The 144,179-nt window shown below is 42.8% G+C and overlaps 1 protein-coding gene across 2 annotated transcripts; it reads left to right on the forward strand.

Annotated features, from left to right (window-relative positions):
• Positions 1 to 38,092: 38,092 nt before the first annotated feature.
• Positions 38,093 to 115,097, forward strand: FXR1 (FMR1 autosomal homolog 1). Of its 2 annotated transcripts, XM_073626278.1 has the most exons (17): positions 38,093 to 38,233; positions 74,139 to 74,191; positions 74,277 to 74,370; positions 76,939 to 77,010; positions 80,595 to 80,743; positions 94,065 to 94,158; positions 98,217 to 98,333; positions 100,253 to 100,423; positions 102,320 to 102,398; positions 102,597 to 102,706; positions 102,838 to 102,924; positions 103,024 to 103,231; positions 104,433 to 104,636; positions 105,201 to 105,401; positions 108,022 to 108,102; positions 108,560 to 108,651; positions 114,074 to 115,097. In XM_073626278.1, exons 1-17 carry the CDS (start codon positions 38,183 to 38,185, stop codon positions 114,224 to 114,226), a joined length of 2,016 nt encoding a protein of 671 aa, XP_073482379.1. In that variant the 5' UTR covers positions 38,093 to 38,182; the 3' UTR covers positions 114,227 to 115,097. The 2 variants fall into 2 exon arrangements, with proteins under 2 accessions (XP_073482379.1, XP_073482380.1); XM_073626279.1 differs by lacking the exon at positions 108,022 to 108,102 and having other exon boundaries at positions 38,094 to 38,233.
• The last annotated feature ends 29,082 nt before the right edge of the window (positions 115,098 to 144,179 follow it).

Consider the following 144,179-nt stretch of genomic DNA (forward strand, 5'->3'; position numbering starts at 1 on the left):
GACTGAACACTAAAGAACTGACTACTTGCGCAATAAACCAGTCAGGTCACCAGTTTGTTTTTTTTCATGTCTAGTATAGCTTATTATTTCTGTAATGAAAACAAAACCTGAAACCAAAATCATCTAATAATCACACCTCTAAAAGAAATTAAAGTAATGCCTGCAAGAAAGTAAGAAATGAAAAATGAAAGATTAATTTACAGATGTAATATTTGTTTTCATAAAAAAGTGAAATGTTTTATTATAAGTGTAGCACCCTCTACCTTAGGTAGGTAGGTGCTAGAGTAGTGTTGTGTTTTACTGCTAGTGCAGGTAAATTTAGGCAGGCCTAGCTGTGAGCTAGGCCTGTTTGTTTTTGATCTGGGGGCAGGGGAGTGGTTTAGTGTAGCAGCAGGTGACTGACATGTGCCCCAGCTCTTGGGCGCCTCCTCTGTTTCCAATGAGAAGGTTCTGGAAAAGAGGCAGGGCAGAGTGCTGGAGTGACATGGGGTGTATATGGGAGCCCTGACCAATCCCCAACTAGGATTGGCAGGGGGCAGGCCTCCTATATATACCCATGGTCAGCCTGTTGTTGGAGTAGTTGTCGGGTGGAAGAACTGAGATAATGGCGTGTTAGACTGTGGTGGCCCTGGAGGGACCCCCTTTCTGGGGGGTGTACCTCGGGCCTGGAGCTCAGGAGCTGGGAGGGAGCCTCTCTTTACATGGTCATTGAGAGGTGTCCTGAAACAGGAGCAGAAAGAAGACAGCGGGGAGCATGGCCAGGAAAATCGTTCAGAAGGGATCCATGCCGGTGTCAGTGAATGAGAAGCACAGTAAGCATCTCTGGGAGAGACATAACAGGATTGGATGTGGAGCCAGAGGGAGAGACTGTGGTGTTCTTGAAGTTAAGTCACTGCAGCCAGGAGGGTTGGCAGGATTTGCATCGGACGTGCTGGGAGCAGTAGTCCATCAAGTATCAGTTAGCACAATTATCTTCTTCATCTAAAATGGTTGCTATCAAAGAGAGGACTGCAGACCTCCACCTACTAGGTAAATGTTGGGACTTATTCAGAGTGAGGCCTAACCATGTTATAACGGTGACAGGAATCTAGAATTGGACAGTGAAGGAAAGCAAGTGATCTCAAGTAGTGTGCTGGAGGAGATGTGCAGTAGAAGAGACTGTCAGTTTGGATTCAATTACCGTATATACTCGAGTATAAGTCGAATTTTTCAGCACATTTTTTTGTGCTGAAAGTGCCCCCCTCGACTTATACTCGAGTCAAGCACTTTTCTGCAGCAAAAAATTTCATTTTCCGAACCGAATTTGGGGCCCCGTATCTCAGGGCCACTTGGTGCTAGGAACCCCAAATTTGGTGTGCAAACCCAGTGGAACTGGTACCACAACATATCCAAAGCTGAAGTTCCTAGCAATAAGTGGCCCCGAGATACGGGGCCCCAAATTCGGTTCGGAAAATGCCATTCTCTGCTGCAGAAAAGTGCTTGACATTTTCTGAACCGACTTTGGGGCCCCATATCTCAGGGCCACTTGGTGCTAGGAACCCCAGCTTTGGATATGTTATGGTACCAGTTCCACTGGGTTTGCACACCAAATTTGGGGTTCCTAGCACCAAGTGGCCCTGAGATACAGGGCCCCAAAACCAGTTCAGAAAATGTCATTTTCTGCTGCAGAAAAGTGCTTGACATTTTCTAAACTGATTTTTGGGGCCCTGTATCTCAGGGCCACTTGGTGCTAGTAGCCCCAGCTTTGGAAATTTTATGGTGCTAGTTCCACTGGGTTTGCACACCAAATTTGGGGTTCTTAGCACTAAGTGGCCCCAAGATACAGGGCCCCAAATTCGGTCAACTGTGTCCATCTGCAGAAATGTCATTTCGGGACCCTTTGGGTTCAGAGACCCCAAATTTTGGCTGCAGCTAGGGGGCATCTAGGAACCCTTAACTACTGAGTTTGAAGTTCAGGGGACCTATGGCTGCAAATGAGCACAGTGATGCTGCAAATGGGCATTGTTGACCCTCTTTTCCACTTACAGTAGCTGTGCATTTCTCACCCTCGTCTTATACTCGGGTCAATACGTTTTTCCCATTTTTTTTGTGGTAAATTAGGGCCTCGACTTATATTCGGAACGACTTATACTCGAGTATATACGGTACCTTTATTTCAACTATAAGTATTCATCATTTGGGCATCCCATGTCCCTTTTCCCCATCCAAGTTTAATCACCCGAAAAAAAAAAAAAAAAAACAAGCAAGAGACTGTTTATTGTCTGGAGAAAGTGTGCCTAAAATGGAAGTCTGACAAGCAGGGTGATGTGTGGATGCTGAAACAGGCAGCGACCCCACAGGGGCACCTCTACATACTCATAATAATAAGCTTATAAATACAGAGAAATTGCAATGCCGAACAATGTCTTTACCTCTTTTTAATCATACTGTATAGTTAGGACAGCAAAGGCATGTTTATTTAAAGTGAGTGTAAAATTCCCAGTGCCCTATCTCTATCACCTGCACTCCTATTCGTAGAGTCTGTTTGCACATCCTAAAAGTTTAACTGACTAATGAAGTGGCAAAACTCCAGTTAGTGTGCTGCCAAAATCTAGCAGAGTAATTTTAAACTAATCACTGACTGAGATGTGATCCTTTGGGTCTTTTCCACCACCACAATTACCTATGGCTCATCTTTTCGACTTATTGTATAAATATTACATTATATCATATGACCTATGTGTAAATTCACAAGTTACAACCAGAAATCCATACATTCAAAGTGTAAAGAAGCTGCCAGGTGATTAACATGCTTGTTTATTTGAAGTTAGGTCTGAGTTTAATCATTTATGTCCACAGCCAGGTTTGAAAAGGGCAGATTGCATATTTACTATTAACAATAACCAAACACCTCTATCTCCTGCATTTTCCCCTTGTATAAAAGACCATTTAGATTGGACTTTAAATTTGTTTGTGGGGCAGCAGTGTTCCCCTCACTCTTCACTTGCGTCATCGTCTTTTTAACCCAAAGAGAGACAGACAGGACTCCCATATTCAGTGTGACGGGAGTCACTTTGGGCGGGGGGGCTCATGGAACCCAGCTTACCTTAGAGAGGTCAGAAAACTCCTTGTTGAACTCCCCCAGCCCCCAGTTACCTTGTGTCTATTAGGGGCACAGGGTGACCAAGAACCCTAGTCTGGTCTGTCCTAACCAGACTCCCAGTACAACCACACCGGACTCAGCATTTCGTTTTACTCCTGTTATCCTGGGTTCTATATGTGTGGTTTGTGTTGAAAGAATGAAGGGGCTCTTTTACTTGGGACATTAATATTTATGAACAATCTCCCTCAATAAATATATGAAGATAAATAATTCCACCTTTAAGACTGCCAGAATATTGTAGGAGTGTCTCATAGACCAGTGTTTATTGTTAAGTGGCTGTATCCCATTGCTCTATTGTTTCTGTCAGCCTTGGGAGCAAATCATTATGGGATGTGTATTCTAATGTGGATTAGCTTAAAGGGTTTATTAAATCACTATCAGCTATTAGCTGCTAGAAGGGGGGATTTCTCCTGCAGCCCTTCCCAATGGCTGTCTGTGTGTCATGTTACTGAATGTAGTTTACTCCGCCCAGTGTCATTATGCAAAGAAGGGGGATTGTCCCCAGAGTGTATATCTCTTTGTACCTGTGTTTGAAAAAAACAGTCTTATGTTTTTTTACCACCCTACACTGATGTCTCAACTAGTGACTGGATGGTCTATGGGGATCTTGGATTGTGCTGTACCAGGCAAGAGAAGCTTATACGGCAGACATACTCGTCTTGAGTATGGGGTCCATCACATTCAGTCTAAATGTTTTAATGGATTAGGGTTTTTTGTTGCCACTTAGTGGATTCTATCTATCTAAATATTAAAGAATACATATTTTTGAATATTGTATTTAGTAGTGGTTTATTTTGTTAAATTATGTCTTTCTTTGGGTTTAAGGAGACTATGTCAGGAAGAAGGGATGGGGGGGGGGGGGGGGACATTACTGCAGGTGTTTGACCATACCTGTAGCAGTCTCATAAACCCTCCTGCCATGACTGAATCTTGGAACTCTTGACAAGCATACTTCTAAGTACTGCTGCAAACTTGCTACTAAATCCCACGCATTTTTATTAGCCCATCACTATAATGGGTAGCCCTAATGGCCAATAGGAATGTACAGAAGGTAGAAAGGGGTTTGTAATCTTCTGCTTACTATCAAGAAAAATCTAAGTTGAACCTGTCAGGAACTGTCCAAGATTTAACCATAACAGAGTTTAGGAAGCTGTTGATGTTATGTGCAGGTACTTTATACCTGGAGTGGTTACTCCTCCCCCAACAGAGTTTCTTTAAGTTTATTCTATTAATGACATGTTCATCAGTACCATTGTCATCACACTCATGGTCACCAATACCACTAGTGGGTACTACGTCTTCTGTAAAGTAAAAAAAAGTATATATTTATGTGTATTTCTATTTAATTTAAAGTTATTTGTGTGCTCAGAAAAGGCAGCAAACACTCATGACAAGAATGGAACACAGCCTGTGTTGAAGTCCACATGTTTTACAGCTGGCATCCACTGAAATATTTATGACATATTTATTCTATGAAAAAAATAAATAAATGAAAAAATATTTGTTTTACAGCCCAGCAGTAATGCAAAACATCAACAGAACAGAAAGTACAAACTGTATGCCCCACAATAATATATTTTTCATAAAGTACCACAGAGAGACTCTTGTCACTCTTTAGTTTATAAAATATTTCCTAGTAAGCATTCACTGCAATCTATACATAAATGTAAAATATTGTTTGTATATGCACTGTACAAAAAAGCTTTGTCCTTGGTGGGATCTGTTAATAGAAGTGTTATAGGTGGGATGTTAGCTGAACAACTAATATATGAGGTCTTAGAAAAGAAGGCCTACTTACATTTGACCACACTTTGGCCTAAATATGCAAAGTGACAGATTCACTTTAAAGTGGTCCTAATGTCAAAAATGGCTGTCCAAGACCAGACACTATAAGCTACCCACTTTTTTCTTTTTACTCAGAAATCTCTCCTCTGTGTATGTCTCTGGAACTAGTTTCACTTGTTTTACTGATGTCACAACTAAGCTCCACCGGTTACCTTTCCCTGGTCCAATGTGAATGCCATTTTGGTCCAAAAGACATTCTCACTGAACTGGGAGATGCCAGTTGATGGACCCTAGCTCTGATGTAAATTTTGACTTACATATAAATTCCATACCTTGGAGTACAGTAGAGGACGCAGGCTAGATATTTATAGACACTGGGATGTATCTAAGGGATGAATAAGAAGGATGGACAACAAGAAGAGAAACAGTGTAGCTTTTATAAGAAGGACCTAAAATTGCAACTGGAGAGAATCCAAAGAAGGGCAATGAAACTAATAAGTGTGCTGGAGGACCTCAATTACCAGGAACAACCACAAGTACTAAATTTATTCTTGCTGGAGAAACAACGCTTGATAGCTATTTACAAATGCCTCAATTGCGATCGCAGCATAGGAAACAAATTATTCAGTCTCAAGGAGTGTAAGAGGACACGGGCCACACAATAAGATTGGAGGAGAAGCGATTTAACTTTAAACTGCGCAGGGGGTTCTTCACTGTCAGGGCTATAAGGATGTGGAACTCTCTTCCACAATTGGTGGTGGCAGTGGGGAGTATGGATATTTTTTAAGAGACTCTTGGATGTACATCTTAAAGATCACAACATACAGGGATATGGGAAATATTTATAGACAGGGACACAGGTACACCTACACAGGTTGAACTGGATGGACTATTGTTTTTTCTCAACCTTACCTACTATGTATACATCATTCAGTAATTAAAAACGTGAACACATAAACATAAGGTGAAACCAATGTCAAATAGAAAAAGTGTATATTATACAGATAGGGACAAAATAGAAAAAAAGGGACACTCCTATAGCCACATCCGAATAAATTGTATGTCATAAAAAGAAAAAAGGGGGGTCAACAAGGACACCCTGGGCGGACTTTAGAGGCACAACAAACCTGAGAAAGTATAAAGTCAGAAATAACAATATAATCACTTTTATTAAATATAAATACATACAGTACAAAGACATTGGCAAAAAGTAATAAAAATCATCTATATAGAAATATACATGATACAAGCCCAGATGTGTCTACGCATTTCGTATAGAAATTCTTCAGGACACATTCAGGTTTCAGTTAATACACAAAGGGGTTTCACTTGTACAGAGGCTTTCGCAAGCTCAAGAACAGTAATTCAAATTCATTCATGTATAGACGTCAAGGTCTTAGCAATAGATGTGGATAACCATGAACTGTTTCCATTTACAACCAATTTCGGGGTTCAGTCCCAACAAGGAAAAAGCCAATAAACAGCCAGTGATAAATAGTCGCACTGCAGCAACCATGGGAGGGCAACAAGGAGCCCATAGACCGTATCTGCTCAATGGTCCATATGGAGCCGTGCAAAAATGCACTGGGGGAGCCTATTTCCAGTTATCACCAATCTCAGGGTTTGGTTTCAACAAAGAAAGAGCCAATGAATAGCCAGTGATAAATAGTCACACTGCAGCAACCATCAGAGGGCATCAAAGAGCTCATGGACCGTATCTGCTCAATGGTCCATATGGAGCCATGCAAAATGCACTGGGGGAGCTTGAAGTAAAATTGGATGTAAGTCCCCAGGAGGATACATCATTGGACCATTGAGCAGATAATGTTTATCCTCTACTGTGAAGTGCAGGAAGCACTGATGAAAATGGTAAATGGGAATATGTCGTTAAGCGTCTTGCATATTCACTGATAAATATTGCCTTTGTTTTGGAAAGCCACTAACTGTCTTTGCAGCTTCCATGTAAAACTTTAGAACATGAGAGTACTTGATTATAGATTTCAGGAAAGGACAAATACCCCCACATGATTTTGGCACTGTGAACAAGTTTGAATAGTATCCTGTGAGCCTGTCCTCCAAGATAACTGGGAACACCACCCTGGTGCAAGAGATGGTTCAGGGCAATCTGCAGGGGGTAGAGTTTTGCACTTATTTTGTACCCCTTTAAAACTAACAACTGAAATCACAAGTCTGGGATGTCTGTTACCCCCCCAAAAAAAACTGTAACAGACACCACCCTCTCCCACTCTTAGTACTGCACCACTTCCAAGTGAAGTGGGTTTTAGGGTGGTCTTTGTAGATTTTGTGTTCCAAGTCTTGTGCCAAAAGGAAGGACTGAGTTTTGGTTTTGAAGATGAGGAGAGTCAATAGATCCTCCTGTGGTATCATTAATGCGGTAGTCAAGTATCTCATAAGACATCCTCCTTCAAAGGGCATAAACTTGAGGCAATGTTTACTAGCAGCTTCAACTGTCCAGGCTTTAAGCCATACAATTCTGACCATATGGATAGAAATTCTGAAAATCTGTGTCATGACTTGTTCTATGACATCAACGCAACAGAACAAGGCAGAAGGCAGTGTCTATAAGTATGCTGCCAAGGTTCTATCCTGGAAAATATGAACCTGCTGGTGGTTCATTGCCCTGGTCCAATAGGTTGCAGTCTGACAAACAGAAATAGTAGCAACAGTCGGTTGAAGAGTTGGGCCTGCAAAGTTAAAGAAAGCCTATAAAAGTCTCTAACTTTCTATTAGCAAAATCCTTAAATAAAGGACCATCTTCTGTAAGCACAGTAAGATGTTTATTTAAGGAATAGACAATTTTTTAGTGAACTTTTTTTCTACTTTGATAGAGTTTGGCAATGATTTTCAGAGGAGTGAAAATCTTTTCAGGGTTAACCCAAGTATCATAAATGACCCATTCTATAATTTTTTAAATGGGGAATGTCTTTTTAGACTTAGTAGGTCTCTTAGTACCCGAGGGGGCATGGCCAGATGGAGGGAAATCGCGTGCACCAAAGCTAAGGGTTTTGCACACAGCAGAAATAAGCATATCTACATTAGCAAGCATGTTGCATTAAACCATTACATGAGCAAAGAGAAGGGGTTTGGGACTTTAAATGAGGTGCACAGCATGCAGTTAGTAATTGGATAAGTATAAACACATAGAATATATATATATATATATATATATATATATATATATATATATACACACACACACACAATAGAGATTATAGCAAATTAACGATACTGTAGATAGTAGTGTTGAGAGCACATTTTATTGGTAATAAAGCCTCATCAACACATACAATAAAAAATTAAATTATTAAATATCCATGATTACAATAATTCATTAGAGTAATAAAACATGTTAATCATTAAGGAGCTGGATCATAACACACTTAAATTGGGAAATAGAGTTAAGAGCCGATTGTGTTAAAAGATCTAAATATACATTGGAAACATAGTACATGATGGGCAAAAGTTCATGTGTATAATAAAACAGTTAAACGCATTATTGATAAAAAAGGAATTGCATCCATATGGCTAGACGCTTTTCGTGGAGTATGCACCTCTTCCTCAGGAGCAGATGCAAATCTATGAAAAATGTAAAAATTGTTATATATATTTACCCAAATGCAGGAAAAGAAGGAAATAAACAAAAACAGTTTCGCTAATCAAAACTAGTGAACAAAATATAAAACTGAAATCTTAAAGCAATATAAATCACTGAAGTGTAAGGAAATCTATAAAGTACATACAATATAACAACATATAAAGTGAAAAGTGATTTGTGAAATAAAGTCTCTGAAAAATGGCAAATAAAACAAGTTCTATCACGGTAGAGATCCTGTGAGTGTGGTATGGAATCTTAATAATACATATGGGGAATTTGAATTACATAAAATTTTAGTGTTTTGCGCAGTGCCTCCAACCTTACAGTAAAAATGTGAACTTTGTTCGGACAATCAGTAACATACCACAATAATTTCCTAAGTTTGTTAATCTATGGGGAATTCTTACCAACGTATAAATATCTCCCAATGAAATTAATAAGTAAATATTTTTTATTAATTTACAAGTATAATTATACATATTCATACAGAACCGGAATTTCTAGTGATATTTCATACATGCTACCAAAGACATCAATGCGGCAATAAAACTATTTTCCTTAATATTTACAAATAACCCAAGGGTAGCCCAAATGACTATGTTAAAAAAAAAATTGCAGTAATCGCGCCTTAAGTTCTAAAAAACACAATATCTCTTGTTGCTCGGTTAAACAATCCTCTGAATTTCTCTGGTTGGAAGAAATACAATGTCTAGTGGAGTCAACAGATAGACATTATTAATTTGAAGGAAATATTAATTTAACAGAGCTACCAGATTGAATGGGGAGATAAATAATTTCATTGGGACCACAGTAGCCAAATTTGTTGTAATACAAGTTGATCTTAACTTCACCCACAAACTGCGTCAACACACAAGGCCAATAACGTGGGACAATTATTAAATACTAAACTACCCCTCACACAGAATTGGATAAGATAAAATGTAAACAGTAAAATATGAGTCCTATCATTTTCACTTTACACAGTATTGGATAAAATAAAATGTATACAGTAAGATACAATTCCTATGATTTTGGGAAGAGAAAATATTGTCAATAATTATATAGTCAGTATTTCACCACTGTTTAAAGGAAAGGATGTATATTCGATTCGTCCTAGCAGCAATATCCAGCGAGATGGGGAGTGATTGCTTATTATTAAATTTGTGTTCATCCAGAGGGTGTAGGTCAGCATGTGGGTCCGTGGTCCCTCTCTATCGCACCTCACACTTTATGTCATCTGGGACAATAAGCTCATAAAATTATAATAAGCTCAGCCCAGAAGGTATAGCTTATTTTCCATTGGTTGGAAAAATCTAATGATTTACTTTGGTGAGTTCAGGTAATATCAGGCATGTCTGAGGGTAGAACAACGTGTTCTTAACTATCTGTTAAATAATATGTTCTATTTTCCCCAAGAGGGGACGGGCTCTGCTGATGCCACTGCGTTGCTTTACTTTTATCCATGCATTTAATGTCTTCTCAAATGTGAGTGACCATTTTACCGTTTTTGATAAATGTTTTACACCTAAATGGAATCACAATACGTGGCCCAATTTTTTCTCCTTTTGCTATATGTCACACTGAGAGGAACTGCTCACGAATTCTGGTTGCTATTCATATGGTGGATACTCACTGATGTCATAAACATCATGGATCCACATCCGATTCGGTCTAGATTGGAAGTCGTGGTTGCTGTACCTCCTTGTGTGTGTTACACCAAAAGCTTGGTTGACTCATCAGGCATACGCCTTGTTGGGTTCAACCTGTCTGGTAAGCCTCTTTCCTTATGGTGGTGGATTATCTACAGACAACCAGTTCACACTCATTTATAGTCACCATTTTGATGTCATACATGGACTATATGCATTTTATATACACTATCACTGTTGATCTACACTTCAACAATATTGTGGTTTAATAATTTTATTGTATTTGCACTTATATATACCCCAATTTCCCATTGGGATATCTTCACTTTTTTTTTCATTGCATCAGCGCTGCACTACACTATCGTATTTGGTTTACTTTTTCACAGACTATCTGATGTGCTGGCAGCTACTATTTTTTGTTTAAGACAGCACAGTTTCTTTCACATTTTTTTATACATAAGGTTTGTGTATTGACCTCCACCCTCCACTTGGAGAGGATGATTCACTCAACCTTTTCTGGTGGGGGGGGCGCTCCTCTGGTGACAACTCCTTAGTAGGGATGAGCCGAACATCCCCCTGTTCGGTTCGCACCAGAACTTGCGAACAGGCAAAAAAATTTGTTCGAACACACGAACACCGTTAAAGTCTATGGGACACGAACATGAATAATCAAAAGTGCTAATTTTAAAGGCTTATATGCAAATTATTGTCATAAAAAGTGTTTGGGGACCTGGGTCCTGCCCCAGGGGACACCCATCAATGCAAAAAAAAGTTTTAAAAATGGCCATTTTTTCGGAAGCAGTGATTTTAATAATGCTTAAAGTGAAACAATAAAAGTGTAATATCCCTTTAAATTTCGTACCTGGGGGGTGTCTATAGTATGCCTGTAAAGGGGCGCATGTTTCCCGTTTTTAGAACAGTCTGACAGCAAAATGACATTTCAAACAAAAAGTCATTTAAAACTACTTGCGGCTATTAATGAATTGCCGGTCCGACAATACACATAAAAGTTCATTGATAAAAACGGCATGGGAATTCCCCACAGGGGAACCCCGAACCAAAATGTAAAAAAAAATGACGTGGGGGGTCCCCCTAAATTCCATACCAGGCCCTTCAGGTCTGATATGGATATTAAGGGGAACCCCGGCCAAAATTAAAAAAAAAAAAAAAAATGGCGTGGGGTCCCCCTAAAAATCCATACCAGACCCTTATCCGAGCACGCAACCTGGTAGGCCGCAGGAAAAGGGGGGGGGGGGACGAGAGAGCGCCCCCCTCCTGAACCGTACCAGGCCACATGCCCTCAACATTGGAAGGGTGCTTTGGGGTAGCCCCCCAAAACACCTTGTCCCCATGTTGATGAGGACAAGGGCCTCATCTCCACAACCCTTGGCCGGTGGTTGTGGGGGTCTGCGGGCGGGGGGCTTATCGGAATCTGGAAGCCCCCTTTAAAAAGGGGACCCCCAGATCCCAGCCCTCCCCCCTGTGTGAAATGGTAAGGGTGTACCCCTACCATTTCACAAAAAAACTGTCAAAAGTGTTAAAAATTACAAGAGACAGTTTTTGACAATTCCTTTATTTAAATGCTTCTTCTTTCTTCTTCTGGTTCTTCCTCCGGTGTTCTCGTCCGGCATCTTCTTCCCTTCTCCTCGGGCCGCTCCGCATCCATGATGGCATGGAGGAAGTTGTCTGCTGTGTGACCCTTCTCTCTTCATCCTCTTCTCTTCATCTTCTTTTCGGGCCGCTCCGCATCCATGATGGCATGGAGGGAGGCTCCCGCTGTGATGCTTCTCCTCTTCTGACGGTTCTTAAATAAAGGGGGGCGGGGGCACCCGGTGACCCCGCCCCCGTCTGCCGCACGGGGACTTCCCTGTGGCATTCCCCGTGATGTCAGAAAGGGGCGGGGTTACGTAACGGGTGACCCCGCCCCCCTCTGATTGGAAACACTAAATAGCACTGACAGGTGGCACTGATTGGCACTGGCAAGTGGCACTGACAGAGGAGAGGGAGTTTCACACTGACCAGATATTGACGCTTAGAGAAACTGACATGTAATGTAACTGCATGCAGAGAGAGACCAGCTGTCAAGAATTAGCGGTAAAGTGGGGGGTGGACGGGACTTAGCAGCTATCGAACACCAGCCAATGATTGGGCTGCTTAAGAAATAGGGTGGGGCACATACACGTAGTGGCCCACCCAGACCCCATCCTATTGGCTGATGTTCGATAGCTGCTGGGAGGGTGGATCCCGCCCACCCCCGACATCAATGCTCAATTTTCACAGCTGGTCTCTCTCTGCATTCAGTTACATTACATGTCAGTGTCACAAACTGAGCAGATCTTACAAGCATCAATATCGGCTCAGTGTGAAACTGTCTCACAGGCAGCATGGACTGCACACTCATTGTATGCAGCCTTTCACAGCAGTCCCACAGGAAGATCACAGGAGACAGCCGTTGCAGGTGACAGTACGGGTACAACTTGTCACTGCCGGCTGCCTCCCCACTTAAAATGCCGATTGGGACCATGGGCCGACCCTGGAAGTCAAAAAGCAGATCCTGATCTGTGTGGGTAGGTTTCTTCTAGACCTCAGTGTCCAAATCACCCCCCCCCCCCTTCCCACATGTAATACACAGTTCAAAAAATGGAAATTTGTTAATCTATGCCCCTTCCCATGTAAACCCAATGTATTTGACCACTGAGTTTATGTGTTTACCAAAAGCTGGTATTTCCAATGTTCTATACTTGACCCACATATCAAGAGGGATACGACAGTTGCCAAATACTTTGTAAATTATACAGTATGCAACAGAGTTGATGCAGCTGACAATTGGTGTTAGAAGGGCAACTTTCTTGTTTATCCTAGGGAGTCTTAACTGACATTGTGTAGCTTCCCTGGATAGAGACCTTGGTACAAGGTCTGATCAATTAAACTTTTTCTAGCTGTTGTAAACAGACTATCACCTAGTGGGGTCCATCTTTAGTGGCTAAGTGTTGGGGGCCTTCAACACCATCTGTCTGCCACAAATATTGCCATTTTAAAAAGGATAAGTTCACCTTTAAACAAGAAATAATAAATGTACTTTTTTTGCAGGTAAAAAAAAAAAAAAAAAAAAAAGGGCATTTATTATTTTTAGTTTCTGGAGCCTCTAAAGCATTGCAGCACCAATCAGCAGATCGCTGGTGCCATGCAGGTCACCTGCAGATCTGTCAGTGTATGGCTACTTTCACACTGAAGTGCTTTGCAGGCGCTATAGCGCTAAAAATAGCGCCTGCAAAGCGCCCTGAAAGAGCCGCTCAATTCACTCCAGTGTGAAAGCCCCGAGGGCTTTCACACTGGAGCGGTGCGCTTGCAGGATGGTCAAAAAAGTCTTGCAAGCCGCATCTTTTCAGCGCTATAGGAGCGGTGTATTCACAGCTCCGAAAGCACCCCTTCCCATTGAAAACAATGGGGCAGCGCTGCAAACCCACTGGCAAAGCGCCGCTGTAGCGGCACTTTGCGGGCGGTTTTAACCCTTTTTCGGCTGCTAGCGGGGGTTAAAACCACCCCGCTAGCGGCCGAATATTGCCACTAAAACGAAGGTAAATCGGCGCTAAATATAGCGCCACTTTACCACGGCGCCCGCCTGCCCCAGTGTGAAATTAGCCTATCTGTGGATGTACAGGCAAGCAGATACAATCAGCGCTGTGATAGTTCACTGAAAACAAGCCCACAGCCACAAAGGCTGGCGGACTTTGTAGTTTTCCATTCACAGAACACTGTGCACGAGTGACACGGCCAGGTAGGCGGAGCCCTGCTTTTTTAAATTGTGACAGTTAGCAGAGGGGGGGGGGGGGGGGGGGGAATTCCTGCTAGCTGTCAGATCGGGGAAGTGGGGGTGCAGGGGGGGGGGGTCTGTTCACAACATGTCACATGTTACACCATGAATATGGGTGTAACATGTAGCAAGAGGTGAACTTATCCTTTAACATCTTTGTCCTGGCAATATGACAACAATTTACACCTTTAGCAATGTAAATCGAAGAATTAACACTCATTAGAACTGAAGAAGAGGCTTGGAGAAGCTACATTACAGAACATATCCAGTTAAATGCGACAAACTACTACTAGCTAGACCATGATTAGAATAAATGAAAACCTTAACAGAAAAGAACTAAGGCTTCATGTACACTGGCCTACATTTACCGCGGCCACGGGAAAACACAAAATGCAGCAAAATCTCACTGCGATTTTGCCACATTTTCCCCCGACCAAACTGTTCCTATCCTGACTGCAATACTTCCTCGTTCAGGAGAGGGAGGTTGAAGCTTACCTAAATGCGGCAGCTCTTAAACACTTATGTGTATATTGACACAGGTGTCACAGATCAGCTGCTGAGCTGATCTCTGTCTTACCTTTACTGGTCTAGGTCGGCTGGCACCTGTTCAGCTCTGCTGTACTCTGCAGCTATGGGTGTCGCCGGCCTCACCTGTTGCTTAATATATAATTCCTTCCTGCTACTTCCTGTCCAGCCCCTCGTGTGCTTCTCTATTTAAATCCCTCTCAGACCACTTTCTGGTTGCTTGAGCAACGCTTGTTTCTGAAACCTCCTTTAACCTGACCTCTCGTGAACTGATCACTTGTGTACCGACTCGGCTTGTTCTGATTACGTTGTCTGCAGCCTGCCCTGACCTTGGCTCGCTATCCAGCTCTCCATTGCTTCATCCATCCATCCTTGTCTGACAGAGTCTTCTGGTACTTCCTTTGCGAGCAGGGTGAACCTGGGGGTCATGACCTGGGATCAGCACGTAGCTAAGCCCAAACCCTCGTGAGGGAGTCCCTGGCAGAATACCGGCTGGCCCTTAGACTCCACGCCCTGGGGGATCCCGTGTCACCTGCTCGCCTGTGGGCTCACTGTAAGTAGTACCGTGACAGTTTGCTCAAGCCATGAGCTCCTCTGAGAGTCGGCCACTGACCGAGGATCAAAAGCAATATCTTGTTCAGAGACTTAACTCCCAGCAAGCAAATCAAGAGCAAATAATGTTGGTTCTACAGGATCTTGCCTCCCGTCTGGATCGTCTGCAATTCGCTACAACTTCAGCTCCTCCTGTTCCTGCTTCTGCTTCAGCTGCTCCCGTGTTACCTGCTACACCTGGCTATCCCTGCTTGCATCTGTCACTGCCACCTTGTTTTTCTGATGACACTAATGCTTGTCGGGGCTTCATTAATCAGTGTTCCATCCACTTTGACCTTTCCAGCCATCATTTTCCAACTAATCACACCAAAGTCGCATATATCATCGCTCTCCTTGCCAGTGATGCTCTAGCTTGGGCCTGCCCGCTCTGGGAATCACACGATTCTGTCACCTCCGACCTCCAGTCCTTTTTGGATGCATTCCGGAAAACTTTTGATGAGCCCGTCAGAGTGTCTTCTGCTGCTGGGGCCCTCCTTCGTCTTTGTCAGCAAGGAATGACAGTTGGCCAATACGCAGTTCAATTCCGTACGCTGGCCGCTGAACTCAAATGGAATAATGAGGCCCTTACTGCTACCTTCTGGCAAGGCCTATCTGAGCGTGTAAAGGATGAACTCGCTGGACGCACCATTCCTATCTCATTGGATGATTTAATCGCATTGAGCATTCAAATAGACATTCGCTTTCAGGAGCAGGCCCTGGAGAAATCCAGTTCCAGCCATCCCCCTGCTGGCCGTCCAGCACAGGTAGTCCAAAGACCTGTGGAATCCTCTCCGTCTTCAACCTCTCACCTGTTGGAAGAACCTATGTTCCACTCCAGAGGAACGTGCCCGGTGCATGGGATTGGGCTTGTGCCTTTATTGTTGCGATAAGACATCTTTTGAACTCCTGTCCAGTCCGCCCGGGACTCCAGGGTCTAGGTCACTCGAAGGGAGGTGATCCAGACCAATCCTTTAATTTTGTCTGCTTCCCTCATTTCACCCTTCCCGTGGCTATCCACTGGGCTCTAAATGCCTATCAACTCTCTGCATACGTGGACTCTGGAGCTGCCGGGAATTTCATTGAACAATCTTTGGCTTCCGAGTTAAGCATTGCCTTTGTTAACTTGGCTATACCCCTCCGTGACCGCAGTAGATGGCTCCTTCTTGCCAATGAGCCCCATCTGGTTTAAAACCCCTCCTATTGTGTTACACATTGGGGTTTTGCATGAGGAGGAAATCTCTTTCCTAATTCTGCCTAAGTCCTCCAGTCCCATCATCCTGGGCCTTCCATGGTTGCAGAAACACTCTCCGCATCCTGATTGGAACTCTGGACAAGTATTGGCTTGGGGTCCTCAGTGTAACAATGTATTTCCTAGGTACTACCACCTCCTTCAATTCCTCTGGCTGAGACCTCCACAACTCCCATGTTCCCTTCCCAATAACAGTCCTTCCGAGATGTTTTCTGCAAAAAGTCCGCTGGTCGCCTTCCTTCTCACAGAGACTATGACTGCTCCATTGATCTTTTACCAGGGACCTCTCCTCCCCGAGGCCGAGTCTAACCTCTATCTATCCCAGAGACACAAGCCATGTCTGAATACATTCAGGAAAACCTGCAAAAGGGTTTAATCAGGAAATCCAACTCACCTGCCGGAGCCGGATTTTTCTTTGTAGGGAAAAAAGGTGGTTCTCTCCGTCCATGCATCGACTACAGGGGTCTTAACGCCATCACCGTGAAGAACCGATACCCTCTTCCTTTAATTTCTGAACTCTTAGACAGCGAGGTTCTCATATTTTTACCAAATTGGATCTTAGAGGGGCCTACAATTTAATAAGAATCCAGGAAGGAGACGAGTGGAAGACCACCTTTAAACACCAGGGACGGACATTATGAATATCTCATGATGCCCTTTGGCTTATGCAATGCCTCAGCTGTCTTACAAACCTTGGTTAATGAGATCTTCCACAACTTTCTGTATGTCTGTGTTATTGTATATCTGGATGATATTCTTATTTTCTCACCAGACTTACCTACCCATCATCTCCATGTGAAAGCTGTGCTACAGCGTCCACGGGACAATTGTCTATATGCAAAATTGGAGAAACGTCTATTTGAACAAACACAAGTTCCATTTCTGGGCTACATAATCTCATCACAGGGCCTCCTCATGGATCCAGCCGAACTTCGGGCCATCTCTGAGTGGCCCCAGTCCTCTGGTCTTAAAGCCACCAAACTCTTTTTGGGCTTCACCAATTACTATAGCCAATTCATTCGGAACTACTCCACCTTGGTGGCCCCTATTACATCTCTCACCCTCAAAGGTGTCAATGCCCGGCTCTGGTCCCCTGAAGCCATTGATGCTTTCCACAAACTCAAGGCAGCCTTCCTCTCCATCGACATTACGAAACCCTTTTCTATGGAGGTTGATGCCTCTTCAGTAGGAGTCGGTGCTGTCCTACTCCAAGCTCAGAAAGGCAAGTCTCAGCCTTGTGGATTCTTTTCCAAGAAGTTTTCTGATGCAGAAAAGAACTATACCATTGGGGAATGTGAACTACTGGCAATTAAACTAGCTCTTCAAGAATGGCGACATCTTCTAGAGGGTTCTCCCTATTGTATTACCATCTATACTGCAGTATTTACAATCCGCGAAACGCTTGAACCCACGTCAAACTCGGCGGGCCCTCTTTTTTGCCCGCTTCAACTTCAACATTACCTTTCGTCCAGGTGACAAAAACCTTCAAGCCGATGCCTTGTCCAGGTCGTTTGATGTCAACGATTCTGAAAATAACCTAGATCCCCTCTGCATCATATTCTAGCCACTACTCAGCTCCAGTCTACACAGCCTCCTCCAGGTAAAACTTTTGTAGTTCCCGCACTTCATCCCAAACTCCTTGCTTGGGCACATGACTAAGTTCTCTGGACATTCTGGTATACCTCGTACTTGTGACCTTCTTCAGCGTCATTACTGGTGGCCCTCTCTTCGTAAGCATGTCAAAGAGTACGTTCAAGCTTGTACGGTTTGTGTACCATCCAAGTCTTCCACGTCCACCCCAGCTGGGTTGCTTCTGCCCTTACCAGTTCCTGATATACCTTGGCGTTGTATTTCCATGGATTTTATCTCGGGTCTTCCCCACCTCAACAGGTTCTACAGTCATCTGGGTAGCTGTGGATCGGTTCTCCAAAATGTGTCACTTGATTCCTCTCCCAGGCATACCTTCTGCTCCCAGTCTTGCCACGACTTTCATTATAGATCTTTCGTCTCCATGGCATGCCTTCACATATCGTCCCTGACAGAGGAGTTCAATTTACTGCTCGGTTTTGGAGAGTCTTGGTCAGCTCCTTTGGGATTAAATTGGATTTTTCATCTGCTTTTCATCCCCAGTCCAATGGGTAAACGGAACGTGTCAATCAAAATGTAGAACGTTTTCTCCGTGCCTTCATCTCAGCCCACCAAGATGACTGGGTGGATCTTTTGCCCTGGGCAGAATTTGCCTTAAACCATCACTCCAATGCCAGTTCTGGAAAATCTCCCTTCTTCACTGTTTACGGGCAGCATCCATCTGTTCCCTTTCCTGTTCCCATTTCTCCTCTTGTACCAGCAAGAGCTGAGACCCAAAGGTCCTTCAATTCAATCTGGAAAGAAGTCTCTGAGAACCTTCATCTAGCTGCTTCCAGGCATAAAATGGCAGATCGTCATCGTTGTCCGGCTCCTAAGTTCCTGCCTGGCGATAAAGCTTGGCTCTCTACCAAGCACATCTGACTCCGGGTGCCCGCAATGAAATTTGCCCCTCACTTCATTGGTCCATTTCCTATTTTCCGTCAAATCAATCCAGTTGCTTTCAAGCTCCGTCTGCCCTCTCATCTCAGGATACACAACACCTTCCATGTCTCCCTGCTCAGGCCACTGGTCCTCAATCGCTTCTCTCGCCCTTCTTCTCACCCTGCTCCTGTGGCTGACACCACAGATCAGTATGAGATTAAAGAAATATTGGACTCCAAATACTCCCGAGGGAAGCTACTATCTGATTGAAGGGCTATGGTCCGGAGGAGAGGTCTTGGGTTCCTGCCACCGATGTCTCAGCCCCACGCTTGGTGACCAGATTCCATTGGAAATTTCCCTTCAAGCCAAGCCCCCAGATGTGTAGGGGGACCTCGTAAGAGGGGGGGGGGTTCTGTCACAGATCAGCTGCGGAGCTGATCTGTGTCTTACCTTTACTGCTGTAGATCACATGGCACCTGTTGTTCCACTAGCTTGTGTTCAGCTCTGCTGCACTCTGCAGCTATGGGTGTCGCCAGCCTCACCTGTTGCTTAATATATAATTCCTTCCTGCTACTTCCTGTCCAGCCCCTCATGTGCTTCTCTATTTAACTCCCTCTCAGACCACTTTCTGGTTGCTTGAGCAACGCTTGTTTCTGAGCTCCCTTCTTGTAACCTGCTTTAACCTGACCTCTCGTGAACTGATCTCTTGTGTACCGACTCAGCTTGTTCTGATTACGTTGTCTGCAGCCCGCCCTGACCTTGGCTCGCTATCCGGCTCTCCTTTGCTTCATCCATCCATCCTTGTCTGACAGAGTCTTCTGGTACTTCCCTAGCGAGCAGGGTGAACCTGGGGGTCGTGACCTGGGGTCAGCACACAGCTAAGCCCAAACCCTCGTCCCTGGCAGAATACCAGCTGGCCCTTAGACTCCACGCCCTGGGGGATCCCGTGTCACCTGCTCGCCTGTGGGCTCACTGTAAGTAGTACCGTGACAACAGGCTTTTATGGAGTTGAGTTTAGGAGCTTCAGCAAAAAAAATGCCAAAAGCTCCTAAACGCAATTTTAGGAGTTGCTAGTGTACATGAAGCCTAATAAGGGCCCATTAACACCTACATTGAGAGCCATACAGGGGATGCCTGGAGCAATAATCATCAGATTCCTACGGCTGGAATCAAAGGTGGTTGCGAACAGCCGCGACTTGGAAAAATATACAAACAGACGAACAGATGATTGGCCCTGCATGCAATCTGTGTGCATCCAGGGCCCATCACCTATCCCTAATTGCAGGCAGTGGCTTGAAGTGCAGATAAATGCAAACAGTCACAGACAGCTGCTTTGTACAGGCTTCCACTATTTTTTGTGCAGGACTCTGCTACCCAGCCTTAATCACAGCTGTGAACTAGCTCTAAATATAACACAGGAAGATGACTGTACACTGATAAATGTGACAGAGGGAAAGAAGGAAATTCCAATAAATGCAACACATGGGGACAAAGAAGGGTACTAATGTATAACTATTCTATATAACTAAAGCCGAAAAATGTCAAATTTATTTGGATAGAGTAGGGAAGGGTTAAACCTATCAGCATTTTTCTTTTGGCCATGTCACGTTGGAGCACTTTACATTGGAAGATACAACAGCAAGAGGAAGGAAAGCTCTCTAATGGTGACCATACACGCTTCAATTGTATTATCTGATCTGATTAAATCAATAGAATCAGAAATCAATCGGATAGCTATCCTTTTTGATCGATTTAAGACTTTTTTTTATTTTTGAACTGCCCGATATCCCTGGACATTCAGCCCGTGTGTACGCGGCTTTAGACTCGGTTTAGATTTGTACAAACCACTCGGGGTGGAAAACTGTCCATCGTTTTGCATTGATTGGCAGCACCAAGCTGATTTGATCATAAATTTGTCACAAAGAAAAATTAATGAGGAGACCTCCTGCATAGCAATGTAGGCCTTTCACGGCTGCGTGGTTGTCTGTGAGGTAACTTTTTTGTTTTTTATAAAAACAACTTTATTCCAAATAGGAAATAACTCATATGCCAAAATGACCATACAAAATATCCTTTAAAGCATTCCAACCATCACAAAACAATACATTGTTGAACAGCTTAACATAAGTTGATAATCATGATTTCAGATTGTCTGTTCCAACTTGTTTCGCAGAGCATATCTGCTTGCTCAGGGAACTTCTGTAGATATCTAGAACAGGGTTTCTCAAATCCGGTCCTCAAGACGCCCCAACAGGTCATGTTTTCAGGCTTGACATTATTTTGCACAGGTGACCTGATCAGTTTCACTGCCTTAGTAATTACTACAGCGGTTTTATCTCAGGGAAATACTGAAAACATGACCTGTTGGGGCACCTTGAGGACTGCAGTTGAGAAACACTGTTCTAAAAGATTATCGTTTCAACAGACAATTACAAAATTCAGGAAAGGAAAGACAGCAGCCCCAACCATGCCCCCCCCCCCCCCCCCCCGTGAAAGCTGAAACTATGGAAACATTGTACTTGGCTCCAAATTGCTCCAGTATGGACAATGGTCTAAAACAGTATTCTCTAAACTGCGGCCCAGGGGCCAGAGGCAGCCCTTTTCTTGCTTTTATCTTTTTGCAACCAAAAAAAAGGGATCCTGTTCCTTTTAAAGCATGTTAAACAGTAGGGATGGGCCAAACGGACCCCTGTTCAGTTTGCACCAGAACTTTTGAACATCATGAAAGTTTGGACCCGAATATCGAACCCCATTAAAGTCGATAGGACCCAAACGTCAAAAATGCCCATTTTGAAGGCTTATATGCAAGTAATTGGGCATACAATTGTTATAGGGGTCCGGGTTAAGCCCTGTGGGATATGTATCAAACAAAAAAGTTTGTGAAAAACTTAATTTTTAAATGAGCAGTGACTTTTTGATTGTTAAAATGAAAAATACCTTCCAATATAGTGCCTGGGGGGTCCTCTTAGTCTACCTGTAAAGTGGCAGATCTGTACCATGTCTAGAATCTGCTGCAGCAATAATTGAATTTATAAAGCCAAAAAAGAAAATGACATTTTCCCTGCAAGCTGCCTTTATTTTGCTCAGCAACAGCTGAGGAACCAGTGTGTAGTGCACTGGGAACAAGATTAGAGTTTTCTTTTGGGATACATTCTGGTGTCACTTTGACTTTGAATAGAAGTTACAGGTGCATAAAAATTGGTCTTTGGGTGTCAGTGGCGCCATCTCATCGCAACCCTATAGAGGTAATCTTGATAAAAACAAGAATTGGCCTTGCTCTAAAAAATTGCAATGATATGCACCTGTCAAACAGGCGCAGAAAAAAATTGGTCTTTGGGTGTTAATAGTGCCCATGAAACCTATACCAAAAACATTCTTCCAGATGAAATGATTGAACACCCTCAAAGCTAGGCAGCAGTCCTGCAGACATTCCACATCCCAAAAAGACTTAATCCTCGTACACACGATTGTATTTTCCCACAGGAAATGTGTGATGATAGGCTGTTGGTGGAAAATCCGACCGTGTGTATGCTCCATCGGAAAATTGTTGTCGGATTTTTGCTTGCATGACAGGATGAGAAAAGTTTAGTAAGCCAGTCCACCATCTACTCTGCATGCTGTGGCTGGATAGCACGGGCAAACTCACTAAACAGAGGTAATGATGCCCTGCCTAAGGAGTGACCACCACATCCACCTTTGCCTGTGGACACATTTGTTGCTGGCCCCCTTACAGTGCCAAGGGAATGTCTGCCTCTCCTTGTTGTCCTCTCAGACATTATTGGGAGGGAGCGATGCTTATAAGCAAATGTAAAGAAGTTGAAATCTGTACGTAGATGCACTTTAACCCTTTCATGACTAAGCCTATTTTTGAAAAGTGGTGTTTACAAGTTAAAATCCGTATTTTTTGCTAGAAAATTACTTAGAGTTCCCAAACATTATATATTTTTTTAGCAGAGAATCTAGAGAATAAAATGGCGATTGTTGCAATATTTTATATCACACGGTATTTGTGCAGCGGTGTTTTAAACGCAAATTTTTGGAAAAGGGACACTTTCATGAATTTTAAAAATCCAAACAGTAAAGTTACCCCAATTTTTTTGTATAATGTGAAAGATGTTATGCCGAGTAAATAGATACCAAACATGTCACCCTTTATAATTGCACGCACTCGTGGAATGGCGACAAACCACGGTACCTATAAATTTCCATAGGCGATGCTTTAAATTTTTTTTACGGTTACCAGGTTTGAGTTACAGAGGTCTAGGGCTAGAATTATTGCTCTCGCTCTGATGATCACGGCGATATCTCACATGTGTGATTTGAACACCGTTTACATATGCGGGTGCGACTTCCGTATGCGTTTTCTTCGCTGCAGGAGCTCGCGGGCACGGGGGCGCTTTAAAAAAATTTATTTTTTTATTTATTTAAATTTTTTTATACTTGTAAATTGTGTTTAAAAAAAACATTTTTTTTTTTAATTTTATTGCTGTCACAAAGGAATGTAAACATCCCTTGTGACAGTAATAGGTGGTGACAGGTACTCTTTATGGAGGGATCGGGGGTCTAAAAGACCCCCGATCCCTCCTTTGCACTTCACAGTATTCAGATCGCCGAAAACGGCGATTCTGAACACTGTATATTTTTTTAAAACCGGCGCCATTGGCAGCCGAGTAAACGGGAAGTGACATCATGACGTCGCTTACGCGTTTACATTGAGAAGGCTGGAACGAAGCCGTCCACAGCTTCGTTCCAGCCCGCCCCCAGCCGCCGAAGGCGGCCGATTGGACACCGGGCTTCCCGATCACACGGGTGGCCCGGTAAGAGCGGCGGGAGGGGGGGGGGATGTCCCCTCCCACTCCTCCGGTATAACAGCCGAGCGGCTTTTAGCCGCATCGGTTGTTATATACGGTTAGCCGTTCGCCGGCTCGAAGCAACGGTACCGGGATGATGCCTGCAGCTGCGGGCATCATCCCGGTATAACCCCGGAAAGCCGAGTACGCAGATGTGCGTACAGTCGGCGGGAAGGGGTTAATCAATGTAAAGAGGTGTTTGGTGCACTTTCATTTGAGTACTCACAATACACGGATACACTATAATATACTGCAATACAGAACTATATGGCATTAAACTGGCAGTAACACACACAAAACCATATGGTGTTAAACTGGCAGTAACGCACACAGAAGTAAATGGCGTTAAACTGGCAGTAATCAAATAGACTGTGTTCAACCGTCACTACACTGATGCTATCTGAACTGTCCCTACTCTAGCTATACACTAATGTAAAGATTACTGACACGGTCTCACTACACAAACTATATGAGCTGTCCCTACTCTACACTAATGTATGTATGTATGCATGAATGACACGGTCTCACTACACTACAGCGAAACTATCTGAGCTGTCCCTACTCTAGCTGCACATTATGCAAAGCTGAATGATGACCCTCCTCACTACACTCACACTATCCCTAGACGGACACTAAACTAATAGTCTACACTGACAATTGAAGCATAAATAGCACAGTATAGCACACTAACAGCACTGAACTGAGCCCTGTCCTATCTCTCTCCATGCCAAAATCACACGAAAATGGCTGCCATTGAAAGAATACTTTTATACTGTGGGGCAGGAATGAGCCATGATTGGATAAAGTCATGATGACAGTGTCAAATCATGACTCTGACAGTGCTCTGTGCCCTGATTGGCTGAAGCTTTCACTGCTTCAGCCAATCAAGGCTTGCAATGCACGGTTCAGTGCCGCAATGCATTGCGGTCGGTTCGGGGGGCCAAACAGCGAAAGTTCAATCCGAACTTATGCTCGGGCCAAACTGTTCGCCCATCCCTATTAAACAGCACAGTGTTTGTGCTGTGTAATTTTTCCCATTGTATGATGTAAAATACCTGGTTGATTCTGCCTGTTTCTGTGTGTGACCATGGTAATCATGGCTGATTCATAATACCGTGGTCAATTTACGTGCCTCCTTCATCCCGCTGTATTCAGTCTTTCCCTCCCTTCCTGCTTGTCAGTTCCTAGTCTGTGAGCCATCTCCTCCCTACCCCTCTGGCCGCTATTACATGTGTCTTTAAAGTTAGTTATCACAATTACTGGCAGCCCCTCTGTAATAAGATATATTGTGCAGTGTCTTTTTTTTAATTTAAATCATGCAGCTAAACACCTTCTTACACATCGCCGGTGTGCGGTTACGTTACCTCCTGGTTGATGTCAGACAGGAATCTCACCCCCTCCTGCTGTAGTCCTCAGATCAGGGAAGGAGAGCAGCAGGCAGTCACATGACTGCACACCAGCGATGTGAAAGAAGGTATTTAGCTGCGTGATTTAAAAAAAAAAAAAAAAAAAAAACACATACACTACACAGTTTATCTTGTTATTACAGAGGGGTTGCCAGTAATTTGAAGAACTTTACAACCACTTTAAGGCACAAAAAAAACCCTGTATACAGCTCCCCCTTATACTTACCCAAGTCCATTTTCAATCCAGTAGTGTGCTTGAGAGCAGCGGCTCTCTCCCCCCTATACTTACCCAAGTCAATTTTCAATCCAGTAGTGTCCTTGAGAGCAGCAGCTCTCTCCCCCCTCACAGGGCAGATAGATAGAAGCAGGAGCTATTGGCTGTCAAACGAAATCTGTGATGCGGGAGCACAGGTGTGCCACAATACGAAGCAGCTTACTATGGTGGCACACCGTGAAGAGGAAGACCCCAGAGGTGGAGTATCAGGGCTGCTCTGTGCAACACCAATGCAGAGCAGGTAAGTACAGTTGTGCTCATAAGTTTACATAACCTTGCAGAATTTATGATTTCTTGGCCATTTTTCAGAGAATATGAATGATAACACAAAAACATTTTGTTCACTCATGTTTAGTGTTTGGCTGAAGCCATTTATTATCAATCAACTGTGTTTACTCTTTTGAAATCATAATGACAACAGAAACTACCCAAATGAACCTGATCAAAAGTTGACATACCCTGGTGATTTTAGCCTGATAACATGCACACAAGTTGACACAAAGGGGTTTGAATGGCTATTAAAAGGTAACCATCCTCACCTGTGATCTGTTTACGTATAAGGTCAATGCATTTCTGGACTCCTGACAGACCCTTGCATCTTTCATCCAGTGCTGCACTGACGTTTCTGGACTCTGGGGAAAGCCATGGGGAATGGGGAAAGCAAAAGAATTGTCAAAGGATCTGCGGGAAAAGGTAGTTGAACTGTATAAAACAGGAAAGGGATATAAAAAGATATTCAAAAAATTGAGAATCAGCAGTGTTCAAACTCTATTCAAGAAGTGGAAAATGAGGGGTTCTGTTGAAACCAAACCACGGTCAGGTAGACCAACTAAAATTTCAGCCACAACTGTCAGAAAAAATCAAGTTAGACTTACCGGTAACTTGTTTTCCATGAGTCTTTCAGGACAGCACCTTGAGAGCGTGGCTCCACCCACTTGACAGGAAACACACCTCCACCAAACATTAAAAGGAGGCTCCTTCCCACTTATCATCAGTAGTAGTAGAGAACCTCCGGCCCAAGCTGGAACACATAATCAGAATATGGTTAGTCACAGCATAGTAATTTAATACAATAAGGGCGGGTTGCTGCTGTCCTGAAAGACTCATGGAAAACAAGTTACCGGTAAGTCTAACTTGATTTTTCCCTTATCGTCTTTCAGGACAGCACCTTGAGAGGATAACAGAGACTTACCCACTTAGGGAGGGACCACAGCCTGCAGGACCTTTCTGCCAAAAGCCTGTTCACTGGCTGACAGAAGATCCAGTCTGTAATGACGGACAAACGTAAGGTAACTTGACCACGTAGCCGCCCTACAAATCTGATCTGGGGTGGCACCAGCCATTTCTGCCCATGTAGAGGCCTGAGCCCTGGTAGAATGTGCTTTAATTCCCAGCGGGGGAGATAGCCCCGACTGAGCGTAGGCTGCTAGAATAGCGGATTTAAGCCATCTAGCTATAGACCCCTTAGAAGCTTGTTGGCCCTTCTTTTTACCTGAAAAAAGTATAAATAGAGAATCCGAGGATCTAAAGTTACTTGTTACCTCCAGATACTGTAATAAAGTCCTTCTTACATCCAAATTGTGGAATTTGCCTTCTTTTTCCCCCGAAGGGTTAGAGCAAAAGGTTGGCAGGATGATTTCCTGCGACCTATTGTGTGCTGACGCTACCTTTGGCAAAAAACCTGGATCGGTTTTAAGTATAATCCTATCTGTGTAGATGGTTAAAAAGGGTCTCTTAACAGATAGGGCGTGCAGCTCACCAATTCTCCTTGCTGACGTTATTGCAACTAAGAACAAGGTCTTAAGAGTAAGATTCCTTAGAGAGATTCCTTGTAGTGGTTCAAAAGGTTCCTTTGTAAGGGCTTGCAGGACCACTGATAGATCCCAATTGGGAAAGTGCTTAGCCGGAGCTGGTCTAGATCTGGTAAGTGCCTTGAAAAATCTTATAACCAAGGGCTCAGAAGAGATTGGTCTTTCTAGAAATACTCCCAAAGCAGCTACTTGAACTTTAAGGGTGCTGACTGACAATCCCTTGTCTGCCCCTTCTTGAAGAAATTCCAAAATTGACACTAAATTTTTAACTTTTCTCTTAGTCAAATGACAAAAAGAGTTGAAGACCTTCCAATATTTAGCATAGATTTTTCTGGTCACTATTTTCCTACTGGAAAGTAAGGTAGTTACCAAGGGTTGTGACAGACCTTTGTTTCTTAACAACTGCTCCTCAGAAACCAGGCCGTGAGGCTTAGACTGGCCACTCCCGGATGCTGTATTGGACCCTGTAGGAGCAGGTCCTGCCGGAGAGGCAGCCGCCAAAATGGTTTGACTGCCATCTGTAGAATGGTGGAAAACCATGCCCTTTTTGGCCAAAATGGAGTAATTAGGATTACTTCCACCTTCTCCCTCTGTATCTTCCTTAACACCAATGGGATAAGTTGGAAAGGAGGAAATGCGTAACCCAGATGGAAGTTCCAGGGCTGGATTAACGCATCTGTCCCCTGGGCCTTGTCGTTTCTGTGAATAGAGAAAAATACTGGGAGTTGTGTATTTTCCTGTGATGCAAATAGGTCTATTTGCGGTTGACCCCAGGCCCTGGTAATCATTGCAAAGATTTCCGGATTCAGGCTCCATTCTGATTCCTGAATCCGCCTTCTGCTTAGATAATCTGCCACTACATTTAAGGTGCCTTTGAGGTGGACTGCTGATAAGGACCGAACATGCTTTTCTGCCCAAACCAGGATCTTTGAAGCTAGCAACTGAAGTGTTTTGCTTCTTGTACCCCCCTGTTTGTTTAGGTAGGCTATGGTAGTGGCGTTGTCTGAGAGGACCCGGACATGAGAACCTTGAAGGATGGGAGAGAAGGCATCTAAAGCTAAGGCGACTGCTTTTAGTTCCCTCCAATTTGAGGACCTCCTTGCCTCTGTCCGAGACCACATTCCTTGCGCGAAGTCTTGGTCTAAGTGAGCTCCCCAACCCCATACACTGGCATCTGTTGTTACCACTTTTTCTATTGGAAATGACCAGAGCAGGCCTTCTGACAGATTCTCCTGTCTTCTCCACCACCAAAGTGATCTCTTGACTTTGGTGGGTATCTTTACCTTTGCTTCCAGAGATTCTGACCTGTGATTCCATATTCTCAGGAGAAAGCTCTGGAGAGGCCTGAAATGTAACCTTGCCCATTGAATGGCTGGTATGGTTGCTGTTAGGGTTCCTAGGGATGACATCACTTGTCGGACTGATAATTGCTGGCTTGCCTGCAAGGACGCTACCACCTTCAGGACTTTCCCCTTCTTCTCTTCTGGGAGAAAAATCCTTTGTTCCCTTGAACAAATCTGATACCCCAGGAATAGTATTCTCTGGGCTGGAACGAAATTTGACTTCTGCAGATTTATGATCCAACCCAGGGTTTCTAGATGACCTCGGGTCCTTCCGAGGTTGTCTAGCAGTCTTTCCCTGGAGGGGGCAAAAAGGAGTAGGTCGTCCAAGTACGGAATTACCGCAATCCCCTGCATGCGAAGAGGAGCAAGCGCTTCTGCCATTATTTTTGTGAAAATTCGTGGGGCAGAAGACAGGCCAAAGGGGAGGGCCCTGAATTGCAAGTGCAGAACCTCTTTTCCCAAATTTATCGCCAATCTTAGGAATTTTTGGGACTGCGGGGCTATAGGGATATGCAGATAGGCATCTCGAAGGTCTATTGATGCCATAAAGCATTCCCTCGTCAATAGATTCTTGACCGTGAAGATGGAGTCCATACGAAACCTTTTGTATTGGACTGATCTGTTCAGCGGTTTCAGGTTTAGGATTAACCGAAAATCTCCGGATGGTTTCTTTATCAGGAATATACGGGAATAAAATCCCTGATAAAGCTCCCCCTGAGGGACGTAAGTCATAACCCCCTGATCTATCAGATCCTTTAATAGGCTCTTCATTGCCAGGGATTTTGTTACATCTCTTGGAAGATTTGTCACCAAGTACCTTTCTAGGGGGAGATCTGAAAATTCTATATTGTAACCCTGGGCTAGCATATTCAGGATGTACTGGTTTTCTGTTATGCTTGCCCAATAGGGGAGAAAGTCTTGTAGTCTTCCCCCTACTTGTAACCGACTGTCATTGCGTCTTGCTGGCTGACGCAGGAGGATGGAAAAGGACATTTCCTCTGCCCTTACCCCTCTGCCCTGACCAGCTTTTCTTTTTTTTTCTCTTGAGACTTGTTCTGTTCCTGAGCCCTTTGAGGACGAAAAAACCGTTTGACTGGTTGTTTCTTCTTTTTGACAGGAAAAGATTTCTTTTTATCTGCAGTCCTGTCCAGAACTGAATCCAAATCAGGGCCGAACAGTAAGTCTCCTAGAAAAGGGACCCCGCATAATTTGTTTTTAGATGCTGTGTCCCCTTGCCAAGTCTTTAGCCATAAAGCCCGTCTAACTGAATTAGCAAGGGCTGCCGCCTTAGCTGTCATCCTGATAGACTCTGCTGAGGCATCAGAGACATAGGCTACGGCTGCTGAGAGGGTAGAAAAGGAGTCAAGGATTTCTTGTTTAGGGGAATCTGCTATTATATGAGCTTTAAGCTGATTTACCCAATACTCCAAGTTTCTGGAGATGCAAGTAGTTGCCATTGCTGGCTTAAGGTTGCCCATAATGGATTGCCAAGTCCGCTTGAGCTGTTGATCCATTTTTTTATCCATGGGGTCTTTTAAGATCCCCATGTCCTCAAATGCTAGATCAGTAGATCTTGACACCTGAGAAAAGGCTGCATCAAGTTTTGGAACCTTATTCCAAAGAGCTGCTGGGTCTTCATCAAAAGGGAACCTTCTCTTATGAGCCCTAGAGAAAAATGGTTTCCTATCAGGGTCAGCCCATTCTTTTCTGATTGTTTCAGAAATCACTGCATGGACTGGAAAGGTACGGGACTTAGACTCACTAAGCCCTGCATACATCTTGTCATGTAAAGACATCTCCTTATGCTCTTCCTCAAGGCCTAGAGTAGCATAAATAGCCTTTAAAAGGCCATCCACCTGATCCAAAGACAATTTATACTTGGAAGACATATTCTCCAGCTCATCACTATCCTCATTCGATTCATTAGAATGGGATGGGGAAAGCCCTTCCCGGTTCAGAGGACCCATTTCCGCCTCTACTGCCGGGACTAACAGTGAGCCTTGAGAGGACTGTGAGGTAGTGGGCTGACTTGCAGATGGATAGGTGAGTGAGGATCTGAAGGATTGAATGGTAGCATCCAATTCCTTTTTGGCAGATGCGATTAGATCACTGCATGCGGAAGTGGTTTCTTCCCTCACCAAGGAGTCAATACATGCTTGACATAAAGCCTTTTTCCAGCCCTCATTTAACTTAATTTTGCATGAAGGGCATCTCTTTCTAATCCCAGGGTCAGAGCTCTTGGCCTGCCATGATAAGGGAAAAAAAGAGAGAGAAAAAAGACAAACCATCTTTTAGAGTCAGCCTGATTACTCAAGGTTGCTCACCACAGGTGCACAGTGAGAAAAGCTATCAGACTCATGTGCCCTGACAGGCCCCTCCGCCACCAGGGGGAAAAAATACCCTCAAACTTCACTAACATTTAGAGAGAAGAGGGCTAGAGAGAGACCCCACAGTAAAGCTGAGCAGAAACTACAGTCTGCTCCTTACCTGGGCCTTGCTGGTGCCTGTGCCTGTTCCACTCGCTGCGGTTCCTGAATCCATGCTGAGGCAGCAGCGTGATGCTTGTGGCGAAAACGCCGGTTCCGGACTCCAATAGCACCTGTGCGCCAGACCGGAACCGGCAATAAATAGGCACCAGACCTATTCCTCCCTCCTCCCCCTGCGCTTCCGGCGGAAATGACGCCTGGCGCCTGCTCCATGGATGCCGCCCCACTTCCGGATACCTCACATCCGGCGGATGCAGTCCTCTGACTGCCCTTCCCAAGATGGCGGCGGCGTCAGGGAAAAAACATGTGCAGGCAAGAAAAAACAAACAGAAATGCCTGACATGCCCGACGCCTCCGCCTGGGAGCAGCAATACCCGGAGCAGTCCTGGCTCTCCCCGAGCACTGACGAGGGAGAAGGAGCCCATCCACCCGGCACCCGTAAGCCTGTGGAAAATGGGAGGAATCGGCTCTCCTGAGGTAGGTAAAAATAGTGGAGTAGGGAGCCTGTTCTCTCAGGACAGAACCTTGAGAGCTCCAAACTCCCACATGTGTTCCCGCCGGAGGAAACACATAAACTGATGATAAGTGGGAAGGAGCCTCCTTTTAAAGTTTGGTGGAGGTGTGTTTCCTGTCAAGTGGGTGGAGCCACGCTCTCAAGGTGCTGTCCTGAAAGACGATAAGGGAAAAAAATGTTCGGGATGCAAAGAAAAACCCACAAATAACTTCAGGTGAAATACAGGACTTTCTGAAAACATGTGGTGTGGCTGTTTCAAGATGCACAATAACAAGGCACTTGAAGAAAGATGGGCTGCATGGTCGAGTCGCCATAATAAAGCCATTATTACGCAAATGCCACAAAATATCCCACTTACAATACGCCAAACAGCACAGAGACAAGCCTCAAACCTTTTGGCACAAAGTCATTTGGAGTGATGAGACCAAAATGTAGCTTTTTGGCCACAGCCATAAACACTACATTTGGAGAGGAGTCAACAAGGCCTATGATGAAAGGTACGGAGGTGGATCGCTGAGGTTTTGGGATGTGCGAGCTACAAAAGGCACAGGAAATTTGGTAGAAATTGTTGGCAAGATGAATTCAGTATATTATCAAAAAATACTGGAGGAATATTTGCATTCATCAGCCAGGAAGCTGTGCATGGGACGTACTTGGACATTCTAACATGACAATGATCCAAAGCACAAGGCCAAATTGATCTGTCATTGGCTACAGCAGAATAAAGTGAAGGCTCTGGAGTGGCCATCTTAGTCTCCTGACCCCAATATCATTGAGCCACTCTGGGGAGATCTCAAATGTGCAGCTCATGCAAGGCAGCCCAAGATTTTACAGGAACTGGAGGCTTTTTGCCAAGAGGAATGGGCAGCTTTACCATCTGAGAAGATAAAGAGCCTCATCCACAAAAGACTTCAAGCTGTCATTGATGTTAAAGGGGGCAATACACAGTATTAAGAACTGGGGTATGTAAACTTTTGATCAGGGTCATTTGGGTAGTTTCTGTTGCCAAAGACTAACCATGAGTGAAAGAAAAGTTTTTGTGTTATCATTCATATTCTCTAAAAAATGGCCAAGAAATCAAATTCTGCCAAGGTATGTAAACTTATGAGCACAACTGTATAACATGTTTAACAAAATCATGTTATTGTACGTGATCTCGCGAGGCCTGGATATCAGGCACGCGTGCCCGACCGCGGGTACCATGTCTGTGGGGATACCCGCGATCATCTCACGGAGAGGAAGAACGGGGAAATGCTGATGTAAACATTTCCCCCTGCCTAGTGACACTATCACTGATCACCGCTCCCTGTAATCAGGAGCATTATCAGTGTTGTGTCACACATAACCCATCCTCCCCCCCGTTAGAATCTCTCCCTAGGACACACTTAACCCCTGCAGCACCCCCTCCTGGTTAACCCCCTTCACTGCCAGTCACATTTACACAGTAATCAGTGCATTTTTAATCGCACTGATCGCTGTATAAATGTGAATGGTCCCAAAATAGCGCCAAAAGTGCCCGAACTGTCCACCATGTCGCAGTCACGATAAAAATCGCTGATCACCGCCATTACTAGTAAAAAAAAAAAAAAAAAATTAATAAAAATGCCATAAAACTATCCCCTATTTTGCACAATCCAATCCATATACGTTTACTGCGATTTTTTTTTACCAAAAATATGTAGAATACGTATCGTCCTAAACTGAGGGAAAAAAAAAAATGTTTTTTTATATATTTTTTGGGGATATTATAGCAAAAAGTAATGCGTTTTTTCAAAATTGTCGCTCTTTTTTGTTTATAGCGCAAAAAATAAAAACTGCAGGTGATCATACCACCAAAGCTCTATTTCTGGGGAAAAAAGGATGTCAATTTTGTTTGGAAGCCACGTCGCATGACCGCGCAATTGTCAGTTAAGGCAATGCAGTGCCGAATCGCAAAAAGTGCTCTGGTCTTTGGCCAGCCAAATGCTAAGGGGCTGAAGTGGTTAAAAAAAAATATATAGGATTTACTTCCACTTTAAGGTTAAAAAAAAAAAAAAAAAAAAAATCACATGTCCCAGTAACTGTACTATCCTATCTCAATCCAGAACTGGGCCCGAGGCTCTGCTTGCAAAGGCAGCAGCGGGAGGCACTGGCTCATGTTGTTGTCAATCAAATCCAGTGAGTAGTGGTGGGGCTGAGCCATGCTGTGTGTGCGTCAACAGACACACACAGCCTGCAGGTGTGTTCCCATAGGAAGCAGCTTCCTAAGGTTGCGCACTGAGAAGCGAGTGCACAAAAACTACAGAACATAGTAGTCTGTGGAAACTGCAGCTAACCCACACGAAAATCCCAGGTACACAGTGCTGTGGCCAAAGCACAGTGTGAAAGTGCTGTTGATTTAATTTCGCTTTCCAGTGCGTGTCATATGGATGTCCTTGACTATCCATCAACTGAAATAGAAATTGATAATTTGCTGAAGCGTGTATGGCCACCAAAAGACTCCCTCCTAGACATGTCACCAGAACCAGCACCCCTTTTGGTGACAACTCACCATGTTGCATTCTCCCCCACTTTCCACCCCAGTGTTAGTGGTCACCACCTTAAATTATTACACAGGATTTATATAGCGCCAACAGTTTGCGCAGCGCTTTACAACACTACGGCAGACAGTGCAGTTACAATTCTATACAGGAGGAATCAGAGGGTCCTGCTCGTTAGAGCTTACAATGTAAAAGGGAGGGTCAAATTATACAAAAGGCAATAAATGTGGGGGATGAGCTGATAAGAGAAAATAAAAGCACAACTGTTAGGTGGGGATAGGTTCAGGATAAGTTTCTCTGAAGAGTAGGGCTTTCAGGGATCGCCTAAAAGTGGCTAGAGTAGGAGATAGCTGGACACACTGAGTAGGGAGTTCCAGAGGAGCATGTGATGAGGTGACAAGGGAACTAGAGAGCAGGAGGTCTTGGAAGGAACAAAAGGAATGGTTTGGTTGATATTTTGAGACTAGGTTAGTGATGTAGCTGTGGGCCAAGCTATGGAAGGCTTTGCAAGTTATAAATTGGTAATTTGATTTGCTGGCTGAGCAGGAACCAGTGGAGGGATTGACAGAGGGGGAGGTTAGAACAAGGGGGGGGGGGTAGATGACACTGAGCAGTTGGTAAGGTGGGTGAGCTTGGCAGCAGCATTTGTGATGGACTGAAGGAGGAATAGCCTATGTAGAGGTAACCCAATAAGGAGGGAGTTGCTTTAGTTAAAGAGGAACTGCAGTCTGATTACATAATTTGTAATAAAAACATCTTTGCCATTCTGAAGCTTCCCTCCAACCACTTTGCATATTATTTTATATATACTGTGATTCTGTACTTGTCAAATATGCTGCAATAATCTCTCTCCAACGCGTCTGGCTGCAACCATTTTAACTGTGGGCAGCTGAAGCCGTTGCCCGTTCACTTCCTGGATTTACACAAACAGAGGCACACCTCCAGCTCTGCAGCTCTCATTGGCCCTCTTATGACTCCCCCCCCTCCCTTCCAAGCAAACTCAGGAGTTAGAGAGTGAGCTGTGCATGAGGTCATAAGCCTAGGCTTTTTACCAGACAAGAAACAGGAAGTGGGCTGTATAAGGTATTTACTTGCAGAAATGTTTTACTATCCAAAGTTAAAACAAGGGCAGAATATTTATTAGATAAAAAGTTGAAAAAAAGACTGAAGTTCCACTTTAAGGGGAGAGGTGGCCAGTGAATGAATTAGAAGCTTTGTGGTGTCATTGGTTAGAAAGGGGTGTATTTTGGAGTTGTTGCAGAGGTGGCAAGGTTTGGACAGTGACTGGGCGTGGGGCCGAGAGGATAGAGTCCAGGATAACACTTAGCACCCTGGCATGCAGGGACAGGTTGATGATTGTGCTATTGATCTTGACAGAGAGATCAGGGGAAGAAGCATGTGGGGGAGGAAATATTAGCTCAGTTTTGGATAGATTGAGTTTGAAGAAGTGGTGTGACATCCAGGCTGATATGTCTGTTAGTAAATTGGTGATAGGCGAGGAGACTGATGGAGAGTGAGGGGCAGAGAAAAATGTGGGTGTCATTGGTGTAGAAATGGTATTGGAAGCCATGGGAGGCTATCAGTTAACCCAGGAAGGAGGTGTAGATCGAGAATAAGAGAGAAGAGAACCTTGGGGGACCCTGATGGAGAAAGGAAGAGGCGTGGAAGTAGAAATGTAAGTGACACTGAAGGTGTGGTGGGATAGGTAGCAGAGGTGGGGGACTCGAGTCACATGACTTGACTCGAGTCGGACTCGAGTCACCTGTTTGAGGACTTGCGACTTGCTTGACAAAATTAAATAAATGACTCGACTTGACTTTGACTTGCCACTAATGACTTGCGACTTGACTTTGACTTGGGCTATTTGACTTGCAATGACTTGCAATGACTTGGCACCACCAGTGCTGTGTCTTGGCCTAGGCAAAATATGCCAAGAAAAAAGCACTAAGCAGTTTTGTTAATGTTGAAAATGAAACAAAACCTTTCCTGAAAACTGACTTTTAACTAATTTTAAGGATGGAAATGGGGTAGATCAGTATTTTGACTTAATTTGTGACTTGACCAAAATAAATGACTTGACTTGACTTGCTTGACTTCTAGCAGGGACTCGACTTGACTTGCTTGCTTTTCGCCACAGTAACTTGGGACTTGCTTATGACTTGAAGGTTAAGACTTGAGACTTGCTTGTGACTTGCACATGTGTGACTTACCCCCATGTCTGATAGGTAGGGTGAGAACCAATGAAGTGTATAGTGACGGAGACCAAAGAAGTAATGTTTTTTGATGAGGAGGGGCAGCAGAAAGGTCCAGAAGTAGTACAGAATAGTGTCCAGTGGATAAAGGCTACTGTCACACCGGGGCTGCTAAAAGTTAGTGCTAAAGCGCTGTGCTTTTTGGCTAGCGGGGCACTTTTAACCCCCGCTAGTGTCTGAAAGGATTAAAAGCGCCCGTGTTGTGGCGCTTCTGAAGCACTGCCCATTCACGTCAATGGGCAGGGAGTTTTGGGAGCGCTGCCAAAACCCCCCCAAAGATGCTGTTTGCAGGACTTTTCCTAACGTCCCAGAAGCACACCACCCCAGTATGAAAAGACACACTGAAATGAATGGAGGTGGTTTTCAGGCCTATGACCTCTTTTACAGTGGAGCGCTTTGCAGGCGCTACAGCGCTAAAAATAGCACCTGCAAAGCGCCCTGAAAGAGCAGCTGCTGTCTCTCCAATGTGAAAGCCCCGAGGGCTTTCACACTGGAGCGGCACGCTGGCAGGACGCTGAAAAAAGTCCTGCTAGCAGCATCTTTGGAGCGGTGTATACACCGCTCCTGCCCGTTGAAATCAATAGGGCAGCGCTGCTGCAGCTTCGCTTTGAAGTGGTTTTAACCCTTTCTCAGCCGCTAGCGGGGGGGGGGGTTAAAAGCACCCCGCTAGCAGCTGAATAGCGCAGCGAAATTGACGGTAAAAATAGCGGTGCTTTATCGCCAAATGCACCCACCGCCCCAGTGTGAAAGGGGCCTTATTTAGAGGCTATATCTATCACTAAAACGCCTAAAAACTGCCTCAGCGTGAAGCCAGCCTTAGCTGTAAGTTGTTTGTGAGTTTTAAAGAGGAAGTAAACCCTGATGGGTTTTGCTTCCTCTTTTGTTCCCTGCGAAGTAAAAGCTTAATGGGCTAGTATGCGTCACAAACTAGCTCATTATGTGTCACTTACCAGCAAACGAAGCCCGCGTCCATCTTCACCCCTCTTCCTTCCAGGGCCGTGGACTCCGGTTCTGTGACTGTCTGGAGTCACGGGAGCTGATGGCACGGGCCCTTTACAAACAGCACCAACAAGCCCTTTTTTTCAGTGCGCATGCACCGATGACATTGGCGCAAGTGTATATGGTAAATATCGTGCAGGTTTAGAAGAGTTTTCCAGTACCTACAGGTGGGCCTTCTTATAGGCTTACCTGTAGGTAAAAGTGGTGTGTAAAGGGTTTACAAGCACTTTAAGGGAGCAGGTTCTGTGGAGTTTTGAGGACGAAGTCCAGACTGAAGGGGATGAAGGTTGTCGATAATGGGGTGGTCACTTAGTCGGCTGTAGACCAGGCGTTTGGAGGACAAATAGATAGACCCTAGTGGTGCACATGGAGATGAATAAAACAACAAGCTCACACCCCTCTATTCCACAGTAAAAAGAAAGGAGTGTGCTTTGTATATCACACACGAGGAGCTGAGGAGGAGCTCCGGAGATTTCCCGCTCAGCAGGCACCTGTACGGCTCGGACGGTGTGAGAATTCCCAGAGAGGTGATGCTGCTTCTATTCCGGGCTGGGATAACAGCGCTCTATAATTAGCACATAACACATGCCCCATACTATATGTGGATGGGATCCCCGCCTTCCCTTTCCTTTCACGGCTAAACACTACAAACCCGAGTGAGTGTCCCCCTCCTCCCCTCACACCCCGCATGTCCTCTGCCTTCCTCTCCCTCTCCCCTGTGGCGCCCACCATCTCCGGCGCGCTCCAATCCCCTCCCCTTCCTCTCCGTCTCCTCCCTTCGCTCCCTCCCTCCTTGGGTGACGCAGAAACTTTCTAGAAATCCTTCCCATCGCCCTTTGCGTTTCCAACATGGAGGACCTGACGGTGGAAGTGCGCGGCTCTAACGGAGCTTTCTACAAGGTAAGTGAGGAGAGCGGGCGTGTCCCCGGTATGACTGGGAGAGGGGGACTCGTGCGCTCGGGCCTAAGTGCGGTGCAGGAAGGAGCGGAGGCCCGGGCTTGGCGGCGCTCTCTGAGTAGCTACAGCGAGCAGTGGAGGCCGCGGCTTTGCAGCGTATGGAGAGCATTGTGGTGCCATGTCTGGGGGGCCACTGTACGGGCCACTGGGATCTTCTACTGGGATGGGGCTCACCTTGTTATGGATCATTATTCCTGGGGGCAGCTTCCAATGTCTACATCGAGCCATCCTCTAATAATAATAATAGGGGACGTGCATGTCATCAGATATAATCATAATAATAGGAGCCATATATAAATGATCACATATAATAATAGAAGCCCTCCTCTAATAATAATAGGGGACGTATATGTGATCAGATATAATAATGGGGACCATGTATGTGATCATAAATAATAGTAATATGAGCCATAAATAAATGATCAGATATAATAATAATAATAATAGAAGCCATGTGTGTGATCAGATATAATAAAAATGAGAGCAATATGATCAGATATAATAATGGGGACAATGTATGTGATCAACTATAATAGCCATATATAAATGATCAGATATAATATTATTATATCTGATCATATGTCTCTTATTTTTATTATATCTGATCCCATACATGGCTTTTATTATTAATAGAAGCCATGTATGTGATAATATATTAATAGTAATAGAATATATATATATATATTATATTATAATAATTGGGGCCATGTATGTGATCAGATATAATAATAATAATAATAATAATAATAATAATAATAGGAGCCATATATAAACAGATATAATAACAATTGAAGCCATGTATGGGATTAGATATAAAAATAAGCGACGTATGATCAGATATAATAATGGGGATCATGTATGTGATCAAATATAATAATAGCCATATATACATATAGATGTAATAATAGAAGCCATGTATGGGATCAGATATAATAAAAATAAGAGACATATATAAGATCAAATATAATGAGACCATGTATGTGATCTGATATAATAGGCGCCATGTATGTGATCAGACATTATAATAATAGAAGCCATGTATGTGAATGGATCAGTATTCTTAAAGGCTACAACTGCTTTCTATTATCTTCATTATGGAGATGGGCCCAGCAGATCATGAACTCTTCTGTCTAGTGGGATTCTGAAGCAGGGAGGTGTTTTGGATGGGCGCCGTGTCTGGTGGGGGTTGTGGGTGGGCAATGTTTTTGGCAGAATTTTGGATGGGCGCCGTGTCTGGCGGGGGTTGTGGATGGGCGCCGTGTCTGGCGGGGGTTTCTGCATGGGTACCATGTCTGACTATAAGAACACGCTTTCCTTTTTTTTTTTATTTGATATGCCCAATCCATTAAGCTTTTTCTAAACCTGAACTTTCCCTGATTTCAGGACCCCAGTAAAATGTCACGTTACACAATCTGTGGAGCCTAAAAATGGACTTGTGGTTCTGCATGGGCACCTGACCTAATGTAAATGGTCTGTGCCTCTAGAAACCTGGTGCCCAACCTGAGGCCCTCGGGCCTCAGCAGTCTGTAGTCGGAAAATGGATCTTTACCGGCCTCATGTAACATGGTCCTAGTTTCATATTGTCTTCTGCAGTATATCCCCAGCTAAAAATGTAACCTATCCACGCTCTCTGAACCTACTTTTCCCCTATTAGGTCTGCAGTTTCTGACATTACTCCTATTGAACATTACATGTGGCCCTTTGGTGTCGTCAGGGGTTGCATCTGAGGCCCCATTTAGCTCACATGTTGACAACTACTGCTCTAGAACCTGGAAGAGATTTGCCTATTTTCATGTCTTTTCACATATTGTTGCAGTGTTTGTATTCTGTTCTGCACAGACCCAAATGTTACTGGTCTTCCGAAATGTTTTTCTAATGCAAGTCTCCAGCAAAAAAAAAAAAACTCGGTTCCAAAACTGAGCTGCTAAACTTTACTCCCTGTTTGTATGCACTACATTTAGTGTAACAGCTGTTTAGATTCTAGAGCCCTGGGGCCACATGTAGCTTGTTGGCACTTATGTGTTGCCTTATGTTACTTTTTCTATGTTGCCCATCCCTTTTCTCTGTTTATGATTTTAATTGGATCTTGCCGAGATATGTATGGCATAGGTAGCACAAATGCGGATGCCTTGATTTGTAGAAAGACTTTAATACCAATCTTTTGCAGTCCGATATGTGTATGCCAGTTTGTAACTTTTCTAAAGCATGTTGCCAGTGTCTAACAACTCCTATAGCATGTTGCAGTCTAACCACTTTCTGTAGGATTATATCACTGGTTTTCATGTGTGGCCTTTATGCAATGGGAGGGGCTGCATTTGAGGCCCGTCAAGTGAAGTGACCACCACTGTTCTAGAGTGGTCTCAAAACTGTGCTTTGCTTGCCTTTATCTGGCCCTTGGGGAACTATTACATTAACTGCCAACAATGATGGGGCACTATTCCTCCCATTAAAACCAATGACAAGGCACTAAAGCCCGGGGCATTTTCTACTCCCACTGGCCACAGTCTGGCTCCCCTAAAGCCTGAACAACAGTAAACTGACACTTTGCTTAGAAAGTTTAGAGACCCCTCATCTAGAGCAGTGGGAAAGTGCTTGGGGCTCCCAGAATATTACAGTGTATAGGTTTTATATAATGGCAACAGTTTGCACAGCTCTTTTCAGAATAAAAGGAGACTACAATTAGAATACCGTTTTTTTAAGATGAGGGGTAGGAGGGCCCTGTCCATGAGAGCTTTCAGTCTAACACAGATTCTTGAGAGCCAGGATATAAAAGGGATGAGGCCTTGTAGTTGTCACACATTCTGTTTACTCACAACTGCTTGTATGTGGCCAGCTCCAAATAACTTTCTTTGTGAGTTTATTTTGGTGTGCCATTGTGATTGGACCCAGAGATTGTAGCAAGGAATCCAGGACCCAGTAGATTTTCTGTGGATCTGCTGAGCATGTTAATAGGTACTCTGTTAGTTTATGTAGCCTTGCTAGGAAACCATTCAATGTCTGTAAACAGTAGGGTTTTCACTCCATAACTGCTGTCAAAGTATAGGTAAAACCTGTTTCTTTATATCTGCAGTAGATTTTGGCTGATGCCTTTCTGTTTTTTATAGGATGTAATCAGTTTTGTTTTTTTTTTTTTTTTTTTTGTTCTTTTTAATCTAGTATCAAATATTTTAGTGACATGACCTTTTGGTATTTTAAAGCAGAGTTCCACCCACTTTTTTACAAGGTGGTCTTAAACTAAAGACCACCCCTGGTTTTGTACATCCCTCCCTTTTTTTTCTCTTACCTACCTTTTTAGAAAGAATAAATTTACTTCCATCGGCGCAGTACATCACACCCTCTTCTGCGACAAGCCCTCCTCCTTCTCCCCTGCTGCCTTCTGGGACCTGTGTGTCCCCCAGAAGACGAGTTGGCCATTCACAAAGCCGCACAACTTACGCATGCGCAGTAGGAAACCAGCTGTGAAGCCTGAGTGCTCCACTGCCCATTTCCCTTAGTTGGAATGGCAGCGCCTGCACCCGAGCCGGTGGACGAATGGGCCTCTAGGGGCTGACATCGTGGGCTCCCTGGACAGGTATGTGTCCTTATTAAAAGTCAGCAGCTACAGTACTTGTAGCTGCTGACTTTAAAAATAAAAAATGTATTGCTTAGGCCTTGGCATGCATTGTTTTTAATTTGCTGTCAAAACTATTCATCTAAGGCAGTGTTTCTCAACTCCAGTCCTCAAGGCGCCCCAACAGGTCATGTTTTCAGGCTTTCCATTATTTTGCACAGGTGATTTGATCAGTTTCACTGCCTTAGGCCCCTTTCACACATGCGGACAGTATGTCCGTATTTCATCCATCCGTTTTCGGATGAAATACGGACATACATGCATCCCTATGGGATAGCGGGTGTCAGCGGATGTACATCCGCAAACACCCGATGTTGTCCGGCTCCGCTCTCGTCTGATTCTGCGGACGGAAGAAAATCCTATTTTTCTATCCGTCTGTAGAGCGGATCGGATGAACACGGACAGACGGTCCGTGTTCCTCCGATCCCCCATAGGGGAGAGCAGAGATCTGACAGGGCGGTCCCTGCACAGTGTGCGGGTCCCGCCCTGTCATCTGCCTGCTCAGCTGGGGAAAGCGGAGCGATCCCCGCTGAGCAGCGGATAAACACGGGGCGGATCAACACGGATCCGTCCCGTGTGAAAGGGGCCTTAAGCTGGATACACACTATACAGCTTTTGTTGTTAGATTTCCTTTAGATTTACCTTCAACTATGTAGTGCAAGTGTAGTGTAGTGATTGCATACAAATTGAAATTGAAATTACAAATTGTTTAAGTTTGATCTCATATTATATGGTTTTGGTAAATTTCTACAGCCGTTTCATCTGAGGGAAATCCTGAAAACATGACTTGTTGGGGTGCCTTGAGGACTATAGTTGAGAAACCCTGATCTAAGTCCCCTTTCGCATGGGGTGGATCCATTTTGATGGAAACGCCGCTTGGTCAGCGGGGATTGCACTGCTGAGCAGGCGGATGACAGGTCCATCTCTGCTCACTGTGCAGAGATGGACTTGTCAGAGTCCCGTTCTCCTGTATGGGGTGATCGGAAAATAAAAAGACAGCCTGTCAGTTTTCATCCGTTCCCATCCGACCCGCTGGACATATCGCCATCTGTCTGTTTTTAGTGGATTCTGACAATAGGTGTCCGCCTGAAAAAATGGACAGGCGCACCCGATCGGTTGGATCGCGTAAAAGGGGCCATAAAGTGATATTAAAGTTTTTTTGTTTTTTTTTTAAATAACAAACATCATACTTGCCTGCTCTGTGCAGTGGTTTTGCACAAAGCAACCCAGATCCTCTTTTCGCGTCCCCTGCCAGTGCTCCTGGCTCCTGCCAAGTGCCCCCAGAGCAAACAGCTTGCTCTGGGCGCACCCAAGCAGGCTTGCTCCTGAACTGCAGCTCTGCATGTCCATTCACACACACAGCTCGGCCCTGCCCCTCCTCAATTTTCTCACTGGCTGTGATTGATCGCAGTGGCTCCCGCTGCTGCCTCCTCCAATGAGGCGGGAGAGTCCCCAGAGAGCTGAGGTTCTCGTGCACAGTGCTGGATCAAGAGGGGTCTCTGGTAATTATTGGGGGGCTGCTGCAAACAATGTTTTTTTTTACCTTCATGCATAGAATGCATGAAGGAAAAAACTTTGAGCCTTTAGAACCACTTTAAATGGTTATGGGGTTATGTATTGTATTTGTCTATCTTGCCTGTATGTCTTTTTACAGACACACATGCAAGAAGTGCTAGCCTGCAAAGAAAAGTTTTGTATACGTACCTGTCCTACCACCTGGGTTGCCAAACTTGTCTCTAGGAGATAATCTTGCTGAAGATTGTAAAGCATCCGGAACACCTCTGGGTGTGTTGAATGCCTGGTCACCTATTGCGCACTATGGTATCTTCTGCTAGTAGTCCCTGTGTCCCTTTATTTCAAATTTTACAACATTTTCACTGGATTACTGTAATAAAAAAGACCAGCCCTGTAAAATTCATATGATAATTTGCACTGCAATCGTGGCAATCCACATCACGGGAAGCATGTCGCTCCAAAGTAGCTCCTGAAATTTTTTTGAGCGACATGCTTGCAGCGACTGCAGCGCAAATTATCGCAGCACACCTGCACCACGATTTGAGGTGTCATTCAAATGAATGGCATCTCAAAAACGAGTCCCGCGATTTGTCATTCATATATGGCACATCAGCTCATGGTTCAAAATGCTGTAGTGTGAATGCATCCTAAGACCTCATGCACACTGGGCGTTTAGCCTCTCTGCATACGATTCTATCATATTTGTGCAGGCAGAGGGGAACAGGTGTATGCTGCCAGCAGACTATAAAACTGAAAGCGGCTGTGGCTAGATGGTGCACCAAATGGTACTATGTTTAGGGCAGTATAACGTGAGAAATCTGCATTGTCGACATTCGTCTCTGGGTGTATACTGCCCTAAAGCCTTCTATAGGTGGAGCGGTTTTCTATCCTGCAGCCACGGGTTGCAGGAAAGTAAATCGCTCAATTCCCCGTCAGCACAGTCACTGTTGATGGGGGGGAATCCCTCTCGTGAAACCATCCCTGCCGGGAGAATGCAATGATTACTTCTAGCGGATATAATAGCAGCTAGCAATAATTGCCTGTAAAATCCAACAGGCTGGTTGTACCCAAGTTGATCGATCAGCTTGGTTACATTTAGCCTACCCATACATGGTTGATATCTTTGCCAGTCCCTGCTGAACTGGCCGGGATTTGAACAGTTTATGGCCAGCTTAAAGCGGTTGTAAACCGCGGCTGTTTTTGTGTGTAGAAAAAATTTAATAATTGAAAAAAAAAAAAAACCCTGCAAGGCAATGGCATATTGTGCCAATATGCATCGCATGCTAGCACATTATGAAATGCTCACCTTGGAACGAAGCCCTCCAGTGCTGTACTGTCACCGCTGAGAGGGCTGGCATCTTCCCCCGGTCTTTCTTCCAGGTTCATGTGCTTGGCCGGAGCCGCGATGACGTCACTCCCGCTCATGCACGCAGAGTTAGGCTGGATTCACACCTGTGCATTTTTAGTGCTTTTTGCAGGTTTGCACTACAGTCCATTTAACATTGTTTCCTATGGAACACGTTCTATAATGCAAATCTGCAAAATGCAAAAAGCACTAAAAATGCATAGGTGTGAATCCAGCCTTATAGCACAAAGCTCTGAGGGTCTGGCAATGTATGTTGGACCTTCAGAGTACATGTGCCGATGACATAACTGGCTGAATCCAGGGTGCATATCTCCTAAACGGTGCACGTTTAGAAGATATTCATTTTACCTACAGGTAGGCCTTATTATAGGCTTACCTGTAGGTAAAAATTACCATATGGGGGGATACAACCGCTTTAAGGGCCAATTCACACTGACTTGCGCTAAAATGCATGTACATTTACACCCATTTTAGTTGCGTTTTAAAGAGTGCTGATGTCCGCTGACATATATGTTGCATTTTAGTGTAACGCAATGTTATGGTGTGAATAGGACACATTGGAAATTGATTTTCAGTTGTTTTTCCCTTGATCAGCATTTTACAACTGCACAAAAACGCACTGGTGTGAACTGGCCCTAAATGTTAGTACCACTCAGTGTTCAATCCTGCTGCAGCAGCTTTCAGCCCCTCATAGTTTTACAGGCGGCTGGCAGTGCGCCTATGCCTTCTGCCCACACAAAAATGCCATAATCTCATTTATAGGGGCTAAACACCAGTGCCTATGAGGTCTTAATTGTCAGCATTTAAAGAAGTGAGCTCTTTTAAAGGGTTTGTTTTTTGATTTGTGTTTAAGTGATTTGGTGCTAGGGTGGCATGATGGGCAAGTACTAAGTGCCAGTTCACACAGTGGCAACCCGACATACAACGCGACTTTGCAAGGCAATTTTGAGGCGACTTCAGCGCGACTTTGAGCAACTTACAATGCGACTTAAAGTTGCCTCCAGGACAGCGACTTTGGCTGTGGCCAATCACAAAATAATCAGCTCTGTGTGAGGGAGGGGGTTGCCTGGGTAAACGTGGGTGGTACCTGGGTAAATTTATTTTCTTTTTCCTGTAAAGTCGCTTCAATATAGATGGAGATCCGACTTGGAGGCGACTTCCATTGAAATCTATGGGTACAAGTAGCTTAGAAGTCGCCTTGAAGTAGTACAGGAACTTTTTCTGAAGTCAGAGCAACTTCAGTAGTGTACATTAAGACGGCTCTCATTCACTTCTATGGCATTTCTTATGTCCAGCGACTTGAGGACCTACAAGTCGGATCCCAAGTCGCTGTAGTGTGAACCAGCACTAAGCCATTCCTTTGCAGACTAAATTTGTTTTTAGTCTTTTAAATGGCAACAGCCACTTGAAATGTATCAACATGCAATATAATTTTATCTCTATGCATTTCCATTTGATGAACAATGTTATTTAATTCTGGGTGTATAATAGAGGATGCAGTAATTAAGGGACGGTCTGTATTGCTATATAGTCAGAAAAAGACCTAAAATATGTTGCCAAGGAGTTGACACTTCCAGTTCAAGAGTATTTCAGCTGTCCCTGTCACTCTCCTATCACAGGCGCATTGTCAGCTATTTGAAGCATGTTAGCCTTTCTATTTATAAACTGGCTTCCTTCATGTGGTGGTCTATATAGAAAAGTATTTCTTTAATTTTGTCAAAATTTGTAGTGAATTTGTTTTCCCAGTACCTGATAAGTATCCTCGATAAGACTGTACAGTCAATTTCCTCGGCCAATTGGAGGAAGCCATGTGTTCATTGATAAAAAATACTAGACTTCTGAAAGGTGGAAGGCACTTCGCATCTCTTTAACTTTTGCAGCAGACTGGAAGTCACCTGACCTGCTGAAAAACCATGCTACCTAAGCCTACTACACAATAATGCTCTGTACACACGGTCGGATTTTCAGATGGAAAATGTGTGATAGGACGTTGTCGGAAATTCCGATTGTGTGTACGCAAATCCGACGCACAAAGTGCCACACATGCTCAGAATAAATTAAGAGACAAAAGCTATTGGCTACTGCCCCGTTTATAGTCCCGACGTACGTGTTTTTCGTCACAGCGTTCAGATGCAAGACAAGTTTGAGCCAACATCTGTCGGAAAAAATCCATGGATTTTGTTGTCAGAATGTCCGACCGTGTGTACAGGGCATAAGTTTTTTTTTTTTTTAATTTTTTTTCATCCAACCCAGCGGGTTGAAGGAAAAAAAGCTGACCGCTCCCAATCCGACGTTAGTACAGTGATTTCCCCTGCTGAACTGATGTGTTCTGACAGTGGGACGGTCCCCTTGCCAGAACACTCCAATCAGCGCTCTCAGCCATTGGCTGAGACCGCTGATCGGGAGTCTGTCGGCTGGCTGGCTGGCTTCAGTCAAAAGTATTGGGATGCCTGCCTTTACACTCACACATGAACTTTAATGGCATCCCAGTCTTAGTCCGTAGGGTTCAATTTTGAGTTGGCCCACCCTTTGCAGCTATAACAGCTTCAACTCATCTGGGAAGGCTGCCCACAAGGTTTAGGAGTGTGTCTATGGGAATGTTTGTCCATTCTTCCAGAAGCGCATTTGTGAGGTCAGGCACTGATGTTGCACGAGAGGGCCTGGCAAACAGTCTCCACTCGAATTCATCCCAAAGGTGTTCTATTGGGTTGAGGTCAGAACTCTGTGCAGGCCAGTCAAGTTCCTCCACCCCAAACTCCCTCATCCATGTCTTTATAGACCTTGCTTTGTTCACTGGTCCAAATCATTTGGTGGAGGGGGGATTATGGTTTGGGGTTATTTTTCAAGGGTTGGGTTTGACCCCTTAGTTCCAGGAAGGGGACTCTTAGGTGTCGGCATACCAAGACATTTTGGACAATTTCATGCTCCCAACTTTGTGGGAACAGTTTGGGAATGGCCCCTTCCTGTTACAAAAAGACTATGCACCAGTGCACAAAGCAAGGTCCATAAAGACATGGATGTGCGAGTTTGGTGTGGAGGAACTTGACTGGCCTGCACTTCAATCTGATAAAACACAATTGGGATGAATTTGAGCGGAGACTGCTAGCCAGGCCTTCTCCTCCACCATCAGTGCCTGACCTCACAAATGTGCTTTTGGAAGAATGGTCAAACATTCCCATAGACTCACGTCTAAATCTGATGGACAACCTTCCCAGAAGACTTGAAGCTGTTGTAGCTGCAAAGGGTGGGCCAACTCAATATTGAACCCTACGGACTTATGCCCCGTACACACGGTCGGACTTTGTTCGGACATTCCGACAACAAAATCCTAGGATTTTTTTCCGACGGATGTTGGCTCAAACTTGTCTTGCATACACACGGTCACACAAAGTTGTCGGAAAATCCGATCGTTCTAAACGCGGGTGACGTAAAACTCGTACGTCGGGACTATAAACGGGGCAGTGGCCAATAGCTTTCATCTCTTTATTCTGAGCATGCGTGGCACTTTGTCCGTCGGATTTGTGAACACACGATCGGAATTTCCGACAACGGATTTTGTTGTCGGAAAATTTTATATCCTGCTCTCAAACTTTGTTTGAGGTCCTATCGTACATTTTCCGTCGGAAAATCCGACCGTGTGTACGGGGCATAAGACTGGGATGCCATTAAAGTTCATGTGTGCGTGTAAAGGCAGGCGTCCCAATATATATATATATAAATAAATTTACTTTTTAAAAAAATTTTTTAGCAGAGACGCTAGAGAATAAAATACAGATTGTTGCAATATTTTGTGTCACGCTGCATTTGCAATGTATTTGCCCCCTATGGAGCTCCCGGGCCTGCCGATGGGCAAGCAGAGCTCAGAAAGCATGGCGGTGTGGGCAAAGTATCGGTACCAGGGTGTGTGTGTGCGCGATTGGGCAGCAGCGGAGCCACCCAAGTGCTCTCACCTGACAGGCAGGAAGTCTGCCTGTCAGTTTCACACATGATCCCGGTGGCTGCAGCCACTGGATTGTGTGCGATATCGCGCAACACCCCCCCCTAGCCCCCCCCCGCTGTTAGGTCCGTAAGCCTGCAGCTCTACCACACTACATATCCCAGTGGTAGAAATCTACTGATTCCTGCTGCTGGGATTGACAGATGCATGCGGACACTGTAATGACAGGCTGTCTGTGGCCGCAGCTATTCGTACCTATTTGTCCAGCTAGCGATTACCTACCTGTGTTACTCGCAATATGCATGATGACGTATGCTGACGAGAGTCAAACAGGTAGCGGTGGTTTTGAAAGCTGGATTTTATTGTGCAGTTGTTTTTTAATAAAATACTTGTGGGTATATTACACTATTGGAGTATTTTCTATTTTTTTATGGATACTGTTGATATGTTGTGACATTGGGGGCAGTGTTCTGTTCTTTTAACCACTTCACGCAAATTCATGTACCTGTACGTCATTTTGTTGAAGTGGTCGTACTGCAGCCAGAGGCATCACCCTGGTATTGTTTCTTAAAGCTGGCGGTCGGCTTTCAAGTGATAACAACCGATGTGGCTAAGGAGCTGCTCGGCTGTTATCACAAGCAGTGGGAGGGGGACATCGTATCCTCCCACTGCTGAACAAAGCCGGAATCCGCTTCGATTGGCTCTTCAATGTAGTAACTCAGAAGCAATGTCACAGCATCCCTTCCGGTTTACTCGGCTGCCAACAGCGCCGATTTAAAGAAAATCGAAGGTATTCAAACTGACAATTCCGCGTTTGTGCGATGTACTCAAACAAAATTTATGTCAAACCCCCCCCCCCCAAATACAGCTTTCTTTTAATGGTATTTGATCACCTCTGCATTTTTTTATTTTTTGCTCTATAAACAAACAAACCGTGACAATTTTGAAAAAAAACTAAATATTTTGTACTTTTTGCTATAATAAATATCCCCCCAAAAAATTAAAAACAAATTTCTTCATCAGTTTAGGCTGATATGTATTCTATTACATATTTTTGGTAAAAAAAAAATTGCAATAAGCGTATATTGATTGGTTTGCGCAAAAGTTATAGCGTCTATAAAATAGGGGATAGATTTATGGCAATTTTTTATATTTTTATATAATTTATTTATTTTTACTAGTAATGGCGGTGATCTATGATTTTTATCGGGACTGCAACATTGCGACAGACACATCGGACACTATTGACACTTTTTTTGGGACCAGTGACGCTTATACAGCGATCAGAGCTAAAAATAGCCACTGATTACTGTATAAATGTCACTGGCAGGAAAGAGTTTAACACTAGGGAGCGATCAAGGGGTTAACTGTGTTCCCTATGTGTGTTTATAACTGTGGGGGGAATGTGGCTGACTAGAGGAGGCGAGAGATTGTTGTTCCTACTTAGTAGGAACACACGATCTATCTCCTCTCCCCTGACAGAACCGGGATTTGTGTGTTTACTTGTCTGGTAAACCTTCCTGATTTCAGAATGATATAGGGGTTTGTTTTCATGGTCTCAGTAGCTTGACTTGGATTTGCTTTTCTGCCTCCTTATAATGTCCTTATAACGCTCCTAAACCTCTCCTTATCTTCCTTAGGTTTGTTTAGAACTGGGTGGATAAAAATCAATAATTTTTTTTTTTTTTTTTTTTTTTAATTTTGATTTTTATCAAATTTTAATAAAATGCTTTTGGAGTAAAAATCTATCTAAAGATAGTTTTCTATTTAACCGCTTCAGCCCCAGAAGGCTTTATCCCCTTATCACCAGGCCATTTTTTGCGATATGGCACTACGTTATTTTAACTGACAATTGCGCGGTCATGCAACGCTGTACCCAAATAAAATTTATGTCCTTTTTTTTCCCACAAAAAGAGCTTTCTTTTGGTGGTATTTGATCACCTCTGCAGGTTTTTACTTTTTTGCGCTATAAACAAAAAAAGTGTGACAATTTTGAAAAAAAAAAAAAAAAAAAGATTTTTTACTTTCTGCTATAATGCATGTCCAAAAAATATGTAAAAAATCAAATTTCTTCATCAATTTAGGGCGATATGTATTCTTCTACATATTTTTGGTAAAAATAATCCCAATAAGTGTATATTGATTGGTTTTGCACAAAAGTGATAGCGTCTACAAACTATGTGATAGAATTATGGACTTTTTAAAATTGTTTTTACTAGTAATGGTGGCGAACGATTTTTAGCGGGACTGCGACATTGTGGCGGACACTAAGTGACACTTTTGAGGACCAGTGACACCAATACAGTAATCGGTGCTAAAAAAAAATGCACAGTTACTGTATAAATGGCACTGGCAGGGAGTGGGTTAACAGGGGCGATCAAGGGGTTAAAGCGGTGTTCCACCCAGAAATGGAACTTCTGCTGATCACATTTGGCACGGTTGTGGGGGGGAGCGGATACCTGTCTAATCCGGGTATTTGCTCCCACTTCCAGCAAAAGAGCACCGCAGAATCCACGGCGAACTACGCTATGTCTGGCCCCTCCTCTGTCACCCCTGCTGTCTTCTGAGCGCATAGCGCAACTTGCGCATGTGCAGTAGGGAACCAGGCTGTGAAGCTGCAAGGCTTCACTTCCTGATTCTCTAAGACCCCTTTCGCACTGAGGTGTTTTTCAGGTGCTTTTGAGCTAAAAATAGCACCTGAAAAACGGCTCCCCTTCAGTCTCAGTGTGAAAGCCCGAGTGCTTTCACACTGAGGCGATGCGCTGCAGGATGTTAAAAAAAAAAAAAAATACTCCTGCAAGCAGCATCTTTGGAGCGGTGAAGGAGCGGTGCTCCTGCCCATTGAAATGAATGAAAGTGCTGTAGCAGCGCTTTGCGGGTCGGTTTAACCCTTTTTAAAACTCTGCAAAAACTACGGTAAAGCGGCGCTAAAAATAGCGGCGCTTTACCGCCAACGCCCAAGTGTGAAAGCAGCCTTACTGAAGATGCTGGCGCCTCCACCCAGAGCCAAAGGATGGGTCGGCTTCAGGTGAGGACATCACGGTCGCCATGGACAGGTAAGTGTCCTTATTTTAAAAGTTGTCAGCTGCAGTATTTGTAGCTGCTGACTTTTTTTTTTTTTTAAATAAAAAAATAAAATTTCGGCGGAACTCCACTTTAAGTTTGTTCCCTGGGAGTGTTTTCTAACACTGTGGGGGCTGGACTGACAGGAAGAACACAGATCCATGTTCCTGCTTACAAGGAACAGAAGATCTGTGTACTTCCCTGTCAGAATGGGGATCTGCCTTGTTAACATAGGCAGATCCCCGTTCTGCCTCTCTGTGGCACGATCGCGGGTGGCCAGCAGACATAGGGTCAGCTGTACCTGCTCCCGCTCCGCGAGCGCCAACAGTATCTATTACACGAAATGACATACAGGTACGTTGTTTCACGCAATAGAGCCGCCCTGCTGCAGTATATATGCAGTGAGCGGTCTTCAAGTGGTTAAGATAAGATACATTAATTTAGTTTATTCAGCATGAAATTGAGTTTAGTTATGTAGCATGAGGCTGTATATTCTGCAATAGTTACATTTTTGGTAAACTCATTCAATGAATCGAAGCTCTGCAAGGTGACATAACATGCACAGCACTGATGCATTCACACAATGTCACAGTAACCATGAGATAAAACAAAGTTCAGGAATATTCCTTTATCCCATTGTTTTGCAAATCTATGTACAATACAAACTTTGTTTGAATCGGTTCTGATATTGCTGTTTTAATAACCTGACAGCTTATTCTAAATAGGAAACCTTCATTTTGTTTGCAAATATTAACCCCTTCCCGCTGAGTGTACGCAGATGTGCGTACTCGGCTTTCGGGGGTTATACCGGGATGATGCCCGCAGCTGCAGGCATCATCCCGATACCGTTGTTTCGAGCGGGCAATCGGCTATCCGTATATAACAACCGATGCGGCTAAAAGCCGCTCGGCTGTTATACCGGAGGAGCGGGAGGGTACGCCGCCGCTCTTACGGGGCCTCCCGTGCGATCGGGAAGCCCGGTGTCCAATGGGCTGGCTCCGGCGGCTGGGGGCGGGCTGGCTGGAACGAAGCCATGAATGGCTTCGTTCCAGCCTTCTAATTGTAAACGTGGAAGCGACGTCATGACGTCACTTCCCGTTTACTCGGCTGCCAATGGCGCCGAATTAAAAAATAAATACACAGTATTCAGAATCGCCATTTCGGCGATCTGAATACTTTGTAGTGCAGAGGAGGGATTGGAGGTCTTTTAGACCCCCGATCCCTCCATAAAGAGTACATGTCACCACCTATTACTGTCACAAGGGATGTTTACATTCCTTGTGACAGCAATAAAAGTAAAAAAAAACATTTTTTTTTCAACACAATTTATAAGTATAAAAATAAATAAAAAAAAAAAATAAATTTTTAAAGCGTCCCCGCGAGCTCGCGCAGCGAAGAAAACGCATACGGAAGTCGTGCCCGCATATGTAAACGGTGTTCAAATCACACATGTGAGGTATCGCCGCGATCATCAGAGCGAGAGCAATAATTCTAGCCCTAGACCTCCTCTGTAACTCTAACCTGGTAACCGTAAAAAAATTTAAAGCGTCGCCTATGGAAATTCATAGCTACCATAGTTTGTCGTCATTCCACGAGTGCGTGCAATTATAAAGCATGACATGTTTGGTATTTATTTACTCGGTTGTAACATCATCTTTCACATTATACAAAAAAATTGGGGTAACTTTACTGTTTGGATTTTTTTAAATTCATGAAAGTGTCCCTTTTCCAAAATTTGCGTTTAAAACACCGCTGCACAAATACCATGTGATATAAAATATTGCAACAATCTCCATTTTATTCTCTAGATTCTCTGCTATAAAAATATATATGTTTGGGGGTACTAAGTAATTTTCTAGCAAAAAATATGTATTTTAACTTGTAAACACCAAATTTCAAAAATAGGCTTAGTCACGAAAGGGTTAAAGATTCTAACTACCAGCAGGAATAAGTGCTTACAATTAAAAGAGTACCTGTCATTTCAGATCCATCATTGCAGCACCTGATAGCGGGTATCCACTCACCTGCTGCAACTACCTCCTTCGCCTTGTTGTGTCACTACCGCATCACCAGCCGCCCCATTAGAGTAAATGGGACTGTTGGTGAGTCAACAGCGGGTCAGAGGAGGAGCCATTGCGGAACAGAGATGACAGTTGCTCTTTAAAAATGATGATTTAAATCGAGTTGATTTAATTAAAATCCACCCTGCTTTAAAGTTTTGAGATCTTTGGTGTTGTCCCTGCTGTACTCAAGTGACACCTTTCATTAAAACAGATCTTGTAACGAAGCAGTAACTCGGAACACTAAGGGTATAAATAAGACGTATGATGGTCTGAGTTGTAGATGAATGGGCACAGGTGCAAGTAGCACACTTGACTAGAAGTATTTTAGTTATTTAAATGCAGCTGGTAAAACAGGCGTTGCTTTAGCATGATTTCCCTTAGGGGACTTTTCCTTACTTTAAGCTGGCCATACAGTTGGTATCTTTCTGGCAATTTCTACCATTTTCAATAAAGGTCGAATCACATTCTTGAGTGATTTAAGCGGAGGTCCGCCAAAAAAAAAAAATATTAAAGGCCAGCAGCTACAAATACTGCAGCTGCTGACTTTTAATAAATGGACACTTACCTGTCCAGGGAGCCCCCGATGTTGGCAGCCGAAGCCAATCCGTCCTTCGGCTTTCGGCTGCTGCCGCCGCCATCCTTGGTAAGGGAATAAGGAAGTGAAGCAGTGCGGCTTCACTTCCTGGTTCCCTACTGCGCATACGCGAGTCGCGCTGCGTGTCCTCTCTGGTTCCTGCTGTGTTCTGGGACCTGTGTGTCTCGCAGAATACAGTGGGGGAGGACAGTGTAGGCGCTGGAAGTGGTGTAGGTCACTGCAAGCGCCGCGGTGATCTATGCCAGGAAGCGTGCGCAAATACCTGTATTAGACAGGTATCTGCTCCCTCCTCCCTCCTCCCTCCTGAAAGGTGCCAAATGTGACACCGGAGGGGGGGGGGGTGTTTGGGTGGAACTCTACTTTAACTTAAACGTTACTGGATTTGATCATCTACAACAGGGATATGCAATTAGCGGACCTCCAGCTGTTGCAAAACTACAAGTCCCATCATGCCTCTGCCTGTCATGGTTGTGGTTGTCAAAGTCTTGCTATGCCTCATGGGACTTTAGTTCTGCAGCTGTATGTCCGCTAATTGCATATCCCTGATCTACAAGGATAATGATATCCTTTTCATTTTGAATTTTGATTGATTTTTAGTTTTATTTTTTTTTTCTAATAACCTATGACTTATTTTAGCCCACCTTGATTGATCAAATTAAAGTTGTAGGGCTCTTTCATGCTTGCGGTGCAGTACCCTCTGAAGAGAGATCTGCATTTGGAATGCTTTTTAGATAGTATTTGAGCCATTATGTCAGCTCCTCACTGCCTGTTTTGACACTATAATGCTGTACAATCCCTGTGTCCTGGGATGTACGATACAGAAAACTGGATTTTCTGATTTACAGGCCCTTTCATACTTGTGCGCTTAAAAATGTGGTGTGCATTTTACAGTTTTAACCACTTCAGCCCCAGAAGGAATTACCCCCTTAGTGATCATGCCATTTTTTTGTGATCCGGCGCTGCGTGACTTTAACTGACAATTACATGGTCGTGCGACGCTGTAGCTAAACAAAATTGGTGTCCTCCCCCCCCCCCCCCCCCCCCCCCCCCCCACAAATAGAGCTTTCTTTTGGTGGTATTTTATCATTATTTTATTTTTTTGTGCCATAAAAAAAAGCGAAAATTTTTGAAAAAAAAAAAACACGTTTTTTACTTTCTGCTATAATACATATTTAAGGAAAAAAAATAAAAAATGAATTCTTCAGATTAGGCCAGTATGTGTCCTGCAAAATATTTTTGGTAAAAAAAAAAATCGCAAAAATCGTAATATTGATTTTTTTTTTTTTTGCGCAAAAGTTTTATAGTGACTACAAAATAGGGGATAGATTTATGGACTTTTATTATTATTATTATTATTATTATTATTATTATTATTATTATTTTCTAATGTTTTTACTGGTAATGGTGGCGATCTGCAATTTGTAGCAGGACTGTGACATTGTGGCGGACAAATCTGAACCCAGGTGACCCTTTTTGTGGACCAGTGACATTATTACAGTGATCAGTGCTTAAAAAAAAAATGCACTGATCGATGTATAAATGACACTGACAGGCAAGGGGTTTAATAATAGGGGGCAATAAAGGGGATAACTGTGTTCCCTGGGTGTGTTCTAACTGTCTGGGGGATTGGCTCACTGGGACAATACAGAGAACTAAGAACTTCATGTTGTCCCCTGTCAGAACAGGAATTTGCCTTGTTTACATAGGCATATCCCTGTTCTGCCTCTCTGTGCAGCGACCGCAGGTGGCTCCCGCAGCACACCCACAGTATCTATTGAATGAAACAACATACAGGTGTGTCGTTTCCTGCAATAGAGCCACCCTGCCGCAGTATATGGCTGGTCTTTAATTGGTAATGTGCTTCCAGTGTGTGTTTGGAGCTTTTTCTGGATTTCTATCTCCCAGCATGCACCTGTGAATCTTGGGCATGTGACTCAAAGAAATAACCAAAAACGCAGCGCAGGTGTTTTTTTTTTTTTTTTTTTTAATAGAAATCAATAGAAGATGCATTTTTGACAAGCACAGATGCAGTATCCAGGACTTTTTAAAACTCAGCACAGTAATGTGAACACTTGCATAGTAGCTAAAGGGGAATCATTTTCATGTGCTTTTGTCACGCTGGAAAGGTGTGTTTTTAGTGTGGCAAAAGTGCACCAGCGTGAAAGGGAGCAAACTTTCTTGGAGTATATCAAAGGACCCAGGGATCCCACTCTTGTTCCCATTTTTTTCTACTCTCTTCCTGATGATCCTACCAGTAGCACTTCTGTACTCGGGTGAGAACTGTTATCTTTTGAGATCTATATACATACATACAGTTGTGCTCATAAGTTTACATACCCTGGCAGAATTTATGATTTCTTGGCCATTTTTCAGAGAATATGAATGATAACACAAAAACTTTTATTTCACTCATTGTAAGTGTTTGGCTGAACCCATTTATTATCAATCATCTGTGTTTACTCTTTTTAAATCATAATGGCAACAGAAACTACCCAAATGACCCTGATCAAAAGTTTACATACCCCAGTTCTTAATACTGTGTATTGCCCCCTTTAACATCAATGACAGCTTGAAGTCTTTTGTGGTATTTGTAGATGAGGCTCTTTATCTTCTCAGATGGTAAAGCTGCCCATTCCTCCTGGCAAAAAGCCTCCAGTTCCTGTAAATTCTTGGGCTGTCTTGCATGAACTGCACGTTTGAGATCTCCCCAGAGTGGCTCAATGATATTAAGGTCAGGAGACTGAGATGGCCATTCCAGAACCTTCACTTTATTCTGCTGTAGCCAATGACAGGTCGACTTGGCCTGTCATTGATGTTAAAGGGGGCCATACATGGTATTAAGAACTGGGATATGTAACGTTTTGATCAAGGTCATTTGGATAGTTTCTGTTGTGATTATGATTTTAAAAAGAGTAAAAACAATTGATAATAAATGGCTTCAGCACTAACCACGAGTGAAAAAAGTTTGTGTATTATTCATATTCTCTGAAAAATGGCCAAGAAATCAAATTCTGCCAGGGTATTGGGGCTGGGAGATTTTCTTTAAAAAAAAAAAAACTCAATTCACGATTCGAATCAAGGGGGTTTTTTTTTTTTTGGACACCGCGCCGGTCCTTCGCCTAAAAACTCAAGCCCGCAGCGCCTCAGGACCGGCGCGGTGAAAAATAAAATCTAAAAGGATCGATTTGCTTAAATTTTGAATCGATTTGACCTCTCAACTGGATTCAAGATTTAAATCGATTTTTTCCCCAGCCCTACAGGGTATGTAAACTTATGAGCACAGCTGTACATACATGTGGAAACCCCCCTCCACCCCTTGTCTGCTCTGTGCTGCGGAGATTTATCCTCTCTATTTGTACTATTGACTAGGGCTGCAACTAACTATTATTTTTATAATCGATTAGTTGGCTGATTGTTTCGATTAATCGGTTAATAACCTTAAAAAAAAAAGCATGGTGTATAATTTAGTTAATATGTAAAGTTTAAAAAAAGGCAATTTTATTCCTACATATCTCTAGACGCAGGGGTAAATATAAATATCCAATACAGGCGATCCCGGGTTACAAACAAGATAGGGTCTGTAGGTTTATACTTAGGTTGAATCTGTTTGTAAGTCAGAACAGGTACATTTTTTAAGTGTAGCTCCAGCCAAAAAAACTATTTTTAAGCTTTTTGGATAGACGGGGAAGGGTTAACACCCCTATAATGTTTGTTTTGCTGTCTGTGCTCCTGTTCACCTCACTTTCTGTCCCAATGACAATTGAAATTTGAAAATTTTGGGTTGTTGTGGAAACATGGACTGGTGATAAAGCATCAGTGGAGGTACCTTTTTTCCATAATAACTCTTACAGAAGTGAATTTCCCTTCCTAGGGGTAGATTTCCTCTCACTTCCTATTGTCTCCCTCCGTTTGTAAGTAGGAGTCGTTTGTAAGTCGAATGTTTGTAACTAGGGGCATATGTTTAGGGAGTAAAATCTTTAACCCCTTCCCGCCGAGTGTACGCAGATATGCAGCCTCGGCTTTCGTGGGTTATACCGGAATGATGCCCACAGCTGCAGGCATCATCCCGGTACTGTTTTTTAGAGCGGGCGATCAGCTTTCCAGTCGGCTAAAAGCCGCTCGATTGTTATCCCGGAGGAGCGGGAGGGGACATCCCCGCTCTGACTGGGCCTCCCGTCCCACCGGGAGACACGATCTGCAATCCGGTGTCTTGCCGAGAAAGTTCCCTCGGCGGATAAGTTCCCCCCTGTACTACTGTCAGCCGCCGGAGATAGCCGAAGCTCAAACGCTTCAATCAGCTGTACACGGCGCCTGCGCCCTAGGTCCAGGTTCCTTCCCCACCATCCAAGTGGACCTAGAGGGGGAATCTAAAAGAGCCGAGCGAAGCGAGCCCGCGAGGAGCCCTCTTACAGGCGCCGTGTACAGCTGATTTTCAGATATTCCGCTTTGGCTATTTGCGCCGGATAATACTGCGCACCGCCTGCGCAGTAGAGGGGGGAACTTAGCCGCCGATTGGAACTTTCTCGGCAGAACACCGGCACTTCCGGCGTCTAGCAACAGACTGGAACAAAGCCGTAAACCGCTTTGTTCCAGTCTCCTGAATGTAAACACGGAAGCGACGTCACTTCCAGTTTACTGGGCTGCCAATGGTGTCGGATTTAAAAAAAAATATACAGTATTCAGAATCGCCATTTTCGGCGATCTGAATACTTTGAAGTGCAAAGGAGGGATTGGAGGTCTTTTATACCCCCCCGATCTCTCCATAAAGAGTTCCTGTCACCACCTATTACTGTCACAAGGGATGTTTACATTAAGTGATCAAAATAAATAAGAAAAAAAATGTTTTAAAGTGCCCTTGTCCCCGTGAGCTCGTTCAGCAAAGAAAACGCGTATGGAAGTCGCTCCCGCATGTGTAAATCACACATGTGAGGTATCGTCGCGATCGTCAGAGCGAGAGCAATAATTCTAGCACTAGACCTCCTCTGTAACTCCAACCTGGTAACCATAAAAAAAAATTTAAAGCGTCGCCTATGGAGATTTTTAGGTACTGTAGTTTGTCGCCATTCCACGAGTGCGTGCAATTAAAGCGTGACATGTTTGGTATCTGTTTACTCTGCGGAACATCATCTTTCACATTATACAAAAAAATTGGGCTAGTTTTACAGTTTTGTTTTTTTTAAATTCATGAAAGTGTCCCTTTTCCCAAAAAGTTGCGTTTAAAACACCGCTGCACAAATACCGTGTGGCATAAAATATTGCAACAATCGCCATTTTATTCTTTAGAGTCTCTGCTAAAAAAAAAATTTATATATATATATATATATATATATATATATATATATATATATATATATATATATATATATATATATATATATATATATATATATATATATATATATATATATATATATAATGTTTGGGGGTTCTAAGTAATTTTCTAGCAAAAAATACAGATTTTAACTTGTAAACACCAAATGCCAGAAATAGGCTTAGGCATGAAAAGGTTAATCCACTCTGAGAATAACAGACAGAAGAGATTTACTGTATATACACTATTAAAGGATGAATCTGTTAAATATCATCGGACTCAGATCAAATTTTTTTTATTTAACCACTTGCTGCCCGCCGACGGCAGGACGGTGCAGCTGTTGTTCTGGGCCGCCATCGTGTGACGGCGCAGCCTTCCAGGCAGCCCAGGGGGGCGCGCTCCCGCCCCATTGCTCCGTTCCCGGTGCACAGCGGCCGCAATGTCCGCCGGGCACCCGCGATTGCCCGGTAACCGAGCAGGACTGTGGATCTGTGTGTGTAAACACACAGATCCACGTCCTGTCAGATGGGAGGAGACTGATGGTGTGTTCCTTGTACAGAGGAACACCAATCGGTCTCCTCCCCTTGTAAGTTCCCTCCCCCCACAGTTAGAATCACTCCCTAGCAACATATTTAACCCTACAGCGCCCCCTCCTGGTTAACCCCTTCATTGCCAGTCACATTTATACAGTAATCGGTGCATTTTTATAGCACGGATCGCTGTATAAATGTGAATGGTCCCAAAAATGTGTCAAAATTGTCCGATGTGTCCGCCGCAATATCGCAGTCACGATAAAAATCGCAGATCGCCGCCATTACTAGTAAAAAAAAATAATAAAAATGCTATAAATCTATCCCCTTATTTTGCTATAACTTTTGCGCAAACCAATAAATATATGCTTATTGTGATATTTTTTACCAAAAATTATACAAAAAAATTTACCAAAAATATGTAGAAGAATACATATCGGCCTAAACTGAGGAAAAAATTTGTTTAAAAAAAAATTTTTTAATATTGTAGCAAAAAGTAAAAAATATTGTGTTTTTTTTTTTTTTTTTTTCAAACTTGTCACTCTTGTTTTGTTTATATAAGCACAAGAAATAAAAACTGCAGAGGTGATCAAATACCACCAAAAGAAAGCTCTATTAGTGGGGAAAAAAATGATAAAAATTTTATTTGGGTACGGTGTTGTATGACTGCGCAATTGTTGTTCAAAGTGCAACAGCGCTGAAAGCTGAAAATTGGCTTGGGCAGGAAGGGGGTGAAAATGCCCTGTATGGAAGTGGTTAAAGAGAAAAAAGTTAGACTGTTTGCTTTTCAGATTTTCAATCAGAACTGTAATATATGCTGGCCATATAAAAACAATGTCTTCCTTCAAAAAAAAAAATTTCATTTTAAGAAAATTTGTTCGATTTTATAATCCTTAGTGGGGTCAAATCGACTTTTGTTTTCAACCACAGTGATGGGAAAATTTAGAAATAATAGAAAACTTCTTGGTCAAAGGAATTTCTAGACAGTGTATGTGGTTTTCGTTCAGAAATTACATTCATTTTAAAACAGAACGTGAAAATTTCAAACATTCTTTCATTCAGCGAACAAAATTTTTTCGCATGAATATTCTCGTCTAAAAATTGATCCGTGTGGCCAGCATAAGGCTCGGTACACACCTAATGGAGTTTGCTTTTGATCAGTTTATGTAGTGCTTTTTGCTGTGCATGTTGATTTTTTGCGCACGTGATTTTGCTGCGATTTGCGGTTTTTGCTTTTTTTTTTTGTATGCCCTTTTTTTGGCCAATTTGTTGTTGGGCAGATTAAAAAACACAAATTGCTGCAAAAACCCACCCACTGCATGCTTTTCTGCAGCTTCTCCTTTGAAGTATATTGAACCAAAAAAGCATCGTTTTGCATTGAAAAAGGTCCTTGACCCTTTCCAAATACACAGCAGCTGAAAAAAGCATAGATGTGAACGATAAATGAACTCTAGTACGTTTCTGCAAAAAGCACCAAAAAATACATGGGTGGGAACCAGGTCTAAGACATTTAGTAACATAATGGAATTATAAAAAAAAAAATAGCCCTTCATATTACAAAAAGAGCAAATAATCGCTACTGTAAGGGGTTCATTTTTTTACTGTGCAACAGTGAAAGTAATATTTATAGTACAAAAAGAGCAAATAATCGCTACTGTAAAGGGCTAATTTTAGTGTTTTTTTTTTTTTAACCCCATTATGTTACAGGCCGATTAATCGATTTATGAAAATAGTAATCAATTAATTTAATAATCGATTAGTTATCGATTAACCACTTGCCGACCGCCGCACGACTATATACGTCCTGACTTTGAAAAGGGATATCTCAGTAATGGCAGCAGCTGCTGCCACAACCGAGGTATCCATCTCTTCAGGCGGCGGTTCGGTTAACGATAATGGTGGTCTCTGCGGCGGATTCGCTTTCGGCCGCGGGAGAGGGGCCCCTCCCACCGCTTACTGGAGCCGCCGGCAGCGGCGGAGGCAATCGGGACCTGTCCATGGCTGGGTATGGAGACGAGTGAGGCTAAGGTGGCCCCCCACTCATCTCCATACCATAGCAGGGCGGAAGCGACATCAAAACGTCACTTCCGCCCATACGTCTTTTCAAATGACAAAGTTTTTTTTTCCTTTTATTGCATTTACATCCAAATATGAGATCTGAGGACTTTTTGACCCCAGATCTCATATTTAAGAGGACCTGCCATGCTTTTTTCTATTACAGGGGATGTCTACATTCCTTGTAATAGGAATAAAAGTGATCCAAATTTAAAAAAAAAAGTGTAAAAATAAATAAAATCAAATAAAACAAATAAGAAAGAAAACATTTTTTTTAAAGCGCCCCGTCCCGCCGAGCTCGCGTGCAGAAGCGAATGCATACGTGAGTAGTGCCCGCATATGAAACCGGTGGTCAAACCACACATGTGAGGTATCGCCACAATTTGTTAGAGTGAGAGCAATAATTCTAGCCCTAGACCTGCAACCTGTAGAATTTTTTTTAAACGTTGCCTATGGAGATTTTTAAGGGTAAAAGTTTGACGCCATTCCAGGGGGTGCAATTTTGAAGCGTGACATGTTGGGCATCAATTTACTCGGCGTAACATTATCTTGCCCAATATAAAAAAAAGTGGGCTAAATTTACTGTTGTCTCTTTTTTTTTTTTTTTTTTGATTTAAGGTTTTTATTTCATTTCAAGAGAGAAAAAGAGTACAGAACATTGCCAATTGGGCATACCCTGGCGCTATTATGCAGATATAAACAAACAGCAAAAAAAAAAAAAACTGATAAGAGATTACTTATGTGTAGCTGCTATCAAGGTAGATCAAGATTGAAAGTTTAGCCTTAGATTTAGCTTTAGATAAGCATGTATACAACAAGAACAGAGACAAGTTTATCTTAACAATTGTATCAGTCTGTTAACCTAGTAAGGAGGAGAACTCCTAAGGGCAGTAATGGTATTGGGGTAAACACAAGGGAACTGCATTGATTATCGTAACAAGGTTTTGTGGGGTTGTGTGATGGGAAAGATGCCAGATGCTGGAACCACTTGAGGAAAAGTTAATGATTGCTAGGACAATGGTGAGCTTCTTGGGTCAGAGATCCAGGGTTTCCAGGTATTAGTAAATCTATTAACGCATAAGTTAGCCTTGGGAAAGGAAAACTCCATCTGAAATTGCAGGTTGAGTAATCGAATGGTATCCTTTAGTAAGGGAGGATCTGTTGCTTTCTATTTTTTCGCAATCGTTAGTCTTGCTGCTATTAGGATGTGCGTGACCAGCGTTTGCAAATGTTTCGGCCATTTGGGGATTGAAAGTCCCAGGAGCAGGTCCAGTGGAGATATAGATGGGGATGAGCCACACAGAGATCCAATCAGTTTCTGTACTTTCCCCCAGAAATTTTTGATGAGGTGACACTCCCACCATATGTGTGTAAGAGATCCGGTTCTATCACAGCCTCTCCAGCATTTAGGCGAGGTATTCGGATATATCCTCGCTAGCCTTTCTGGGGTAAAGTACCATTTATGAAAAAGCTTCTGTAATGATTCCCAGTGAGTAATACAGTGAGATAGGCGTAGAGGCAGTGTGAGGGCTTTTTGCCATTGTAGAGCTGGAGGTGGGTGATCCGACAAAGATGACCAATACTGTATGGAGGAAGATAGCAGGTCGGAAGCTGGCTTGGTGAGAAGTTTATATATTAGAGAGATTCCTTTGGTTTTGGATGTCTCCAGATTGTAGAACCTGACCAGGGGGAGCAAGGCACAGTCCGAGGGTGACCAGCACAGCCTTGACAGGCTGGATCTGATCCTCAAGTATAGAAAGAACGTGTGTTTGGATAATCCAAACTGCTGTGATAGATGTTCAAAGGTATGTAAACCTGAAGGCGAGAAAAAAGCAAATCAAAGCAGTTGATTCCGGTTTTTGTCCATTCCGAGAGGGGTAAGTCTGGGGAGATAAGGTGTAGTGCCTCAATGGGTAGTGTTGATAAGGTGGCTATTGAGATCCCTCTGTTGAGTTGTAATAGTGCAGACCAGACTCTGATAGAGGACGTGATGGTATCTAGAGGGTATCGCTTGGGATGCAAGTTAAGCCATAATGCGGCAAGGAAAATTTTAGTGTCCATAAGCAGTATGGTGGCTTCGATTTGTTTCCAGTTTGTGTGGTGGTTATCTGACCACCAAGATTTTAGTTGTTCTAAAATAGTTGCTCGGTGGTATGCTTGAATGTCTGGTGCGCCCAATCCTCCTTGTTGGACTGGGGTTACAAGTATAGCTTTTTTCACTCTGGGGCGCTTTCGTTGCCAAATGAAGCTATTAATAATCCCTTGGAGTTTCTTAATCTGGTTTTGTGCTATAGGTAGGGGTATTGTACGAAAAAAATATAAAACATGGGGAAGTAAATACATTTTTGTCTGAGCTACCCTACCAGCCCAGGAGGCTGGAACCTTACTCAGTTCATTTACTAGTCGTGTAAGCTTGCCCACGAGGTCTTCTAGGTTGGTTCTCAATATTAATCGGCTGGGGAATGTTAGATGGATTCCCAAATATGGGAGAAAAGAGTTGGGGGCCCAAGCAAATGGTGAGAAAGAGTTTATGGATTTTACAGTCTGAGGGTCTAGGCCAAGGTTAAGCATTAGGGATTTACTGTGATTCAGCTTATACATAGATACGGCACTGAAAAGTTCAAGGGCTTTTTGGACTGCAGGGAGGGACACTAGGGGATTAGTTAGGGCTATAATCACGTCATCTGCATATAGGCCAATTTTGTGGTCAACTTCTCCAATTTTTATCCCTGAAATCGATGGTTCAGCTCTAATGAGTTGTGCTAGGGGTTCCATTATCATGGCAAATATTAGAGGAGACAACGGGCACCCCTGTCTAGTGCCATTTGTGATGTGGAAGGGGTTGGAAACAACACCCGAAGTCCAAATACGTGCAGATGGGTGGGTGTATAAACCTAATATGGCAGTAAGAAAGGTGCCCGACAGTCCAAATTTATGGAGTATTGCCTCCATATATGGCCAATAAACCCTATCGAACGCCTTCTCTGCATCCAAAGATAGGAAGAGAGAAGGCGTTCGGGTATGCTCCGTCCATTGGATAAGGTAAATAAAACTTCTGGTTCCGTCTGAGGCCTGTCTGCCGGGCACAAATCCCACTTGGTCAGGGTGAATAATCTGGGGGATGATGGTGGAGAGGCGTTGTGCAAGGAGTTTGACGTAGAGCTTAGTATCTGTGTTGAGGAGTGATATCGGGCGGTAGTTGGCGGGGTTGTCTAGAGTCTTTCCCGGTTTGGGAATGGTAACTACTAGGGCATCAAGGGATTCCCTAGGGATTGAGCCTGTGGTAGCAAATTGGTTGTACATGTTACATAAATAGGGGCCTAAGAGTTGGGTAAAGTGTTTATAGTACTCATTGGGTAGTCCATCAGGTCCTGGTGCTTTATGTAGTGGTAAGTTTTTTATTAATTTTTGTAATTCGTTCTGTGAAAAGGTAGCTGCTAAAAGGTCAAGTTGTTCTGAAGAAATAGAGGGGAGGGAAATGGAGGATAGAAATTTTGTTATGTCATTTTGGGAGGGAGCAGATTGGGGGTCTGCTTCCGTGAGATTGTAGAGTTTTGTGTAGAAATTGCCAAATTCATTGGCAATATCTAGCGGGTTATTCAGATGTTGTCCTTGAGAGCCAGTAAGAAAGGCTATTCTCTTCCTAGAGATTTGTTTTTTAAATTGCTTGGCCATAAATTTCCCCGGTTTATTGGCTGATGAGTAGGTATATAATCGTAGTCGTTTTATGTAATAGTCAAAATTTTTGCGAAGGTGGTCGATGAGCTGTAATCTGAGATTTTTAAGTTCTATGGAGATATTACTAGAGGGGGATCTCTTGTTCGTAAGTTCAAGGGATCGGATATGTTTTAGGAGGGACTCAGTAGTATGGGAATGTTGTTTTTTCGCTTGGGCTCCGAGTTTTATGAAAAGACCTCTTAGGCAAGCCTTGTGAGCATTCCAAAGAATGGCGTGATCTGTTACCGAGTTTACATTTTGCTGAAAGTAATTGTCAATCTCTGACTGCACCTGAGACTCAAAAGTGGGGTTGTTAAGGAGGGAGGTATTTAGTCTCCAAACCGTATGTCTGGTGATTTGTGAAGGGGATGCTAGCTTTATTGTGATTGGCGCGTGGTCAGACCACGATATGGTTCCTATGTGGGAAGCGGTGATAGACTGTAGTAAATGCTTATCCATTATAAACATGTCAATTCGAGAATAAGTTTGATGTGGTGGGGAGAAGTAGGTGTAGTCTCTCTCCATATCGTGCATGCACCTCCCAGGAGTCGTATAAGTCCTCTTGTTTAAGAATATTAGATATTGCTGAGGGCCTAGAACGTGAAGGATTGGAAGTGTCTAGTGAAGGGTCAAGTACTTCATTAAAATCTCCACAAATAATTAAGGGTGAAGCTCTAAACGGAGTCAGTTTGGGAAAGAGGTTGGCATAAAAAATTTTTTGGCCTGTGCTGGGGGCATAAATGTTGACTAAAGTGAGAGGGCGATTGTCAAACGAGGCTGATAGGATTAAAAATCTGCCGTCGTCATCACTTTCACAATGGTGTAATTTGAAATCTATTGCTGCGTTGATGGCAATCATCACTCCTCTTTTTTTTTTTTTTTTTTTGAAGCGTTCGCAAAGAAGCAATGTGGATATTTTTTGTGACTGCATTGGGGTTGTTTAAGTTTGGAAAAATGTGTTTCTTGAACACAGATTACGTCTGCATGCTGTTGTAATGCTTCTTTCCATAGAAGGTTGCGCTTAAATGGCGAATTTAGACCTTTCACGTTAAGGGAGGTGATTGAGAGTGCCATGGTTGCAGAGCAGTCATGAGGGCCTGGGCAGAGGGAGAGAGACTTCACCTACCGCTGATAGTTGTGAATTACACAGAGAAACGAATCAATGCTGTATGTGTTATAGGCAAATGAACAATACAAATATAAGCAGATTATAATCCTGAAAAAGAAATAAACAGTTGTTGAATAATCTGTAATGTGATCAAACTTCAAATAACCGTGTGCTTAGCACAACTTTAAAAAATATTATGCACACAAGAGAAAACCAAACAAATAGCGCAGGTTACATGGTTCATATTTCATTCTAATGTTATTATAAAGATGTCCTTTTGAGCAATGCGCTCTCTGTGAGTTGAAAACAGTCTGTGGATAGGGCAGCCTTTAGATGGGAGGTGAAGCCGCTCCAAATATGCAAAGGAAAAACAACAAGAAAGGCGCCTCTTAGTAAACTGTATATTTAATGTTGTATTATCATTAAAAACACTCACATTTAAAACTTAGATAGTCCGGCATGGAAAGCTCAGTATAGGCATACAGGATTGCGTCCTCCTCTGTCCCACAGTCTTATTCCTCTGTTGCTGACGGCTGGTCCGTGTGGCAGAAGCTTCCGGTATCAGTGATTCCCAGAACGAGGCTTGGATACCGCCGATAGTCAATTGGGAGGCAGGGACGCTGGAACGCACATCCACAGCTAGCTTGAAAAAGGAGCGCGCTCGAGTGCGCAAGCTCTGAAACGCGTTGCCTTACGGCAGTATAGCACATACTCTGGATGTGCGTTCCAGCGTCCCTGCCTCCCAATTGACTATCGGCGGTATCCAAGCCTCGTTCTGGGAATCACTGATACCGGAAGCTTCTGCCACACGGACCAGCCGTCAGCAACAGAGGAATAAGACTGTGGGACAGAGGAGGACGCAATCCTGTATGCCTATACTGAGCTTTCCATGCCGGACTATCTAAGTTTTAAATGTGAGTGTTTTTAATGATAATACAACATTAAATATACAGTTTACTAAGAGGCGCCTTTCTTGTTGTTTTTCCTTAGCACAACTTTAAACCTGAGGGGTGGTGGGAAATAAAACGGTGTTTCGCCCAGGCTGGAGATAAAGAGAGGCTGGGGACCAGGGCATAACCTTAGGTCATATTTTGTTGGGCGCTTTGGCTGCGGCGCTCTTAGAATCCGGTGGCTTGTTGGTAGAGGTAGCTTGTTCCCTGTCTCTAGGAGCAATGGGGAGGAAACCCCAGTTGGTAAGTTTCTTGTAGCCATCTTTCGGAGTGAGAATAGGGATGGTCTTTTGTTGGTGAGTAACCAGGAGTTTCGTTGGAAAGCCCCATCTATACATTATTTTTTTTTTGCTGAAGAATAGATGTAACAGGGGCAAAAGCTCTGCGCATTTCCATGGTGGCAGGAGACAGATCCGTGAATAGCTTGACGTTAGTGTAAGGGGCCGGTAGGGGTTTCGAGGATCTGGCAACGGAGAGGATTTGTTCCTTAACATGGAAGAAATGTATGCGTGCCAGGACATGCCTAGGGATGTCGTCTGAGAGGTGTGGCGGCTTAGCTATTCTGTGGGCCCGGTCAATTAAAGTGTCGCGGTCATTGAGATTTGGGAGTAAGGCGGAGATGAGTTGCTGCAAGTACGGTGTTATTTCGTTTGGTTTGACCGACTCTGGGATGCCTCTGAATTTGATATTATTTTGTCTAGAGCGGTCTTCTAAATCCGCTAATTTCAATTTAATGTGGTGGATTTCTTCCGTGTGGTGCTCATGTGCATCTAGTAATTCGTTGTGCGCTTTAGAGTAATCCTGCAAATTTTCTTCCAGAGCATCTGTACGCTCTTCTATGCAGTCTATCCTGTCATGCATTTGGGACATTGATAATTGGAGCTCCCTGTGCAGATCTTGCTGCAGTGTAAGAAGCATAGATTTCAACGTTGCTTCAGAAACTGTGCTATCTGTGGCAGGGATAGCAGCCAGGGAGGGAGCATTTTGTGATCCCTGTGGCCCTGCAACAATCTGGGACCATAGTTGCTTTTTTAGCATGTGGCTCCTTGTTTGGGGAGTGTACAGGGGAGGTAGCCAGCCTCTTACCTCTATCCTGGTGCAGTCCTCCCGAGGGCTCCTCTGGAGGAGGGTGGGTGTCCATACACTCTTTTGTGGACGCTGTGGCTGAGTCTCCCTGGCGAGGCAGCACTGTGGATGTAGCAGACAGGCGAGCAGGGCCGTTATGGGAGTTGTTGTTAGTGCTGGGGTCGGCGCCATCTTGGATTCCGTGCATGGCGGCGGCCGCCGGATAGTAATCGGTCAGGCGGCGGGGATTCGGCGGCTTGTAACGCCGCGGCGACATGCCCTGAAGTGTCTCCGGTCCTCTCACGCTCTGATGGAGTGAGCTATGAAGAGGAAAGTAGCTGCGGGTTGCCGTTCTCCAGGCCGTGGAGCGGAGCTCGGAACTCAGGCAGCCATCCTGGTCCGCAGCAGGCCACGCCCGTCTCGATTTTTTTTTTTAATTAAAAAAAAAATGATTTTTTTTCCTAAAACAGTACGCTTTTAAGACCGTTGCGCAAATACAGTGTGACAAAAAGTATTGCAATTACCGCCATTTTATTCTCTAGGGGGTTAGAAAAAAATGTATGTAGACCCTTTTTGACTTTGCAAAGAAAGTCATGAATGGGTGGAAGGAAGCTGCAAATCAGAAGTAAGCCAGCAAATTAGCAATGCTTGGCAAGCACCATTAGCAAAGCTTGGTAGTCAAAGCAGGTAATACAGTGCATCCGAAAAGTATTCACAGCGCTTCACTATTTCCACGTTTTGTTACAGCCTCATTCCAAAATGGATCAAACATATTATTTTCCTCAAAATTCTACACACAATACCCCATAATGACAATGTGAAAGGAGTTTGTTTTGACATTTTCCGAACCGACTTTGGGGCCCCATATTTCGGGGCCACGTGGTGCTAGGAGCCCCGGCTTTGGATATGTTGTAGTGCTAGTTCCTGGGTTTGCACACCAAATTTGGGGTTCCTAGCACCAAGTGGCCCCGAGATACAGGGCCCCAAAGTCTGTCAACTGTGTCCATCTGCAGCAATGTCATTTCTGGACCCTTTGGGTCCAGAGACCCCAAATTTTGGCTGCAGCTAGGGGGCATCTAGGAACCCTTAACTACCGAGTTTGAAGTTCGGGGGACATGAGGCATGCAAATGGGCACAGTGAGGCTGCAAATGGGCATTGTTGACCCTCTTTTCCACTTACAGTAGCTGCACATTTCTCACCGTAGGCTTATACTCGAGTCAATAAATTTTCCCAGTTTTTTGTGGTAAAATTAGGTGCCTCGGCTTATACTCGAGTATATACGGTAAGTATTCACAACCTTTGCTCAATACTTTGAAGCATCTTTGGCAGCAATTACAGCCTCACGTCTCTTTGAGTTTGATGCTACAAGCTTGGCAAACTTCTTTTTGGTCAGTTTCTCCCCTTCTTCTTTGCAGGACCTCTCAAGCTCTCCAGAGATGTTCAAATGGGTTCAAGTATGGGCTCTGGCTGGGCCACTCAAGGTCATTCACAGAGTTGTCCCCTAGCCACTCATTTGTTATCTTGGCTGTGTGATTAGGGTCGTCCTGTTGGAAGATGAACCTTCGCCCCAGTCTGAGGTCCAGAGCGCTCTGGAGCAGGTTTTCATCAAGGATGTCTCTGCACATTGCTGCATTCATCTTTCCCTCAATCCTGACTAGTCTCTGAGTTCCTGCTGCTGAAAAACATGCCCACAGCATGATGCTGCCACCACCATGCTTCACTGTAGGGATGGTATTGGCCAGGTGATGAGCGGTGCCTGGTTTCCTCCAGGCTTAACACTTGCCATTTAGGCCAAAGAGTTCAATCTTTGTTTCATCTGACCAGAGAATTTTTCCTCATGGTTCTTCAGGTACCTTTTGGCAAACTCCAGGCAGGCTGTCTTGTACCTTTTTACTGAGGAGTGGCTTCTGTCTGGCCACTGTACAATACACGTCTGATTGATGGAGTGCTGAAGAGATAGTTATGCTTCTGGAAGGTTCTCCTCTCTCCACAGGGAACCGCTGGAGAGAGGAGGTTCTTGGTTACCTCCCTGACTTGGGCCCTTCTCTCCCGATTGCTCAGTTTGGCCGGGTGGCATGCTCTAGGAAGAGTCCTTATGGTTCCAAACTTTCTTCCATTTATGGATGATGGAGGCCACTGTGCTCACTGGAACCTTCAATGCTGCAGAAACTTTTCTGTACCCTTCCCCAGATCTGTGCCTTGATACAATCCTGTCTACAGACAACTCCTTGGACTTCATGGCTTGGTTTGTGCTCTGACATGCAACTGTGGGACCTTTATATAGACAGGTGTGTGCCTTTCCAAATCATGTCCAATCAACTGAATTATCCACAGGTGGCCTCCAATTAAAGAGGACGTAAACCCTGATGGGTTTTGCTCGCTGCAAAGCCTGCAAATGAAAAGCATAATGGGCTAGTATGCATTGCATACTAGCCCATTATGTGCCACTTAGCTGCAAAAGAATCCAGCGATGTCCCCTGTGTAGGCAGCATCCATCTTCTGGCTCCTCTTCCTTCCGGGCAGCGGACCCCGGCTCTATGATTTGCCGGGGCCGTGTAACATCACTCCCGCGCATGCGCACGGGAGCCGCGATTAACGGCACAGGCTAGGGAAGAAAGGGCACTTAGTTTCGTTTCTTCCACGCGCATGTGCCATTTGAACTTTCGGAGGACTACAAGTGAAATATCTCCTAAACGGCACACATTTAAGAGATATTTCCACTACCTATAGGTAAGTCTTATTCTAGGCTTACCTGTCGGTAGAAGTCCAAAAAGTGGGTTTGCAACCACTTTAAGGGCTCTTTCACACGGGGCGGATCAGTGATGACCCGTCCCGTGAACGCCGCTGAGCAGGAAGATGACAGCGACGGATCTGTCAGATCGCCGCTCTCCCCTATGGGGGATCGGATGATGACGGACCGTAGAGTATTACACACACACACACACACACACACACACACACACACACACTTTTTTTTAAATATGTAACTAAATAAAGTTTGAGTCTGAGGTCCTGAACACTCTGGAGAAGGTTTTCGTCCAGGATATCCCTGTACTTGGCCGCATTCATCTTTCCCTCGATTGCAACCATTCGTCTTGTCCCTGCAGCTGAAAAACACCCCCACAGCATGATGCTGCCACCACCATGCTTCACTGTTGGGACTGTATTGGACAGGTGATGAGCAGTGCCTGGTTTTCTCCACACATACCGCTTAGAATTAAGGCCAAAAAGTTCTATCTTGGTCTCATCAGACCAAAGAATCTTATTTCTCACTCTGCCATAAAGACCCGACTGGTGGAGGGTTGCAGTGATGGTTGACTTTCTACAACTTTCTCCCGACTGCATCTCTGGAGCTCAGCCACAGTGATCTTTGGGTTCTTCTTTACCTCTCGCCAAGGCTCTTCTCCCCCCGATAGCTCAGTTTGGCCCAACGGTCAGCTCTAGGAAGGGTTCTGGTCATCCCAAAACGTCTTCCATTTAAGGATTATGGAGGCCACTGTGCTCTTAGGAACCTTAAGTGCAGCAGAATTTATTTATTTATTTTTTTTTTTGTAACCTTGGCCAGATCTGTGCCTTGTCACAATTCTGTCTCTCTGAGCTCTTCAGGCAGTTCCTTTGACCTCATGATTCTCATTTGTTCTGACATGCACTGTGAGCTGTAAGGTCTTATATAGACAGTTGTGTAGCTTTCGTAATCAAGTCCAATCGGTATAATCAAACACAGCTAGACTCAAATGAAGGTGTAGAACCATCTCAAGGATGATCAGAAGAAATGGACAGCACCTGAGTTAAATATATGAGTGTCACAGCAAAGGGTCTGAATATTTAGGACCATGTGATATTTCAGTTTTTCTTTTTTAATCTGCAAAAAGTCAACAATTCTGTGTTTTTCTGTCAATATGGGGTGCTGTGTGTACATTAATGAGGAAAAAAATGAACTTAAATGATTTTAGCAAATGGCTGCAATATAACAGAGTGAAAAATTTAAGGGGGTCTGAATACTTTCCGTCCCCACTGTGTGTATGTATGTATGTATGTGTGTATATGTGTGTGTGTATATATATAATATATTAATTTAAAATATGGTTAGCATGACAATTGGGCAACTAATATAATTAGGAGAACTCGGCAATGGCATCCTCCATGTTTGATTTTAAATATTGGTCTAGTGATATGGTATGTGACATTCAGTGGACCCTGAACTAAAGTGAAGATTTGCTAAGTTGTGACCTAGCACAAATCCCAGGCGCCAAGACTCCCGGGCCTTGCTCCAGAGCTCCATGTTAACCCCATGCTTTAGCGTTCGACTCCCATCAATAGATCATTACTGTGATCTGCTGGCACATAGCATCATGGGGGGATTAATCACTGACCTGGTCCATTCCTCCATGAAAAAATACAAGTGTGTGTGTCCATGTATTTTTTTTTATGATGGTCTCTTAATTTTCAAAGTCTGGTTTCAAATATTCCTTGCACTAAAAGGAAACCATAAACAGTATAAATAAATAAGTGGAAGGTGGTTAATAAGTAAAGGAGGGCTCTGTGGTTCTAATCATAACTAATGGAAGCACAGGGTCTGCAGGAAGGGACACGGAGCAATAGAGGAAATTCTTGAACTTGTAAACACATATGCATCCAAAGTAAGGCTCGGTTCACCCTAGTGAATGAATGGGCTGCTGTGCTGCATAAACAGCAGAAAAAAGGTTAATGCACCTTTTTAAAAACCAGGAATGGCAGACCTACACATCTCGCAAGAGCAGCGCGATTCAGCTGTGCGTCAGGGAATTGATGCAATTGCCACAACCAGAAAGCACGGCCTGCACTAGTGTGAACTGAGCCTCAGAGGTGGTAACAACAATGCATCACCATCCCTTTGTTTCGAAGTTATAAGTAGGAGGGGTTAACTCATGCCTACTCTCTACATACTGTAAACTTCAGTGCACTTGTTTCTTATCTTTACAGGGATTCATTAAAGATGTCCATGAAGATTCGCTCACGGTTGTTTTTGAAAACAAGTATGTATGCTCTCATTTTTACTTGCTGCGTGTGTGCTTCTGGTGAGTGTTTTTTACTAACGCAGAATTGCTCTGAAATCTTTAGCTGGCAGCCAGAACGTCAGGTTCCATTCCATGAAGTTAGAATGCCGCCCCTACCAGATATCAAGAAAGAAATTACTGAAGGGGATGAAGTTGAGGTACGTTTAAAAAATGTCAGCATTTTTCATTCTTAATGATGAACAAAGTTTAGGGATTTTTCCACTTTTGTGAAGGAAGCTGAAAAGCTGCGTCTCGGATTAGGTCTCCCTGTGCAGTAACTTATGCAAACATGGTTCCCGTAACTTGCAAATGAGATTTCCCATTCAAAGGTTTCCAAGAGAGAATTATGTTGCACCAAAAAGTCTGAGCAGCCACTAAGGTGCTTTTGTATAGTATGCAAGCAGCTAGTAGTTTGGAGCACTTTGTAGGTTTGCTGCAGGTCCAAAACACCCATACACAAATCTGAAAAAAAATCGCATTCCAACTAAACTGTAGTGGGATTATGCACCTGAAAATATACAATAATACATACACGTATGCCATAGAAAAATGACAATTTAGGTAATACCACCACCTTCCTCTGTTTACACAGTGGATTATTCATATAGTCAATAATGAACAGATATTTTATCAGGTGTATGCACAGAATAGGCTTCAGCCTAGAACCCAATGCAATGATCTCCAGCTGGGTAGTAGAGTCCCTAAAGGCCCTTTGGGTATTGCCTGCCATAATGGCTGTCTATTTAACCCCTTGGGGGGGGGGGGGGGGGAGACCTGTGGCATGGATTGCTGAGTGCCCTGCGGTAGTCCCTGCTGCTACCCCTCCCCTAGGTTGCAAACAAAAGCATTCCCCCTCTCCTTTTTAGCAGAAGTGGAACCAGTGCAGGAATAGTTAAAGGGAGACAAGAATGTTCCGGTAGAAGGGTATGCTGAAGACTTCTCTTCCAAGGAATCTACTCCTGAAGAACTCCAGGGTCAGATTTTATCTCGGACCCAAAAAGGCCTTTGTGCTTTTCCATGTGGAGGTTGTCTGGACTTATTTAAAGTTTTTGCTTCCCAAGTCCTCTACTCCAAAGGTCAGGATTCGGATTCTGGCATCTGCCACAGCATCCTCAATTCTTCCTGTACATCATTCTTTAAAGGATGTTTTGTATGCGGATTGGGCTCACTCTGATGAATTACTCTTTCTGGCAAAAAAGTTTGCTCAGCAGTACCCCATAGAAAGTTCACCAAGAAATAGAGTATGCCTTTGATGGATTCTGCTGGTATTTAAAGATGCCTCAGACAGATGTCTGGAGGCCTTATTTAGAGTGGTTGTAAACCCTTTACAACAACTTTTTACTACAGGTAAGCCTATAATGAGGCTTACCTATAGCTACCCCCAGATATCTATTAAACCTGCTCGGTTCAGAAGATAACCCCTGTAGCTGCATGTGCCGACATCATCGGCACAAGCGCACTGAAGCAATGGAACGTACGTGCTGTTGCTTCAGTTAGTGTGCAGTTACCGGCGGCTCCCGCACGCATGCGCGGGAGTGACATCATCGCGGCTCCGACCAATCACAGCGCCCGGAGCCCGCGATACCCAGAAGTAACTCCGGGAGCGATGGCGCCGGCCGGAGCGGTGTACGAGGACCGCTGCGGGGCTTTGAACTGAGGTAAGTAATTCATAATGAGCTAGTATGCTATGCATACTAGCTCATTATGCCTTTGTCTTGCAGGTTTTTTTTTTTTGTTTTTTTTGTAAATGGGTTTACAACCACTTTAAAGCTTTGTTTATTCTATTGGAGGTGTTCATAAATCATCAAGTAGGCATGAGAAGTCGGACGGCCCAGCAGAAAATGCCTTGGGTGGAACTCCATGTTCCTGCACTGTCTGCAGTCCACATTCCAGGTGTGAAAAATTAGCAGGCAGATTCTCTCCTGGGGAGTGGGCTCTTCACCCAGAGGTGTTCAAGGAGTTCTGCCGAGGCAGGGGAGCCCCAGATGTGGATTTTGTTGTAGCATCCAGGTTCAATGCAAAGCTGAAGATTTTTTTTCCCATTACCAGGGCTCCTTGAGCATTTGCAGTGTATGTTCTAGTGACACAGCAGAACCAGTTCTCTAATCTATGCCTTCCCGCCATTAGTTTTCCACGATGGCTGCTTTGCAGGATTTGAGGGGAAGGAATTTGATCAGCAAGTTTTGGAGGCTGGTGCATGAGGTTTGGCTTATTGCCATGTTGCCCTCCTGGCATGTAGAAAATTGAGTTTTTGGTTTACCTGTAAAATCCTTTTCTTGTAATATATCATAGGGATCGGTTCCCACCGCTGTGCTTTTCTGGTTTTATGGCTAGCTTCAAAAGCTGAAGCCTTGCCTGATGGCCAGGGATCATGGGGGATTTCCTGTGTTTTTTTTTTTTTTTTTTTTTTTTTTTTTGCCAGGTGGCAGCATAACTCATAATGGAGAGGAAAATGCCCTGTGTCCTGGGATGTACTCAAAGTAAAGGAACTCAATATACTGATCTCCAACCAAATATACGTGCCCTTGGTGATGATTGTTGGATGCATCCTTCTGATTAATTATATAAAGTTTAATTTTAAAAAATTATGTTAAATCGCTTATTTTTTGTATTCTAAATTTTATATTGGTAGTGCTGTTAGTTGTATTAACGTTTTTTCACAAAATGTCCGAGGATTGTTAATCTAAAACTATTATGTACATCTCGACATACTCTTGTCTTTAAAGGTTTACTCCAGAGCCAATGACCAAGAACCTTGTGGATGGTGGCTTGCTAAAGTTCGAATGATGAAAGGGGAGGTAGGTTATTGACATTTTTACTCTCTTTCTGTATACTAATTCCCTGTAGTTATCAATTGACCTTCACATGCGACTGGTTTGACTGCAAATGTTGTAGTTCCCCCTCCCACAGCAAGCTTTCGGGGGGGGGGGGTTTACCACCTAAAGTCCAAGCAGTACTTATGCAGGTTCAAGGCAGCATTTTATGCTTGCACTGATGAATTTGTTGCTTATGGATTAGTACTCTGATATGTTTGAGGAAAAATTTTGTACACAAACTGAAAGAATTGCAATAGGGAAAAAAAAGTGTCTGTTACTGAAACCCTACAGACAATGCATCCTAATAATATACACTAAGTAAAAAATTCAATTGAAGCTTTACAAAGGTGACTTCAGAAACTTGCCATGAATGAGAAGTAGAACAATTTGCAGATATTATACCAAGAAAATACTCCGGATACTACCCAAAAAACCTCAAACCAACACAACATCTACACTTTTTAAATATCAGTGACCTGAATGCCAAGTCAGAATTCCAAGGTATTAAATGATTGTGCTGAAAATATGGATATAATGGAGAATTTAGAATCGTCAGTTTGTCGGATCACAAACTTTCAAAACCGAAAATAACAGTCCCCTCCAAAGGTCTTAAAGGGGTTGTAAAGGTTTGTGTTTTTTCACCTTAATACATCCCATGTATTAAGGTGAAGAAACACCTGTCAGTGACCGGCCCCCCAGCCCCGTTTTATTTACCTGAACCCTCGAACTTGTACCACGGGTCACGCTGCCTCTCTGCTAGGGGGTTCTCGGATGTTGATTAGATAGATTGATAGCAGAGCAGCCATTGGCTCCCGCTGCTGTCAATCAAATCCAATGATGCGGGGGGCAAGGCCTGGACTCGGGAGCGCGCCCGCAAGGTAACCCCCCCCGGGACAGCGCTTCTCCCAGGGGGTTATCTGCAGTGGGGAGGATCCGCCGAGGGACCCCAGAAGACGAGGTTTGGGGCCACTCTGTGCAAAATGAGCTGCACAGTGGAGGTAAGTATGACACGTTCGTTATTTGAAAGGAAAAAAACATGAACCTTTAGTGTCACTTTAACATTCTGCCCAAGCGCCAAACTGGATCTCATGCAGTTATTCCCAGATATGGAGGATTTCTTCATAAGACAAGCTCAAGTAATAATAAAATCACCACAACAAAAAGCAATCCTACAGCAATGGAATATGACAAGAATAAAGAGGAACAACTTCACACCTCCAACAGAACATAATTGGACAAACATATTAACAACTTCAGACTGCAAGTTCTATCCACCTAACAAAAGAAAACTGTACAATCTTTCATCACTGGAGTAAAAGGTTGTACAGGAGTTGTGCAACAATCAGGCTATCACCACTAAACCAGCAGGGTCCAGTATTTGTTATGAAACAAATACAGGGGTTGGACAAAAATATGGAAACACAACATGGTTTGCAGATGTGAAAGTGACCACGTTGAAAGTGGAAGTGATGTACCATGGGATAGTAGGAGGCATAAACTCCAAACATACAAAGAACACTAGACACACCAAACTGGATTATTAACAGCCGTCGCCTTGTTTATTGGTTTTCACAAATATATAAACCATTAACTATTCATTGTAACACTTTTTTAAACAATATATGCATTAAAACTGGAAACATAATCAGTGGGGCGCTCTTCAAATATCCCTCTGGTGACTGGCAAAGACCCCCTTCAGCCTCCTGCTTAAATAGTGGTCCCAGGAATTTCCGTAATGTTCTGGGGGGTGGGTATGTGTCAGGTGACCCTAAAGGACCCCCCCCCCCCCCTGCAGAACTTCCAGAACATTCTTAGTCAGCTGACCTTTTTTGACTGATCTCAAAACCTTCCATTGCATTCATTCAATGGGGTGCTTGAAACGCCTACTGCCACAATCCCATGAGGGAAAGGGGGGTCTTAAAACGGGCTATCCCCCTTTTCTCTCATTCTTTTGCTTCCGCTGTGTGATGAGACACCTTACAGGTTGGGAAGCCTCACTTTCATTATTCACTGTGTGTGCTGTTAGTGATACGGAGTCATGTCAGATCTTACAGAGTTTCAAAGAGGGCAAGCTGGTTTATAGAGAGCAAGTTGCTGGTGCCTCTGTAACTGAAGTTGACAATTTATCTGTGGTGTTAAGAGGTACAGTATCAAAGGTTATGACTGCATATGCAGTTTCCGGGAAAATGTCATCTGATCAGCATAAGCCTGGTCAACTGGTATCCGATTCCATTATCCACCATCCAAGACTTATATTTATCAATTCCCAGGAGAATTCAGGCCGTCTTGGATGCCAAAGGCAGTCCAACATCCTATTTAGTAACAATTTAATTTTTTTTACCTGGTGTTTATATATTTTAGGCCAACCCCTGTATATGCAAGAGGGCAAAAAGATGTCTTGCAGACTATGCTTTAAAAACTGATCTATGATCCAACTCATGATTTTACTCAACTAAGGTCTTATTAAAACAATACCAACCCACATACATTCTGACCTGAGTGTGCTGTCTGGGTCAGAATTGCCCTGAAGTCTCCTTGGATGTGTGATGTTGGTATCCTAGAAGGCTTTGGCTGGGTGACTGACATATTTCTCACCTCTGCGAGAAAGAAGTTGCAAGACCGGGTCCTGTAGAAAGGCCATTTAACCTTTCCACCCCTAAAAAGTTTTTAGTAAATTGAGTAACGGAGGGAGGAGAAAAATTAAAGCAAGTGATGGAGGTTGAAGGCCTGTTTACACTGTGCAAATACACCACAGCGGGTATGAATACTAAACAAATCTCAGGCCTTTTGTAGAAGATTTTGCTAGTATCCAGAAATACTGATAGTTTCCTGCAAGAGACAACTGTTTTTTTGGCACAAGCACCACAAAATGCTTGACAAAATTCTAATTCTATATGAAACACGAGACTGTGGACAATCTTACTTGTATTGCCGTGTGTTTTTTTTTTTTTTTTTGTCTAGCAGATTTCTTTTTTGTCTCGTGCATCAACACTGCTTGAACTAGGAGGTAGATCCCAAAAACTTGCATAAAAAAATTTAAAGTGGTTCTTAAGGTAAAATGTGTCGCCCGCGCCCCCCCAAATAACCTGAGTCCATTGATCCTGCTCTGTGCACTGCTGCATCTCTTCTCTCTGCCTTTACTTACCGGGACTTGACTCTTGTTGCTGTCAATCAAATGTTGTGAGGTGGGGGCGAGCCATGGTGTGTCATTGGACGCACACAGCCCAGCTGGGGATCGAGCCTGTATGATTGCCCCCAAAGCAAGCCACTTGCTATGGGAGCAGACACAGAAGATTAGAAGCAGAGTGTGCAGGTGGGGACCCTAGTAGAGGAGGTTCTGGGCTACTCTGTGCAATCCCATTGCACAGGGCAGGTAAATATAACATGTTTGTTATAAAAAAAAAAAATTACTTGTGCAAATTTAAAAAAAATATTCGACAGTACTCAACTGTGTCTGTATAGCAAACCGGATATTTTCCACTGTAATTGAAATTGTAAATGTGTGAAACTGTTTAAGTGGTGATTGTAATTTTTTTAAATGGCTTTATTTTGTTATATATTTGTAGTTTTATGTTATCGAATATGCTGCTTGTGATGCTACCTACAATGAAATTGTCACATTTGAGCGGCTTCGACCTGTGAATCAGAACAAGCCTGTCACAAAGAATTCTTTCTTTAAATGCATGGTGGACGTACCAGAAGACCTGAGAGAAGCGTAAGTTGTCTCAGCCTTCGCCTTTCTGTTGTCCATTTATTTATTGTATATGTATTCTGTTTATCATTTCTTAAATGTAGCCTAAGGTCCCTTTCACGCTTGTGCGACTTTGGACATCAGGGTCACGTGACAAGTCGTACCCCATGATTCCCAATGATAACCTTTCATATCTGTGCGACTGCAAGTCGCACCGACTTCAAAGTAGTCCCTGTACTATTTTGGTACGACTTTGATGTGAGTTGAGGTCCATAGACCTCATGTTTGCACAGGCATTCCCTGAAATCATGGCAAAATCTCCTTTAACTGTGTTTCTTGAAAATGTGTCACACATTCCAGTGTGGCAATTGCAATTGCTTTTTTTTATGAAATATACCTAAACTACCACATGTGAATTGAGCTGTTGCTTATTTACTGATGAACTTCAGAACAACAATCTCTCAGCGTTTTTTTGACATGCTTCTGCTGAGCGGCAGCTTTAATTCTGTAATACAAAGGGAGGGTAAGCTTTGCTGATTGCAGAGCTCTAGCTGTCAATTGGGGGGGGGGGGGGGGGGGCACGCGCATAATAGACTGTGGCTGAAAGATCACTGTACTTGGGCAGTAGTCCTCTGAAGCTTGCATCTGGGAGAAGACAAGTATGAACTGGCACATGGGCTCTTGTAAAGAACAGTAAGCCAATTATAAATTCTAGTATTTTAATCATACAGTACAGGATATAGGCTTAGTATTTATAGGCTCTGGGTTATAGGCAAGGACCTTCAGGTGGCTGTACACTTTTTGCTAGAAAAGTACTTGGAACCCCCAAACATTATATATGTATATATTTTTTCAGACACCCTAGAGAATAAAATGGCAATCGTTGCAATACTTTGTCATACCGTATTTGCGCAGCGGTCTTACAAACACAATTTTTTGGGGAAAAAATACACTTTTTTTTTTTTAATTAAAAAAATAAGAACACAGTAAAGTTAGCCCAATTTTTTTTTCATTGTGAAAGATGTTGTTACGCCGAGTAAATTGATACCCAACATGTAATGCTTCAAAATTGTGCCCGCTCGTAGAATGGCGAAAAACTTTGGCACTTTTTTCTTTTTCATACATCATGGGACACAGAGTTGGGCTAATATTCATTACCTACTGGGTTCTACGCCATCTCTAGGTGAATGGACACTGGTAGACAAAGTCTTAGACAGGAAGTGATCCCCTATATAACTAAGGATGCACCAAAATTTCGGCCGCCGAAACATATCGGCCGAAAATGGTCTTTTCGCCAATTTGCAGAAAGACAAAAATGGCTGATAATGGAGCTGAAAATGGGGCGGGGCTCTGCCCCCCGCCCCTGGTGCCGCCCATCACGGGGGTATCCTATAGCGTAGAAGAGAGGAGAGCCGCCGCTGCCGCCTGGTTGATTACAGCGTCTGGAACATTACAGCTTTCATTTCAATAGTTGTGTGTTCCCCGCCGCGCGCGTCACATACAGCCCCTCCCCCTTGTCCGGGGAACTTTGATAGACAGATCACCCGTCCCCAGGATTCGACGGGTGATCTATCTATCAAAGTGCCCGCACAAGGGCGAGTGGCTATATGTGACGGCACACGGCGGGGAACACACAGCTACTGAAATGAAAGCTGTCATGTTCCCGGCGCTGTAATCAACCAGGCGGCGGCGGCGGCTCTCTTCTCTCTTCCCTTTCGTCCCCTGCACAGGCTGGCTGCACTACTGGGGGCACAGGCTGGCTGCACTACTGGGGGCACTGGTGAGGCAGCAGTCTCTGACCATCTCCTGTACCATGTTACCAGTCTCTGACCATCTCCTGTATAAAAATATTTTTTTTTAAATAAGTTTCAATATCGGTCGTTTTTGGTTTTTGGCCTAGTGTATTTTTAATTTTCGGTTTCGGCACCACAAAAACCCATTCGGTGCACCCCTATATATAACCCCTCCCATACAGGAAGAACATAAGTGTTTTTTTTTTTTTTTTTTATTACCGGTGTCTGCAAGGTGGATGGGCACATTTGTTTGAGCTCTCTGAGCTCCAGGTCTCTAGACCCACAAACTGTTCTTAAATGAATCAAGGGATTGATCGATTGGATTCACTTGACACAGGCTTTATATGCTTAGATAAATGGTACCCGAGCCTCGCAAAGAAGACACAAGATCCTGCGAGGTTTTGCCTGTAATGCGACCTCCGAGCACCGGACCTTGCTAAGTGGAATCCTGGACACCACAGTGCTAAGGCATTCATGCAGGGTGCTGTACAGGACCAAGGGAGTGGACCCCAGACATGAAAAGGGTACCCAGTCCTTGAAGGTCCTCAAGTGACTGGAACCCGCTGTGATGGGTGAAGATTGGGCTCTTAGTCTCTAAGCTGCCCTGCGCCTGGATGGGTAAGTGAAACCCCCTTATTTACTTATTGTGGGGTGTACCAGTAATTGTAACAATCAGTCAAGCTAGCTAACGGCTAGCAGCAGAGTAGGAGTTTTGATGACCACCTTTAGACCATCTTCATTGCTGGACTTGTTCGGCGGCTGTTCAAGCCTTGGGAGGTAAAGAGGTAAACCTCAGTCAACCCCAGGGACAAAAGAGGTCCTGGGGAAGGAAACCTCCAAAACAAAATACTAAAACCTCCTTATGAAAGGGCGCCCCCGCTCACTCGAGTGGGGGGAAGACTCCTGCAGTTCTCAAAGGTCTGGCAGGAAGAGTGTTGAGACAAATGGGTGGCTTCCTCTATATCTCTAGTGTACAAGCTAGAGTTCCGAGAGTCCCCGTCTCCTCGTTTTCTCAGATCAAACGTTCCCAAAGATCCAGAGAAAAAGAAGCCCTCTTTCAAGCATTGGACCATCTTTTGTTTCAAAAGGTGATATCGGTGGTCCCCATGGAAGAGCAGGGATTAGTGTTTTATTCAAACCTTTTCACGGTACCAAACGGGGATGTCAGACCCATTTTAGATCTCAAAGATCTAAACCAGTTTTTGAATATCCGCTCTTTTCGCATGGAGTCAATCCGATCAGTAGTCTCCATTCTACAAGGTGGAGAACTTCTAGCGTCAATCGACATCAAGGATGCTTACCTCCATGTACCTGTTTTTCCCGCTCACCAGAAATATCTACGATTCGAGATACAAAATCTTCATTTTCAGTTTGTAGCTCTGCCTTTCTGTCAAGCTACTGCACCTCAAGTGTTTACAAAGGTCCTGGCTCCCCCTTTAGCCAGATTAAGGGCTCAAGGTATAGGGATTCTAGCTTACTTAGATGATTTGCTCTTAATAGACCAGTCGGTAGCCCGTTTAGACCAGAGTTTGGTCACCACAGTCAGCTACCTGGAGTACCTAGGTTGAATTCTCAACCTATAAAAATCTTCCTTAAAACCATCAAGGAGATTTGAATACTTTGGTGTGATCATAGATACAGCTCAGAAAAAGGTGTTCTTGCCCAAGGCAAATATCAGTTCCATAAGGGAACTGATTCAGGTGGTCAAAGCAAAGAAGAATCCTTCTGTTCAACTTTGCATGAGATTGTTGGGAAAGATGGTGACTTCATTGGAGGCCATACCTTATGCTCAATTTCATTTGAGGCTACTGCAAAACATTGACTTGGAACAAGAAGGTCCAAGCTCTAGACTTCCCAATGCGTTTATCCCCAAAGGTGCACCAAAGCCTCAGTTGGTGGTTGATAGCCAAGAATCTGCAGAAAGGGAAATCCTTCCTACCAGTTACCTGGAAGGTGGTAACAGATGTCAGCCTTCTGGGCTGGGGAGCAGTCCTGGAAGAAGTGTCTGTCCAAGGGAAATGGGCCAAATCAGAAATGACCTTGCCTATCATTATTCTAGAGATTCGGGCAGCACGCCTGGATGCTCAGATTACGAAATTGTCCTGTCAGGATCCAATCCGACAATGCCACAGCAGTGGCCTATATCAATCACCAAGGGGGCACGAGAAGTCGTGCAGCCCAGAGAGAGGTGAATCATATCCTAACTTGGGCAGAAAACAACATACCTTGCCTATCGGCAGTCTTCATTCCAGGAATAGAGAATTGGCAGGCGGACTATTGAGTTGCCAGCAGTTGCTCCTGGGAGAATGGTCTCTTCACCCCGACATCTTTCTGGCAATATGTCAAAAATGGGGAATTCCAGATGTGGATCTGTTTGCGTCCAGGTTCAACAAAAAGATCGACCGTTTTGTGTCAAGGACAAAGGATCCGCTGGCATGCGGTACATATGCCTTCATGTTCCCGTGAAATCAGTTTTCACTGATTTATGCTTTCCCTCCTGTTCTGCTCCTTCCGCGACTTCTTTGCAGGTTCAAGCAGGAAGGGAAGGCGGTGATTCTTGTGGCCCAGGAGATCTTGGTATGCAGAGATTGTAAAGATGGACGTAGGGGACCCATGGACCCTACAGCCACAGCCAGACTTTCTCTCGCAAGGTGAGGTATTCCATCCTACCTTTGCGAACACTAAATTTAGCGGTTTGACTATTGAGACCCACATTCTGAAGAAGCATGGGCTGTCAGGTTCAGTGGTGTCTACTCTGGTTAATGCAAGGAAGCCGGCCTCCAGAGTCATATATTATAGAGTCTGGAAGGCATATGTCTCCTGGTGTGAATCCAGGGGTTGGTACTCCAGGAAATATGTCATAGGTAGAATCCTTGACTTTCTACAGATGGGATTAGAAATGAAGCTGGCCTTGAGTACTATCGAGGGCTAGGTTTCCTCTTTATCGGTATTATTTCAGCGACCACTTGCTTCGCACTCTTTGGTTCGTAGCTTTATTCAGGGGGTAACGCGACTTAATCCTCCGGTTAGGTCACCCCTGAACCCTTGGGACTTGAATTTAGTCCTGTCGGCATTACAGAAACAGCCTTTTGAGCCGATATGATATATTCCGTTGGTCCTTTTGACAAGGAAACTAGTTTTTCTGGTATCCATATCTTCTGCAAGAAGGATATCAGAGTTGGCTGCTCTTTTTTGTAAAGAGCCATATTTAATTATGCACAAGGATAAGGTTGGATTGCGTCCCCATCCTAATTTTCTGCCGAAGGTATTATCAGGTTTTCATTTAAACCAGGATATTGTTCTACCTTCATTTCTCCCAGAATCCTGTTCTGCAGAAGAAAAGTCATTACATTCTCTTGATGTGGTGAGAGCAGTCAAGGTCTACTTGAAGGCGACTGCTGAGATTCAAAAAACTGATGTTTTGTTTGTGTTGCCTGAAGGTCCTAAAAAAGGGCAGGCAGCATCGAATTCTACTATTTCTAAATGGATTAGTCAAGTGATTGTTCAAGCTTATGGTTTAAAGAGAAAAGTTCCACCTTTTTCATATTAAAGCGCACTCCACCAGGACCATTTAGTACTTCCTGGGCAGTGCATCACCATGCCTCCATGGCTCAAATCTCCAAGGCCGCAACTTGGTCTTCAGTCCATACATTTACCAGATTCTATCAAGTAGATGTAAAAGGTCATGAGGATATCGCCTTTTGGCGCAGTGTGCTTCAGGCAGCAGTATAAGCCCTCTCTTCTCTTGGTGCCTTACTTTTGTCCTGTCTCCCTCCCTTCAGTTGGCATTGCTATGGGACATCCCACATAACTACTATGGCTCTGTGTCCTGTGATGTACGATAAGAAAACAGGATTTTTATAACCGCTTACCTGTAAAATCCTGTTCTTTGAAGTACATCACGGAACACAGAGGTCCCTCCCTTCTTTCTGGTATACACGTGTATTGCTTTGCTACAAAAACAGAGGTACTCCCAGTAGTGGGAGGGGTTATATAGAGTGGACTTCCTGTCTTAGCCTCGGTTCACACTGGGACGACTTGTCAGTGCCCCGTTCAGTACAATGGAACCGTTCTAATCGGAGCGACGCAAGTCGCTCCGACTTAGAAAAAGGTTCCTGTACGACTTTGGGGGCGACTTGGGGCGACTTGCATAGACTTCTATACAGAAGTCGTTTTGCAAGTCGCCCCGGCAGTTGTGTGCAGGTCGCCTCGGTGAGGCGACCTGCAAGTCGTGCCGCCACTGGTGTGAACCGAGGCTTAGGGTGTGCCAGTGTCCATCACCTGAAGGTGGCCTATAACCCACATAGTAACTACTATGGTTTTGTGTCCCGTGATGTACTTCAAAGAAAAGGATTTTACAGGTAAGCTGTTTTAAAAATCCTATTATTTGGCTCTCTTGTCTGTATATATTCGCAGACTTTTGTGGCTTAAGAACTGGTCAGCCGAGCTACTTGGTAAAAAGTTATTGGCAGGTTTCCCCTTTCATGGGGAATGTTTTGTTTGGTGATGATTTGGACAAAAATATTCAAAAGATTTCCAGGGAAAAGAGTTCTCTCCTTCCGGTGAAGAGAAGCACCAGGCGTCCCCTGTTTAAAAACTCAGGGACTGCTTCCTCAGGTGTCTCAGCACCAAGGCAGTTCCGCTGCCAACAGGGCACTAGAGCCAGGGACAAGCCACAAGGCCAGGGCCAGAAAAAGCCCTGGGTCCAAAGCTCTTCTAAACCTGGCATCAAGCCCTCCTTTTGAGGGGACGCCCCCACTTTATTGGGTGGGGGGACATTTGGAGAACAGTGGTTCAGGACGAGTGGGTCACCTTGACTATATCCCACGGTTACAAGCTGGAGTTACGGGGGGTTCCTCCTCAGAGGTTTCTAAGATTCAGCGTTCCCTCGGATCCTCCAAGAAGAACCTTACTGTTTCAGGCACTACATAATTTAGTACATCAAGGAGTGATTGTACAGGTTCCTGTATCTGAAAGGGGTGCAGAGTTTCATTCAAACCTGTTAACAGTTCAAAAACCAAACCATCCATCCTTCCCACTAACTTGGAGAGTACTGACCACAGATGCCAGTCTCTCAGGCTGGGCAGTGACCCTAGAGGGGCTCACAGCTCAGGGGAAATGGTCAAGGACAGAACAGATCCTGCCCATCAACGTCCCGGAGCTACGGGCAGTACGTCTGGCCCTACGGTCCTGGACAGTAGAGCTTCAGGACTGCCCTGTCGGGGTTCAGTCCGACAATGCTACTGAAGTGGCCTATATAAACCACCAAGGCGGTACCAGGAGTCGTTCAGCTCTGAAGGAAGTGAATTACATACTAGCCTGGGCAGAGGGACATGTGCCGATTTTATCGGCAATCCATATCCTGGGAGTAGAGAACTGGAAGGCATATTATCTCAGCTGCCAACAGATCTGCCCGGGGGAATGGTCCCTACACCCAGGGGTTGTTCCAGGAGATTTGCCAGCGCGGGGATGGTCAAAGGTCGACCTTTTTGGCTTCAAGGTTCAACAACAAGCTACAGCAGTTTGTGTCCCGGACAAGGGATCCTCTTGCAATCGGAGCAGATGCTCTGGTAGTTCCATGGAGCCAGTACTCACTGGTTTATTCTTTCCCCTGGTCCCTCTCCTTCCACATTTGTTGCGCAGGATTCGGAGAGGGGGTTCCAGTCATTCTGGTGGCACCAGCCTGGCCCAGAAGGCCCTGGTTCCCGGAGATTGTGAGACTGACAACAGACGGGCCATGGAAGCTTCCACGTCCCCCCGATCTACTGTCTCAAGGTCCTATATTCCACCCCAATTTACAATCTCTAAATTTGATGGCATGGCTATTAAAGCCAGGGTGTTGAAGGACCGTGGCATCTTGGGACCAGTGGTGTCTACTAGGGGTGCGGAATTTAATCACTGCATCGCGATTCGGCTGTCCCGAAAAATCGATGTCGGGTGACGTCATCTCGACTTGCCCTGCCCCTCCCAGAAGAGCGCTCCAAGCATGTCTGTGAAAATAACTTTTGTAATAAATGCAGAGTTATATTATCCATTATTTGGCCACCGCTGTATGTGTTTTTAAAATATATGCAGCTTCATACCTCATTTCTTAGTGTGTGTATAACTGTTTATGCCGCTCATGTGACTGCAAGGTCCAGCCCGCCTCTCTCCTCTCGTGTCTCTCCTGACGCCAGCCCCGCCCGCCTTTCTTCTGATCTGATAGCTTCCACCCATTTTTTAGTTTATTAAAAGTCAGCAGCTACAAAAAGTTTAGCTGCTGACTTTTAATAAAACCGACACTCGCCTGTCCCACGGTCCATTGATGCGGCCGCACGGGGCTTCACTCCTCTCCCCCTCCTCGGCGCTGTCATATCTACTATGGGCAGTGACACCCGGCCGTGACAGCTTACGGCTTCACGGCCGGGCGCGCACTGCACTCTGCCATTGGCCAGCCAATCTTCTGGGACCTGTGTTGTGTCCCAGAAGATCGCTGGGAGGGAGGGGCCGCCTGGGGCGAGCGGAGGAGCCACCTAGGTGGCCGGGACAGGAAGTCCCACTAAAAAGAGGACACACTCTCAACCCCCCCCCCCCCAAAAATGACATGCCAAATGCGGCATGTCGGGGGGGCGAGGAGTGCTTAAAGCAGAACTCCACTTTTGGGTGGAACTCCACTTTAAAGGAGTGAGGTTGTTTTTAATTCAAAGAAAGAGTTCCAGTAAATTTTTTGTTTATTACAAGTCAGCAGCTACAAAAAAAGCGTATCTTCTGACTTTTAATAAAAAGACACTCACCTGTCCCACAATCCAGCAACGTGGCCACCCAAACCCTCCATTCTCTCCCCTGCCTGTCCACGGCGCTGGCAATACTACTGTGGGCATCTGGCTGTGACAGCTTGCAGCTTCACAGCCGGGTGCGCATGTCTCACTGCGCTGTCCTGCATAGCCATGCAATTTTCTGGGACCTGTGATGTGTCCCAGAAGATTGCAGGGAGGAAGGGCCGCCTAGGTGCCCCAAGCGGAAGTGGGAGCACGTCATTAATCGTGTTGCATCGCAGAATCTAATCGACTCGTTGACCAGATAATTGAATTGTGAGACCAGTGAAGATGCGCACCCCTAGTGTCTACCCTAGTGAATGCTAGAAAAACTGTCACTAGGAAGATCTATCATAAGGTCTGGAAGACTTGTATTGCTTGGTGTGAAGCCAGAAAATGGAATCCTCAGAAATACTTGATTGGGAGAATTCTCTCTTTTCTACAGTCAGCTGTGGAAATCAGATTGGCTTTGAGTACAATCACAGATCAGATTTCGGCCGTCAGTATTCTTCCAAAGGCCTTTAGCCTCCCATTCGCTGGTCCGAACCTTTATGCAGGGGGCAATTTGTTTGCTTCCCCCCATTAGGTCACCTATGTGTCCTTGGAACTTGAACTTGGTGCTGTCTGTTTTACAGAAACAACCATTTGAGCCTGTCAGGGAAATTCCATTAGACTTGCTGTCACGCAAGCTAGCCTTCCTGATGGCCATCGCCTCGGCTAGAAGGGTGTCAGGGTTGGCAGCTCTTTCGTGCAGTGAACCATACTTGATCCTTCACCAGGATAGGGTCGTGTTACAACCTGTTCTATCCTTTTTGCCAAAAGTGGTGTCAGCCTTTCATTTAAATCAAGACATTATTTTGCCGCCTTTTTTCTCTCAGCCTCATTCGGCGGAAGAGAGATGACTGCATTCCTTGGACGTGGCAGTCAAGGTTTATTTGTCTAGATCTGCGGAGATCCGAGGATCAGACTCCTTTATTTGTTTTACCAAAAGGACCCAAGAAGGGGCAGGCAGCTTCCAAAGCTTCCATTGCCAATTGGGTCCATCATTTGGTCATTCAGGCCTATGATCTGAAACGTAAAGCTCCTCCCTTTAGGGTAAGAGCTCATTCTACCAGGGGTGTAGGAACCTCCAGGGCTTTTCGCCATCAGGTATCTGTGGCTCAGATTTGTAAGGTTGCTACCTGGTCTTTAGTGCATACGTTCACAAAAGGCTATTGCTCTGGGACATCCCAGTAGGTAATGAATATTAGCCTAACTCTGTGTCCCATGATGTCTGAAAAAGAAAATAGAATTTTTTTCATCATACTTACCTGTAAAATCATTTTCTTTGAGTACATCATGGGACACAGAGTTCCCTCCCCTCTTTTTTTTGAGGATTGTGCTTGCTACAAAACTCATGTACTTCCTGTATGGGAGGGGTTATACAGGGATTCACTTCCTGTCTAAGACTTTGTCTACCAGTGTCCATTCACCTAGAGATGGCATATAACCCAGTAGGTAATGAATATTAGCCTAACTCTGTGTCCCATGATGTACTCAAAGAAATGGATTTTACAGGTAAGTATAACAAAAAAATCCTATTATTTTCACAGAACACCTTGTATTCTGTGAAAAGAATATGAAGCTTTTTGTGAACCAAAGTAGTTTATCTGTGTAACATTGCCAGTGATGTGCACATGCATCAACTGGGCTTTTTTTTTTTCTCGCATCATTGCAGCATGTCCTCCTGTATCTAGTCCCAAAAAGTCCATAAAAGGGGTGGAATTTTTTTGCCACTGTTGCCAATTTTTGGAGATTTATGAAATCCCTTCCCTTGACTGTTGTATCCAGTTTTCAGTGCCAACAAGTCTGCGCTGGTATTTCCCAACATGCAAAAGTGTGCATCTACAAATCAAAGACCCCTAACGCTTGGCACATATCTCTGACCCTTAATACTAAAAAAAAATTTGTCAAGTGAAGTATAAAGGCTGCCATTGCTGGTATCCTTTTGTAAATGCTACTTGCCTGTTTGTATGAGGCTTCAATAATTTAAATCACAAACATGGAACAAGCATTCTGTAGACCAGTGTCAGAATTTCTTTTCTCTCTGCTTGTTCTAGGTCACTCAATGCATTGTAGCCATAGTGTTTTATAGGAAGGATAGCCATAGCATGTCCCAAATGTTTGTCCTGACAGCATCACTGGCTGTTAACAATACAGATCTCCCTCTGCAGCAGTTAAATGGAATAATCTCATAATTGTGACAGGAAGCAGCTGCTGTTAATATTTTTGTATTTGTTCCTTCAGCCTGTGAAAAAAAGTGTAATAAAATGGGTTCCTTCTTGCTGTGGGTTTTTTTTTTTTTTTTTTTGCATCTTTTTTTTTGCTGTAAACAATTTGCTTCTGAACACTATGAGAATACCCCATTAAAGTACATAAGCAGTCAGTCAGTGCAAATTCATCAAAGCACAACAGGAAGTATTTGGAGGTGTTGGTGGAATCAGTACTTTTTTTAATCTTGCATCACAGGATGCAGGAGAGTTAATTCTTAGACTATTAAGGTTACCTTTAATCTCCAGGTCATTATACACTGGCCATAGCAAAACTTGACACCACCAGGCATAACTCCCAGCATTGTCTTCTTCTTTTTTTTTTTTTTTTTTTTTTTGCTTGTGTCCATATTTGAAACTGGTCTCTCTCTGCTGAGCCTTTTGTGCCTTGATGCACAAATTCTACTGCCTTTTTCTGCTGAGCCTCAGTGCTGTATAGCGATGGTAATCTACTGGATCAGTTCCTAAGGATGCGTAATATCTCAGAGAGACAGTACTCGGGCCCTGGTGGAAGAATGGGGACTGCCTTTGAGCTTTTTTGGCACTGGGTTCTGCATGTATTGCTCACTTCAGCAGGCAGTTGCATCTGTGAGTTAGTTGATGGGTTGCTTAACAGGTCCAGAGTCTGCTGTGGTAGTGCCCAGTCCCAGAACAACCTATTGGGTATGCCTGTCCTGAAAAGTGGAAATGGAGCTTGTTTTCCTGTTCTGCTCCTTGTGCATATAACTAAGGCGCCTACATTCTCTTTGTAATATTTAATGTAATGTAAAGTTATGCAAATACTCATATATGGAAAAAATAAATTTTTGACCATTTAGGAAGGGAGGATGCTTAAGCAATTTTGTTAAAGCAGAAAGTAAAGGGTAACTCCGCTTTTGTGGGAAAAAAAATAGCAAAGAAAAAATATAGTGTGTACAATTGCAATATAAGCTATAATGTAATTGAATGTTATTAAAAATGACCTTTCCTTTTCAATCTGCAGCCACTGTAATTTTCTATAAAGCAAAGCAATATGGCTACATGTAGTTCTGTACACAGAATGTGTACAGACCACTCCCCAGAAACCTAATTTCCTGCTTGTGTAATTTGCCTCATACATTTTCCCAGAAGTCTGCCTAAGATACAAGCCAGATTTCAGGCATCCCCTGCAACAAAAATGTAATTTATGGTGATATACTTCTAATAGGAACATGTCTAAAGGGATGCAAGCCCTGCAGATTTCCTCATTCGTTTCCTGCAGGTGCACAGCTGACTGATAAATAAGCAACTCCCATTAGACCAACATAGCACAGATGCACAGGCAAACACACATGGATATTTCTTCAGAATAACAAAAGGTAGGAGTCTGCAACAAAGGTTGTTCTAATCCTTGCAATACATAGATCACCCAGAGGGAAATGTTTTTTTCTCAACAAAAGTGGAGTTATGCTTTAACCAATAAGGGGAATTCTGCTCAGCTCACCTAAGTGGAAGTTCAGCCTGCCTCTCCCTGGCTGCAACCTCCAGGGACATGTCACGGGTCCCAGGAGGATGTGGGTCCACTTAGAAAGCGCACACATGACTTGCGCAATGGGGAACTAGCTGTGAAGCCACAGGAAGTCAACAGCCAGCTTCTCACAAGCAAAGTGGCAGTGCCATGGACATAGGCTGTTGAAGAACTGGCTCAGGCAATAACATCGCTTGATCCCTAGATGAGTAAGTGTCTTTTTTGTTTTTTTTACCGTATTTGTAGCTGCTGACAACTTTTTTTTTTTTTTTTTTTTCTTCTCTGACTGTAGCTCGCTTTAAATATTGAATGTCTGCCTTTATCCAAATGCACCTGGAATATATTTCAAGTTAAATGTTTTCACTGTGTTTGTCTTATGTCATTGCTTGCTATTCGTAAAACATTTTTCAAGTTTTATATATCGGAGATTGTGGACAGAAGGGAAAATGCGATTCACGTTTCACTACCTCCATTTCAAAGCTGAGGTAGAATATTTGTGTTACCACAGTTTGTTACTGGATTTCTAGCAATTTTATTTACTGAAGTGTTCTGGTACCAATATTACATTAAAGTGGAGAAAACCTATATACACTATCAAAGATTAATGCAAACAGCCAGAGATACCAACTCTTTGCTCTCAGTATATGCAAATGCAAACTTTGTTTAAAAAGTTGACGTTTTGGTCACATTTCTAACACTTCACTGTTAGTCCAAAGTTTGGATGCTTCACTTGACCAGTGGTGAGGTGTGGGAGAGAGCTAGGCAAAATCTGACTTTTTGGTTTGTATTGGCATATACTGTACATAAACTTTTCAGGAGGTCCTGTTAAACTTTGACGATACCTGAATTTTGTGCAAGCAGGGGTGTCTGCATTATTATTTTCACAGTAGTTCATATTCTTTACTACAAGTATACTTTACAGTTGCATGTTTTCCTAAACATCCTTTGTTTTAAATTACACAGGTGTGCCAGTGAGGCTGTGCATAAAGAATTCAAGAAAGCTGTAGGAGCATGCCGTGTGTATTTTAATGCAGAATCTAATCAATTAATTATCTTGGTAAGGATGCATATTTGCTTGTTTTATGTAGCCAGTATGTAAAGTAGACCTATGCTTGAACATTAAATCTGTATTGTAAAAATTTAGCTCAGGTATACTAAATAAATGAAGTTATGTTTGGGAAAGTTGGCCTCTGGGCTCCCTCTTACAGCCCATCAAATGACTGTTGACATGGCATTAGTGCTTTGGTCTCTGCTAAGGTAGCCTGAAAGAATGACGTCTGATTGAGCTGGCCATTTGAAGGCTTTTCGTAAACTGTAGTCCTCTGTAGGCAGAGACCATTTATATAGTATTTTAAACCTTTCATGATGAAGGGTAAAATAAATCCTAAAGCCTGAGCACAATTTTGAAGCTTTGACATATGCTACTAAAACTGTACATATTGCATTTACTTGTGTATCTAGGTGTGTTTATAGTGATGGAAAAAAGGATTAGATCCCCTGCTGATTTTGTAAGTTTGCCCACTGACAAATGATCAGTCTATAATTTTAATGCTAGGTTTATTTTAACAGTGAGAGACAGAAAAACAACAAAAATATCCAGAAAAAATGCATTTAAAATTTTTTTTTTAATTGATTTGCATTTTAATGAGTGAAATAAGTATTTGATCCCCAATCAGTCAGCAAGATTTCTGGCTCCCAGGTGTATTCTATATACAGGTAACAAGCTGAGATTGGGAGTGCTCCTAATCCCAGCTTGTTACCTGTGTAAGACACCTGTCCACAGAAGCAATCAGATTCTAATCTCTCCACCATGGCCAAGACCAAAGAGCTGTCCAAGGATGTCAGGGACAAGATTGTAGACCCACAAGGCTGGAATGGGCTACAAGACCATCGCCAAGCACCTTGGTGAGAGGATGACAAAAGTTGGTGCGATTATTTGCAAATGGAAGAAACACAAAATTAATGTCAATCTTTCTCAGTCTGGGGCTCCATGCAAGATCTCACCTCGTGGTGTTTCAATGATCATGAGAATGGTGAGGAATCAGCCCAGATCTACACGGGAGATATCTTATCAATGATCTCAAGGCAGCTGGGACCAAATTCACCAAGAAAACAATTGGTAACGCACTACTCTGTGGAAGTCTGAAGTCCTGCAGCACCCGCAAGGTCCCCCTGCTCAAGAAAGCACATGTACAGGCCCATCTGATGTTTGCTAATTAACATCTGAATGATTCACAGGAGAACTGGGTGAAAGTGTTGTGGTCAGATGAGACCAAAATCGAGCTCTTTGGCATCAACTCAACTCGCTGTGTTTGGAGGAGGAATGCTGCCTATGACCCCAAGAACACCATCCCCACCATCAAACTTGTAGGTGGAATCACTATGCTTTAGGGGTGTTTTTCTGCTAAGGGAACTGGAAAACTTTGCAGCATCAAAGGGATGATGGACGAGGCCATGCACCGTCAAATCTTGGGTGAGAACCTCCTTCCCTCAGCCAGGGCATTGAAAATGGGTCGTGGATGGGTATTCCAGCATGACAATTACCGAAAACACATGGCCAAGGCAACAAAGGAGTGGCTCAAGAAGCACAAGAAGGTCCTGGAGTGGAGTGGCCTAGCCAGTCTCCAGACCTTAATCCCATAGAAAATTTGTGGAGGGAGCTGAAAGTTTGAGTTAGGCTGGGTCCACACCGCGGCATGGAGCTGTTCACAGCAGGGGTCCAGTGCATCACCATTTCAGTCCGAATATTTGGCTGAATTCGGACCTGAAATGGACCAGAAGACACACAGGACTCCTGTGCAATTCGCTCCAGAGATGTGTGAACCGGCTCCATAGAGAGCTGGTCACAATCTCCTGACATCTGAATTGGATGCTGGGAAACCCACCTCCAATTTACATAATGTGAACCCAGCCTTACCAAATGTCAGCCTCAAAACCTTAATGACTTGGAGAGGATCTGCAAATTGGAGTGGGACAAAATCCCTCCTGAGATGTGTGCAAACCTGGTGGCCAACTACAAGAAAGTCTGACCACCTGTGATTGCCAACAAGGGTTTTGCCACCAAATACCAAGTCATGTTTTGCAAAGGGGTCAAATACTTATTTCACTCATTAAAATGCAAATCAATTTTATAATTTTTTTGAAATGCGTTTTTCTAGATACTTTTGTTATTCTGTCTCTCACTGGTAAAATTAAAACTACCATGAAAATTATAGACTGATCATTTCTTTGTCAGTGGGCAAAAGTACAAAATCAGCAGGGGATCTAATACTTTTTTCCTTGCTGTACCTTTTTTTTTTTTTTCCAGGACAAATTGGGCTTTATTGCCTGCTGTTGCCATAGCATACCATCAAAGAACAACCCAAAATACCTTTTCTTGCTCCTGATGTTTGTTGTATGTAAACATAATAGGGCCCAGAAACAATAGTGCACATTTTTTTTTTTTTTCCTCCCTAAAATAGTTATCCTGACCTTTTGATCCCGGCCTCTGACTTTGACATTGAACTAGATCAAACCCTGATCTTGGCTATTGTATCTTAATAATAATTGATTGATTTATTCTTTTTTTAACACACCATTTTACTTTTCTCCTCTAGTAAGGAGAAAAGTTACAATGTACCTTTTCCTCCATTTTTAAGAGGAGAAAACTACACGGGTGGCCTATGCAGTGACTGATCACTGTGATAGCCAATGAGAAGCAATAACAGTGATTAGGTGATCTTGGACTGGGCCTCCTGGTTTCCATTGGTGCAAGTGTCTGTGCTGGGAGTGCGCTGGGCAGTGTATTATCAACACAAACACAGTGGCGCATATATGCGGCCCCACGGATAAAGATACACTTCCACAGTGCCGCATATATGCATACGCTTGGTTAGAAGGGGTTACTCAGGTCCAGTATTGGTGTAGAAGATTAAATTGCCACTTGTATGAGGTTCAGTGAAATCTCCAATACTGGCCTTTTTGCAAGTCTTCCAACCTACACATTACTCTTATGAAAGGCAAACACAAAGTAAATATAGTGGTGTCCGTTTATGGAGTAGTGAAATCTATTCACTGCTTCATTCTCCGACATTCACAGAGGAGATCTTTCTCCTCTGTGTGCCTGTTTTATGAAGCTTTGTAGATCACTTCACCTTCGGAGGAGTGAAGCAATCTACCAACGCTTCCAACAGTGGAGAATGGCCCCTGATACTGGGATCTCGTGAGACTTTACGAGAGTACAGCACCAGAAATTCACAGAAACACAGAGATGTCAGTTTATTAAGCAGTGATAAATTATCACCGCTCAATACACTGACAGACGGTGTGGTTAATGTTAAAAAAAATTACGAGTCCCCCTACATTATATATATATATATATATATATATATATATATATATATATATATATATATATATATATATATATATATATATATATATATATATATATATATATATATATATTACACAGTGTTGGGGGGGGTCTGAACGAGGTATCAGGAAGTTAAAAATCCGGGGTTCCCTCTTCACTCCCCGATTCTCCGTCTGAGCTGGTGAATCGGGGAATGTGAACCGTTTATGGACTGTGATCAGCGGCGATCCTCGGGATCACTGCTTCATAAACGGACACCAGTGTATATTGGTGAGAACTTATTTTGAATTATTGCAATGTTTATCTTTTTAAGTGAATTTTTTTATTTTGCAAGTATGCTGTTGTATGTCTGATATTAAAGTAAATTTACAGATTTGGCCACTCTAGAGCTTTCAGTGTAGTGACTCCTCTCTCTGTGACATGAGATCAGCCACAAAGGGAGTGCACTGTTAAGAAGGAAGTCAGATGACTCCTAGAATGCAAGCTGCATATCAAATAAGCTAATTTTAACTGCTTATTGTACACATACAATATATTTACATTTTGTAAAGCATTAACCTATATTTTTATAAAATTCTTTGCATAAAGCTGACGTTGACTTGTTTACAAAATACTTAAGTATTACGCTGTCTCTAGGAAATTACTATAACTGGTTACATGAACTTGCTGTTTTTACTCATTTGCAGCTAACATAAGACACTGTTATGTGTTAATGTGTTTTTATTTTCTTCCTCACATTGATTTTTTGTATTTATTTAAAGTCTGCAAGTGAATCAACTGTGAAGCGGGTAAATATACTAAGTGACATGCACTTGCGCAGTATTCGCACAAAATTGATGCTTATGTCAAGAAATGAAGAAGCCACCAAACATTTAGAAGTAAGTTTGTTTGTTGGCCTTTTGATATAACACACTATGGTTTTCTTACTTGTCATTAGCAACACATGTTGAGATCTGGTCAATTTTGCTATAATCATCATACATATATAGTTTTACATTTAACCACTTCAATACAGGGCACTTGGACACCTTCCTTCCCAGACCAATTTTCAGCTTTCAGTGCTGTCGCAGTTTGAATGACAATTGTGCGGTCATGCGACACTGTACCCAAACTAAATTTTTATCATTTTGTTCACACAAATAGAGCTTTCTTTTGGTGGTATTTGATCACCTCTGCGGTTTTTATTTTTTGCTAAACAAATAAATAAAAAAAGACCGAAAATTTTGAAAAAAAATAAAAGTTTTGCTTTTGTTTCTGTTAAAAAAAAAAAAAAAAAGTTGTAAATAAGTTTTTCTCTTTCACTGATGGGCACTGATAAGGCGGCACTGACAGGCACAGATATGGCGGCACCGATGAGGTGGCACCAATGAGCGGGCACTGACGATGGGCACTGACGATGGGCACTGACAGGCGGCACTGATAGGCATCCCTGGTGGCACTGGCAGTGGTAGGCATTGGAGTGGGCACTGATAGGCATCCCTGGTGGCACTGGCAGTGGTAGGCATTGGAGTGGGCACTGATAGGCATCCCTGGTGGCACTGGCAGTGGTAGGCATTGGAGTGGGCACTGATAGGCATCCCTGGTGGCACTGGCAGTGGTAGGCATTGGAGTGGGCACTGATTGGCAGCTGCCTGGGCACATATTTCCCTGGGGGTCTAGGGGCATACCTGGTGGTCCAGTGTGGATGGCTTCCCTGGTGGTCCTGGGCGGCTTCCCTGGTGGTCCTGGGCAGGATCCGAGGGGGGGCTGTGCTGATTAACAATCAGCGCAGATTCCCCTGTCAGGAGAGCAGCTGATCGGCTCTCCTCTACTTGCGTCTGTCAGACACGAGTGAGGAAAAGCCGATTACCGGCTCTTCCTATTTACATCGTGATCAGCCGTGATTGGACACGGCTGATCACGTGGTAAAGAGTCTCCGTCAGACTCTTTACCTAGATCGGTGTTGCGGGGTATCAGACTGACACACCGCAACAATGATCGCCGAGATGCGATATTCCTGATCACGTCCGGTCAGGAATATTGTCCGGTCAGATATATGACGTCCGGTCAGGAATATCAAACCACTTTGCCGCCGTCATTTTGTAATAGGGCGGGCGGCAAGTGGTTAAAGTGGAGGGCCACCCTGAAAAAAAAAAATCACCATAAATCGTAAAAAAAAATTAAAAAAAAAATTTAAAAAAAAATAAAAATTTAAACTTACCTAAACCCTTGTTGCTAGGCAGTCTTCCTAATCTGCCTTTTCCGCGGTGTGTTCTGCTCCTCGGTGAGCAGCCCCGTTGTCTTCTGGGAACTGTGTGTTCCCAGAACACCACGGGGCCATTCACAGAACGGAGCGCCGTGCCGCTTCACTGCCTTTTTCACTTACTTAGGATGACGGTGCCGACAGCCGAGGGACGGGGTCGGCCTTAGGTGGCCGACATCGTGGGCACCCAGGACAGGTAAGTACTTATTTAAAGTCAGCAGCTACAGTGTTAGTAGCTGCTGACTTTAAATTTTTTTTTCTTTAGACGGAATCCCGCTTTAAAGTGGATCTTCACCCTCTACATAAAGTTCACTCCACTTCCCCTCCTCTACACGTATAGTGCTGTGCTGGTGGTTTTTTTTTTTTTTTTTTTTTTCTCCCCTCCTTTTACCGTACCTGGATCCTCTGAGTGGGTGAGTATCTGAACTGTAGGCAAAACACAAAAAAAAACCACCCTGTAGGCAGAAAGGTGAAGATCCACTTTAAGGTTTCAACATTTAACAATGGGATTCATGTGTGCATTGTGTGTTGCTAAGTAACTTTTATTGTTTCTAGTGTACAAAGCAACTTGCAGCTGCATTTCACGAAGAATTTGTTGTCCGAGAAGATTTAATGGGACTGGCAATAGGTACACATGGAAACAACATTCAGCAAGCCAGGAAGGTTCCAGGTATCACAGCTATCGAGTTAGAAGAAGACAGTGGGACTTTTCGAATCTATGGTGAGGTTAGTATCTCTCTAAATGATTGATTTTTTTTTTTTTTTTTAATTGGCTTTTGGGAAAAAATTCAGACTGCTACTTTTAAGTGATTTTGTTAACTTTTTTTTATTTTTTATTTTTGTAACCACTTCAGCCCTGGAAGATTTGGCTGCTCAATGACCAGGCCATTTTTTGGAATACGGCACTGCGTCGCTTTAACTGACAATTGCGTAGTCGTGTACCCAAACAAAATTGACTTCTTTTTTTTCCCACAAATAGAGCTTTCTTTTGGTGGTATTTGATCACCTCTGCGTTTTTTTTATTTTTTGCGCTATAAACAAAAGAGGGACAATTTTGATTTAAAAAAAAAAAAAAAACACTATAAAAAAAATCTTTTTTACTATAATAAATATCCCACATTTTTTTTTTTCCAAAAAAAAAAATGTTTTCCTCAGTTTAGGCCGATATGTATTCTTCTACATATTTTTGGTAAAAAAAAATCGCAATAAGCATATATTGATTGGTTTGCGCAAAAGTTATAGCGTCTACAAAAAAAGGGGGATAGATTTATGGCATTTTTATTATTATTATTATTATTATTATTATTATATTTTTTACTAGTAATGGCGATCTGCGATATTGCGGCGGACAAATTGGACACTTTTGACACATTTTTGGGACCAGTGCTATAAAAATGCACTGATTACTGTATAAATGTCACTGGTAGGGAAGGGGTTAACACTAGGGGGCGATCAAGGAGTTAACTGTGTTCCCTCACTGTGTTCTAACTAGGGAGGGTGAAACTGTCTAGGAGGAGGGAGAGAGATTGGTGTTCATACTTAGTGTGAACACACGATTTGCCTACTCTCTTGAAAGAACCCGGTTCTCGCTTTCACGAGCAAACGCGGATGCCCGGCGGTCATCACGCTCGCCGGGCACTCGCATCGGCTCAGGGCACATGCGCGCTCGCCTAGTGGCCAAAAAGGTAAAGCGACCTAAGGTAATGTCGATTTGCCAAGCTAAACTGCGGCGGCTTGTCCGGAAGTGGTTAATAAACATGGCATACTTACCAGCTCTGTGCAGTGGTTTTGCACAGAGCGGCCCTGATCTTCCTGTGGAGTCACCCGCTGGTGCTGCTGGCTCTCCCCCTAACCCCCCCCCCCTTCGCCAAATGCCACCATAGCAAGCACTATGGGGGCACTCATGCGGGCCTGTGTGTCCATTGACACACACAGTGTGTTTCGGCCCCACTCTCTGCTCACTGCCTGCGATTGAAAGCCGCAGGAGATGTTGGCTCTCACTGCTGCCTCCATGTCCAGTGAGGAAAGGACCACTGCTCCTGGGCACATTGCTATAGAACCACTTTAGATAAGCTCAGGGAAAGGATACCAAGACAGCATCCTCACTTCACAATTAAAGTGTATGTACAGTGATTTTTTTTTTTTTTTTTACTCTCAATGTCTCTTTACTTCTCTCTCACAATAACAGGAACTGAGAGGAAACCTTGCCAAAGTAAGGTTTTATCCCCTCTTATACACTTGTTGGCAGAACATTTGCCCTCACCTTCTGGTGACAGCCAAAACATTTTGAGTTTTCTATCACGTTCTATCCCAGTAATTAAGGTAAAAAGAGTTCTAAGGCATCATTAACACTTCTGCGACTTGTCGTGCGACTCTGTACCCCAAAGTCGCACACCATGTTTCCCTGTGATAAACCTTCATATCTATGCGACATCAAGTCGCAGTGACTTCAAAGTAGTTACTGCACTACTTTGGTCTGACTTTTATGCGACTTGAGGTCCACAGACCTCAATATAAACCCTAAAAGTCGCACCTGCATGATATAGATGACATTTGACAAACTTCATGGTAGCACAGTTTTCAGAATATAATGTAAGTTAAAACATTTGCTTGCTTTTGTAGAGCGCAGAAGCAGTAAAGAAAGCACGAAGTTACTTGGAGTTTGTCGAGGACTTTATTCAGGTTCCCAGGAATCTTGTTGGTAAGAATGTTTTGTCTGTGTTGGATGTTTTGACAGTTTAAAATATTAGGAAATAAGCGATAAAATATTCTCCATGTTTTATGATAAAACAATGTAACGGGCACCTGAAGGATTGGGTAAATCATTGTTGAGTTGCTTCCATGACGGGATTACAAATACTTTTGCTTGCATATAATTGTGTGCATTATTATTTTTCAGGAAAGGTCATTGGCAAAAATGGTAAAGTCATTCAAGAGATTGTGGATAAATCTGGAGTTGTACGGGTGAGGATCGAGGGAGACAATGAAACAAAACTCCCCCGTGAAGATGTGAGTTTGGCAATTTTTTTTTTTTTTTTTTTTTAATTATGACTTTCAAAAATCTTTTTTTATTTTTCAGCCTGTTAAATTAATTTTGACCAAATTATTCTCTGTTGCCTGGCTTGTGTTTATCTATACAGGGCATGGTTCCATTTGTATTTGTAGGAACAAAGGAGAGCATTGGAAATGTTCAGGTTCTTCTAGAGTATCACATTGCCTACCTCAAGGTAAGTTCAAACTTTTAGCTGATGGCCTTGTGAATAACTTTGGTGATTTGATAGAAAAGCTAATGTTTTTTACTTGTGCTATTTAAAAAAAAAAAACAGGAGGTAGAGCAGTTAAGACTGGAAAGACTTCAAATTGACGAGCAACTTCGTCAAATTGGTATGGGCTTCCGGCCATCATCAAGCAGAGGAACAGAAAAAGAAAAGGGTTACACAACTGATGAAAGCACTGCCTCTTCGGTCCGTGGAAGCAGATCTTACAGTGGAAGGGGTCGAGGACGTAGGGGCCCAAATTACACGTCTGGCTATGGTTTGTCTTCTATTTGTTTGCCTTAAGGTTTTTTGTTTATTTTTGTTTGTTTTTATTTTTCCAGTCTTGAATAGTTTGAGCATTGTAATAGGATACACTACGTAAAAGGCATTAAGAAAATCGACACTTTGCTACTCTCCCCAGCCGAATACACTGGTTATGCTCAATTTAATCAGTAGGCTGTAGCTTCTGTACAAGGGTCATGCTTCAAGCGATACACATAAGTGTTTACGGTACAAAATTTCTTGTTGCCCGTAGCAGCCAATCAAATGCTCCCTTTTTGTGTTTTCATGACAGTATTGGAGAGTGAAAGGGGGAATCTTATTGGTTGCTTTTTTCAGATAAAAGTATACACGATGCCAAAACCTGCTTGCAGTTTATCTATTTTTTGGCTCCAGTGCGGTGAAAGACTGTATAGAATCCAAAGGGTTCCCTGAAGCGTTGTAGAAAGCCACGGGGTAAACACATCAATTCTTTGCCTTTTCTGTGAGCATTTCCTTGTGCCTTCTACATCCAAGGATTAGCACGTTTTTTATACTTGTTATCAGTGTCTTTTCACATTTTTGTGATTGGATTTAATGTAGAAGTCCAGCCTGAGCTCATTCGGCTGGGCTTCTCCTATGGGTCACAGGAGTGCAATTAGTTTTGCACTCCTGTGACCCATTCTCAGCAGAGAGCAGAAGTCCACTCTCTGCTGACGTCACACAGATCAGTCGAGGCACCGCTTCATCCCAACTCTGGAAGTCTGGATCCATCAGGTGCCTGGACTGATAGGCGTTTTAGTCTCTCAGCAAGCTGCTGAGACAGCCGTTCCCTGCCCCTCCATAGCTCAGCGCTCCAGTGAGCGTTGAGGAGCAGAGCTGCTGAGTGACGGTCAGCAGCTCTCCGCTCGGGGAGCAGTGAGAACCGAGCCATCGGCAATGTTCGATCGCTCAGTTCTCAGTGAAGAGACAGCAGGAGACAGATGCAGCATTGGAACGATGCTGCATCCACCTAGGTAAGTATGATTTTGGGTTAAAAAAAAAAAATCCCGTACTGCTCACATATTATACATATTAAGTGTTGGTTATCTTTATTTACATTTCTTTTTTTGTGGGAAAAATGTACAAATTGATTTTCAGTTATTTGGATTCTTTCCTTGCCATTCCTGATCCTTTTAAAATACATTTTTTTTTTTTTTTTGTTCATCTTTTTTTCCAAGGTACAAACTCTGAGCTGTCCAATCCTTCTGAGACTGAGTCCGAAAGAAAAGATGAGCTAAGTGACTGGTCACTAGCTGGCGAAGATGACCGAGAGAGCCGTCAACAGAGAGACAGCCGAAGGCGCCCTGGAGGCCGAGGCCGAAGTGGATCTGCTGGACGGGGGCGTGGTGGATCTAGGGGTGGCAAATCTTCTATTAGCTCTGGTACCATTTATTCCATTTAATTTTTTTAAACCCTCTGGAAGGTAAATGCAGTGCAGTTTACCACTTCTGTGGAGTCCTTTGCTTGATATTCTGCTTTGAAAACTCCTGCTGCAGCAGCTTGCAGTCCATGCATGTTGCTTGAATTGATATGGCTAACCAGCAGAAATCTATGGGGCACTACAGCATTTATTCAAACCATGCAGACCCAAATGCAGGGAGCAGAAGTTGCAGGTAACCAAGATTACCGCTGTGGGCTTAATTCTCAAAGCATTTTATCTAGCAAAGGACTTTGCAACGGCAATTATATAATGCGCATTCCTCCATGGTGCTTTAAAATTACTTGTGGGGATTTTATTTAAGGATTATATTTTAAAAGTTTTATCCTTAACAAATTGCTTTGTAAAGAAAGCTGTTTTTTTTTTTATATTAACAAATACATGTGCAGCCTTTGTCACTATCAGCCATGTACATTTATGTCTTGAATGCACGAAAGTTGGTTTTCTTAAAAAAACAAGATTTTACAAGTCATGATGCCAAACCTGACTAGGCTGTTTTCATACTCAGTTCTCAAGGATCCTGACAGCAACCCATACAGCTTACTTGACAACACCGAATCAGACCAGACAGCCGATACTGATGCAAGCGAGTCTCACCACAGCACTAACCGCCGCAGGCGATCACGCAGGAGGAGGACTGATGAAGATGCATCTTTGATGGATGGGATGACTGAATCTGATAATGCCTCTGTTAATGAAAATGGCTTGGGTATGTTTTTGTGTTGTGATGGTATTCTTTAACTATTATTCTTAAGAAGATAAGTAATTTTAAATCCAGTGTACAGCTACAGAATTGTGTTTTGTTTTTTGTGTGAGCGATGCAGTACATGTGATTCCCAATTAAATTGTATCCTGTAATCTATTGTTTAACATTCATTTCACAATGGTGTTTTGGTATTTGTTCTTTTGGATTTTTGAAATAATATTCTACAGAAAAACAAATCTAAGCCTAAATTCCACCTCACCACTTGGTGGAGTATTCTTTATCAATGTAACTGTGATTGGCTGCCTGCAAATAAGTAGCCCTGGTCACTGGCAATAAGGCATATATAGGGCATTCAATGTATCAACCAAACTTTATAGTTAACACGTACAGTTTGATCAAGCAGTTAGATTCTAGGATGTGGGCCCCGCTCCTATAGGCTAGAATAGGTGTAGTGTTTTCTCCAGCCCTGATAAGGTATGTTCGTTTTTATAGGGGGCTAATAATTTATATGGAAATCGTCCTGTTTTGTTTTGTTTTTGTGTTTTGTTTTGTTTTTTTTTACAATAGAGAACATTTGCACTAGTATAACCTCTTTTTAAGAGTTGTGAAATTAAGACAATCCAGAGTACTGAATCTTTTGTTTGCATCAGAAGCTGGATAAATGTCAGCTCCTGTTAATGGCAAGACCAAGATTCTAGGCATCATGACACTGATGAAATTATTTGTAAACTGTCAATAGGTGTTATAAGGCCCGGTTTACATATAAGCGGCTGTTCCCTACACCTTTTTTTTTTTTTTTTTTTTTTTTTTTTTTTTTATAACACAGCCACGTGGAAATTGCATGGTGTTTATACACCATGCGATTTCCATGTGCTGAAAACTGCACCACATTTTTCAGTTCGTGGGGTTGTCATTAAGGATTAATAGCACCCCCACACATTTTCCATGCAGCTAGAGATGCACCGAAATTTCGGCCGCTGAAACATTGCGGCTGAAAATAATGTTATCGGCAGAATGTGGCGAATTTACTGCAAATTCATTGTGATTTTGGACACAATTTTACCGCAAATTCGGGCTGCTTTTACCATGTTAACTGTGCTTAGGGTGTGTTTTTCATAGGTCATGCGACTTAAAAACCTCATCACAAATGTAAGACGGGTGCGTTGATGCGTTCTTGTGGCATTTTCAATGCCTTAACTGGGAGGTGCGTTTTTGGTCAGTTAAAAAAAAAAAAAAAAAAAAAAAAAAAAGCAGCAAGCTGGATTTTTAACACCACAATGGAAGCGCAACGGACCAGTGTGAAGACATACATAGAATTTAAAGGGATACATTTTTCTTTAGCTTTTCTTGCGCTAAAAAGTGCCAATAATTACCAACAATAAATTCATATACATTTAAATTGATATTAATTAAAAATCTAATATTATACAATTCTATATAAAAATATTCATCTTTTTTAACCGCTTCCCGACCAGCGCACGCCGATGTATGTCGGCAGAATGACACTGGTGGGCAAAAGGGCGTACAGGTACTTCCCCCTTAAGAAGCGGTGCTGCGGATGCATGCACGCCGCATTCTCTGTGACCGCGGGTCCCGTGGACTCTATGTCCGCTGTGTGCTCGCGATCGTGTCACGGAGAGGTAGAAAGGGGAGATGCTTTTGTAAACAAAGCATTTCTCTGTTCTGCCTTGTGTCATGAGAGAGATCACTGCTCTCTGTCATCGAGAGCAGTGATTACTGTCATGTGTGTTGAAGCCCCTCCCCACCACAGTTAGAATCACTCCCTAGGACACACTTAACCCCTTCACTGCCAGTGTCGTTTACACAGCAATCAATGCATTTTTATAGCACTGATCGCTGTACAAATGACAATGGTCCCAAAATAGTGTAAAAAATGTCCGATTTGTCCACCATAATATCGCAGTCCCGATAAAAATCGCAGATCGACGCCATTACTAATTAAAAAAATAATAATAATAATGCCATATAATTGTCCCTTATTTTGTAGACGCTATAAATTTTGCGCTAACCAATCAATATACGCTTATTGCGATTTACCAAAAATATGTAGAATACATATCAGCCCCTAAAACGAGGAAAAAAATATTTTTTTTATATATTTTTGGGGGATATGAGGCGATCAAATACCACCAAAAGAAAGCTCTGTTTGTGGGGAAAAAAAGGACAACCATTTTATTTGTGTACAACATCGCACGACTGCGCAGTTGTCAGTTAAACCGTCGCAGTGCCGAATCGCAAAAAGTGCTCTGGTCAGGAAGGGGGCAAATCCTTCCGGGGCTGAAGTGGTTAAAAACTGTCATTTTTGGTTTTTGGCCAATTGCATTCTGCATCTTCGGTTTCGGCACCAAAATTTCCATTCAGTGCACCTCTACATGCAGTACCACATTTTGTATGCGGCTGTGGGAATGTGTGTAATTTACATGTACACCCGCATATATGTGAACCCTAGCGTAATGCATGCTAATCCATTTTAGTTCTTTCTGTAAAGCATGACAAAATGGTGTTTGTACTTTGGAGTGTTTTATTCATGAATTGCTTATGACCGAGGATTGAACTTTTTATTAAAGAATAGTAAAGTTTTTGATGCACTTTACTGTTGCAGATGATAGTGAACAAAAACCCCAGCGACGCAATCGTAGCCGCAGGCGTCGCTTCAGGGGTCAGTCAGAAGATAGACAGCCAGGTAACTGAAGTGGGTGGAATCATTGATAACTAATCTGCATGAAAATGCACTGCTATTACATCGGGTATTTGTGCAATAAGTGGCAGTGGACAGTTTAACATGCTGTATGAAAATAAAACCTTATTAGTAACTTGTAATTCCTGACCTAATTACTAAAAATTGTTACCACTTACAAGTGGAATTACTCAAATTTCTGTCTTAGTTACCGCTCTGCTTTGCAGTATGTTTTCCTATTGGTCAGTACTAATATCATGATAATGGTACAAATGAAGTAAGTCAAATCTATGTGTGTGTTTTTATAGATTGCTCATAACCTGCACATAATTAAATGTACTGATATTTTCAGTGCAGTTTGTTTGCTTGTGGTCACTTTTATTATACTTGGTTAGTTGATAAATGATCTTTAACGTCTTTTTTGTTTTTACACATATTGTTATAAACTGTTATTGCTTTACAGTTACAGTGGCAGACTATATCTCCAGAGCCGAGTCACAGAGCCGACAGAGAAACCTCCCTAAAGAAGCATTGGCTAAGGGCAAAAAAGAAAAGGTAGGCTGTGTAACTTGCTGTGAAGAATTCACTTTAGAGATCAACTATTGGCAAGTTCAGGAATTCTGAAGTAATTTGCAATTAGTTGCTATAAGTCAATTCAGGCAATCGGGATAGGCCTTACCCTCTGAGGAAGGGTGTGGGTGAATCTTGTCAAGGAGACTGGTATCTGCATGAGGCTTTCCAGCTTCCCCCTCTTTTCTCTAGTTTTATCTGTGAACCACTGCCCCCAACGACAGTTACAGCCGGCACTTTGTATTTTGGATGAGATCTATTATGCGCATGTGCTTTTGTTTGCCTGGATTGACTTTTATCATCAATGGTGGATACTTTTCTTTGTGAATGGAACATTCTAAATGTATTTCTACAGACTTCTACCTAACCTTTGCAATATTTAGTCAACCACTTGTATGCCCCTTTTATGGTTGCTTTCAAGTGTCAGATTATCATATGCTGCAAGACATAAGCGATTGACTTTCAGTGCTGTGTATTTTCTGCTATAAAGTGGTTGTAAAGCTTTGTAATTTTTACCTACAGGTAAGCCTATAAATGAGGCTTACTTGTAGTGTAGGCAAAATGAATATCTCCTAAACATGCCCCGTTTAGGAGATATTCATCCTGCATGCAGCCGGTGCCATCAGCGGCGCGTGCACTCTGAAGGTCCGACCCTCAGAGCTTCTTGCCGGAACCGAGGGCTCCCGCGCGAGTGACATCACGGCTCCAGCCACTCGCATCGCCGGAGCCCGAGATCCCAGAAGAAAGGATGGGCGAAGATGTCAGCCCTCTCAGTGGTAAGTGGGTGCTGCTGAAAGGGCTTTGTATGAAGGTGAGTATTTCATAATGTGCTAGTATGCGATGTGGTTTTTTTTTTTTTTTTTTCCCCAACGGTTTACTACCGCTTTAAGAGGGAACTTTACCAAGAAGGGTAAGTTTGGCTTTAAGGCCACCTCCCCCACTCCTCTTTAACATTTGCCCCCTTTTTTTGGGTGGAGAAGTGGGTACCTGGTTTTGACAAGTACCTACTCCCACTTCTGTTTTGGATCGCTTATACTGCACCGTAAGGATGCATTTACGCTATAGGATTTTGTGAACACGCAAAAACCGCTTGTCACACTTGCAGTTCCATTTATTAATAGCACCACAAATGCAGCAAAACAGATGCCATGTTTTTTGTATGAAAAAAAAAAAAGCTGCAAGTGAATGCTTGAGCTCAAAAAGTTGCATGAGCTTGCTTGCGTGTGGGCAGCCCACTGCAATAAATGGGCTGCTCTATGCATATGGATCGACAGTGCCCAAAGATACATACAGTATATGCGTGCCATGATTTTACATGCTTTCAGGATACGCTATAATGTAAATGCAGCCCAACAAAGTGCCCAACCTCTCACTATTACTTGGGAAGAAGCAATATGAATTTTTGTGTCTCAGGATTGTATTATATTCAGGTTCTAGGGAGGAAAATATTTAAGGCTCTGTTTCCACTGCTGCGAGTTGTTGTGCAACTTGACACATATGAAGTTGCATGACAAGTCAAAATCCATGTATTTCAATGGTCCCCGTTCTAATTGTTGTGACTCAAGTCACATCGCCTCCAAAAAAGGGTTTTTGCACTACTTTGTTCCAACTGGTCGCATGACATCGCATCAAAAATTGAATTGCAAAGTCGCACTGTAAATTGCGTGACTTTGGGTCGCAATAGTGTAAACCTAGCCTTAAGGTGTCTGGGGAGTTATAAAATAATCCTTAGACACATCTTAACCACTTTAGCCTCCAACGTACAAGTACATTTCCAGGTTGAAGGGATTATACCGGGATGATGCCTGCAGCTACAGGCATCATATTGGTGTAGCGGCTAATTAGCAGCTGGATTGCTTTTACAGGTGGCGGAAGGGGGTCCCCTCCTGCCATCCCACCGGGGAGCCCAGGACTGAAGCCAGCGGTTCTGTCGGCTAATCATAGAGATGACAGGGGAATGGAGCGTGTCCGATCATCATGGTCTAAGAAACTGGAAGCAACAAGTATTTTGTCACTATCGGTTTTAGTCTAATGTAAAAAATGTCTTGGCTATTGTATCCGCCAACAGTCCACATTCTAACAGTGGAAAAATGGAATGTGTATCTTTCATTAGGCCCCCTGTGCTTTCTTGTGATCTCAGTTTGGTTCTCTCTGCCCTGCAGCCACCACCATTTGAATCCATCAGGGATATTCCCTTATATGACCTCTCCTGCAAAGTACTTTTTGATTGCTATCCCATCTGCCAGACATGTCTTTGAGTTGGTAGCTTTCACCTCTAAAGGAGCCTTTCTCATACTTTGCAAAGACAAAGTTGTTTTTAAGACTAAGACCATCTTTTCTTCCCAAGGTGGTATTCAAGGGAAATTGTGTGGACGAAGTCAGACTCCGTTGGTCTACCTCAATCCTACAGGGTTGATTAGACAGACTGATTCCTATTTTATTCTGTCCTCAAGGACACCCTGCTTCAAAGTCCACTGACAGGAGATCAATAGGAAATCTAAATTGCTATAGCTTGCACTCTCCTCCTGCGCTATTAAATGCCCATTTCACCAGTTTCCTGAGCATTTCATCAACCCTCTGTAACAAAGCTGTGTAAAGCCATGATTGGAAAAGGGTGTGTATTTGCGCTACTTAAAACAGATTGCCTAATTATATGACCAACCTCTGGTATTAAGTGAACATAATCATAGGTGCTTAAACATATAGCAAATCTCTTGTATCAAAATCATATTCATATAACATAATCCCCTTATACACTTAATGACATAAAAAAAAATCCAAAACATGAAAAACAGCAATAAAGTGAAAGTAGCACTCCCTCATAAGCTATGTGCTACAATTAAAACACATGACGGTGTTTTGACACTTGTTTGAACTATAGCACATAGTTTATGAGGGAGTTCTACTTTCAATTCATTGCTGTTTTTCATGTTTTGGAAGCACCTGTGTGGAGGTGGAGCACATAGTTTAGAAGGGTGAAGAGCTCTCAACACTTGCACCTTTTTTCCTTATGCTTTTGGATATAAACTGGGGACTATGTTGGAAGCTTTTTCAGTGAAGCAAATAGTTTTTAAGGGTGAAGGGCCCTAAACACTGGCACGTGTTTTTAAATGGTAGCACATGGCTTATGGGGAAGTGCTACTTTGACTTTATTGCTGTTTTTTCATGTTTTGTATTTTTTTTTTTTTTTGTCATTAAGTGTATAAGGGGTTGATGTCATATGAATATGATTTTGATATGAGATTTTCTATATTAAGCACCTGTGATTAAGTTCACTTAATACCAGAGGTTGGTCATATAATTAGGCAATCTGTTTTAAGCAGCGCAAATACACACCTCTTTTCAATCGGCACTTACCATTATGGGAACACAATTTGTATTTGCAGCAGCTTAGAGGTCAATTTAATTTAGGTCACTGTATTTTATATATCACATTGGCAGCACGCAGCACCATTTTTCTTTTATCTAGCTATGTAAAGCCACTACCTGGTGTTCTGTTTGCCTAGTTGCTCCCGACCCTCCTCATTCATTGTTTGGGGATGTCCCAGGATCTGTGAACACTTTGACTGTGTTCTGTACTGTACGGTTAAGATAAGAGAAATGTTTTACTTGCCTATAAGTTCAATATCTTTGAGTACATACAGTACAGGACCTGGGCCACCCTCCTGGTTATTCTACATGCTTGCTATTAAACTGAGGACTCCCAAAGTAGGGTAGGGTTCTAGGGAAGGCAGGCAGTGAGCATGCCCTCAAAAGCTTGCCATTGTCCAATAACCTGAAGGTACGAGCCTATAGCCCAGGGTATAAATACTTAAAAACTAAACAAAAAAACGGGTTCACAAAGGAATTGTCCACAGCAATATAGTATGCACTCATAGATCACTCACCACATCAGGCGTTGTTACCGTAACCAAAACATGTTATACAAAAAAGTCCCGGTATAGAACACCAAGATTGCAAAATGGGGTATACTTTTGGTAACAAATGGATCAATGGATAGTATGATCCATTTGTTACTAAAAGTAACCTCTATGCCTTCCTTGTGTTCTATACCAGGACTTTTTTGTATTCTTGGCCTGTGTTTACTGTACTCCAAGATATGGAATTTACAGGCAAGGCAAAATTCCTCTTTAAAATTCTGAACAGTTGAATTTCATCACAAAGTACTTAGTCATGACACAAGAGAACAGAGGCACAGTTTGTATGGCTGCGCTATCCTGCTAAAAAAAAAAAAAATTGCTATGGTAGAAAAACTGACCTAATAATTGGCACACATTTTTTAAAGGAACTGTGCATTAATACACACTGCTGGGTGCACGGAGGGGTAATGAATACTGGAGTAGCTTCATGGGAGTAAGCTGAAGAAATAACACTTTCCACCAGATGCTCTTGTAGTTAAAGTAGAGCTAAATTTTTCTATCCTTTACAGCCAAGGAAGCTGTAGCTGTAGCCTCTGTTTGATCAGCAGTTGTCATGGTGCTGCAGGTCATCAGCTATGACACAAGCCATTTGATGACTTGACACTTAAGTTGAGAGCTAACGTAAGCACACTAGTAAGTAAACTGTAAGGCCTCATGTACATAGGGCGTCTGCTTAGCCCACCTGAATGCCTTTGCATTTTTATTTTTTTCCATTTAGCCAGTTATTGCCTCTGTGCGCATGGACACATAAGCGAACACAGAGGTGCTGTTACAGGCTAGAAAAAAAAACCCGCCAGACACCTGTAAAAATGTGTCTTTTTAAGCCCAGCTTGTGTGAGGCCTAGCAGTTATCATTGAAGACATTCCTTGAATGTAACTGTTTTGGAAAAACACGTTATACTTGCCTCCTCTGTGCAGTTAGTTTTACACAGAGCAGCCCTGACCCTCCTCTTCCGGGGTCACTCTTTTGGCTGCTCCTGGCCCCTCCCTCCTGACGAGTGCCCTCATAGACCAGCAACTTGCTATGGGGGGCACCTGAGCCGAGCTGGAGCCCTGTGTGTCCATTCAGACTCAAAGCTGCCATTCAGCCCTGCCCCCTCTCCCCTCATTGGCTAACTAACTTTGACAACCGTGGGAGCCAATGGTGCTGCGGCTTTTCCCCCAGCCAATCAGGAGGAGAGTCCCGGACAACCGAGGGAATCTTAAGGGTTGGGGGGGGGGGGGGATTTTTGCTGCTACACACAGATTTTTTTTTTTTTAAACTTTATAAAAATGCATAGAATAGAATGCATTAAGATTAAAAAACAAAAACAAAAAAAAAAAAACCTTTGCCTTTACAACTCCTTTAACATAGAGTGGAGCTTTTTTTTCTTCTCTTTCTTTCCCACCCTGATATGCGTCACTCCATTATTTTATTTTATTTTTTTTAATTTTTTTTCCTGAATCTTACTTCTCTTGCTTGCTTTAATTAAGTTTTCGTTTTCCAGGTAAAAGATGTAATTGAAGAACACAGTCCCACAGAAAAGGTTACAAATGGCCCTCGAGGGTCCTCTGGCGACAGTGCTTCAAAGTCTCAGACACCAGCCCCAGAAAGAAAAGATGGAAGCAACCAAGAAGCCATACTGAACGGGGTGTCCTAAAATGGAGTTTCCTAGTTTACAGTTCCTTTACATTACATTTTACAATAGTGCTTGTACAAGCTTGCCAAAGATAGATTAAGGATCGCCAGTCTTTACACCACACTTTCAGTTCCTCCATTTGGAATAAAGAAAGGGGAGGGATCCTGATACACATGTTAAGCATAAGTTGATACCTACTGTGTTCTAAATACATCATCAGATGTGCCTTGAGATAGTATACAAAACATTAAAGAAAAAAAAAAGTAAAAAAAAAAAAAAGTGCTGGCTAAAGGAAATGTTTTGTTTTCAAATATAGCATTGAATTGGGGAGATCCTGCATAATATTTGTTCTGAAAGCATTAGCTGCTTTTGTTACATTTTTAATAATATGCAACCACTTCTTCACCTGAGGAAAAACTAGAAAATGCAGTCTAAAAGTATTTTGCACTGAACTGTAACTTCTCCATTGGTTAGGTCTGGAAACTGGTCGTTTTAATACATGTTTAATTTTTTTTTCTTTCTTTTTTATTAAAAAAAAAAAAAAAAAAAGCTGAATGGAGGAAACTGCAGACCACTGGAACAGACAAATACTCATCTGCAGCTATTGGCAGTGACTGTTCTTCATTGGGGCTTTGTTTGGTTTATTTATTAAACTGTACAGTATTTAAAAATCAAACATTGCTATAAACACTAAACCGAACGTAGTCATGTCCACAAAGGTATAATCCTAACTACTGATGAAAAGATCAATTTCCAGAATGTTTCTCCTGTATAAAACTGCATATGTTAGTCCTTAGTATGGTATTTTTATTTTTGTTTTGGTTGTTTGATGTGCAATATGTTTTTGTATGCAGGTAGTAAAAAGAAAAAAAAAATAAACTTTGATCTTCCATTTTTGATTATCTGCCTAGTTTCCTATGGGGAAGATATGATAAATTCTTAAAGCTGAACTCCAGGCATATATATATATATATATATAAAAAAAAAAAGTTATGCGTAAAATGTCAATGTATTTTTAAATGCAACAGGTGTAAAGAAAATTTGTACTTGCCCCCCCCCCCCCCCCCCTTCTTTTTTTTTTTTTTTTTTTTTTTTTAAGCCACTTCTAATCCCCTGCCTAGGAGCGCTCGGGCATGGAAGGGCCAGTAGTAGGATCTTGTCGGTCTCTCTGCTGACAGGGAACCTTTTAACAAAAATGCGCAGTGTGGTCTCTTCAATGTGCTGCTATTTTAATGTACAATCTGCAGGCTGGTTGTATGTACTTGGCCAAACTCTTCTGCAGTGCTGTTCCGAAGGCTTGGCTATGCTGCCTGGTAGGGGTGCCTGGCTCACAAAACAGGCTGCAGAAAATTACTGTTCCTTTGGCGGGTAAATCTGTTCCAGAATGTTAATTGTGTATTTAGCTGCCTACCAGGAGTTCAGCTTTAACCCCTCAGTTACGTAGACATCCAGCAACAGGGAGGTTAAAAATGTGTGTATACATAATGACCTATGATTTGAAAAAATGTGATCACAGTTGACCAGTTTTGAGATTTAAGTGCTTGATAAAATTTGCAAGAAGTAATGACAAATTTATGATTCCTTTTTTGTACTATACAGATTTCCTTGATTTTACATCACGTGTCATAATTAACCCTGGTTTTTGGTTCTGCTGATGTTGGCCACACATTCTGAGGGCCCAAATACATAACTGGACAGAAATCCAAGAAATAAACATCTTTCCAGCACATACTTTTCAAGCATATCTTGTCTACTTCTTTTTCATTTCTCGCATTTCCTCATACAGCCTTTTTATCCTTCATCAGTGCTTTGTGACTTTTCCTTCTCTCAAGTTTTCCTGCTTTTTGTGATTTGTGGTTCAGAAAAGCTTAGTGATTGTACACCTCAGACATGAAATATGCACAAAGCATATCCTTCTATAGTGTCTACTTGTCTCAAGAGAACTAAGTGTTGTTTCTTCTTGTTGGCTCGTTCCTCTGCTACCAGCATGAATCACTTCTGACAAGTTTTCCTGACACCAAGAGAAAAATGATGACAGGGGAGGGATCTCCAGCTGATTGACAGCCTCAGCCCTGTTCCTGTGTGTTGTGTGAAGGGGGTGTGTCCCTTCGGCTCTCATGCTGTGAGGGGGAAAAAAAATATTTGATCCCCTGCTGATTTTGTACGTTTGCCCACTGACAAATGATCAGCCTATAATTTTAATAGTGGGTTTATTTTAACAGTGATAGACAGAATAACGCATTTCAAAAAAGTTATAAATTGATTTGCATTTTAATAAGTGAAATAAACAATTTGACCCCTTCGCAAAACATGACTTAGTACTTGGTGGCAAAACCGTTGTTGGCAATCACAGAGGTCAGACGTTTCTTGTAGTTGGCCACCAGGTTTGCACACATCTCAGGAGGGATTTTGACCCACTCCGCTTTGCAGATCCTCTCCGAGTCATTAAGGTTTTGGGGCTGACATTTGGTAACTCGAACCTTCAGCTCCCTCCACATATTTTCTATGGGATTAAGGCCTGGAGACTGGCTAGGCAACTCCAGAACCTTAACCACTTGCCGACCACCGATATACGTCCTCACTTTGAGGACAGATATCGTTATGGCAGCAGCTAGCTGCCATAACCCCGGTATCCTTGTGTTCGGTCGGCTACAAGATCAAAGTGGTCTCTGTGGCGGATTTTCCGCGAGATCACTTTTATCGGCGGCGGGAGAGGGGCCCCTCTCGCCGTGCCCTCCGCTGCTTACCAGAGCCGCTGGCGGAGGCGATCCGGTCCTCTCACTGGCCGTGCATGGAGACGAGTGAGGGTAAGATGGCCCCCACCCGTCTCCATGACACTGCAGAGCGGAAGCGACGTCAAAACGTCACTTCCACCCATAGCTCTTAAAGGGCCATTTTTTTTTTTTTAATAATTTTTAGAAATGACTAAAGATCTCATATTTAAGAGGTCCGTCATGTTTTTTTTTCTATTACAAGGAATGTTTACATTCTTTGTAATAGGAATAAAAGTGACACAATTTTTTATTTTTTTTTAAAACCGTGTAAAAATAAAAGGTAAAATAAGAAAAAAATTTTTTTAACGTGCACCGTCCCGCCGAGCTCGCATGCAGATGCGAACACATACATGAGTAGTGCACGCATATGAAAACGGTGTTCAAACCACACGTGAGGTATTGCCGCAAACGGTAGAGCGAGAGCAATAATTCCAGCCCTAGACCTCCTCTGTAACTCAAAACATGCAGCCTGTAGAATTTTTTAAACGTCGCCTATGGAGATTTTTAAGGGTAAAAGTTTGTCGCCATTCCACGAGCGGGCACAATTTTGAAGCGCGACCTGTTGGGTCTCAATTTATTCGGCATAATATTATCTTTCACAATATAAAAAAAATGGGCTAACTTTACTGTTTTATTTTTTAATTAAAAAAAGTGTATTTTTTCCAAAAAAAGTGCGCTTGTAAGACCGCTGCGCAATTACGGTGTGACAGAGTATTGCAACAACCGCCATTTTATTCTCTAGGGTGTTAGAATTTCCAAACATTATACATTTTTTTTTCTAAGTAATTTTCTAGCAAAAAAAATGTTTTTAACTTGTAAACAACACATCTAAAAAAAAAAAAAAAAAGGCCTGGTCCTTAAGTGGTTAATGAGCCACTCCTTTGCTGCCTTGGCCGTGTGTTTTGGGTCATTGTCATGCTGAAATACACATCCACACTCATTTTCAATGACATGGCTGAGGGAAGAAGGTTTTCACCCAAGATTTGACAGTTAATGGTCCCGTCCATTGTCCCTTTTGATGCGGTGAAGTTATCCTGTCCCCATAGCAGAAAAACACCCCCAAAGCATAATGTTTCCACCTCCATGTTTGACGGTGGGGATGGTGTTCTTGGGGTCATAGGCAGCTTTCCTCCTCCAAACACTGTGAGTTGAGTTGATGCCAAAGAGCCTGATTTTGGTCTCATCTGACCACAACACTTTCACCCAGTTCTCTGAATCATTCAGATGTTCATTAGCAAACTTCAGATGGGCCTGTACATGTTACATAGTTGCATAGTCGGTAAGGCTGAAAATAGACAATAGTCTATCCACTTCAACCTGTGTAGGTGCATGTATCAATGTCTAAAATTATTTGCCCATAGCCCTGTATGTTGTGTCCTTTTAAGGTGTATATCTAAGAGTCTTTTAAAGATATCCATACTTCCTGCATCCACCACCAATTTTGGGAGAGCGTTCCACATCCTTATTGCCCTAACAGTGAAGAACCCCCTACGCAGTTTAAGGTTAAACCGCTTCTCCTGCAGTCTCATTGTGTTGCCCTGTGTTCTTTTACACTCCCTAGGACTGAATAGTTTATTTACTGTGCTGGGATACCCATTGAGATATTTGTAGATCGCTATCATGTCCCCTCTCATGCATCTTTTCTCCAGCAAGAATAAATTTAGCGTTTGAAGCCATTCCTCGCAATTAAGGTCCTCCGGTCCCCTTTATTAGTTTTGTTGCCCTTCTTTGGACTCGCTCCAGCACATCCCTTCGGAGGACCGGTGACAAGAACTGAATGGAAAAGTCCAGATGAGGTCTGACCAGAGATTTATACAGTGGCAGAATTATTGTTTTGTCCCTGGAGTATATCCCCTTTTTTATGCATGCTAATATTCTGCCTGCTTTTGGTAGCTGCAACTTGGCACTGCATGCCGTTGCTCAATCTGTCATCTATTAGCACCCCTAGATCCTTCTCCACCCCTGCTTCTCCCAGCTGTTCTCCACCCAGTAAATATTTTTCATTAATGTTTTTAGCCCCCAAGTGCAAAACTTTTACATTTCTCCACAATAAACCTCATTTGCCATTTGTCTGCCCACTGTTGTATTATGTTCAGGTCATTCTGCAAAATTTCCATGTCCTGATGCGAGTTTATTACTCTGCTTATCTTTATATCCTCTGCAAAGATCAGCAGAGAATTGGTCCTGAGACTGAACTAGTTATCCCATACTCTACTCTATATCATTTATGAATATGTTGAATAGAATTGGTCCCAAGACAGAACCATTGGGTACCCCACTCACTACTCCAGACCAGTCTGCGTACATGTTATTTATCACTACCCTTTGGGACCTGTCCCTGTAGCCAGTTTTTTTACCCAAGCACAAACCCTATGGTCCAAGCCTGCGGACCTCAGCTTGTAAATTGTTTATGGGGGACTGTATCATATGCTTTTGCAAAGTCCAGATACACCACATCCACAGGCCTCCCTCTATCTAGATGGCTACTTACTTCCTCGTAGAATGTTAGCAGATTGGTCTAGAAAGAACGTCCTCATAAACCCATGCTGATTACCACTAATGATATTCTTCTCAGTAAAGCTTTGGATATAATCCCTAATCATCCCCTCCAATAATTTACGCACTATTGATGTTAGGCTGACTGCCCTATAATTCCCAGGAAAATGTCTCTGCCCTTTTTTGAATATTGGTACCACGTTGGCTTTTCTCCAATCAGCTAGTACCAATCCTGTAATCATGCTGTCCACAAAGATTAGGAGCAATGGCCTGGCTATAACTTGACTGAGTTCTCTGAGGACTCGCAGGTGTAAGCCATGTGGTCCTGGTGATTTATTTGTATTAAGTTCTTATTAAGTCTTTCGTTGACTTCGGCCTTTGTTAGGCACATGGGTATGTCACGTGTTGTGTCACTAACACTGCAGTCGCTGTCGGTAAACCATTCTTTTTCCTGCGAAAAAACTGGAGAAGGCATTTAGTACAGTTGCCTTCTTTGTGTCATCTGTAACCATCCTCATATTTTAAGTGTGCAATGTGCTCCGATTTTGTCTCTTTACTGTGTTCATATATCTAAAAAAAAATTTAAAAATTTGGGTTATTTTTACTTTCTTCCTCTGTGTATTTTTTAGCCGCCCTGATTGCAATTTTACATCTCTTATTGCATTCCTTGTAGTGCAGGAATGCTGGTGGTGACCTATTCCCTTTTATATTTTTTTAAAGGCCATGCTTTTTTCCTTGAGGCTACTCGCATTACGGTTTAATTACCCAGGTCTAATTTTCACTTTATTATATTTATTGTGCATTGGGATGCACTGTTTGATACCTTTGTTTAATATGGCCCTAAAGCATTCCCATTTCTCTTCTGTGTTCAATGATTCTAGAATTTGGTCCCAAATGAATGTCATGTAGCAATGACCGTAGCTCTGGAAAATTTGGCTCGTTTGAAATTTAGTGTTTTTGTACTACCCATATGCCTCCTTTTTTCCTGTGATTTATGGTAAACGCTAGATCCCAAGTTATCACGTATCTCCACATCTGAGATCAGACTTGTATCGTTTGTAATTAATAGATCTAACAGGGCATGCTTTCTAGTTAGAAAAGCCACCATTTGGAACATGAAGTTGTCCTGTAAATCATTCATGAATTGATGGGCCTTTAGTGAGTGAGCCGTGTTCCCTCTGCCCAGTCGATACTGGGATAATTGAAGTCCCCCATTATGATTACATTACCCTGTTTCCCTGCCATTTCTAACTGAGATAGTAATTCCAGCTCCTCCACCTTCATTTTGGGTGGCCTATAGCATACCCCCACTATTAATTTCCCACTCCCCTCCTATCTTTGAAGTTCTACCCATACTGATTCCACCGCCCCCACTAGTCCCATACATAATGTTGTTCCTCTCTACCACCCTTGCGTCACTTTTGACATAAAGGCACAACCCTCCCCCTCTTCTACATTCCCTATCCTTTCGATGCAAGGAATACCCCTGTATGTTGGCCAGCCAATCCCGTGAGCTATCAAACCAAGTTTCAGTTATCCCCACAAAGTCTAAATCCTCCTCGTGTAATAGCAGCTCCAGAGCCACTATTTTGTTAGCTAGACTCCTAGCATTTGTGTATACACCTCTTATTGTATGAGTGCATAATGTTTTTCCCCCTTTGTTTCTCCTGGTTTTGTTTTTGAATTTGAATCGCCCACTCACTTATCCCGTGATTAGTTGTTATGGTTGTATTTACACTGTTATTAATACTGCTGACTCTCCTATTACCCTCTGTCACCCGCTCCCTGTGAGCTATCACTTTTGCTGGTCCCTCCCCCCCCAACACCTAGTTAACAAGCCCCTCCAGCTTTGAGGCCATCTTACTTCCCTTTCTTGAGCAGGGGGGCTTTGCGGGCGCTGCAGGATTTCAGTTCTGCACAGCATAGTGTGTTACCAATTGTTTTCTTGGTGACCATGGTCCCAGCTGCCTTGAGATCATTGATAAAATTCTCCTGTGTCGTTCTGGGCTGATTCCTCACCGTTCTCATGATCATTGAAACTCCACGAGGTGAGATCTGGAGCCCCAGACCAAGAAAGATTGACAGTTATTTTGTGTTTCTTCCATTTGCAAACTGTTGTCACCTTCTCGCCAAGCTGCTTGGTGATGGTTTTGTAGCCCATTCCAACATTCTGTAGGTCTACAATCTCTTGTCCCTGACATCCTTGGACAGCTCTTTGGTCTTGGCCATGGAGAGATTGGAATATGGTTGCTCATGTGGACAGGTGTCTTTTATACAAGTAACAAGCTGAGATTAGGAGCATTCACTTTTAAGAGTGCCCCCAATTTCAGCTCGTTACCTGTATAAAAGACACCTGGGAGACAGGAATCTTGCTGATGGGGGATCAAATACTTATTTCACTCATTAAAATGCAAATCAATTGATAACTTTTTTTGAAATGTGTTTTTCTAGGTTGTTTTTTTTTTTTTTTTTTTGCTATTCTGTCTCTCACTGTTAAAATAAACCCAGTATTACAATTAGACTGATCATTAATTTGTCAATGGGCAAACGTACAAAATCAGCAGGGGGTCAAATACTTTTTCCCCTCACTGTAGCTCTCCTCACTAAGCTCTGCAGTGTGTAATTTCATCTCTCTGCCCCCTTTTTTTTCTCGCAACTCAGACAAGCTTTATACATTTTGGACAGATGTAGAGAAGAGAGAGCTGCAGGTGAACAGACACAAATTATGTAGGAGGATTTATTTATTCTGTTTATCACTTGAGGCCTGTCGCCTTACTGGATATATAAGCATTAATAACCACTTTATCTTCTGCCTGTAGGGAAAAGATGTTGGGGGTTTTTAAAAGTGAAGTTGGTGTCTATAGCATTTAGTACAATTTCAAAGTCTACATTAGAAAACAGTGGAAACTAATCTGTTCACTATGGACATCATTACAACATCCAATGTTGAACCGCACACTTTAACCACTTCCAGCCCACGGACGTCATATGACGTCCTGGGCTTTGGGCGGGTATATCTGAATGATGCCTATAGATACAGACATCATTCAGATATTGCCGGTTTCAGCCGGCGAATCTCTACACCATAGGAATGATCATAGCGGGCGTTCCGCCGCTTGATCGTTCCTATGGGAGGCGAGAGGGGACGCCCGCCGCCCTCCGGTGCTTGCTCCGACTCACCGTTATGATCAGTGAGGCGGAGAGTGGATCCACCGGCGCCGGATGTAGATCATAGAGATTTCCGGCGAACCAGATGGTCCCCGGAGTCTCTATGATCATCGGAGGCCGGGCGCGATGTTATGACGTCACGCCCGGCCTCTCCATGAAAAAAAACGGCGCCGCTTCGGCTGGGAAGCGGTGATCGTTTTATTTATTTTTTTTTATTTCAGGCTTCCCAGCCTAGTGGTGAGATATTGGGTCTTATTGACCCCATATCTCACTATTAAGAGCACCTGACATGTCATATTGCTATTACAAGGGATGTTTACATTCCTTGTAATAGGAATAAAAGTGATCAAATTTTTTTTTTTCAAAAAAGTGTCAATAAAAAAAATAAAATATAATTAACAATAAAAAAATATATATTTTTTTTAAAGCGCCGCTGTCCCCGTGTGCTCGCACGCAGAAGCGAACGCATACGTAAGTCCCGCCCACATATGAAAATGGTGTTCAAACCATACATGTGAGGTATCGCCGCGAACGTTGGAGCGAGAGCAATAATTTTGGTCCTAGACCTCCTCTGTAACTCAAAACATATAACCAGTAAAAAAATTTCAAGCGTCGCCTATGGGGATTTTTAAGTACCGAACATTGGCGCCATTCCACGAGCGTGTGCAATTTTGAAGCGTGACATGTTAGGTATCTATTTACTCAGCATAACTGCATCTTTCACAAAATGCAAAAACATTGGGCTAACTTTACTGTTTTGTTTTTTTTTAAACACAAAACTGTTTTTTTCCCCAAAAAAAGGCGTTCGAAAAATTCCTGCGCAAATACTGTGTGAGATAAAAAGTTGCAACAACCGCCATTGTATTCTCTAGGGTCTTTGCTAAAAAAACATATATAATGTTTGGGGGTTCTATGTAATTTTCTAGCAAAAAAATGATGATTTTTACATGTAGGAGAGAAATGTCAGAATTGGCCCGGTATTGAAGTGGTTAAGGAAGATATTTTGGCCAGTTCTCTTTCAGCCCATTATTTTAGCAGTTTCAAATATGACAATTGCATTTAAAGTAGTAAGAGGATGCTCATTCAAATAGGTGAGGTTTGCATGTCACCTGCACAATGTGTTGTATTGTCCTTTTTAAGATGGTACTATGAAAGCATTTTTCAAGAAGGCAGTTGGTTTAAGTGGTTGCAGTTGGTGTTAGTGCTGGAGTTTGAATTGACTAAGTATGTCTGGCTGTGAATGAAGGAACCTCTTCTGCTGTCACAGGGAGGGGGGCTATGGCAGTGGGAGGTGGGTGAATAGGAGAGCATGTTACATCCTAAATATGGTTTCAAAGGTGATCCTACCCTTTAAAACTGCCTGTGCCTAATTTAGGGAAGACTTTTCACTGATTTTGAGCTTTCCAACAGGTACACTAGATTCAGGTTCTTATAACTGCCACTTCTAGAATCTGTCGCTGTAGCTGTGACAGATTGAAAAAGAATTACCGCCAATTTGAACACAACTAAACTGACAATAATTAAGACCAATGCTCAGAGTTGGAGCATTTTGTGTTGAGAAGTGGTCTTTAATCACTTAAGGACCGGAAGATTTGCCCCCTTAATGACCAGGCCATTTTTTGCGATACGGCACTGCGTCGCTTTAACTGACAATTGCGTGGATGTGCAACGTTGTACCCAAACAAAATTGACGTCCTTTTTTTTTTCCCTACAAATAGAGCTTTCTTTTGGTGGTATTTGATCACCTCTGCGGGTTTTATTTTTTGCACTATAAACAAAAAAAGAGTGACAATTTTGGAGAAAAAAAAAAATTATTTTTGCTATAATTATCCCAAAAGCACAACCAAAAAAAAAAAACATTTCTTCACCAGTTTAGGCCAACATGTATTCTTCTTCTACATATTTTTGGTAAAAAAAATTGCAATAAGTGTATATTGATTTGGTTTGCGCAAAGGTTATAGTGTCTACATAATAGGGGATATATTTTTGGCATTTTTATAATTTTTTTTTTTTTCTCACTAGTAATGGCGGTGATCAACTATTTTTAGTGGGATTGCGACATAGCGGCAGACCGGACACTTTTTTGGGACCATTGAGATTTATACAATGATCAGAGCTAAAAAAAATAGCCACTGATTACTGTATAAATGTCACTGGTAGGTAAGGGGTTAAGTGCTCCCTAGGGAGGTATTTCTAACTGGGGGGGGGGGGGGTGTACTGACTGGGGATAGAGAGAGATCGCTGTTTTCTGATCATTAGGAACAGCAGATCTCTCTACTTCCCTGACAGAACGGGGATCTGTCTGTTTACATTGACTGACAGATCCCCGTTCTGACTCTCTGAGGCGCGGCAATGCGCCTGGGGTGCGCGCGCCCTCTATAGCCCTTAAAGCTGCTGCCATACAGCTATGGCGATTCGCGTAGGGGAGCCACCGTGTAACGGCGGCTTTCCGCACCATTTTCACTGGTTACAATAAAGCCAGTGTCTTAGCAACCGATCACTCATCTCTGGCCTCATTAAGCTGCTGGCCGGGAGAGTCCAAAGGCCTGAACGTGTCTATTAGGGAAGGACACTCTGGCCTCAGTCCCACCTACCTCCATGCAACAAATACATTTCATGTACCTGTCAATTACAGGTACAATACAATTTTGCTGGCACCAACATTTATCATGTGGATGCACAGCAAAATTCTAAAGGATCGCTGACATTCCATATGAATTCCAGGGCATATATTCTGTGTTTACATAGGGGGGCTTTAAAAAAAAAAAAAAAAAAAGCCTCTTAAAGTATATTCCTGCTTCTCTGGAATACAAGCATGTGTGACAAAATAAAGAATTTAGAGATCTTAAACCTGTGTACTTGGAACCATAGCCCTAATTTTGCATTTGACTCTTACTTTGTTAGGCTGGGTTCACACCTATGCGAATTGGATGTGGTTTCCCTGCATTCAATTCGCATAGCAGGAGAATGTGACTGGCTCTCTATGGAGCTGGTTTACATATCTCCAGGGCGGCTGCGAAGCACACTGCATGGAAACGCTGTGCATCTTTAGCTCCGTTTCAGGGCCGAATTCAGGCAAATATTCATCCCTAAAATGGAGAATGGGGACGCACAGCGTTCCTGTGCGATCCACAGCCAGTTCCAGTGTGAACCGTGCGTTACTCCTTAAATGGTTCAAACGTTTTCCTGCATGGATTGCATTATTTGAGGGGTTGGGGTGGAAGGGTTAGAACTGCTCTCTCTATTTTATTTATTCATTTTTAATTTTTTTTTTTTTTTTTTTGCTGTTTCCTGATTCTCTCTTCACTTCTCGCCCAGAGAGACAGTATGAATAGGGAGGGAATCTCTGCAATGCTGGTAATTTCCCATTTAAATGAGGCTCTAATCCTTAACCAAAACATAAATAAAAATTTGGCTATGCATACATTTTAGGTTGTATGCAAATATTAACATTTCATGCAAAGGGAAAGCTTTGCATAGCCCATTTCCTTCCATGCCTGACTATAGGCCCCTTTATCACAGGTGGTCTGTTGAGCTGTTTTACAGAAAATATCTATTCTTTTCTCAGAATTTAAGACGAAATCCAACTTTTTCTCCCCAAAACAGATGCATTGTGCCAGTCTGTCAGTTTGTGTGTAACATACCTCCTTTAGTTGTGTACAGTAGATGTCACTCCTCCTGGATAAAGTTCTCCAACTTCCTGTTTCCTCCCTTTTCCATTCCTGATACTACATGTCCCATGATACTTTTAGCCTCTAGCTTCAGGGCGGGCCATGGGAGTCACTTTGTACCAGTACTGTGGACGTTTCTGGGCCTTCATGTGGGTGGTGATAGGTGTGAATGTGTCATACCTCCTCCTGTGTCATTCTGGTCTTGCAGCATGCCATAGAATAATGGCTTCTTGCAAGACTACAGAGGAAGGGCTATGGGTGGTTATTATGAAAGCATTTCTTTCATATGTAATTGTATCAGTTCAGAGAGTGGGATCTGAGGGGTGGGACTCTCCCTGTTCATACTGGTTGGCATATTTAACTGGGCAGCATTGAATTCTAATTGTGATCCATTCAATCCTGCCCTGCAGCAGAACAGCTAGCTTTCAGAGAAGCGGCTGTGTATGAAGGGGTTTACTCCTTGAATAATGCTGTGAAGTGGGATACTCTTCCTGTAGGCGTGACTGGGTGGGAATGATTGCCAATTAGGATGCATTCAATCTGATTACCCATTAGAGCTGTGAAGTTGCATTATTTGCAGAGTCTGAAAGACTACTAAGATGTGTGTTAGACTAGCTGCTGTTGAAGGGACAGAGTTTTTCAGCAGGATGTACCAGTGTCAAAGGGTAAAAATCAACAACTAAACCCAGAATATAAGGAGATCTGCAGACAACAGAGCAACATGGTACAGAGGTATGATCTATGCTGGGCTTGATCATTCCATTTCTTTCTCGTGAAAATAAAGTTGGATTTCAGCTTTAAACTTTGCTAAACATGTTTTCTTCACATGGTCAGTTTAAAATTTCTGTCTGCTACAGAAATACCTAACTCTGGTGGTTCCATCAGTTATTTGTCTAAACGAGTTTTGCAAAATTTGTAATAATTTTTTTAAGTTGAAAAGCGGGATAGTGTAATATATAAATTAGCATTTAACAATTTAGCACCGCTAGGTAAAAAATTACTATGCGATACATAATGAAATAATGCTAATGGGTATAAATGCTTAAAATTGTAAGTTTTATTCACTTTTAACTGCAAAGTCCCATTTTAAAATGGCCTTTTCTCCATTGTCCTAATGATAAAATGTAAGCTAATGCCTCCTGCTCTCTAGCTCCCTTATCTCCTCCTCCCATGCTCATCTCCAGGACTTCTCCAGACCCTCTCACATCCTCTGGAACTCACTACCCCAATCTGTCTGGCTATCTCCTACGCTGTCCACTTTTAGGCGGTCCCTGAGGACTCCCCTCTTCTGGGAAGCCTATCCTGCTTTCTGCAAACCAAATCTATTTCTCCCATCAGTTCATCCCTTACAGTTACCTTTTTGTTTCACCATTACCTCCCTATTAGATTGTAAGCTCGCAGGAGCAGGGCCCTCCTCACCTTTTGTATTGTCTCCCTTTATATTGTAAAGCACTGCGCAAAACTATTGGGGCTATATAAATCCTCTATAAAAATAATATTGCTTAAACCTTTGTTGAATAACTGGGTATTGTTGAAATCTTCATAACTCCTCGAGTTGAAACCTGTTTTTGTTTTTTCTTAGGTAAGTACACTGTCTTCCCTTGAGTTGCAAGGTAGTGGTATTCCAGAAGTTCAGAATCGTACTCATACAGCATTAAACACAGGTTGGATATTCATAGACCCCTAGGTTCTAGGCTGTTATTTCTTTGTGATTGGACACTGGAAATAGGATTTGCTGGGCACACCGCATCAGTAATACCTTGGGAACTTTACCTGGTCCCCACGTTGTGGGGGTGGCCTGTAATGTTGCTTCGGGCACTGGATTCTGTTTAGGAACTCACCTTGGCAGTGAGTGCAAAAAGTGTAATTACCTGCAGGGTTTTATACAGGTCTAGGGCCATGGCCCATTTCTAATTCCTGTTTCCCAGACTCTGAAGACTCCTCTGAGGGTATGTCCACCATAACTGGTAAGGCCTGGGCTCATTTATTAAACCAATACGGTAGCTTGACAGCAAGTATGAGGAACCATATCTCAATTACTTGTAGTACACTTATTTGTGTGTCCCCTGAATAGTATTTGTTTTTTTGGTAAAGCTGTCAGGAAGCTGGGAATGTGTTTTAGTTTACTCAGTTATCAGGTGTTTAAACTTTCTGACTTAACTGTAAAAATTCCAGTATTCAGAGCTTGACCCCAGGTAGATGACTAGGTGTTACATTACACCACAGGTCACACTAATACCATTTCTTATATAGTACATGACTTTGTTACACAGAAACCCAGATTTTAACTATCCTGTATCAATCTATGGACATGCTTCCTGCATTTCCACACCCTTCTTCGTGAGTACCTCACAGGGAAACACCTTTTACTGACTCGCTCCAAGTAAGGTTTGCGAAACACTCAAATTGCTCAGAGTGAAAATGATTTCCTTGCATCCTTCCTGATGCTATTTTAACACTGGTGTTTGCATCAGATTTTTAATTCTCGGGCATACAACAAGCTGACTATCTAACCAAGGTAGATTTCTTTGCAACTTTGATAGACTTTCTTGGACAGCTAACGGCCCTAAAGGCATAGTTCAACTTTACCAAAAAAAAAAAAAAACTATTCAGATAAGAGACATCTGTAGATAAAAACAAGCTGTGCAGCTTTGATCAAAATTGAATAATGCTCTTGCCATTGGTGTAGGTCATTGTACCTTATGAAGCCCAACTGGAAAACTCCCATGACATTGCTATGAGGCCCAGATGTTATTGTTCACCATCTAAGGAGTGAGCTCTTTCTGATTCAAACCCCCTCACATGTGTTGTCTCTCCCCTGATTCAGTAGCTCTGAGCTCAGCCTTTTGAGTGGAGATATCTGAATGATGCCTGCAGATGATGTCCAGGCCGGCGGATGTAAACAATGCCGGGGACTTGGCTGGAAAGGCCACAATAGTTAATTTTTTTTTTTATCTTGGTCTTTTCAGCGTGGAGGAGAGATCTGGGGTCTTAAAGACCCCAGATCTCTCCATAAAAAGGACCTGTCGTGCACTATTCCTATTACAAGGGATGTTTACATCCCTTGTAATAGGAATAAAAGTAATTAAAAAAAAAAATAGGAGCAAGTGTAAAAATAAAGGTAAAAAACAATATAAAGCACCCCCGTCCCTGTGTGTTTGCTCACAGAAGCGAACACATATGAAAGTCGCGCCCACATATGTGAGGTATCGCCGCGTGCAATAGAGCAAGAGCAACAATTCTAGCCCAAGACTTCCTCTGTAATGCTAAACTGGTAACCTGTAAAAAAAAAAAAAATTAAATTGTTGCCTATGGAGATTTTTTAAGTACCAAAGTGTCAAAAAGTAAAATCCACAATAGACAATTTTTGACAATTCCTTTATTAAAAAAGAAAAAAAAAAAGTGTCCATCCATCTTCAATCATGCCGCCTGACGGACCCAAAAAAAATAGAAAAAAACAAAAAACTCCACCTCTCTGGGAGGTCTCCTGGCTAATGCTGTCTTTTACCTTTTGACAGCTCTTATATAGGCAAGGGCTGGGCCATCCGCTGACTTAACTGAATGACCCCACCTTCTCTGACGTCAGAAGGGGTGGGGTCACTTGGTTATGTCACCTGGTGACCCCCGCCCTTGCCTATATAACAGCTGTCACAGCCAAGCGACATCAGTCGCCCGGGAGGCCTCCCATCGAGGCGGAGCTTCCTTCTTTTTTTTTTTTTTCCCTGGTCCGTCGGGCGGCGGGGTTGAAGATGGATGGACATCGCAGGACACTTTTTTTGGTGTATGGGGGGCTTCCACATTCCAATAAGCCCCCCCCGCCTGCAGACCCTGACAATTAATGGCCAGAGTTGTCAGGAAGAGGTCTTTGTCCCCATCAACATGGGGACAAGCGGCCTGGTATGGTTCAGGAGGGGGGGTGCTCGCTCTGCGTTGTCCCCCCCTTTCCTTGCCTGCCAAGCTGCTTGCTCGTATAAGGGTCTGGTATGGATTTTTTGGGGGGGGGGGGGGCCATGCCAATTTTTTTTTTTTTTTTTTTTTAATTTTGGCATGGAGTTCCCCTTAAAATCTATTCCAGACCAAAAGGGCCTGGTATGGATTTTGGGGGAGACCCCATGCCGTTTTTTTTTTTTTTCTTATTTCTGTCATATGGTTCCCCTTAACCACTTCAATGCACTGTATTATATACTCTGCACTGTGTGTGCGTATGTATAGATACCCTGTTTCCCCACAAATAAGACCTAGCGTGATTGTCGGTGATGGCTGCAACATAAGCCCTACCCCCCCCAAATAAGCCCTAGTTAAAGTCCTTGTAGGTCCTATTTTCAGGGTGGGGCTTATTTAGGGGATAGGGCTTATATTGCAGCCATCACTGACAATCACTCTAGGTCTTATTTTCGGGGAAACGGGGTATATATATTTATTTACTATATGGTGTGTGTGTGTATAATATGTATAAAATATATACACACAGTATCACAAAAGTGAGTATACCCCTCAAATTACAATGTAAAGTAGTGAGTGTACAGCTTGAATAACAGTGTAAATTTGCTGTCCCCTCAAAATAACTCAACACACAGCCATTAATGTCTAAACAGCTGGCAACAAAAGTGAGTACACCCCTAAGTGAAAATGTCCAAATTGGGCCCAAAGTGTCAATATTTTGTGTCGCCACCATTATTTTCCAGCACTACCTTAACTCTCCTGAGCATGGAGTTCACCAGAGCTTCACAGGTTGCCACTGAAGTCCTTTTCCACCCCTCCATGATGACATCACAGAGCTAGTGGATGTTAGAGACCTTGAGTTCCTCCACCTTCCGTTTGAGGATGCCCCACAGATGCTTAATTGCGTTTAAGTCTGGAGACATGCTTGGCCAATCCATCACCTTAACCCTCAGCTTCTTTAGCAAGGCAGTGGTTGTCTTGGAGGTGTGTTTGGGGTCGTTATGTTGGAATGCTGCCCTGTGGCCACTTTCCAAAGGGGGGGGGGGGGAATCATGCTCTGCTTCAGTATGTCACAGTACATGTTGACATTCATGCTTCCCTCAATGAACTGTAGCTCCCTAGTGTTGGCAGCACTTATGCAGCCCCAGACCATGATACTCCCACCACCATGCCTGACTGTAGGCAAGACACACACTGGGCTTTGTACTTCTCACCTGGTTGCTGCGACACACGCTTGACACCATCTGAACCAAATAAGTTGATCTTGGTCTCATCTGACCACAGGACATGGTTCCAGTAATCCATGCCCTTAGTCTGCTTGTCTTCAGCAAACTGTTTGCAGGCTTTCTTGTGCATCATCTTTAGAAGAGGCTTCGTTCTGGGAGGACAGCCATGCAGACCTATTTGATGCAGCGTGCGGCGTATGGTCTGAGCCTTGACAGGCTGACCCCCAACCCCTTCAACCGCTGCAGCAATGCTGGGAACACTCATACGTCTATTTCCCAAAGACAACCTCTGGATATGACGCTGAGCACGTGCACTCCACTTCTTTGGTCGACCATGGCAAGGCCTGTTCTGAGTGGAACCTGTCCTGTTAAACCACTGTATGGTCTTGGCCACTGTGCTGCAGCTCAGTTTCAGGGTCTTGGTAATATTTTTATAGCCTAGGCCATCTTTATGTAAAGCAACAATTATTTTTTTTCAGATTCTCAGAGAGTTCTTTGCCATGAGGTGCCATGTTTAACTTCCAGTGACCAGTATGAGAGAGTGAGAAGGATAACACCAAATTTAACACACCTGCTCCCCATTCACACCTGAGATCTTTTAACATCAATGAGTCACATGGCACCGGGAGGGAAAATGGCTAATTGGGCCCAATTTGAAAATTTTCACTTATGGGTGTATTCCCTTTTGTTGCCAGCGGTTTAGACATTAGAGGCTGTGTGTTGAGTTATTTTGAGGGGACAGCAAATTTACACTGTTATACAAGCTGTACACACACTACTTTACATTGGAGCAAAGTGTAATCTCTTCAGTGTTGTCACATGAAAAGATATAATAAAATATTTACAAAAATGTGAGGGGTGTACGCACTTTTGTGAGATACTGTGTGTGTGTGTGTGTGTGTGTGTGTGTGTGTATATATAAAAAATACATTGCCTGCAATATATATGTACACACACACACTAAACTGCCTAATCTAGCTCAAGTTATCTCAATCTCTCCATGTTATCACACTACATACGGCCAACGTGTAAGCAGCCTTATATAGTGTGGACTTAGCCCCCTGAGCCATGATTGGCCAATCATGGCTCTCCCAGCAGATTGTGCTGTAATTGGCCAAAGCATGCAGGTCATGTGCCCCATAATGCACTGCGAGATCAGCAGTCAGTGCACTGCGATCTCACAGTGCATTATGGGGTGCTTCACATTTGCCGTGAACGCCCCATATGTTCAGTTCGTTTGCGGACAAACACCCGATGTTCAAGTCAAACTTGCGTTCGATTCAAACATCGAGACCATCCCTATCCCCAGCTAATCGAGCCTTCCCTTCTTCTGAGAAGTTATAATAGTTGCAGTGGAACCAAGACTTTTTGTACGTTTCATGTTTGTTAGCCGAAAGAATTCGATTTTCCACGTGATTCTCAACTTTTTTAAGCCAGAGTGCAATGGATGGGGGATTAGGGTACTTCTATTTCAATGGAACGTAGCCTCTGGCTGCATTTTAAGTTTTTTTTTTTTTTTTTTGTTTTTTTTTTTTTTTTTTTTTTTTTGTATACGTCTTGAAGGGGATAGATGCAGGAGTGGTGCAAGAGAAAAAACAAAACACTGGGCGGTCGGTATCCCCTAAAGTCTGTAAATTGTTCGGCTATCGATCAGAATGGGCAGGACCAAAAAATGTATAGGATTGTACCAGTGGCCTCTTTGCACCTCTAAGTTGGGGAATTGTCTGTGGAGTTTTGTGGGTGTTTTATACCATTTTGTGTGGATCCTAAAGTTGGTTTTCTGAGTGCATGTGCAGAATAGAGGATTTTTGGGCTAAGGGGAGGATCCTATGTCTTTGTTGTGGAGCGAGTGTAAGGTTAAGGTCCTCTTCACCATTTGGTTAGGAACTGAGAGACAATAATCCTCCCTTGGTTGAGAGATAAGAGTATATAAAGAAGACCAAGCATGTTGGAAGAGTTCTTGTGTGTTGCAGAGAAATTACAAATGGGTAAAGAGTCTTTGGAAGCCTGAAAGGATGGGTAGTGTTAGAAGGAAGTGGTGGATTTGCAAGGCTCTCCAAAAGTCTAGTCAGAAGCGGCCCATAGCAATACTGAGGGTTCCCAACTTCCCACGAGGGCCAACGGGTGGCAGATAAGAAGTAGCTGTCCTCTCTTAGCAACGTCCCTAATGTTTTCCAGTCAGGCTTCATGAGCTAAACAAATTAACTCCACCTATAGCAAGGGAATTATTCAACTTTAGTCAAGGCTTCACAGTTTTTTTTTTTTTTGTTATTTTTTTTTCTAAGTGCCCCTTATCTGCATAGGCAGGTTTTTGGTAAAGGTGAACTAACCCTTTAATCCATTCATCATTGGCCAGAGCTCAAAGTGCTACATTTTTTTCCCTATTCTCTGCTTTCTCTACCTGAGTCTGAAGTGAATCTACCTGATCTAGCAGTGGTAGAAACAGATGAGAAGGAAGATCTGCATAGCCCTAGAGGAGACCACATAATAGTTTTACTCCCAGGCCTCTTTTACAACTTATGGCTATATGCAAAATGCTCGCCAACGTAGAAATGTTCACTTCTGCTGTATGCAAATGCTTGGACAAAGAGACCTGCAAAGTCTAAAATGACATTCCTCATTCATGAACAACAGAATGGAGTATTCCGGAATAGATTTTCATTCCTCAAAGAATCATTGCTGAGCTATAGCCAGTGGGAAAATAATTTACACAAAAGTGGACTGTTACAGAAGTAGACCCTGCCATTTCCTTGTCAAAAGAAGTTTATTGAGTATACAATGTTATAAAGATACATAAAGTAAGTTTACAAGGATCTACAAAGTAAGCTCATTGTTTTACAGTAGGGTTTATATAGGTAAATATCATGAAATTTCAAATATTAAACATTGGGTTCACGTAAACCTAAATTAAAGATATATATCATTTCCTTAGTTACTTTTGTAGGTATTTAAATGATTTATACCTACTATACATATTGTTTACAAGTAGAGTGTATATAGGTCAAATAAATTCTGATAATGAGCTTTAATCGTAAGGTGGAGAAAAGGAAAGAGAAAGAAGAAAAAGGGTTGAAAGGTAGAGGTATGGTCCACAAGGTTGTCCCGCTCGTCAGTTTATTATTCTTTTTAGTTCTCTTTGAAGCCTTAGAATGGGTGTTTCTGTAAGTCATTTAATCTGTTACCATGGCAACAGGACAGAGTCATTGAAGTTTGACAGGAACTGTTGTTTTATCCAAGGATGCCAAAGTTTTTCAAATTTTGGAATTTGATTTTGATCGATGGCTACCATCTTAGCATGGGACATTGTATTATTCATTCTGTGAATTGTTTCTGCTAGTACCAATGTAGGAGATTTCCATGCCTTGGCCACTGTTTGTTTTGCAGCCGTTATTAGTTGGATCATAAGTTTGAATTGAGAGAGTGTTAACCATTCCGGTTTTAGATTAAGTAAAGTTAAATATGGATCTGGTTGTATTATTTTTTTAAATATTTTAGATGCAATCACGAAGACTTCCTTCCAGAAGGTTTGGATTACTGGGCACGTCCACCATATGTGTAAATATGTGCCTATTTCTGGGCATCCTCGAAAACAAAGAGTTGAGGTATTAGGTGAATATTTTGCCACTCTAGCGGGTACAAGGTACCAGCGAGTTAGGACTTTATAATTTGTCTCCAGTGCTAAGATGTTGGGTGAAGATGACTTAGATGTGAGCCATATGTTAGACCAGTCCGTGTCTTCTAAAGTTCGTCCCAGGTCCTCCTCCCACCTCTGAACGTAAGAGGGTCTATTAAGATTTGCTACTCCATATAATTGATTATAAAATGATGAAATTGTACCTTTAGCAAATGGATCTTTTGTACAGATTGATTCAAAAATGGATAATTGGGATAATGGTGTATCCCCCTTTAGGAATGGTGTATAGAAATTTTTGATTTGGAGATATCTAAATATCTCAGAGTTTGGTAGATCATATTTTCTAAGCGATGGGAATGAAAGGAATGATTTAGATGCTATGAAGTCATTTAGTGTCTGAATGCCTGATGTTGTCCAAGCTTTAAAAGAATTTGGGTAGATCCATGCCGGATAAAAGGCCGGATTTCTGATAAAAGAAAGGAGAGGATTGTGTGGAGATTGTAACTGATATTTGGTTTTTAGTTTATCCCAGAGAGATAAGAAGTGTTTAGTTATGGGATTATGAATTTTAAAGCGGTCTTTAGGATCAAGCCATAATAAATTTGATATTAATAGAGGGTCATTTTCTGAAGCCTCTATAAATACCCATAATGGGATTTCCTGTTTTGCATGGTATTTGGACAGACTGGCCAAATGTGCTGCTCTGTAGTAGTTAGTAAAATTAGGGTATCCCAGGCCTCCTTTATTTTTGGGAAGATGTAGTGTGTTTATAGGTATACGTGGTTTAGAAGAGCCCCATATAAACGAAGTTGCTCTTTTTTGTACTATTCTCAAAAAATAGGAAGGAATTGGAATAGGGAGGACTCTGAATAGATGAAGCAATTTGGGTAGAATAGTCATTTTGATTGCATAAATCTTCCCTATCCAGGATAAAGGAAGTTGCGACCATTGTTTTATTAGATTTGTGATCTGTCTTAATACAGGAGGATAATTGGTTGAGAATAAGTCAGAATGAGATGCTGTTAAATGAATTCCAAGATATGGGATTGATTTTTCTGCCCATGTGAATGGGAGTGCAGCCCCAGCCGGGATCAATTCCATGTTTGTGAGCGAAATATTAAGCACTAGGCATTTCTTAGGATTAATCATAAGGCCGGATAGGGCTGCAAATCCATCAAGAGCTGGTATTAAGTTAGGACCAGAGACCTGTGGTGATGATAGAAAAAGTAATATATCGTCTGCAAATATACATAATTTGTGTGTAATACCTCCTACTTCAATGCCAGTTATAGTTTGGTTTGTTCTGATGTATTGGGCCATGGGTTCGAGTATAAGGGCAAATAATAAGGGAGATAATGGGCAACCCTGTCGGGTACCTCTTTCGATATTAAAGGCTTCAGATTTGTATCCAGCATATTTTATATAGGCTTTGGGTTTATTATATAATGCTTTGATCCATGTTAAAAAGTGGGGTCCAAAACCCCATTTTTGTAATGAATATTGCATATATTGCCAGGATACTGTGTCAAATGCCCTCTTAATATCGAGAGATAGAAAACATAAAGGGATTTTCCGTTTTTTAGCAATATGTGCCAATAACACTGCCCTGCGTATATTATCGCCTGCCTGTCTATTTGGCATGAAGCCTACTTGATCTCTATGTATTAATTTTCCTATAATGCTATTGAGGCGTTTTGCTATTATTTTTGCTAATAATTTAATATCGAGGTTTAACAGAGAGATAGGCCGATAATTCACACAGGAAGTATCATCAGAAAGGGGTTTTGGGATCATACAAACAATTGCCATTAGTGTTTCTTGCCGAAAAGAATGTCCATCTAGAAGTTTGTTAAAAGTTTCAGTGAGAATGGGAGAGAGTATTTCTGAGAATGTTTTATAGTATAAAGCCGAGTAGCCGTCTGGGCCTGGTCTTTTGTTAAGTTTTAGGTCTTTTATGGCGTTAGCAACTTCATCTATAGTTATAGGCTCATCCAAACTGCTTTTTTGATTCTGAGATAACTCAGGTAAGGTTATTTTTGAGAAGAAGGATTCAGCTTCTGTAGGATTAAATTCATTGTTTGTCTTGTATAAAGTTGCGAGATGTGAGTGAAATTTATGGACTATTTTAACTGGATTTCAAGTGTAAACATTTTTTGATAATTTCAAACGTATTGGTTTGAAAGATTTGTTAGTTGAATTTAATGCCCGAGCCAAATATGTACCTGGTTTGTTTGTATACATGTAGAAATTGTGTTTGGAACGTTTGAGGGATTTATCAACTGACTCAGTGAGAAATAGGTCGTATTCCAATCTAGATTTTTCCAGATGAGATTTTGTACTCTGAGATGGATTATCTTGAAATGATATGTAGGCTGCATTAAAATTGAGTTCTAGTTTTTTTGCTAGATTTTTGCGTTCCCGTTTAAATAGTGCCATTTGTCTTTGTATTGTACCACGCAAGACAGGCTTATGAGCTTCCCACAGTGTTATTGGGGAGATGTCTGTTGTATTATTAATTGATATGTATTCCTTTAAAGCTTGTTCAATGGCCATCTGATGTAGTGGGTGTTTGAGCATTATGTCCGGTAAGTACCACGTTGGGTCATGCGCTTTTGGTATGGCTGAGGCTATAGTAGTGTATACTGCATTATGGTCAGACCACGGAATCGGAATTATATCTGATGCAATAATTTCTGGTATCATTCCTATTGTTAGAAAAATATGATCTATTCTGGTGAAGGTTTGATGAGGGTGCGAGAAATAAGTGAATTTCTTTTTCATTGGGTTACTTTCTCTCCATGAATCTACCAGATTGTATTTGGAAAGAAGTTGAGAAAAAGGTAATCTAGAGGTTATTTTGGATGGTGTAAAAGGTGATTTATCTAGAAATGGGAGGAGGACCTGGTTTGAATCCCCACACATTATCACTGTTCCTATTTTGTGTGTATTAATCACTTGTAATATATGTGAGAGGAATGGTGTAGATTGTTTGTTAGGAGCGTAGTAGGAAATCACCGTGATTGCTGTATCCATTATATAACCCATGAGTATCAGGTATCTACCTTTTGGGTCTTTAATTTCTGATGATAAGGTGAATGGTGTGGATCGGTGAAATGCAATTAGAGTTCCCCTTTGCTTGGTACAGGCAGAAGCCGTGTAAATTTGTTGATAAAAAGGAGAAATATATTTTGGAGTAGAATCTTTGGTGAAGTGTGTTTCTTGGAGGCATACTATGTGAGCCTTCTTGTTATGGAAAGTACGGAAGGCTTTGGTCCTTTTTTGAGGGACATTTATTCCCTGAACATTCAGGGAAAGTATATTCAGTGGTGCCATGGCAATAGATCAAATAGTTTTGACTTACTTTTTGTTATGCAGAGCTGACTGCGCAGATCAACCTGTGTGGACTGAAGAGATGAATAGATAGAAAAGAAACCAGTGAATTCTGGAGTAAAGAGTAAACAAAAAACATATGAGATTAGATGATACATTGTATAAATTATTTTTTGCAAGTATTCACAATTTACCCGTGAAAGAGAATAAATATCTCTCTCAGGGGAATAAGTGCCTTCGTCACACTCCCACATAATATGGTTGGGAGAATGAGGAGGGCTAATGGGGGTACACGGATCTTCCGCTTACAGGAGAGAAGTGCTATGTCAAAAGACATCAAAATGATGTTTCATTAATTGGAGTGCAGAATATGGTTTTTGTTGAAATTATTTATTCCAGGGTGGTTGTATATGGTTAGTCTTGCCCTAGGCTAAATAATTCAGTTAGAAAGGTACTGTTAATAACTTTGGTATTGATGAAGATAGTTTGAATTATTTTGGGATTTTAACCCTTTTAGAGTAAACAATTACATATTTTACTCATATGTAACTGCTTAGATATGTTAACTCATAAAATTGAGGTTGTATTGCTTCAGATTAGAATAAACAAAAACATAATTCTAGGAACTAGTTAGGTAATAATATATTTGTTTTAAGAAAAGAAAGAAAAAGCTTCCTTTACTTCTGGATTATTGAACATATTTGTCCTAAAAAGTAATAAATCTATTGTTATTACCTGATAATATATAACTGAACAAGAATTTCCTTATTTCACTTATATATTCTAAGGCTATATGAATCAGAAGTAATAAGAAATATAACTGGAATGTAACATGATCCCACACAGTGTGTGACTATCAGAATGCAGTTACATTCATTTATAAATATAGGTTTTTTATAGAGAACCATCTCTTAGTATAATAAATGAAGAGATATCAGGAATTAGGATGTCAGTCCATTGAATCTTCTTGGTCCATGGATGATGTGGCATAACGGCCTCTTTTGTGAGAATGATGATTCCCATTTTGTTCTGAAATTTTCTGGGTGCTGCCTGAAGGTGAAGATGATGCCATTCTTCTGCGTGTGGGAGAGTTGCTGCTTGTGGGTTCTGTCAGATTTAATTTTAAAAGGGTTTGTTGTAGTTCATCTGCTGATCTGCTTCTGTAAATTGTACCTTGGTAGTTAAATCTGACTGAAAAGGGGAAGCCCCATTGATACATAATGTTGTGGCGTTGCAGTTCCATTAGTTGGGGTTTCATGGATCGTCTTTTAGTAATGGTAAGTTGGGATAGGTCAGCAAAAATTTGATAATTGTGTCCTTGAAAATTAAGTTCCTTTTTTTCTCTTGCAGCAATTAGTATTTGTTCTTTCGTTCTGTAATAATGAAATTTTGTGATTATATCACGTGGGGGTCCATCTTTCTTTTTGGCTGTGAGGGCTCTGTGTACTCTGTCCAGTTCTAAACGTTCAATAGGGATATCTGGCTTTAGTTCTTGTAATAGAGCAGTAATAGTAGATTGCAGGTCTGTCACAGTTTCAGGTATTCCCCTTATGCGCAAGTTTGAACGTCTGGCTCTATTTTCGTAATCTTCGAGCTTAGTTTGAAGTATTAAATTCTCTTTTTTTAGTTGTTCCAATTCTGTTATATTTTCTTGGGTTGTAATTTTAATTTCATCTATTTTTATTTCTAAGGCTGCGGTGCGGTTTCCCAGCTCTCTTATTTCTTTGGTTAGGCTTTTTGTTATTTGGTCTGAGGTTTGTTTTAAAGCCTTATGAAGCATCTTTTCAAATTGTAATAATATTACTGGGGATACTGAGGAGGCTTCTGGAGAAGTTTGTGAGAGGATTTGTTCTGTATCTGACTCAAATGGAGAGTCTTGCTGTGACATTTTCTGTCTGTGAGAGCGCCCTGATGCTGTATCTTGTGAGGTGACTGGAGCTGCTTCAGCTGCAGTGAGTGCCTGTGAGCTCTTTGTGAGGTGATTTTTATTTCTGCCACGGTTTCCTCCCAGTACCATATTTCCTGCCCAAACTTTCACAGTTTGTTCCCTGGGGCAAAAAGGTTCAAATGGATACCTTTTGAGCCTGCAGGCTCCGCTTTGTCCTTCTCTTCTCTCCTCAGCGGTGTGGAGCTCTAACAATGCATGTCTGCTCCGCTAGGCTCCGCCTCCTGCACCTCTAGACCCTGCCATTTCAGTCTTAAATAAACATCTTATCTTATTGTCCCTATAGAGTATATTTGTTCATTTTAAGAATTCTGTTGACAGAAAATTTGAGATGCTTTAAAGTTTTTTTGCTTCTGCATGTCCAGCCCTGCAGCTGTCTATTTCTGTTTGCCAAATTGCAGCTATTTCGACTAGGACAATGAACAATCAACAGGACCCTGTATTCTAGGACCAAGTTGCGGGGGAACACTTACAAACCTTGCCTTTCATCTTGCTTCCCACCCCAGAGGACTTCTATCTCTTGTAAACAAAATGTGCTCCATTCCTGTCCTTGGGCTTCACCTTGCAAGCCAAAGTTCAGCCCAAGACTTGGAACATAAGGTGTGCCAAGTCTAACCTTCTTCACAATGAAGTATGGATACCCTCACTCATGTATCAGACCTATGGGTTCAATCTGCGGTCTCCATAAGGGTGCAAAATAGACTTCAAAGCTTTACCCTCCCACCGCTTTTCTTTTCCTAAACCAGCCCAACATCTGTCCAATTGCAGTGGGATTTGCAGACCACCCTGAACCATCTTTTCTCTCTGAGTGTAATGTGGTCCCTCTAGAGGATAAGTTTAAATGATTATAGTCATGTTACCAAAACCCAGTGGAGGTATTCGTCCTGTTCTGGACCTAAAATCCCTAGTTACTGTTGTGTTCCAAGGTTTTGCATGACATCTGCAAGGTCTGATACAAGGGAATATCTGGCATTAGACATTCAAGATGCCTACCTCTACATTCCCATTTACTTTGCAGTGGGAGACAAACATTTCCAATTTATCACACTGTCATTTGGCCTATCCTATGCCCTAGAGCAGTGATGGCAAGCCTTGGCACCCCAGATGTTTTGGAACTACATTTCCCATGATGCTCATGCTCTTTGCAGTGTAGTTGAGCATCATGGGAAATGTAATTCCAAAACATCTGAGGTGCCAAGGTTCGCCATCACTGCCCTAGAGTATTCCCGAAGGTGCATTCCTACTCGCCCTCTTAAAGCAGAACTAAAACTCCAAAAATGGCTCCACCTTCTAGAAATGTTGCGGTTACACCCCTCGCTGGATGCTGTTATCTCCCTGGATACTTCTGGGTGCCAGGTTTTCGGCCACTTGATTGGGTGGTGGGAAATGATGTCATCCAGCGCATATGTGCGGAAGCAGGCAGGTAAGTGTTTGTTATTGCAGCATGTCTCTTCTGCAGTAAAGAGCTGCCTGCTCACAGTTTTTTTATTAGTTAAGGTTAGTTCCACTTTAAGAATTCGGATTTGGGGGCGTTTGGGTTACTGGATACCTAGACAACCTTTTTCTGAAGGATTCCCTTAAAACTATCAGTAAAAGTACAAGTGACTATCCAGGTTTTTCAGGTATTTGGCTGGGTAATTTAGTCTTTAAAAGTCAGTTCTTCAGCCTTCTTTTACCCTTCGTTCACACCTATGCGCTTTTTGGTGCATTTTGCAATTTGCAGAAACACAGTACAGTCCTTTTAACATAAGTTTTCTATGGTACAAGTTCACATCTATGCATTTTTCAACCGGGGCGTTTTTGGAAGGGGTCAGGGACTTTTTTCCCACAGCAGATTGCATTTTGCATGTAATAGACTAAAGTGGAGTCGCACAGAAACGCAAGCATGCAGCCTGGCAAGTCAGGAAAGGGAGGGAACGAGCACGCGTCCACCCCAAAGCACCTTGTCCCCATGTTGATGGGGACAAGGGCCTCTTCCCCACAACCCTGGGCTGTGGGGGTGGGGGCTTATAAGAATATGGAAGCCCCCTTTAACAAGGGCGTCCCCAGATCCTGCCCCCACCCATGTGAATGAGTATGGGGTACATTGTACCCCTACTCATTCACCAAAAAAGTGTCAGAAAAAAACCCACAGGTTTTTGACAATGCCTTTATTAAAAATCCAAAAGTAATGTCTCCCGATTGTAGATCTATCGTTAATTACCTTGGACCTGGAAAAAAAAAAGAAGCTCCGCACTCATCGAAGGCTGATTGCCAGCTCCTCCGTCTGACTGTCCTTAAATAGGTATGGGGCGGGAACACCCGGGTGACGTCAGACAGAGGAGTGGGCAGTTGGCGGTTAGCCTTCAATGAGTGTGGAGCTTTTTTTCGTCCAGGGGGCAGCGTGATTGACGATGGATCTACATCGGGGACATTATTTTTGGATTTTTAAATATAGGAATTGTCGAAAACTGTTCTTTTTTATATGTGACACGTTTTTTGGTGCATGAGTAGGGGTACAATGTAAGGGGGGCTTCCAGATTCTAATAAGCCCCCCCTGTACGCAGACCCCTACAACCACAATCCAGGGTTGTGGGGAAGAGGCCCTTCTCCCCATCAACATGGAGACAAGGTGCTTTAGGGTGGGCTCTCTCTCATCCCCTCCCTTTCCTGACCTGCCGGGCTGCATGCTTGCGTTTCTAGTGCGACTCCACTGAAGTCTATCACATGTAAAAGGCAATCTGCTGTGGGAAAAAAGTCCCTGACCCTGACAGATAAGGGTGTGGTATGGATTTGGGGGGACCTCATGCCATTTTTGTTCTGGCATGTTTTTTTTCACAAATTTTTTTAGCCAGCAATTCTTTTTTTACATTCAGCTGTCAGCGGGGAACCCTGCTGACAGCTGACTCCTTGGCTGTTAGGGATGCGGCAGCCGTTTTCCTGGACCCCTTTTTAGCAACTAGCTATATACAGTGTTTTTAAAGGGACACAAGAACAAAAACACAAAATGCATGAAAACTGCATGCAAAAACACGGGTTTCAAAATGTGCCTGAAAAACGCAACTGCAACCGCAGAGATGTGAACCTTGACTTAGTCTAGAAAACGTAGGCCTCATTCTAGACATAGGCCAGACACAAGTTTTCATTCTGACAAACAAACCTGCCTCCCTAAGATCCAATGATTGGACCTTAAGATGGAAAACACATCCTTCATTGAGTTTCTCCATGAGCATCCTGGGTCTTATGTTAGCCTCATTCAAGGCTGTTCCTTTTACTCAGTTCCGCACAAAGCACACACAACATTATGTTACCTTGGAACAAACCCACGCCTTTCTTAATCTTCCTATGCCTCTCTCCAATGCAGCAAGGAACTCCTTTGCTTCCTGATTTCCAGCCCAGCCTTGGAAATGGGAATGTTTCTTCCATACTCATGGAAAGTGGCAACAACAAATTATAGCCTCACAGGCTGGGGAGGGGTGCTCTAACCTCTCATGGTTCAATCTTAAAGTAAGTCTCTCCTGGATTGACAGCCACTGTCCAACAATCTTTGTTTTTCACATTCTGGGAGTAGACAATTGGCAGGTGGGGACTTCATCAGTTGTCACTGCCTAGACCAGGGAGAATTGGTCCTGACATCTTCAGTCTCATATATCAGAAGTGGGAGATTCCAGTTTGTAGACACCTGGCCTCCATGTTCAACAACCAAGTTACCAGTTTGTGGCCAGGACCAAAGATCCTCTAGCACTGCCATTGGATACCCTGGTAATTCCCTGTTGAGAAAAGTGGAAAAATAGTACTGGACCTGTAGG

Source organism: Aquarana catesbeiana, linkage group LG04 (genome assembly GCF_042186555.1).
Source record: "Aquarana catesbeiana isolate 2022-GZ linkage group LG04, ASM4218655v1, whole genome shotgun sequence".
NCBI classification, from domain to species: Eukaryota; Metazoa; Chordata; class Amphibia; order Anura; family Ranidae; genus Aquarana; species Aquarana catesbeiana.

Excerpts from the sequence above, each read along its gene's own strand:
- FXR1 (XM_073626278.1), top strand. The coding sequence starts at position 38,183 with ATGGAGGACCTGACGGTGGAAGTGCGCGGCTCTAACGGAGCTTTCTAC. Across the intron at positions 74,371-76,938 it reads CTGAAGGGGATGAAGTTGAG|GTTTACTCCAGAGCCAATGA; the intron begins GTACGTTTAAAA and ends TTGTCTTTAAAG. Across the intron at positions 102,925-103,023 it reads ATCACATTGCCTACCTCAAG|GAGGTAGAGCAGTTAAGACT; the intron begins GTAAGTTCAAAC and ends AAAAAAAAACAG.